The sequence below is a fragment of the Pyrus communis genome, chromosome 5 (assembly GCF_963583255.1).
Source record: "Pyrus communis chromosome 5, drPyrComm1.1, whole genome shotgun sequence".
Classification (NCBI taxonomy): Eukaryota; Viridiplantae; Streptophyta; class Magnoliopsida; order Rosales; family Rosaceae; genus Pyrus; species Pyrus communis.
Window position 1 is genome coordinate 683,377 of NC_084807.1, and position 141,306 is coordinate 824,682.

At 35.9% G+C, this 141,306-nt stretch overlaps 15 protein-coding genes and 1 non-coding gene across 18 annotated transcripts in view; 13 read left to right on the forward strand and 3 right to left on the reverse strand.

The window, feature by feature from the left end:
- The first annotated feature begins 4,780 nt into the window (after positions 1-4,780).
- Positions 4,781-8,799, forward strand: LOC137735633 (E3 ubiquitin-protein ligase BIG BROTHER-like). Its single transcript, XM_068475078.1, has 8 exons — positions 4,781-4,949; positions 5,380-5,559; positions 5,955-6,183; positions 6,277-6,311; positions 6,578-6,622; positions 7,168-7,295; positions 8,044-8,152; positions 8,267-8,799. Exons 2-8 carry the CDS (start codon positions 5,419-5,421, stop codon positions 8,315-8,317), a joined length of 738 nt encoding a protein of 245 aa, XP_068331179.1. The 5' UTR covers positions 4,781-4,949; positions 5,380-5,418; the 3' UTR covers positions 8,318-8,799.
- Positions 8,800-9,751: 952 nt separating this feature from the next.
- On the forward strand, positions 9,752-12,635 carry LOC137735623 (uncharacterized). The gene is made up of 6 exons (XM_068475069.1): positions 9,752-9,970; positions 10,068-10,120; positions 10,378-10,433; positions 10,520-11,140; positions 11,416-11,590; positions 12,253-12,635. The coding sequence occupies exons 1-6, from the start codon at positions 9,823-9,825 to the stop codon at positions 12,406-12,408; spliced, it is 1,209 nt and encodes a 402-aa protein (XP_068331170.1). The 5' UTR covers positions 9,752-9,822; the 3' UTR covers positions 12,409-12,635.
- A 5,926-nt stretch (positions 12,636-18,561) lies between these two features.
- LOC137735248 (telomerase reverse transcriptase) lies at positions 18,562-25,999 on the forward strand. The gene is made up of 13 exons (XM_068474659.1): positions 18,562-18,933; positions 19,200-19,277; positions 19,382-19,447; positions 19,549-19,717; positions 20,293-20,669; positions 20,874-20,985; positions 21,264-21,344; positions 21,465-21,606; positions 22,281-23,538; positions 23,961-24,529; positions 24,858-25,130; positions 25,358-25,638; positions 25,742-25,999. Exons 1-12 carry the CDS (start codon positions 18,616-18,618, stop codon positions 25,623-25,625), a joined length of 3,711 nt encoding a protein of 1,236 aa, XP_068330760.1. The 5' UTR covers positions 18,562-18,615; the 3' UTR covers positions 25,626-25,638; positions 25,742-25,999.
- Positions 26,000-26,812: 813 nt separating this feature from the next.
- LOC137734043 (ATP synthase subunit O, mitochondrial-like) lies at positions 26,813-31,967 on the forward strand. The gene is made up of 6 exons (XM_068473297.1): positions 26,813-27,057; positions 27,508-27,558; positions 28,086-28,329; positions 29,893-30,005; positions 31,283-31,369; positions 31,453-31,967. Exons 1-6 carry the CDS (start codon positions 26,923-26,925, stop codon positions 31,579-31,581), a joined length of 759 nt encoding a protein of 252 aa, XP_068329398.1. The 5' UTR covers positions 26,813-26,922; the 3' UTR covers positions 31,582-31,967.
- A 3,290-nt stretch (positions 31,968-35,257) lies between these two features.
- Positions 35,258-37,260, forward strand: LOC137733364 (transcription factor MYB83-like). Its single transcript, XM_068472515.1, has 2 exons — positions 35,258-35,568; positions 36,356-37,260. Exons 1-2 carry the CDS (start codon positions 35,258-35,260, stop codon positions 37,068-37,070), a joined length of 1,026 nt encoding a protein of 341 aa, XP_068328616.1. The 3' UTR covers positions 37,071-37,260.
- A 4,250-nt stretch (positions 37,261-41,510) lies between these two features.
- Positions 41,511-45,778, forward strand: LOC137733399 (uncharacterized). Its single transcript, XM_068472550.1, has 3 exons — positions 41,511-42,071; positions 44,990-45,175; positions 45,404-45,778. Exons 1-3 carry the CDS (start codon positions 41,511-41,513, stop codon positions 45,686-45,688), a joined length of 1,032 nt encoding a protein of 343 aa, XP_068328651.1. The 3' UTR covers positions 45,689-45,778.
- A 13,327-nt stretch (positions 45,779-59,105) lies between these two features.
- On the forward strand, positions 59,106-62,922 carry LOC137735533 (protein DETOXIFICATION 43-like). The gene is made up of 13 exons (XM_068474960.1): positions 59,106-59,183; positions 59,324-59,445; positions 59,708-60,166; positions 60,273-60,466; positions 60,540-60,675; positions 60,858-60,954; positions 61,094-61,194; positions 61,353-61,516; positions 61,625-61,696; positions 61,810-61,926; positions 62,036-62,131; positions 62,223-62,344; positions 62,581-62,922. Exons 1-13 carry the CDS (start codon positions 59,107-59,109, stop codon positions 62,633-62,635), a joined length of 1,812 nt encoding a protein of 603 aa, XP_068331061.1. The 5' UTR covers position 59,106; the 3' UTR covers positions 62,636-62,922.
- A 5,041-nt stretch (positions 62,923-67,963) lies between these two features.
- On the forward strand, positions 67,964-68,392 carry LOC137733492 (RING-H2 finger protein ATL70-like). Its single transcript, XM_068472639.1, has one exon. It carries the CDS (start codon positions 67,964-67,966, stop codon positions 68,390-68,392), a length of 429 nt encoding a protein of 142 aa, XP_068328740.1.
- A 10,359-nt stretch (positions 68,393-78,751) lies between these two features.
- LOC137735441 (cellulose synthase A catalytic subunit 3 [UDP-forming]-like) lies at positions 78,752-86,219 on the reverse strand. The gene is made up of 15 exons (XM_068474865.1): positions 85,852-86,219; positions 85,415-85,568; positions 84,569-84,764; positions 84,063-84,283; positions 83,861-83,975; positions 83,571-83,769; positions 82,729-82,995; positions 82,248-82,593; positions 82,023-82,160; positions 81,746-81,871; positions 81,431-81,643; positions 81,061-81,325; positions 80,665-80,867; positions 79,942-80,292; positions 78,752-79,635 (listed from the first exon to the last, which is right to left on the reverse strand). The coding sequence occupies exons 2-15, from the start codon at positions 85,436-85,438 to the stop codon at positions 79,051-79,053; spliced, it is 3,249 nt and encodes a 1,082-aa protein (XP_068330966.1). The 5' UTR covers positions 85,439-85,568; positions 85,852-86,219; the 3' UTR covers positions 78,752-79,050.
- A 3,811-nt stretch (positions 86,220-90,030) lies between these two features.
- Positions 90,031-95,315, forward strand: LOC137734621 (uncharacterized). 2 transcript variants are annotated; one of them, XM_068473863.1, is made up of 12 exons: positions 90,031-90,304; positions 90,396-90,463; positions 91,378-91,459; positions 91,551-91,634; positions 91,768-91,807; positions 92,131-92,163; positions 92,272-92,317; positions 93,067-93,125; positions 93,967-94,034; positions 94,257-94,340; positions 94,464-94,522; positions 94,817-95,315. In XM_068473863.1, exons 1-12 carry the CDS (start codon positions 90,249-90,251, stop codon positions 94,909-94,911), a joined length of 774 nt encoding a protein of 257 aa, XP_068329964.1. In that variant the 5' UTR covers positions 90,031-90,248; the 3' UTR covers positions 94,912-95,315. The 2 variants fall into 2 exon arrangements, with proteins under 2 accessions (XP_068329964.1, XP_068329965.1); XM_068473864.1 differs by lacking the exon at positions 92,131-92,163.
- Positions 93,494-93,629, forward strand: LOC137735835 (small nucleolar RNA snoR137). Its single transcript, XR_011068737.1, has one exon. It is a non-coding gene; the product is annotated as a small nucleolar RNA snoR137 (small nucleolar RNA).
- A 4,124-nt stretch (positions 95,316-99,439) lies between the features above and the next one.
- LOC137735343 (nuclear transcription factor Y subunit A-1-like) lies at positions 99,440-105,145 on the forward strand. The gene is made up of 7 exons (XM_068474765.1): positions 99,440-99,579; positions 101,883-102,139; positions 102,343-102,458; positions 102,639-102,710; positions 103,421-103,585; positions 104,241-104,638; positions 104,733-105,145. The coding sequence occupies exons 2-6, from the start codon at positions 101,896-101,898 to the stop codon at positions 104,622-104,624; spliced, it is 981 nt and encodes a 326-aa protein (XP_068330866.1). The 5' UTR covers positions 99,440-99,579; positions 101,883-101,895; the 3' UTR covers positions 104,625-104,638; positions 104,733-105,145.
- Positions 105,146-106,252: 1,107 nt separating this feature from the next.
- On the forward strand, positions 106,253-108,847 carry LOC137735129 (UDP-galactose/UDP-glucose transporter 3-like). The gene is made up of 7 exons (XM_068474510.1): positions 106,253-106,506; positions 106,655-106,752; positions 106,866-106,996; positions 107,460-107,490; positions 107,661-107,764; positions 107,930-108,051; positions 108,340-108,847. Exons 1-7 carry the CDS (start codon positions 106,403-106,405, stop codon positions 108,746-108,748), a joined length of 999 nt encoding a protein of 332 aa, XP_068330611.1. The 5' UTR covers positions 106,253-106,402; the 3' UTR covers positions 108,749-108,847.
- A 335-nt stretch (positions 108,848-109,182) lies between these two features.
- On the reverse strand, positions 109,183-115,492 carry LOC137735128 (carotenoid 9,10(9',10')-cleavage dioxygenase 1-like). Its single transcript, XM_068474508.1, has 14 exons — positions 115,179-115,492; positions 115,026-115,096; positions 114,900-114,914; positions 114,152-114,263; positions 113,976-114,075; positions 113,579-113,641; positions 113,110-113,220; positions 112,845-113,029; positions 112,307-112,445; positions 111,027-111,144; positions 110,850-110,951; positions 110,070-110,321; positions 109,654-109,765; positions 109,183-109,444 (listed from the first exon to the last, which is right to left on the reverse strand). Exons 1-14 carry the CDS (start codon positions 115,413-115,415, stop codon positions 109,415-109,417), a joined length of 1,647 nt encoding a protein of 548 aa, XP_068330609.1. The 5' UTR covers positions 115,416-115,492; the 3' UTR covers positions 109,183-109,414.
- Positions 115,493-125,496: 10,004 nt separating this feature from the next.
- LOC137735554 (polygalacturonase) lies at positions 125,497-129,331 on the forward strand. The gene is made up of 9 exons (XM_068474978.1): positions 125,497-125,770; positions 125,986-126,117; positions 126,508-126,672; positions 127,186-127,206; positions 127,381-127,588; positions 128,262-128,343; positions 128,439-128,547; positions 128,717-128,833; positions 129,079-129,331. Exons 1-9 carry the CDS (start codon positions 125,525-125,527, stop codon positions 129,304-129,306), a joined length of 1,308 nt encoding a protein of 435 aa, XP_068331079.1. The 5' UTR covers positions 125,497-125,524; the 3' UTR covers positions 129,307-129,331.
- A 7,072-nt stretch (positions 129,332-136,403) lies between these two features.
- Positions 136,404-141,306, reverse strand: part of LOC137734818 (actin-related protein 7) — a 6,203-nt gene continuing 1,300 nt past the window's right edge. For both annotated transcript variants that reach the window (XM_068474109.1, XM_068474110.1), the window contains 6 exons: positions 140,236-140,451; positions 139,672-139,813; positions 138,942-139,186; positions 138,214-138,397; positions 137,766-137,833; positions 136,404-136,776 (listed from right to left, as the gene is read on the reverse strand). In XM_068474109.1, coding sequence (XP_068330210.1) covers positions 136,624-136,776; positions 137,766-137,833; positions 138,214-138,397; positions 138,942-139,186; positions 139,672-139,813; positions 140,236-140,451 — 1,008 coding nt within the window. In that variant the 3' untranslated portion in view covers positions 136,404-136,623. The remainder of the gene's footprint in view (positions 136,777-137,765; positions 137,834-138,213; positions 138,398-138,941; positions 139,187-139,671; positions 139,814-140,235; positions 140,452-141,306) is intronic.

The following is a 141,306-nucleotide window of genomic DNA, read 5'->3' on the forward strand; positions in this document are numbered from 1 at the left end:
TGCTCTAGCGTCACGTCGGAGCATAGTAAAATTTTAGTGCTAAAAATGAAGTACACTAGCTAAAGATGAAGGGCCAAAACTGATTTCATGTTCTATGCTATTCAAAAACGAAAGACCAAAGAAGGGAGGGTCCAAAACGATTATGTCATTGATTATCATTCACGTGTATTGTTTCCCAAGGCTTTTAGCTTCCCTACGTCCTTGAAAAAGCCCATTTAAAAGGTATTTCGTCTTTAAGGTATCGTTTGGTATGCAGACGGGACGGGACGGAACGGGATGGGACGGGACGGAACGGGACAGGACGGAACGGAACGGAGCGGGAGCAAAGATGCCCTCGGATGGAAACAAGGAGGAAGAAGAAGGAGACGGAGAGGTTATAGTTTTGTGTTCCACGGATGTGGAACGAGTCGTTCCAGGGGGGTGAGGTGGAACGAAAATTCACCCAAAACTCGTCCCGTGGAACAGCTCGTTCCACCCGTTTTAGGCGCACCAAACGTGGGACGGAACGCCTTGTCCCACTCTGTTCCGTCCTGTTCCACGTACCAAACGGTACCTAAGGATATGCTTAGATCTGTCTACGGATCCGATCAAGTTTGATCTATATTTCGGGTCCATTAGAATGGGATTATCAAGTTTGGTTTGTATTATCGGATCTGACATATCGATCTATATACACTAAACATTGATTTCATAGTGAATTGGATCCTCATTAGATATAATTTATGATCTAAAAAAGATCAAAATATCACTACTAACATCGTTCTTTTAATAAGCGTATTTTGAATACATATAAAGTCTTCAACTTCTATTACACGCTAGTATAATATTATATAAATCAATAATAGGTTACGGTCTTACTCGGATAAGTCATATTGGAAGTCTCAATCATTGACATGTCTAAATGTGCTTACTAAACATAGGAATACAATATCATACACCTCCTTAAACCTCTAATTACACAAACCAAATAGACCTTGAGGTAAATGTTTGTACAAGGATTTAGGCAAATTTAGGTAGAAATATGTTACAAAATATTTAGACCGAGAGATTAAAAATTCACCACACTACATGACTATCAAAAACCGCTAACACAAAGGATTTTCAAAATACTTATTTCAAGTATTCGTATGCAAATTCCTTTGTGCATCCCGTCTAGTCATTCCAAATACATTTATCTAATGTTTTTATTTTGTGCATCTCTTACTAAATGTAGTCTAATCACTAAGTAGTTTAAGAGCATTTCCAAGGGAAACGTCAAATTCAAAATCAAATTTTAATTTGATGGTTGATTTGGTAATTTGACATATTGTCAATATTTTCCTTCCACCCGATATGCCAAAATTTATTGCTTCATTTATGTTTTTTTAAACAAAAATAATAAAAGTTGAGTTGTTGTTGGTTTAAAAATAATAAAATAATGCTTAAATATGCTAGCATTTAAGGTAATGCAAGTGGAATGTCTTTGGAAATAGCAAAAACCATATTTGAAGGCAGCTTCAAATATGACATCTTTTTGTCCATGTCAGTTGGAGTAAATGGTACTTCATTTGTTACTGTTATATGTCTATGCGACATTTTTTACATCTCCTTTGGAGATTGTCTATGCCTCAACCATTATGATTATAAAGGATGGATTTGTAGTTCAACTTTTTTGCACAACTTTCAGCACACGTTTTTATGGCCCACTTTGTAATATCAATGATATGAACCATTTATTTTTTAGAACATCATTTATAGATTATCCTTACAAAAAAGTAGACAAATCGAAACCATTAAGGCATTCATTTTGTAGTGAAGAAAATGAATGAATATGAGTCTATAAAGAAACCTAAGCCCTTAATTCAACGGTCATATAGTTTCAAATTTGGGTTATGTTTGATGGACATGTTCTTTGAGGAAATGTCTAAAAGTTAGACAGTTGGAGTGTTGAAGTACATTACGAAGTTGCTGCCACAAAAATATGTGTCAAAAGTTGTGTAAAAGAAGTGGTGTCACGGATTCGGCCATAATTATATTATAATCGTGGTTAAGATTTGATTAAAAACAAAATTAATCTTAGCTTTAATGAAGTTGACTCAACATATATACTTTGGAATAACTAATCTCAGCCCTTTACGTTTAATTTTGACCAGCTTTTTTGTTGGAAGCCCCATGAATTCCTTGCTTCGAGTACAAGGCCCTATGTGCCCATATGGTCCCAGAGGACTCAATTCACCACAACTAGCATTTGATCTTATTTATATATACATATTCAATGAGCTTTATGACCCCAAAAAACCAACTTATTTAATTTAGGGAATTAATATATCTCTCTAGGGAACAACGGTTTCTCTTCTTTTTATTTCTTGGTCCCAACTGCTACCTGCCTTAATACATGTTTGGATTAAAAAGAGAGAAAAAAAAAAAGTTGAATGTCACATTACTCTTGTGCCTAATTTGAATGCCTTTTTTTTTTTTTTTTTGACAAATGATAACATTGGTGGCCTAATTTGAAAGTAAAAAGTGTGTTTCAATCCAATATACATTGTGATGTGGAGAAAAACATGATATTATTGGATCAAGACGCCATGTTATAGTAAATCCGTTTGATGTCTTTCTCTCAATTTTTGAGTACTGCATCTTGAGTCATGTGATGAGATTAGTACAACTAATCAGTTGTCTCAACTTTTTATAAGGATTGATTATCCTACAAAATACTAATAAAAATGATAGACATTTCCCTACATTTTGTCGGACCACTTGCCTCACACGAACGTGAAGTGCACGTGCTTGACGCAAAAAAACTTATAACCTAAATGGTGACAGGGTGACATCGCCCTGATTGTCACATGGCCTCAGGCGCAGGGTCAGGCTATTCACGCCCGACTCCTCATGTTTTGCATAAGATTCTTTCATTGGATGAAGTATTGACTCATTCAAGTTAAAATATTTTGCTCCATTTTTATATATGTGCTAGAACAACAACCCTTACCAATGGTTCAATCAAAATGCTATCATATTATTTTGTATTGCGTAGAAACAAAGCTTTCAATGGACCCATGTAATACTCAGCCACACCTTTTCTTTCTAAAGAAACCAACGAACGAATGACTTGGACAAAATTAAATACATAATAAAGTTTGTAATGACTACTTAAGGCATCATTCAAAAGTGAAAAGTTCACTTATGTTTTTTTTTTTAATACAATGCTATTATTTACATGAAGAAATAGAAGAAGTTAAACTACATAATGGGTTGGTCATATAAATCTGGTTCAATTACCTTAGAAAGAAACGAGAGTTGTTAAATTAGATATTCTATTAGCCACCAACAAGGTACAAACCTACGTGATCATGTAAGCTGTTTGGGGGAAAGAAACGAGAGTGGTAAAGAGTTATTTGCTTATCTAATGTTTGTTTGGAAGGAGATACTTTTGACATTAATTAAGCTTATCTTGTTGCACTTTAGAAAGCTGTTTGGGGAGTAGGGGCCGACAACTTTTTCTTTTAGTTGAACAAATTGTAGGGATCAGAAACCTTCAAGATTTTATTACAGCGCAGTTCTGATCTGAGATGTACGGCAAAGATTCAATAGAAGAAAGAGACGGATCTTTGGTAAGTGCGGCGGCCCCCCCCCCCCCCCCCCCCCACCAGAAGATCTCACCGGCGGTAAAAACGGCTTTTACCCCTCCCTCTGCCAAGCCTTGTTCAATCACTCAATGCCAACCATCCATCCATCCGTATATCACATGTTTTTTACTTTTGTCTTTTCTGAGATAAAAAACATTCTTCTTTCTTAATTTTCTTTTCCATTCCTCCAATCTTAAGTATAAACTTTGAGACTGTCAAACAGCTATTTCGAATCACTGAGTACTGAGGAGAGCTTTTTAGTTTAATTTTCTTTTTTTTTTAATTTATAGAGATGTAAAATTGAAAGAGGTTTCTAATTTTATAGAGATGCAAAATTGAAAGAGGGTTTTAATTTTATGTGTTTTTTTTTCCTTCAATTTTAGTTCATGTGTTATAAACATATCAATTTAACCAGTGTGTTTTAATACCTAAACAATTTCGATTGTTTTGGTTAAATTTGAGTTAATGTCTGCACACAGCGCCCACTGTTCGGATACACATAATTGATCAGAAATGATCAAAGAATTTAAACACACAATAAAATTAATCAAACTAAAAACACAAGTCCCCAAAATTGAAATTAGAGCAAAACATAAACATCTCATTCCCCATAATCACATCAAACTATGATAAACATCAGTATCATGGACCAAAACTCTACAATGCACAATGTATGAGATGCACCGTTTTAGTAGATTGCTAGATTTATCAACTTTATTCCAAACATTTAAATCTAACTAACGTTGCATCTCATATACACCGGTGTATAGAGAAAGTAGTCTATAAGCCGTCCTAAATAAATACTAGTACTAATTACATCAAGTGCAATGGTGTAGCATAGATAGAGTAGACTGTAGAGACAGCGGTAGCAAATAGGAATTAGGAAGATTGTTGTTGTAATCTTGTTCTGTTTAATAACAAGTTAGCGTGGTAGAGCTAGCTGGAGACAACAAAACATAACACATAACTCCGAAGGGAAGCGTGTTCGTGAAAATCTCAAATGTAGCTGCTCCTCTGCACAAAAGCCAAACGCAACACACAAAAAACGGATAACACAATACAATTCTAGAGAGAGCAACTCAAACACAACACAGAAAGCCTCTCTCTCTCTCTCTCTCCCTCGCTCTCTCCCTCTCTCTCTCTATATATATATATATATATGTGTGTGTCAAGTGCAAACTCAAATGTCTCTCTGAGTTGAAGCAAATTTTCTCAAGAAATTAAGGGGAAGAAAATTTGAAGTTAGAAAGAAAGAAGACTGCAGTTTCTCTTACTTATCCTCCGAGCTGCCCATTTTTGCTTCACAGCGAAGTCTGAAGGGAGTTTTGGCTTAAAAGTAAGGTACCGCTTCTGCTTCTTTACACAATCTTGTCATGCGTTTGGCTACGGAGAGAATCAAAGCAGAAGGCAAAGAAAAGAAAATGAAATTTTATGTCTTGAAGTTCTTTTCCTTCATTTTCTTAGTAGCCAAACAGGAATGTAAAGTTACGAGATGAAACATGGCTTTATATTCTGCTTCACTATTTCTGAGAATGTCCATGTTTTGCCCTAAATTTTGCAAATTTTAGAATATATGTTGTAATTTGTCATTAATTATTGAATAGAAAGATTTTGTTTTGAATTTATAGTGAAAGTTTCTTAGTCTATGAGGATACTACAATGTACACATAAATATATATACAAATATGAATTTATAGTGAAATTTTTTTTTTTTTTTTTAATTTCCATTTTTTTAGCACAAGTATTGAAAGATTTTGGTTCCATTTTGTAGATTGTTTATGTGAATATCGGTTTGATAAGTGGTGCAAAAATGAATGAGAATGGACATATGGAAGTGCATTACCAAGACACCGGCTTTCCTTACACACCTACCGACGGCTTCATGGGTTTCTTTGACGGTTTTTCTCATGTACCGATGAATTATGGCCTCGCCATGCCAATGCATGATCAGGCAAGTTTGCTTTTTCCATTTTTGATGTGTTCTTTTCTTGTGAAAGTTATTCTGTGATGACATCATGTTCGCCGCCTCATAAGATTGTTTTAGATCCATCTTGCTTGTAAATTTGGAAAGCTGGTGTTTGTTCAGATGCATTTGCTTTAATGTTTTGTCTGGAATTCATGAGATATCGGAATGAGCTGGGGAAGCTGAAGTGTATTATTGCCTTTACTGAGTGTCAACGTATTCGTTACAAATATTCAGAACTATACAGTACATTGTGATTTTAGTTGGATTAAAGATATATATTGCCATATACCTTTTTTGCTGAGTGAAATACTGTATTATTTTCATGAACTGAAATTTTAGTATTTGCTGAAAATGCTAATCTTTACATGTTGTGTGTCCAGGAAACTGCATACTGGTCAATGAACATGAGTTCGTACAAGGCTTTGCCATCTGGTCCGGAGAGTACTTCTTATTACGGGACTTATGAGGTAAATGATCATTTACCAATCATGGACGTCAGCAGGGGGAGTTGGGAATACCCTCCAGAGATGAATGCAGAAGAGCCTGCAAACACCGACTCACAGCTAGAAGAAGATGCTGCCATGGAAGCGCAAGCTACACCTGAGGAATGTTAGTCAGAAACTTCTGTTTATTTGTAATCTTATACTGAAAATTGGTTTTGATTGATCACACTTTGTCATGCTTTGCTCCTTGCTTTTTTAGGTATTCAGAATCAGCAAAATACAAGTACTTCTGAGGTATGGATCCTCCTTTGTGGTTTGTGAAATTGTACGTTTTTCTTTCTGCTGCATTATTTTGGTTAGTTTAGATACATATTTAGTTTGCGTTATTAAGTCTACGAATTTGTTTTTGGAATAAATGCACTTCTTTTCGAACTTGAAGTTCAAAAGGAAGTGCATTTATGCTAAAGTTTAGATGCATATTTAGTTTGCATTATCAAGTCTTGGACTCCTGCACTGCAGTTATGCTAAAGTTCAACCTTTTGCTCTCTGTATATCTGCAGGTTGCATGGCAAGAGGACATTGATCCTGATAACATGACCTATGAGGTTCGTTATGTATACCTTATTCTATTATCCTGCATTCTACTGTGACATGGGTTTTCCGGATGAAGTAAATCTTGTTGGAAGTAGAAATTCGTTACCGTTTTGTTCCCACAAGAGACTTATTAAGCATAAACACAAACCTGGGCAGTTGCACGTCCCACACATACCTTTGTTCGTCTGCCTCTTCGAAGTTAGTAACGCATGAAACTGGCTTTTCATGATTCTTTAGACTGTGAAGGCGAACGATGTAGGTACTTTGAGGCTTCAGAAACTATTATATCACATTGTGATATATAGCATAGAAAATTACTTCAATATTGGATTAACTTCTTTATACCCAGCTCAAATTAAGATTATGAGACATTCTTTAATTAGCCATTTTTGCAATATAGATTGGGGGTACTTAAGGCAAGCGGTTTCATTGATCTTGTACATTGGCTTTTCTTTGTTTATTTGCATTGGTTTGACACGTCTAGTACAAACTACAGGATTTTCCAAAATTTTTATGAATGTTAAATGAAATGTTTTATTTTATATATTGGCCCCAGGAATTACTTGACTTGGGTGAGGCAGTTGGCACTCAAAGCCGAGGTCTTTCCGACGAACTTATTAGCTTGCTTCCATTGTCAAAATACAAGTGTGGAAACTTCTTTTTAAGGAAAAAATCCGGAGAGAGGTAACATTCTGATTCATGGACAGTTGAGTAATGAGAATTTATTTGCCTAAAACAATAAAAACCTGTTTTCCGACCTTATCTTTTCCTTGTCTCAGAAGTAAATGTGATGGCCTCTATTTTCATTTTTAGTTCTCTAGACAATCTCGATATCTGTCTGGTATTATACTGAATTTGGTAGTGTCCCAATGAGAAAATTCTGTCATACTAACGCAAATAATCTTGTCATAAACACTTTTTTTTTTTTTTTGAGTTCATCTTGTCATGAACACTAAACCTAACAGAAATGAGAAATTTTCTCTGCTCGAACTCTATCATCATCTACAAAGCACTTGACACATAAACCTATTTATCAAGCGATTGAAAATGTGATTTCTCGAGAAGAGTTGTCTTAGAAACCTCTAAGATGAACCCTAATCCTTTAAAAATGTAAAATATATGGTGATGCTTTTGATTTTAGTTACCGTCTTAACAGTGTTTTCCCAAAAAAAATAAAATTATTAGCATATAATTGCTCTGATAAAATGGGCAAGTTCGTGGCGCACCCTAATTAGTCTCCTTTATTTGATGATGATTTGTCCAGCTGGTTTTTGCTGTAGAAGTTATCAAACACTTCTTTTCCAATTCTTTTGTTTGTTTCCAGAAAACTTGATGCAGGATTCTTTTTGACCAAAAAAAAGAAGAAGAAGAATCTCCTTTTTCTTTTAATCTTTTGGAATTTGCCCCTTGATGCGACTTTTTCCACGAGCAGGTGTGTGATTTGCCAGATGCAGTATAAAAGAGGGGATCGACAGATCACATTGCCATGCAAACATGTCTACCATAGCGAATGCATCAGCAAATGGCTCGGTATCAACAAGGTAGGCCAACGCCTTAAAGTCATGGATTTCAGAATGCAGAATATCATTATTTTATTTCAATTTGATGATCCATCCCGCTAACTCACGCTCATTTCTGTTTCTATATTTGTTTAGGTATGCCCAGTTTGCAACCTCGAGGTTTTCGGTGAGGAGTCAAGGCATTAGAGCACCAATTTGGAAAACAAAAATTAGGCAAAATCTATGTCCATTTCCTAGCTGAAGCTGAAATTTTACCTTGCTTCCCTTCCATATAGTTTGGTTATTTTTTCTTTGCCTAATGCCTATACAGAGTAGTTAAAAACTATGGTCCTCCTACCCTTTTATCTCTTTCGTTTAACACGCTCTGGTGAAGTAGTAGAGAAAACAAGCCCTTTCTCTTTTCGTTTAACGCGCTCCGGTGAAGTACTAGAGAAAACAAACCCTATAATTCAACCTTCTATAAGTGAATGTGAGATTCAGATTAGAGATTGTCAAAAAATGCACCTTTTAGCCACTCTTTTAGCTTCTTGCAAATCGCCAGACAAATTTATGTTGTGCGTAAAATCACTTATTCGTGTTGAAGCTCGAGGCATGCTTTGGTTTATTTCAGCTTGTGTTCTTGAAATTGTTGTTATATCAGATTCATGTCAATTTTAATACTTGGCTAATTGATGGGGGACTTGACTTGAGGAGACTGAGGTGGATCAGATCTTGTTTGTGATTATCAAATTCACTTTTGGGTTCAGTGAAGTTGATGATTTGGTACTGATTCAATCCATTTATATATTAAGGGTGTTGTGTTTTTTCATTTGACATAAAAATCTTAATAAGCAGAAACTGACTAGAAGAGAAAAAAGAAAGCTACTGGCACCCTAAAATTTTTGTTCAGTTTGGTAGATATACCAGTAGTCTAAATTTTTGAGAAATGTTGATAAATGTATAGAGATATTGGTGAAAATATTGGTTTAAAATATAAAATCATGAATGTTTTATAAAAGTATATAAAATAATGGAAGCTTCAATTATGTTTCCCTCAAAGATGACTCCCACATAGTATAGTTAATAGGGGTGTGATATTCACACTCCATTTTACTTCTCACACATCTTTTCAATTTTTGGCCGTCGGATCGGATGAATTGAAAAATATTAACGGACAGAAATTATCAAGGGTCTGTAAGAAGTAAAAATAAAGTGTGTGAATAGCACACCTCTAGATAATATTGTCCTAAAATGTGATACATCAAGCAAATCTTATAAAGCTTCACATGATTATCAAATTTAAAGCCACGTGTACCTTTGAAATGCAAGAGATTTTTCAGTGTACTAAGAATATGACTCGGTATATAAAGTATAATAATATAATTGATTAAAATTTTGGAAAAAAAAAAATCAACGAATTTTGTATTAGTTCATGACCGCGTTCCCAGCACAATGCATCCAAAACTGGCAATCATACTGACTAAGCCACGACCCCAATAATTAATCTATTAATCAATCTCCAACGGTCGATAATTTAGTAAAACCCCATTGAGCCCACCAACGTTCACTATTTCTCCTGTAACGGTTACTTCTTCTTCTTCCACTGTCCGCCTCTTCAGCTCCAAAACCCACCAATCTCTCTCTCTCTCTCTCACTTTTGCCGTGGTTGTTGTACAGCTTGCTTTCTTTCTGGGATTTTGTCTGTGAGATTTATGGAACCAGCAAAAATCGATTGGAAAAGTTTAGAGTGGAGATTCGTAGAGGACAAATACTACGAGCAAATAAACGCGCCCAAGTGGTTCGATTTCTTGAACCCCAATGACAATTCCGTCGACGATCAGGCCTGGTTTTGCCGACCCGGTACCTTAATCCTTCTCAAATTATACTTCAACCCCTTCTTTTTTCTTTTCTAATTTTGACTGACTAGATATTTTCTTGGATTATTTTTCTGTTGCAGGATGCAAGCATCCGAAGACGACTGAAGATTTTCTCAAGTCATCACCTCCCAAGGTTTCTCCTTTTCCAGTCTTTCTTTCTTTTTGGTTGGTTTTCTGTTGCGTGTTAATCTGCTTGGTTGCTAAGAAAATGTGATGGGAAAGATCGAAAATTTGAGATTTTGATGCTTTGGTATTCGGCATAAGATCTAATTTTCGCTTGCGTCTTTATTTTCCTCGCATTTTGGAGCTACCCCAGCATAGATTTTGTATAATTCTCTTCTTTTTATTCTTTCAAAGTTTCTAATTTCTTTGTTTGTCCATTTGGGAAAGGTTCCGAGCCCAGCTGTTGTTCCTGAAGTTTCTCCACTTGGTGATAAAGTCCAGAGGTAAAAAGCAAAACCCATGAACCCTTGTTTTCACAATACAATTTAATCCGGTTTCGCAGAATTTAACCTTTTCGTTTGTAATTCAGAGATGTGAAATTGAAGAGAAGAGGGTTGACTCAATCTTCAATTTACCCGACTAATAATTCAAGATTCGAGGAAGATAGTGAAAATCAGAACCCCAATGTATCAACCCCTCCAATGAACCAAGCTAAGGCCATGAAGGCAACAATCAAATCAAGCACAGAGAAGAAGCAACCAATTGAGAGCACCCTGCCGAACAATGAGGTGCTTCCTAAGCTGAGAAGCACGCTGTCAGCGAGGAATTTATTTGCAGGGAGGGATCTTCTGAATCAGATTACAGACTTCTGTTCTGAATTGAAGAGAATGGCTATGAGAGCGAGGGAGGGAGAGGATGTGGAGAATTCGGATGTGAGGAAAAGCCCAGCGGGCTTGAAGGAAGAGGTAGTTAAGGAGGAGGAGTGTAACCGTGAGGTTTTTGGGGAGTTGAAAGGGAGGGAAACAGAGAGAATGCCGCTGTTTGAGGTGGTTAAAGGGAAAACTGAGAGGCAAACGGAGAGAACTCCACTGCTGGAGATTAATAAAGGGAAAAATGAGAGGCAAACGAAGAGAACGCCATTGCTTGAGGTGAGCAAAATGAACACTGAAGGAATGGAGGGGAGCAATTCGGAGAAGCCAAGGAGGAAAAAGTAAGTTTAATCTTTTTCTCTATATATTTGTTTGTAATGCAGCCCTCTATATTTGTGTGCACTTTCTATCCTTCGTTGTACGTAATTGTGTGTTTGTATCTGCTTTTTTATGGTATAAACATTTTCTTCTTCACTTGTTATGGTAAAACGTTTGATGCAGTTTAAATTATGATCATCTGATCTGGTTGATAACAAATTACCTCCATGAATCTTGAAACTTTCTGGCTTTGATGATTGGATACATAAGGTTAACTTTTGATGACCACCGTCTGCAGAAGAGATGACGAGGCAGAGAACGTCCCAATCCCTCTAAGTTTAGAGAATGTTAAGCGCAAAGGGGGCGAGAGCTTGTTGCAAATCCGGACCAACCCTCCCTCGCCTCAATGCTTTTCTACAACAAGGCATCCTAGCAAAATCACACCTTCACAAGCTTCCAAGTCCAAGCTGATGGTAAGTAACTAGCTGCATCCTTCTCCTTGTTCATATTATTTTTTATCCGTTAAGTCACTTGACTGAGATATTTGAGTCTTTCTTGCAACTCAAGCTTGATAGTACAGTTCAAAGTTGGTCTTATTGGTTTGCATAGCCATCTTAGTTGAAATGATAAACTCGAATTTCAGTCAGCTTATTTCTATTCCAATCCTATGCCCATATATAATTTGCTCAAGATTTTGGCTCGTTTGAAATAGGGGACTGGATTGGAATGGATAAGACACTATGTTTAAGGTATGTTGAAGGAAGAAGTGAAATAATTGTGACTAACTTGGAGGTACCGATCCTCCCCAAAATGGTAGGATTAGAAGGAAGAATATTCCTTCATGCCTAATTCTCTCAAAAACGAAAGAAAAAAATCTTTCTCCTCTACCTTCAATATGCCGTGAATTGGTTATCCATTCCGATCCTATGATCTATACCAGATGAGGCCTTACGCATTTCAGGCTTCCTTATCACCTCCATATCATGTTACGGTGCTATGACTAAACTAAATCCAAGCGATTTGTGTATGACTCAATTTGCCACTCGAACTAAGATCCCTTCATAGATTTGATTTGTGCTAATATCAATCATTGTCAGTTAATTTTTCTGATCTGTTTTTTCTGCATGATGACCAGGAAAGGGGAATTCTTGGAGAGGCAGAGCAAAACAAAAAGGTGGTGGTGGACGATTCCGCAGAGAAAGGCAAAAACGTTTGTCTAGTTGATGGAAGAGAAGCTAGAGCCCTCGACGTTTTCTGGTTTCTAAAACCTTGCACAACACCTTCCACCTAAAACATTGAGCAACATTTCACATCCATTGTTTCATTCTTTTGATTCTTTTTCTTATTCTTATTCTCTTGGCTTTCTTACCATTCCTTAATTCTTTCGCCCTCATATGGTCTGTAGTTTTAGTTTTCTTCAGACAACTCTATAGTTGGTAAATAAAACTGTAATGTACTGAACAGACCCACACAATAATGGTACTGAGCTCAGTTCCGATGAATAAAATTTCGATTTTTACCATTGAGTTTCATACTCCGTAGGCCTTTTGTTATGACCGTGTTTCAGTTTTTCTCTTCGTTTGCTGAAGGCCAAATTATAATTTTGGTCCATGTAGTTTCAAGTTTCGAAATTTGTACATGTAGCAAACTAAATGTAATACGCGGGTTGCCTCTGATTTTTAGGGTAAGAAGGGGTAGAGAAAATATCTCAAACCAATGTTCGAGTACCAGGCGCCATGGCGCTGAAGTTCACTCCTGCCATACTCCCAGAAAAAAAAAACCCCAACGATCTTCAATTAAAGGGTACATATACCCAAAACCGACACAGGTGGGTAGGTAGAGAATACCTAGGGGTGCGAGATAACTCAGACTACTCTCTCTAAGGAACTCGGCAAAATAGCCTTAATTGATGAATTTTTTTTACTGTTTAGAGGTTTGAAACACCTCAGAACTGCCCTCTGATGTGTTACTATCATGCAACTATGGTTGTTTAAGAGGTAATATGTTACTAATCTAGCGAGTTACATAAATTTATATGCTAAAATATAAATGGTTTAGCCACTTAATATTATGATATAGTAGTATTCCTCTTCACTTATAAGTGAGAGATCTTAGGTTTGATTTTTGTCAAAAACAAATTTGAACCACATTATTACTAACTCATTGTGTTGTGAGGATAAGCCCACCCCCTCCTTTTAGTGTAGAAAATATTGTTTGTTAAAAAAAAAAAAAAAAAAAAAAAAAAAAACAAACAAACAAATGGTTTAAGTTTTGAGATCACAATCGCATGTCATTTGAACTAAGACTCGCGAATAGTTTGAGATCATGACACCTTGCTCCACTTATCGCATGTCACTTGAGTTAAGACTTTTGATTAATCGGATTGTTTGTGATCTTAGGTATACCAAATTGTTTGATTCCAATCAGAAAGTTCCAAGCCGCAAATTTGACTTTTTCTTTATATTTAGAATCTATTTAGCGTATGCCAAATAAGATTTAACAGTGATTATCATTGTAATCCATAAGAATGACAGATACATCCGTCACATTGAAAAGTTTGAATAATTTAACGTACAACACATTATGGTGTAGTAAAATTTTTAGAAATAAAAGAGAAGGCGAAAACATTGCAAACTCCGTTACATTACAAGCTTATAAGTTTTAAGACCACATGGCCAATGCTTGCAGAACCATTGGCATGATTTGTTAAGGCTCCCTTTCGTTTCTTTTTCACCTTCTAATATTTTTTGGATTTAACTTCGCTGCTGAAGAATCAGCAGCTCCTCTTACTGAAAACCTATCACAGCACAATACGTGTCCAAGTTGTGATAGGCTTTATGCAGAGGGGCTGCTGATTTTCAATAGCCAAGTCTTGTTCTTTTTTTTTTTTTTAGCAACCAAAGTTAACGTAGATGGCAACCATAAACCAACAATGACAAACCGCCAAACCTTCTCAACCTAATCCAGAAAGAGATCATAACCCACCTGGCCACCTCACATCCTCCCTTTTTTTTTTTTTTTGTTCTGTTTGTTTTTTGCCCTTGGCTACAAAACCTACGATTGAGGCACCAATAAAACATTAATTTTGTACTTATCCGCCGTTTTTTAATCAATAAGAAGGATATTCGAACTTGAGACCTCTTCTGATTTTTAGAGACTCAACTCAAAAAAGTAAGACGAATCTGAAAAAGATTCAAGCTTTGAGACCTCTTCAGATCTTCCTAATTGAATCTTAGAAAAGGACTGCTTCAGTTCATAACTTAGACAACTCTCTAACTATCAATTTATCATAGTTAATGCCACTTAAGTTCACTCTTTGTTCCTTTGTTTCTTCTTATATTATCGTCCTATAATTTCAGTACACTTATGGCTAAACTTTGAAGACTAATCCTCAAAAAAATCTATGAACAATCACATATGCAATTCTTGACCATCCAACTCTAGAAGCAAGCGGTTTATAGCTCGAGCGGCAAAGAGCATTGATCCCGCACTTTGAGCCTGAAAAGTCCTGTGTTCGACTCCCCTCAATATCCGTTGTATAACAACAAACAAAGACCATCCAACTCTTAATAACTTAAGAAGCTATGAAGTCCATAACCATAGTTTTAATACCTAACAACTTAAGGACTTACATGACACAGGAGCACCGCCACTGTCCAATGGTGAAAGAACACATGTTGTTTTTGTTCACATGTGTTTGTAGACAATATGCTGCTAAAATAGCGGTATACCAGTATCATGTAAGTTGCTCTAAAAATACGAGAGACAGGAAAAAACAAAAGAAAAAGAAATCATCAAATCAATAAACAGATCACCTCTGAAATTGCCATGGAAAAGATTCTTATGAAATGATGAAATTACAAGACTGAATTTTTACAACACAAATATATAATCCGGTCGGAAAAACACCAACAACAACACCACCATAATCACCAAAATCAAACTCTCCATCACTCCGACCTTATTTACCACAAAAAGGAAAGACAAAAACCAAAATCTGAAACATGTTTCAGAAATTGGTTTGTGATAGTAGCTGACTACATGGTACCAACTGAAATCAAAATCTGTAAACATAAATATATACACATATATAATTATCTACCTTGTGGTTCTGCTGCAAAGTAAACAATCCAAGATCCTCAACCAAAGATGTCGGACACGTGGGTATACCCTATTGGTGTGATTTCTTGATTCGGAGAAGAGTTCCTCCATGGTCTCCACGAAGGGGTTTAGGCTTCTGACTGGAGGAACGTACAGAGTCAGAGGCACCGCAGAGAAGGCAACTGTTAACAACAACTGCAACACCATCATCAATCTATCTATCAAGTCAAACCAAAACCCACAAAAATATGATCTCAAAGATTGGATTTTGATTGAAACCCAATTGAGTTTTGAAGATTTTGATGCAAAAAAGGAGGGTTCTGGAGACGATGTTTCTGGAAATTAAAAGAAGAAGGTGGAGAGTGGAGATTGGGGGCGAGAGAGAGAGAGAGCAAATTAATAGTGGATTAAATGTCCGAATCTGACTGGTAGTTGGCTGGATGTATTGATATTTTGCAGCTCGGTGTGCAGTGTGCAGCCCTTTATTATTCGAAAGGGCCGAGCCGAGGAAAGGATTAAGGTCATCTCAAACTAATTCGGTCAGAGGGACATAGGATTGAAAATAATTAGAAATGATAAGAAAATCGTTTTTAATTGAGAATTAGGCCAAAGGGCTTGTGGGCTCCATCGGACCAAAACCAATCAATCAGGCTAATGGGCTGTCCATCTATAGCCAGCCAGCTAGCCTGATGGTTGGAGATGATATGAAATATAATTTGATACTGTTCATTAAAATATTAATTTATTTGAGAACTATAGGGCTAAAACAAGCCATTTGTCCCTCCTTCGGTTGAATATGACCTAAGCTATGACTGAGTTTGTGTAATCTTTTGCTTTTCTTCTTGTTTTCCATTTATTTTCCCTCAAGGATAAGGCAATTTTTCATTTTTTTGGTTTCATTCCTCATGATAATCTTGTTGATGTTCTAATGCATTTATTGATTTCATCTATTTAATTGTAAGTTATTTTGCTGAATTGATGATGTAGCTGATGTAGGGCTCGTTTTCAGGCTGTGTAGAAGCACAATTATACCATTTGGAATATGAAAACTTTTGGTCCATGTGATGTGATGTGAGTGTAGCTTCCAATATAACTTATACAGTAGTATTGCCTTTATCACGTCTTCAATTTAATGAAAGATAGTAAAATCAAGATGACTAAAGACATAAAATGACAGGATTTCTTGAAATTGACAACTCTTGAATGAGGAGGTCCTCTATAAAACCAGGTGGGTCCTCAACCCAAACTGTTTCTTTGCCAATTGAAAGGGCAAACTTTGCTAGTCTATGAGCAATCTCGTTACAAACTCTAGGAACATTTAAGAACTCAATAGAAAGGAAGGCCAAAGCAACACGTAAATGAGTCGATTGGTGGTTCTTGAGCACGTTTATGACTAGTAAAGAGTCGCTCTTCAGCACGTTTATGACCTGTATAAGATTTCAAAATGTCATAATGCAATGTGAGAAAATTAAAACCTCGTGACATATTTTGAAAATCACTTCAAACTTGTATAGAATGTACTTGATCTTATCATTACTTTCCTAAATACTATACTTTTAGTATGTTTAAATAACACTAGCCACAAATTCAAGCTAGGAAAAATCTGCCATATTAAGGGAATTGAACAAAATGTATATAATGGTGTTGTGGTTTAATTTAAGAGTAATATACTCTGCTTATAATTTGTCATCTTGTATGTTACACATTTTTAAAGCTATGTGAGATTATGCACCAAGTTGCTAGATCATCATAAAATTGGGATGCTTCTAGATTCTTGAAGACGGTTTTGTGGCACGAAAGTTTTCAACTTTCCATGTGGCCTTTTGGCGTTCGAAGGCTAGAAAAGCAGACTAGTAGTTGCCGAGACAATTGAAATGATATGCAGAGAATCACTTTAATGTAATAGTTAGAGAATCCCAATTAAGCCACAATCAATACATAAACCGGTAATACTTTGTTAAATCAAACACCATCAATGCAAAACAAACTTCGAACTACTTATAGTCTTATTAGGATAGACTACAAAGTCAGCAGTTGCAATATGACGGATCCAGAATTCTAATCTTGGGTTCCAATGTAAGACATCAAATTTTATATAGATGCACTTTTGTTTTTTTTTTTTTGTTTTTTGTTTTTTTTGTTGTTTTTTTTTGTTTTTGGAAAGGTAGAATGACATATTGTGAAAAATATATTCAGTGAGAAAATTCCTCGAGCATTTGGTGGGCCTATTATCACAAGTGTTCGTATTGACAAATGCCAATCTAGCCCATGATGTCGAGACCCCATGTCAAGTGTTGTAGACACGTCCTACAATTAAAATGCCTCGATACATTTCTAAAGGGCATTTCATCAAACACTTGATGAACACAAAATATCTGTATCATTCTATCAAACATTCAAAAGATTCTCGAAAAACCTTCTCCAACATTTTTCCGGCCTTCGAAAATCTTAGGACCACCCAGGTTACTATGTGGATCCAACCACGGTGGTCGCCATTGGACCCAATCCGCACCACATGCACAAATTATGGTATCCGACCGGTAACGACCCACAATCCCATGATTAAATGAGCCAGCCCAATCATGGAAGCCTATAAACTTGTTAACTTGAAATTCGAAATAAATGTTCCCAATGCAAAAGACATTTCCAACCACACACTCTTATTAGGATAAACTTACAAAGTCAACCATTGCAGTTGTAGTATGTGGATCTAAGATTTTAATTTTGGAAAATCCTAATGTAAAATATCAAGTTTTATTTAGACGGAAACTGTGCGCGTAGCAGAATTTTTTTTATGTGATCTTGTGCACTCGGTGGGCTTATCGTCATATGCATTCATATTGTTAATGCCAAGGCAATCACCGAATATTGTCGACATCTCCTGCAAAAATAATGCTGATATATTCTCAGAAAACATTTAATCAAATACTTGATAGATACAAAAATGAACCTCCAAAGAACCTTCACAAGCACTGTTTTGGGGCCTTTGTAGGGTCCCAATCCGCCATAGTGGTTGCCGTAGGACCAATCTGCACCACCCGCACAAATTAAGTTAGATCCGATAGGTCCGTTTAGGAACAACCCAAAACCCGATGATCGAATAAGCCGGCCCAACAAAAAAATTTATCTACCGTAAAATTGTTTGATTAAATCCCGCAATCAATTAGTAATAATATGATTTAATTTCGTATTTAACGAGAATCAAACATTTTTCCAGGAACAGGCAAAAGTATTGTAATTAACTTGAAATTCCTAACAAAAAAGCGCAATTATATTTTGGAACTGAAAAAGGCGCACTTTTATTGCCTTTCTAAAATTCGCAAAGACTATTCGTCCTTCTCGCTTCACAGTCCCGCCCCTTCCAATCCAGTCCACTCCACTGTCCGTTGTCCCGATAATGCGGAAGAAAATGCGAAGGAAACGCCGCGTTCCGGAGGTCCTCCGTAGACTATTCGGCAAACGGGCGCGAACATTGTCCGACACCATCGTCTCCTTGCTCCCTCCCCATTCGTCGTCGTCAGTCCCCGCCGACTGTCGTTTCTGCAAGGGCCGCCGTTGCCTCAGCTGCACCGCGCCTGACGGCTTGTCGTTTCTCCTCCGACCCGACGACCCCTCCGATTACCGCCATCTCCTCAACCATGGATACGTCGTCTTTGCGAAAAATACACCTGCGGTCACCCGCTTTTCCCCCGACTCTCACTGGTCCCAAATTGAGGTAATTTATAACCATACACATTCTTAGTTTATGTATATATGTTATATACGTGTGTGTATATAGTTATATGCACATATATGGATTACAAGCGATATCACAAATGAGAGAGGGGTGGTTTGAACCGGGACGCAATGAGTTGAAGAGGAAGACCATATCCCTTGTGTGTTACAAATTATAAGTAGAACACAGTGTGTATATGTATTTAGGGTTCATTAGGTTGTTGTAATTTGTTTATTTATGTAAATATTGCATGTTTTTGTGGCCAGATTGTTAGAGCAGTGATTGAAGCGATGATGGTTGAGCAACCTGTGTCTTCCAATGTGATATACAGTGGTTATGATAAGGTAAATTCTCCTTCTTTTTTCTACCATTTATTTTAATTATATGGAATGTAATTATACACTCGGTTTAAAAAAATGTATTTGTTGTTTTGTATATGTTTTGGCAGTCTAATCAGTCAAGCGGCATTGTGGAGCTTCTAACTTCGTCGGCTTGGTGTCTTCTCTTAGAAAGGGTATGATCGTGTAACCGCTTTGATTAGTTGCGATTAATGATGTGCGGAAAGTTTATGTATGGATTCTAAAACTAATAAAGGATAAAACTTTTGCGTGACAGGTTGGGGATGGCATTATGGTTTATTTACTAAGGAATGCATCGATATTTTTGCCACTTCTGCGTACAAACCACCAGCAGGTCACAGGCCTGCCAATCAGTAAATTGTGTCCAAAGAAGTTGAAGCGCGCGCCACAGCCACAGTGGCAACAGTCATTGCCTGAGTCGTATGGTAATCATTAGCTTCTATTGTAATGTACTATGTTGGGAAGTACTGAAAAATGTGACCTAGCTTCAATTATCTGGAGATAAGTATAGTTTGTGTGCGTACAGTTATCTCTTGTATTTAGATGAAAGTACGATCAGCATGTCATTAGTTTTGAGCTTTCATGAGTGTTTATTTCTTATTTCTTGGTCTGCTCATGATATTGAAGTACAAATCAATTGGTTAGTAGACATCTTAAACAGCTAGCTCAAGAATGAATGAATACTACAACTCTAGACACACAGACGTGAATAATGACTACGATATAAAATAAATTTCTTATCTTTTAGCATGTCACTATGTGATCACAGATCTTAGTTATCCCTCGATGTAATTTATGGCATTGACAATGCCTGATCTTTCTTGGTATGTTTGGGCTCATAGTGTTTCTTTGTGCTGATTTGTAATGTGTCCAAATGGAGTCACTTGTTTCATGTAATCTCTCCTTGTCTCTGATTGTTTTGGTTGTTCACTCTAACGCCATCCCTTAAAGGGTGATAAAATACCACAACATGGTGATTGGATTTGCAACTTTATCTCAGGACCCCGGAAAAAGAGGGAAAGAGAAGATAATGTACACTCATTGTTGAAGAGACAGCACCTTAGTTCTTTTAGCAGTGATAAAACCGTTGGTTCTGCTGCCTGCTGTGGCTGCTGCAGTGTTTGTAAGGATAGGCATAGTCATAATGGAACCAGCACGTTTACCGACATATATGAAGGTGATTTAAATAAGGAACTTGAACAGGGTTCCCAAAGGCTTAAAAAGCGTGCAAGACCATTTAGTTGGCAGCGCCGCAAGAAGCGTAGGCTATTACCTTCTCAAGAAACCAACTTTCAGGATCCTTCCAAAACAATTATCGGTGATAAAGAAAGCTTATCTAGCAGGCTTTCATATAGCTCAGTTCATCATCATAAAAAGGTTCATGGGTAAACCTCTCAGTTTTCTCATTCAGACTTTGTCTAAAATGTTGGAATCCTCCCTTCCCCAATATCGTTCAATAAAAAATGAAAGGTCCAAAATGTTGAAGAGGCTTATAAGCTTTAACAACTTTCTTTTCTGGTTATTTCCCTTCTCATGTAATTTTCTTAGTGGTTTCTTTTTAATTTTTGTTTTCTTTGGCAGTGCTCTTGTTTGGGGTTACGCATTCCGCGAAGGGTTGCCAAAGGGGCTCAAATTGACAGAAAATTCATGTTCTTTAACCTGGAACAGTCTTCATCAGTTTTCCCAAGAAAACGTATCCTTTTGCACTTGTGTGTATATGTATATACATACTGAAATACACAGTTCTGATCTCTTGATTACCATTGTCCAAAAAAATTATTGTGACCAACTGTTTGATCACAATCCACTGATATTTTATTGGAATTTGAACACACCAATGTTGACCTAACAATTGATGACCATGGTCAATGGAGACCACGTGATAAGAAATCTTTGTGTATATCTTTGGATTTGCTAATCTTGTCAAGCAGCAATAAATTGTATGAATAGAAATTTGCCTTATCATCTCAGTATATTTTACAAGCAGCAACGGTTTGTGCAGTAATGACTTTCTAATGTTTGATTTCCCTGAAAATGATGATTTCCTATCATGTATGGTGCTGTCTTGTCTTTTTCCTTTTTTCTGTTGCAAGATTTTTCCCGAAGAAACTTAGGGTTTTTCTTTTCTATTATTTAAATGATAACCAATGTATAACACTTAATGATCTTCAGATGTTCTGAATTCTTTAAAGCCAAATTCTGTTGGTTCAGAATTTCTTGTTAAGAGTATTTTTGGCATATCTGACACAGAAAGTGCTATGTCAAAGATATGTCCTCGTGGAAGTGGTCTTTGTCTCATGGGATCGGCATGCCTGTAAGCTTCTCATTATTCTTGATAATATTTTGGTGGTGTTCTGGAATACTGATGGAAGTACAGAGTGGTATCTTACTATCTTTCAACAAGATCTTTTTTATAAGGAATCTGGTTAATAGCCAGCAATAAGTGTAATAAATATTGTTATTAATCCACTAGATTTTTAAGCACGTGGTGTAATATTCTGTATATTAAAAGATATGCCTTTCCATAGGATAATCATATGAAAAAAGGTCTTTTTTGGCATTGCTTTAACAAAATGATACCATCGGGGGAAATGAAAGAGTATTTGCTATTTTGTGCTGATAGGTTCTGTACTGGATGGGACCAGACTATGTATAGATATGTTGCTGACAATTATTTGCGTTTTGTATCTAGGAGCACAAAAACTGAAATGTTATGCCAAACGATATGTGGAAATGATTATTTGAATTGCTATGGTCATCATATCTTACATCCTTTTAAAGTTCTTTGTTTATATGTTTTTATTTTTGCATTTCTGCTGTGCGTGTGTGTGTTGTGGAGACTGGGAGTATTTATTAATTGTGCTCAAGTTAGGTCTTTAATCCTTGTCTTCTAGCCATTTTCTTATCTCTGTTTTATGTTGGGTTCCTGTGTGCGTGTGTGTGTTGTGGTCCGTATATGAACAATAAGTGGTGGCTTATGTTTTACAGGTATCATTCCCTTGTTAAGTTGCTTAAGACTCTCATACGTAGAGCTCAACATTGCCATAGTTTAAGATTATTGGACAAGCATTGTGGTGTTTCATCTCCAGATGCTACTGATTCTCACTCCGAGGCTATTAAGTCTTATTGCTTGAAAAGTCAGGTGGTCTCGTTTATGTGGGCTGTTTGTAAGAGAATCATTCCTTCAGATTTGCTAGGAACTGCTTCTAATTGGAGAATATTGAGGAGAAATATTTCCAAGTTCATACATCTTAGAAGATTTGAAAATTTTTCTTTACGGCAATGTATGCATAAACTGAAAACATCTAGGTTCCCATTCCTATCAAATAAACAGTATTTCTGCAGCATGAATAATGAGGCACTAAAAGACATGGGTGGAAAAGGATTAGACATTCATAAAGGATTCCCTAGATTGAATGATGCTGCACATATCGTTAAACAAAAAGTCTTGAAAAGCTGGATTTATTGGTTCTTTTCATCCATAATTGTCCCTTTGTTGCAAGCCAACTTCTATATCACCGAAAGTGAGCACGGGAGGCAAGATGTATATTACTATCGAAAGTCAGTTTGGGAGAAGGTGAAGAATAAGACTATCAGTTGTATGAAAGATCAGAGGTATTATTGCTTGGATGATGCAACAACTAGAAGGATTATAAGAAAAAGATTATTCGGTTTTTCAAAGCTTCGGATTTGTCCAAAAGAGTGTGGAGTGCGGTTGCTAGCAAATTTAAAAGCATCATCAAAAATGCCACGAAAGGAGTTCAGTTTGGCAGAGCAGTCCAGTGGCATAGTAAGAAGGAAAAAAAGTCTTCAGAAAAGGGTCAAATTTGAATATTTCAAGTCTGTCAATAGCGTTCTTTGTGATACGCATGCTGTTCTAAAAGCTATACGGTTGAGGGAGCCAGAGAAGTTAGGTTCATCAGTTTTTGATTACAATGATGTCTACCGAAAGTTATGCCCATTTGTGATGGGTTTAAAGAATGGACCGACAATGATGCCTGATGTATTTATTGTTGTTTCTGATGTGTCAAAAGCCTATGATACCGTTGACCAGGATAAGCTGCTTTGTGTGATGAAAGATGCCATAAGAACGGATGAATATTTTCTAAAACATTCTTACGAAGTTCTTTGCACAAAAGAATTTTTATGGGTTCATGAGAATCCTGCATTATTGGATCAACATACCAGCTTGAGGTTTAAATCTTCTGCCTTACACCGATCATTGCAAAGTGTCCTTGTTAATCAGGTATTTTTGTGTATTTATGAAAAATTGTCCAGCTATATTTTGTGTGAACTAATTTTGTTTCTGTGGAATATGTTACAATTTTTCCGCTCTTTTCTACAAGTCTGTACTCTGTATTTTGTATATTTATGAACTTATTCATCCGAAGTCATCCATCTTGCTTATATAAAAGAAAATAAGTTGTTCAATATCAAAGGAAGTAGTATTCAAAACATTGAGCATAAGGTTCTTGGTGCTAATTTGTTTCAAATTCAGTAGCTTTTAACTTTGCAACCTTGAAGGTCCCATCTATGTTGATCATGGGGCACGGGATGAAAATTTGTGTACTTGCTTAAAATTTCTTAAGCATCTTTGCATTATTATCCCTTTCTTGTTCTTTATAGATTGAGGTACTTTAGCTGATAGTTTTATTTTCTAATGCTTAGGAATATAGCAGGTCTATGAAGAAGGAGGAGCTCTTTTTTAATCTAAATCAACATGTCAAGCGCAATGTGCTACAGTTAGATAAAAAGTTTTATCTGCAAGGTGTAGGTATTCCTCAAGGAAGTGTTTTGTCTTCTTTGCTTTGTTCATTATACTATGGACATTTGGATAGGAATGTGATCTTTCCATTTCTTGAAAAAACTTGGGAACACGCGACAATAGATTCATCAAGAGGACATAATTTTGGAGATACTTCTGCTGCACAGAGTGCTAATGAGGATGGCATTGCCTCATCCTCAACTTATATTCTACTAAGATTTATTGATGACTTTCTTTTCATCTCAACCTCAAGGAATCAGGCTGCTGGCTTCTTCACCAGGTTACAAAGAGGATTTCGGGATTATAACTGTTACATGAATGAAAAGAAGTTCTGTGTGAATTTCGATATTCAACACATGCCTGGAATACCATCAAGCAGGGTGTATCTTGGTGAAGACGGCATCTCATTCATTCGATGGAGTGGCTTGCTTCTTAATTCTTGCACTCTTGAAGTTCAGGCCGACTACACAAAGTTAATTTCCATGACTTATTTTACTTTTTGAGTTTATTGAGGCCAATAATAAATTCCACGATTTCTTAAAACTAAATTCATGCACTGCTGAAGCGGTCAAATTATTCATGTTATAGTCCACCAAAGGAATGTCTTTTTGAATAACACTTTGTACAAGTGTGAATCGTGATACATGTTATACAAGCGTGATACATGTCTGCTAGATGTTTGGTATGGTTGAGGCCTTTGTAATTGTACAACACTATGATCAAGTGTCTGTGAAAACAAATATCATTCATGCTCTGCATTACTTAAGTGTTTTGAGTAACTTGTTTCATCTCTTTATCAGGTACTGGAACAACCATCTACGTTCCACTCTTACTGTCAGCTGGCAAGACCAACCAGGTCGTCATTTGAAGAAAAAATTGTGTGACTATATGAAACCTAAATGCCATCCAATATTCTTTGATTCCAACATCAATTCAGCATCTGTTGTGAGATTAAATATCTACCAAGCATTCTTGTTATGTGCAATGAAGTTCCATTGTTATGTTCGTGACTTATCATACGTCTGGAAACTTTGCCCTAGATCTTATGCTAACATTATCAAGAGATCTTTGAGGTATTCTTCTGTTCCGTTGTCTTTTATCTTTTGTAATTATTTCATCAATAACATGCAGTTTTCTGCATATATGAATATGATAGTTAAAATTTAGTCATCATTTTTTATTTTGATACATTAAAATCTAGCTGCTGGATCCCTTTATCTGAAGTCCAAAATGTTCAAGTATTACGACATTTCTATTTTTCTTTCTTGGAGTTATGTTGTTTTTGTTATATTGATTTTAGGTATATGCATGTGCTCATAAAGAGAAGGATGCGTTCTGTGCATACTGATTTCCACCCAATTCTTCTACTGGAAAAGGGAGAGGTTGAATGGCTTGGTTTATATGCTTATATCCAAGTGCTGAAGAGAAAGCAATCGCGACATAAGGAGTTGATCTCCCTATTGACATCTAAGTTGTTAAAGCATACAATATCGGGGTCTGTGTCTTCTCAACTAAGGTATGCAGTCGACAGATCACATTCCTCGGTAATGTGGAAGATCAAGTATTAGGAGACTCTTAGAGGTATGTACATATTGCATGAACAGACCATCCTTCTGTCATCAGTTCGCCATCGTCCCAACTTCAGTATTTGAATTCTTCCTTCTTCTCTATCTCCCCATGTCAGGTACAGCACTTGAACAAGGACGATGTAAGAGCGGAGAAAGCACGATTTATCTGAGCGTGAACGTTTGTTGAGTGAACGTAGTGTCTGCAATGTGGTACAATTTGTGAATTTGCCAATGAGTCTCTTATGTTTTTCGCATCTTTGTGCTCTATAATTTTTTCTTTCCGAACTTTTGGGAAAAGGTTTTGTGCAGTACCGAGCCTGTCCAGATTATTGTGTGCAGGTGAAGCAGCTCATACCTCCATTCTAAACGATTCTTTTTTAATATACAAAGCACTCTTTGCACCTGAGTTCAAATTTTATAATTGAAGTGCAGATTAGAGTATTATTTATTTTAATATCAGTTTTTCAAAAATATATTTTCCAAGTGATCCGAAGATGTTTGTAAGTGCTTTTAAAATAACTAAAAAATGCTCTTGATACTAATCTTTAATAAGTGCAAGTGAATCCTAAAAAGTATTTTCATATTTAGTGCAAGAAGCTCCATTGTTACTAGAACAAGCAGAGAGCTTAATGACGGGTGAACTAATGACTGCTCTTGATAGAGCGAATTTCGAAAGATAATGGCACTAAATTGGTGAAAAAAAATAACCAAAGAGCAAGCCATAGGTACCAAAACGTAACTAACCTTGAGAAACTCTAAGAAAGACTTTCAAAAAATGGAACTTTTTATAGTTTTTTATTTTCCATTTATAGCTTAATGTCCATTCTCGTGTTAACATTATGAAATATTGTACAAAAAAATAAAATTGCCAGAGTCCATAAAGAGCTACATGACATTTTTTTTTAGGAAAAACTAATGAAAATGACTTGAAAACTGTAAGTTTTAACAAAAATGACAAAATAAAGGGTAAAATGAATAATATCAGGATTGACTTTTTAGTATAAAAATGTGATTTTTCGTTAACAGTACCGGAAATTTTTCGTTAAAATTACTTTTTTTACCCTTATTGATTCGCTTAGCCCACACGTGTCACGCTCCGTCACAGTAGCACAAAAAATCAGTGCCACTAGGGAATGATATAATGTTACCTTCTCGCTGGATGTCAAATTACCATTTACTACCTTCTCTTTAGAAGTTATCATTTTTCGAAGCCGGTGTTGGCGAAGCAGCAGAAAGTGCAGACGACTGCGCGAGAGAGAAAGTCAGACGGAAAAACAAAAATTAGGGCTTATTAACAATGGCATTTGCTACTCGAATCCGATCGAGCCTCCCTTTGGTCACCAAGATTCTCAAATCGGATTCGGTCTCCGCCGCCGCCAACGGATCCATCGCTCACCGCTCCGTGCTTTGCCCTACTTTCATCAATTCTGAGGTACTGAGATTTCAAATTCGCAGAAATACATAGAACGGAGAAAACGAGAACAGTTATCGTCGTTTTGGTTTTCTGATCTAATTTGCTTGCTTTCTCCGATTCATTTTCCCCCAAAAGATAGGATTTTTATTGATTAATTTATTAATTAGTTTTGATTATAAATATGTATTCGTATTTTGTTTCTAGATAATGAAAAATGTGTGTTACTGGGACAAAAATTTTGATTAGGATCGTTAGGAATTTTAAAGTATGAAAATTTCTGATTAATATTTAATTAATTTGTTGCTTTCACATTGTTTTCAACCAAACCAGCTTTAGCAGTATATACATTGTGTATCTGTGCGTGTGTTTTTCTTAAAGGTTTGAGAAAATAAGCTTTACGAGGCCGTTATATGAAGTTTAGTTGAATTTGCAGAATGTGGATTAATTGTTTCGCATTTGTATCTGTAGCCATCCAGGAACTTTTCTACCACGCAAGGGAAGAAGGAAGTGAAGGTTCAGGTAATTCACGGTTTTCATTTAAAAGATAAACATTTTCTTGGCAAGCATGTAGTGCGCTTATTATTGTACACGGGCTTGAACATTTCTTTTTTTCACTTTATATCTTTTGTCTTGCATCAAATAATGAATTAATTCTGGGTTGATTGTAGCTGTCATTGCTCTCTGTTTCTCATGCTTCACTGAAACTGGATTGGTGCTTTTGAATTTTGCATTGGAATCAATCATATCTTGCCCGTTTTACTGTGTTGACAGAATACATAGTTCTGACTATATTTTTCATAAAGTATGTTATGTTGAGGTATGCATAATTAAAAAAAAACGATTAGGATGTCACTTAGTTATAATGGGGCTTAGAAAAAAATACATTATTGTAATTTCTTACGAAGTACATTAAGATTTATAGACTTGTAGCTAAATTGTGTGAAGCGTCAGTAATATAGAACATAAACTGATGTATGTGCGTACTGTATCCGAATTCGCTTATACTAATTAGGTCTGCACTGATTTGCTCTGCCATGGTATGCCAGGTGCCGTTGGTTTTGTTTGGGGGTTCTGGGAACTATGCCTCTGCTTTGTACATTGCTGCAGTAAAAGCTAATGCTTTAGAGAAGGTTGAGTCTGAGATTTTAGCCATTGTTGAGGCTACGAAGAAAAGTCCTACCTTTTCTCAGTTCACAAGGGATTTGTCCGTGCCAGCAGATACTAGAGTGAAGGCAATCGATCAAATTGCTGCTGAAGCTAAATTTTCAGAAATTACAAAGAACTTTTTGGGTATGATTATTGTCTCATTCTAGCTAAAAATTGTGATGTATTCTTATGTATGTTTCATGTTTTTTTTCCTTTATTTGTATTCTGATATCAGCAGTGATGAATTTTACTTGCTCTGGAAATTTCATCTATCTGTGTGCTGTTTTGTGAAAATTGCATCACTGTACTACTGTAGAAACAAAACGACCACCTGTTAACTCTGGGTTTAGTGTATTTTAATTGGGTTATGCCAAAAGAAAGGGAAAGTATACTGATTGTGGTCAATAGAGTTAGTTTGTTCAGGAATGGGAGGAGGAGACGGCTCTTGGACCCAGCACATTTTTTTATGCATGTAGCTATGCCAGACAAATTAGAAATTTTCAGACATTTGAGGCAAACCATACTTTTCTGGTATAGTGTTATCCTTTGCAGCAGTGACGGTGGAAGTCACTAAAGAACTGGCATCTGTTGCTAACATTACTTTCATAATGCGTTCTTTTAAGCACTCAGATGCACTGTTCACAAGTTGCATCCCTCTTGGGAAACTTCTTTGTTTTAAAACCCCTAAGACCAAACGTCTGGTTTGGCCTGGATTCTTTAGAACTTTAAGAGAGAGCATCAGACCAATCAAAAGGAAAGTCAGATGTGCTCCCTCCCAATGGAAAGTAAAAAACAATAGAGCCTAATCCCAAATCATTATCCTCTTTTGGCAGCCTCAAACCCAAATCCTAGGTAGTTCTAAACCTCAAAACTCTTAACTGCATTTCATTTTCTTTTCTTTATTCATTTGCGTGGGCAATTTGTTTTCTATCTGAAGTAATTGGTTGAAGGTTTACTAATCAACCACAAGTAAGCTGGATTTGGTTGAGCTGATTTGAAGGAATCTGACAGAGAAAATTGATATTTACATTCACCAATGAAGTGGATATTTTTAGACATGCATGTATTATGATTACGCGATGGATGTATTAGCAGCTGTAAAATGAGTTTGGGTTTTTGATTTTTGTAAATTGTTTCTACTTGACTCTTGAGAGAACAAAACATCTTGTGGTACACTTTTAAAGATTGTTATTTATTGTTATCATAATTATTATCATTGTTGTTCATGTTGTTGATATTATTATCACCTGTAGCCACACATAGAACTTGTTCATATTTAGTTGAACTTCGGTAAGTATAATTATCTGCATTTTATGTGAACACTAAAAACTTGAAAGCTATTTTAGCAAGATTTTGACATGCGTATGTGCAATGTACTGTTCACATTATAGCCTTAACAATTGTCTTCGCTGAAGTATTCTATTGTGTATGCATGCATGTTCATCAAATTAAATTTTTTTTCTCTTTGATCTTTACTCAACTTTAAACTTGGTTTTCATTTCATTGTAATTTTCTCATGGTTGCTTATTTTCCCTTGTTTTAGCTGAAATGCAGAGTCGACATGTTTTTATATCTGAATTCTCATCCCCTCATCTCTCTCTCTCTCTCTCTCTCTCTCTCTCTATATATATATATATATATATATAAATGTATCTACATACATATATATTATTTTATTTATTCATGCTTCTGTGGTTTTTCTATTAGTTGTCTTGGCTCAGAATGGGAGGCTAAGGAACCTTGAAACCATATCAAAGAGATTTGGGGAGTTGACCATGGCACATAAGGGGGAAGTGAAAGCTATTGTTACATCAGTCATTGTAAGTTGTAGTCCTGAAATGGTAAATTTATATTTCTTATGAGCATAACTTACTGCCTAAACAAGGACCTACTGCAAGGGCAGAGGGAAAGTTATTTGAGTAAGTAATATGATATCTTGAGTTGGTGTTCTGTCATTTCTTACATGTAGTGGATATGCATGTAATAGTTAACTGTAAGTGGTCTATATTATAGACTGCCATTTGGTTTCAAATTTAAAAGAGGAAAGCATTGCTACAATAGCTTTGAATTGATGCAAAGCTTTTGGGTAAAAGTATATACAAAAGTTTTCCAATTGTGAGACAAGAAATGGTTGCTTGCAACTGTGACGGGTTTTTGCATTTGAAATGGTTGGAATTGACCTAATGGTTGCAAATTGCAGGAAGCACCTGCACTTCACAGTATTTGTTTTGTATAAAGCTTGTGTTGATGCCATTTAATTTCCTATGCTTTTTCGCTACAGTTGAGTTTGTAAATTGTCTCTGGAAGACATCACTGAAATTAGCTATTTGAATCCTTTTAAGCTGTTCATTTATTGCAGAATATTTTTCTGTTGCGTCAAAGGTGGATAAAATGTTTGGAAGAAACAAATATAGCAATTACAAAACTGTGCCAGTTAGGCTCTAGTGAATGGTTATTTTGTTTTAGTTATTCTTGAGTACAAAAGTGGGTTGCCGCTTTGGAACGAATGTTAAAATAAATTTATCAATGACCATCTAAAGAAATGGAGGGTTGAACTCATCATTATGCTGGCTTGTTCTGGAGCCGTGAACCTTTTGGGGCTCAGTAGTTATAGGTTTACTTGCTTTGTAGCTCTTTGTTGTTTAGTTTCTCTTTGACTTTGAGGGGTTATGTATTTTCCCTTTCCTGTTTTAAAAATAAATTTCCTTGTGCCACAGAGGTTCCACTTCGGCTGTTTTTGCCTGAATTACTTTTTTGATGATGTGTGCTTGTTTGTGAAACAAGCAAACCTCACGGAAAAGCTTGTTGTATCATTCATCTGAAGAACTGGTGTTGTACCTGTTATTCTTGTTGGGGCATTGCTGTGAGATGTTGTGTGTTTGATTTGTGTTCTGCTTTCTACTGTATTGTGAAGTGTCATTTGTCATGGCATGATTAGTTCCGGTTACAACTCTTAATTGAATACATAACGAAATCTAAGGTGCTGCTTTTGGCATAAATTTCATGGAAAGGAAATTTAGTTGACCAAAAAAATACGAACGATGAAACGCATATCTTTTTTCCTTATTTTCCTGTCTAATTGTTATTCTGTGATCAGCCCCTTCCCGCTGAAGAAGAGAAAGAATTGAAGGAGACACTGCAGGAATTAATTGGACAAGGGAAGAAGGTCATTCTTGAACAGAAGGTTAGTGGTCTTTCCGCGTGCTCATTAATTCACAAATCGCTATTACATGGGATGGAAATCTGATTCTCTGTTTTACGTCCTAGATTGATCCTAGTATATTGGGTGGGCTCGTGATAGAGTTTGATAAGAAGGTATTTGACATGTCCATTAAGACTCGGGCACGACAGATGGAGAGGTATTTGCGGGAACCCGTAAACTTTGACAACCTCTAAAAGGTGCTTGCAGACTGGGTTGCGGTCTCCCCCTTTTTTCTTTGTGTTATAGTCAAAATTCTATGAAGGAAAAGAAAAAAATTGTGTAATTTTGTTGCCCGAACCTTGTTTAAGAAGATGGCAAGCAACTTGATCGGGATGCCATCTATTTGCAAATAAAAGCTTCATTTTTCGGATGAGTTGGGGGGCAAACCGAGGGACTTCCTATTATCTGTTTTGATGTTTTTTGTTTTTTTCATGTTTGAAGTTACAATTTGTTCAAGTTCTGTTCAATTGCTCCGCAAGTATTTATGTAGAGATGTTGATTGGCTGTGTTTTACAAACCTTGCTTAACAAGTAATGTGTTGATTAATAAAAATAATCTTCGAGTCGTGACACTCGTTTCAGTGTGGAGGATGCAAATATAACGCAGGTTTTTTCTCAACGCCGTCTTTCTACTCGAAGGACAAGGGATGAGGCGAACCATGATTTTAGCTTAATTATTGGGTTCTAACTATCATTGGCATTGATTCGTTGCCAACGATCTTCCGACCATGGCACAACTCTAGTCTTCTTTTAGCTGCAAAACAAATGTTCCATTTTCAACGCTTTGAGGAAGACCAGGGTAGGCTGCCTTGGTAGTCTGATGACTTGGCCCTAACGTTCCTTCTCGCCTAATCCTCCGTTGCCCTCGTAAACAGTCATTAACGATGGTGATTCTCAAATATCGTAGAATAGAATGTGATACGATGAGATAAATTCCAATAGAAACAAAAACACAGGAAACGGGTTATCTACTCTTAACAGTCAGCATGGGAGTGGTTCTCCTGTGACTGCACGAGGCCATCTACATTTTTGTTTAATTTGGGTCTTCGTCTCTCGTGGTGGAGAAAAACCGATCATAATTATGGAAGGTACAACACATCGGCTTTGATGACATAACAACGTTGCCATCGGGCATCGGCATTCATCATATCACAATCCAGTTCGACGTAACTCCACAAAACATGTTTAGGTAGATCGACATTTCATTATGAATAGGTTCAAGTCTCCCATATCTTTTGGGAAGGTAACCAAGTTGCAGATGCTTTGGCTAATCATAGTGTTTGCTTTCAAATTTGATATGGTGGGATTTTCCTCCACCATTTACTATTGAGTTTTCGGAATCAGGGTTTTTTGGGCTTGCCCAATTATCGTTTTTCTTAGTGTTTCAGTTTGTTCGTTTAAGATGGTACTCAAAAAAAAAAAAAAAAAAAAAAAAAAAAAAAATTCATAGAGTGATTACATGTTTTTTTTTTTTCTTTTTCCGGAGCGTGATCTTGTACTCGCTTGTGTAAATAGTACCAAGCAGCCAAAAAAACTTTCCTCTTTCAGATCTTGTATGAACTTTTTGCCCTCAAACCTTTTCTTCCCCTAAAAGGTGTGATAATAGAAACTCCATCATCTATCTATCTACAAAGAAAGTTATCCAATTGTGGGGATGAAACCTCATAAATCTCTCCACCTTTTCCTTTTGCTCATGAGTTCCCCGAGCATCGCTTTTTCACCCATGATTTCTCGAAGACCTTGGAGAATTTGGTCTTTTATGAACCCAGCCAGAGATTTGAAGACACCGATAGATATATTGCCTCTCAAATCTCAATGATACATTCACTTTTTGTAAGGTTTTTGTGGCCTGTAGGACAAGTACAAGGTGTAAGGGTGAATATTATGGATGATGAGGTGAGTTGGTCTTTCTTGTCTTTGTAGCCAAGTGAAGTAGTAGAGTAGGGCATGTTTGCTTGGGACAGGCTCAAAAGCATGAGATGTACGTATACGAATGGATTATTCTATCCTTCCTGGGACAGCTGTAGAAAAGATAAGAGCTTTCTACAAACAATTGAGTAGCTTGAGAGTTTTGCACTCTCTCACTTTTTCCCTGAAAAAGAGTTGACAAAATTTTAATGTTTTTGGAAGACAAACATAAGTAACTGAATTTTCTTGAGATTATCTAGAGTTGAATATGACTGCTTCTGAATAATCTGATTTGCCATCTGGCTTGGAAGTTGGAAAATGACTGGGAAGTCGCAGCTCTTAACATGCAGGAACAGGAGGATTAGGTAAGGACACAACATGGGATGGAGGAATCTATGAGTATATTGTACACTTTTGATGGCTACAAATCATGAATGATTCATGCAGTTAATTGTGAGATATCTTAGAGTTATTACGAATTTAGATACAATCATACATAGGATCAATATGATCGATAATCCAAATTCACATCAGGGCGATGTTCCCAGACAGTTTATAAGAGATCATAGACTTTATGTACGAGAAACAAAACAGGGAAAGAGCCAACTTGATGGCTTAGTACAGATTCACGACTGCCTGACAAGAGAACATATGACATTACATACGTAAGCTCTTTTTTAAGAAAATTAAATAAAAGAAAATGCTGTTAATATAATTAAGGAGAAACTCCTGATAAATCGTAATTGTTATTTATGCAAAGGCTGTGCAAATGTTGCAGAACACTGATGGCATGTCGAATCAAAATCCTTTAACAGCTATAAAACGAAAAATGATTAGTTTTTGATCATGAATTATCTGTATCTGGTGAAACCATCTCTACACTATGCTGCATATGCCTGTATAATTTGATTGTTACTTTTTTTAGTCTATGCATATATAGCAGTTGATTACTGTAACACAAGACATTTTAAGGACAAATAATTAGTAAAGTCATGCAAAAACAACCTATCTTTTTTCTTCATTTGGTTTGATTTCTTGTGTTAGGGTTTAAGCTTTCTTTTTTGGTCGTAGGTTTTGAAGCTTTCATGTACTTTGAATCTGGCTATGGAAACTACTTGAACAATTTGTTGTTTTGTTGCAGGCCAGTAGTACTTGGGGTAGTAGACATATCATGTTTAATTATTTTAATTGAATTTGCTAGCTGCGAAACCTTAACTTCTAATATGAGATTGGAAATGCATAATTTTGACCAAACAGAGAACAACTGTAATTGATTTGATCCGAAAGTGAGAGTTTGCTTCAAAAGCATGTTTAATTGACATGATTGAGTTATCCTCAATAAGTTTCATGCAACCACTTAAACAATCCATAACCATCACAAAAAAAATTAATTAATTAAACTACAAATTATAAGTGTCAAAAGTGCAACACTTTGCCTAGTGCACAAAGAGTACTCTTGTACTCTCTCTCTCTGCAATAAACTTCAATTTCACGTGTATGCTGATAGAGGGAGAGGGCTTTTCTTCTTGTCTTTGACTCTTTATGGTCCTTTTCGATTCATTTTTCTTCACTCACAAGGTAATCCTATATCATCTTTTGTATATTAGACATCTAAATTTTTTGCTTCCACTTCACATAATAATCTCTCTCTCTCTCTCTCTCTCTCTCCCTCTCACACATATGGGAATGGAGCCATGGAGGTCCCCCTCCAATCCGTTTCCCACTCCACCCATCGACCAACAAACATATTATCTCTCTCTCTCTCTCTCTCTCTCTCTCTCTCTCTCTCAAATTTTGATGTGCATATTTTAAGCAAACCCCACAACCATCACCATCATCATCACCATTGCCACCCCATGAAGCCATCTCATCATCTTATATATCATTCTTGTAGATCTCCATCCATCACATTAACTACTTTAACCAAAAAAACGCTAAGAAAGCAAGTCCGCTTGCAATTACAATGAGGAAGCCAGAGTCTATTGGGAAAGACGACGTCGACGGAGCAAAAACTATTAACAAGAAGAAGATGATGATGAGCAAGCTTAGGAAGGGGTTGTGGTCACCAGAGGAAGATGAGAAGCTGATGAGGTACATGTTAACCAATGGACAAGGCTGTTGGAGTGACATAGCAAGAAATGCTGGTCTCCAAAGATGTGGAAAGAGTTGTCGTCTTCGTTGGATCAATTACTTGAGGCCTGATCTCAAGCGTGGTGCCTTTTCACCCCAAGAGGAAGAGCTTATCATCCATTTCCATTCAATTCTTGGCAATAGGTACTCTCTCTCTCTCATTCACTCAGTTGCAATGTTTATAATGCACAAATATTAAATTATACTTAGTAATGCACACACATTTATTTATTTATTTTTATTATGAAGGGAGAGGGTTTGAAATTATTACAAGAATTTAGGGAGGGGGAAAATGTCAAATCCTGGATGCATGAGTGGAAACCCAACATCCTATCCACTAGGATATTGGACCACATATCTTGTAACGCACACATATATGTAAATGCACATTGCGTAGGAGGGTTTAATTGAGTTCTGACGGCCAAACTGCATACGCAATCCTAGTCCTTTTGTGCATGCAGATTTTAGGGAACCATTAGAATTGATACTTCAACAGAGGGTGCATGCATGTTTAACCCTTGAAAGTAGTTTTAAAATTAAGTATTCTGTTTTGTTTTCTACCGTGTTTCTTTCTGAGCTCAATTGGGCATATAGTGTGCGCGCACACACATACCATATCGTATAAGTGCTTAAGCAACTAAACATCCATGGCATTTCAAGTCATGCATTTTGTTTTAGCCGTGCACATATACATGGTTCAGAATTGATGTGTATAAAAACAAACTGAAATTAACGACGTGCATACCAATTAGCTATTGATTTAGTGGTGCTTTCTTTTTCAAACGATGAAAACAAAAAACAAATAGTGATGAAGTGTTGTATCCGTCTTAACTTTTCTTTGTCTGTTTTTATTATGTCTTAATTAATCAGTTATATTTGTTTTTCTTGTGATTAATTTAGGTTATATTTGTTTTTCTTGTGATGAATTTAGGTGGTCACAAATTGCTGCACGTCTTCCAGGACGAACGGACAATGAAATAAAGAATTTTTGGAATTCAGCCTTGAAGAAAAGGTTAAAAAATAACAATATGTCCACGTCCACATCGTCACCAAACGATAGTGATTCCTCTGATCCTAGAGATCCTGTCGTTGGAGGGACGTTTATGCCCATGCATGACCATGACATGATGACCATGTACAACATGGACTCATCATCCTCATCAACCACATCCATGCAAGCCATGGCCGTTAACAGCAACACCTTATTCAATCCCTTCTATATGCTCGACAATCGTTATGACATGGCCCATGCAGACGACGTCGTCGTAAATCCCACATGTTTCCCACACTTACCAAACATTGGAGATAATCAGGGGCATTATGGGGATTATGGAAACTTAGAGGGTGGTCATAAAATGGGGTTAGAAGGTGACCTTTTTCTTCCTCCACTTGAAAGCAGAAGCATTAAGAATAATCTGAATGGTCAATTAGTAGCTGACAATATAAGCAAGAAGAATAGTAGTATTAGCAACTACCACTTCCATAATAGTTGCTTTAATAACACGGAACTGATCGGGTTTAAAGTAGATGAAGAGGAGGACATGTTTGGATATGGAAATATTAATGGAGGGCAAGGAGAAAGCGTAAGAGTGGGAGAATGGGATTTTGAGGGTTTCATGCTGGATACTTCCTCCTTTCTCTCTTAAAGAGGAGAGCAGAGCTACGTAAATCCGTATATATTTGCAAAACAATTTTTTGGCTTTTGTTTACTTAGCCAAATAAACCTTTAGTGCATATATGAAATAATATTGTTCCTTTAGACATCAGAAATGTCAATACTGATGTAAGTAGAGAATAGAATAAGAGGACTTTTTTTGTATACAAGAGAATAAAAATTTGGAGGTGGAAGTTGGTAGTGAAAGATGAGATGGATGTAATCGCATTATGTAAACAAACGTTAATAAGGAGCAAAGTAGATTCAATATATTCAAGTTCTCTGCCTCTCTCTTATATATTTTTACTTTTTTATATACAACGAAATTCTGCATTAAGGGAGTGTGAGGTTTGGATTAGCCTACACAATTGGTCATCCATAATGATTTTGTATCAAACTTGCCAAACCTAAAACCTCCAACTCACCAGTTGAAAGAAATACCACTAGACTGAAATACCAAAAACCTCATTCTCATATTTTATTTTGAATTTATATATCTAATTTAAGCTAAATTGTAACGTGTTCTTTATGGTTACGGGTGGACTAAGCAGCTCTTGACTATGGGTGTTAAAAATTAATTCATATATAAGTGATAAGGATGAGATGCTAACCATTGTTGATTATTCTAAGAAGCTCTTTACTCATCACCCTTGAAGGGAGTCTTCTATGTTCTGCCTTAGTAGTTTGATTTCCTAGGCTTGATCAAGTAGCGACTTACTTAATATTACTAAGGAATTAATAAGGATGATATTAAGGGTAACAGTTTTAATTTAATATTAAGTAGCTTAAGTTTGAGTTTCCTTGAACAAATTATATATTTGAGACGTGCTTTCTTCCTCATACAAGCTCAATATAACTATCTTTAGGATGTAATTTTTTCTAGGTTAGTTGAGCAGTATAGATGGATATTTCCTTGGACTTCATGTTGCTGCAACAGTGATGGATTAGAGATTGTATGATTCAAGTGTACTGAATGGGCATTGCATACATTGTGTTGATGAATATGTTGGAAAAAATAATAGCCTTTAGTTTTCCTAGTGTTTGGTTTGTTGGGCCAAGCCTGGTTTGGGTATCCAGTTTTCTTGTTTTTCATTAATAAAATAATGTTAATAGTTATATTTCGTTCGTTCTGTCATTTTTAGCTGCATATCCTTGTGGGAATAGGTCACTGCACTCTGCACTTGCTAAATGAGTTCTCACTACTATTTGTCTAGTCAATACATTGAGAATCGTGTCCCGGTGCCACGATAAGTTCGAGGAGTTGAGCTGCCGGCTGTGAAGAGCTGTGGAAGCTGCTTGGAAGACTTAAGGTAGCACGGTGAAGGTATAGGATGGTAATAGAAGCTTAGTTTTCTTAGTGGCGTAGACTATAGCTAATTAATCCCTCGATTTTTCACAGTTCCTCGATGTTTCATTCAGAATGATTTTCTGGGACCAAATCCTCCGTGTTTGATGAATAAAATCTGAATTTATATGATGTATGAATGCCTATAACTTGTGATGAACAAATGGTTTGTTTACTTGTTTTGAAATGTGATTATGTCATAATTCTCATTTGCAGACTATGAGACAAAAGCAGACCTATCACGGTTGATGCCCGTGATAGATTACAATCTACCATGGGCATTGTGCCTATTAGGAATATGAATGTGATAAAAAAAATCTCATTTTCTATATTCCGTAGTAAAATTGTCGTGGTAGATAAACTAATGTCTTATAGTGATAAGATTGTTGTACTTACTTTAATTATCACTGTCTTGGTGCAAAAGCAAAAGCTACCCGCATATTGGATTGGATTCGTATATCTATGTCAAACTCAAATATGTTATCAAACTTTAATTCTACAATCATCATTACCATATATGGCCAACCTTCTACCTCAATCCATCGTTTCCCTTTGAATGAAAGCAATATACGTCTCTTCAGTATTTAACTACCATTTTTCTTCCCTTTCTCCTACTCTCTCATGAGTACTGCCTATGGGAACTTTTATATTTTATTTCTTCTGTTTTGTTAAAGAAACAGAAAATTAGAGGACCATTATTACATTAAAATATATAAAGGGAAATTCTAGGGTTGAGGGAGGGGGTTGGGGGAACATTGGCTGTGTCATGCAATCATGTTTAGAGGATCATTATTATTTCTACAATGTAATAATATTACATTAAGATTCTATATAGTTAATAACACATAATGATGTTGGAGGTTATATTGTGAAAGTCCTATTACAGTGTCAAGGTAGGTTATTATACTTAGACGGGATTGTATTACACTAGCTATGTTGATTGCACCATGGATGTCTTATTACAATATAGATAGGTTATGACCTCCCTTCCTTAACGTATAACGGAGTTACAACATGATGTTAACATTTAACATGTGAATACAGAAAAGGTAATGTTACACTATATATTCGTTCCAATTTACACTCCAAGGTTACATGATAATCATAACGTTCCTTTATTAGTAGAAATGATGGTGTTCATAGATGGATGTGCTTTTCCCCAAATGGTTACTTAATATTCTTGCAGATCGAAGATATAAATATTTTCATAAGTAACGAATGAAATTCCATCATTTGAGGAAAAAAAATTACACTGAATAAAGTTAATATTTCTATAATAAGGTTGGTTTTTACATGGTAAACATCAATCTACTGTAAAATGTAATTGCATTACACTATCAATGTTCAAATTAAATGATACCGCTGATTATTTTTTATTAATTGATGAGGAGGGAGAGGAAATACTTGGGAGTGGATGAACTTAATCCCAGAATAAGAGTAGGTGATTCGTGACCAGCTATAGCATTCTCACACCTGGATAGGGTCACAAGTGGTATACAGGTACTGCCTTTTTCCTTGAGGGGAAAGTCGAACACACAGGGACGTCGTCGTCGGGGAAGTATGAATTAACGCATGTTCTCATGCCTTTTACTGTTGTTGAATTAAAGAAGAATTCGGTGGAAAGCAAAGACTTGGACTAGCTTGATCAAAAGGTTATCCCGTAATTCTCGCATTAAATTTCGAAATGCATATAGAATTGGCTCCAGTGACCAGTGAGCACGGGCAGGCTCATTAGCGTGGCTCAAAACAAATAATTATGTGTTATCACGCTGTTATGCCTTTTCATCATTCAGCAAATTTTATTTGCTTAGGTAGGGACATCGAATTAATTTAACTAAATGGAAGTTTTTCCTCTTTCTTTTTGACATAACAGTAATTAGAGTTATGTTAAAACAATTGATGTTTAAAAGTATCAAAATTAATCTTTTCAGAAAAATTAAATAAATAGTTATCTGTAAGCATAGTTGTTGGGTAACATGTAACCCATTAAGGCTATGTTAAAACAATTGGTACGTGGAAAACAAGCAAAAGTTTAGAACTTTAATCTACATTTGAACTCCAGCCCATAGATGTATTCTTTGGGGCCATCAACTCTGCTTTGATGTACTATTTGATCCTAGGGCCAAAACAAGGCCAGCTCTGAGATTTTGGGGCCTAGGGCGAGCTACTAAAAAATGGCCTTTGAGATTTTAGGCACTTCAATCCATTGTACTTTGATATAGGTACCTTAAATTCAAAACGAAACAGTTATAAGACGTACCTTAAATTTAAAATTTTCATGATTGAAATGATAAGCCATTGGAGTATTTAATCTGTGGTGAGGGATGGCTCAATTTGACTTAATATGTCTACTATGTATGGAAAAAGTTGGGATCATATATGACCTTGGTTTTGTATGCAAAGTCTTGTTTGACTTTGAATATAACTTTCGAGTTAAAAATTGACTTAATCGCTCTCTAATGCATAAAAATTAAAAAGTTAAAAGTCAAATTTGATTATGCATGCATTGAAATTACAACTTGCACCACCACATTTGAAGTCAAATATTAGTTATAACTTATAGGTTTTGTTTTTTATATTGGAGATAGTATGAGAAATTAATTTTGAAGTTGGTTGAGCTGTAATTTTTTATGACCGTGCATCAGTTGTATAGAGGTACAATGAAGTAATGCTTGTGTTTAATACAAACAATATTCTTATTTTAAACTACATATACTAAGGAGAATAAGGGTTCAAACCGAAGACCTAACAAGTTGAATAGTTAAATGAAGTAACGTTCTTAAAAGACAATAGAAACTAAATGTGATGATTATTATTATTATTTTGTTGTTTGTAATAATTAAAAATTGTTTGATTACTGATTGTACTCAATGATTTCAGTCTTTCCTACTAAGCGAAGCATTCTTTGGGCCATATACCCTCATAGCCTAGCCTACTTGGCTATCCAAACCCCACACCACAAAAGAAAGCAACTTCTCTCTCTCTCTCTCTCTGTGCAGTTTAAGAACCCTCCAAAAACCCCACTCCCATGTTAGAGGGTTAGAGCTCCAAATCACATCTCTCTCTCTCTCTCTCTAGATATTATTTATGGAGCATGATCAGGACGAAGAAGCTCTATTTCATCCATACCCTTGTCCATACTACGTGCAAAGCCCATCCGCCATTTCCCATTCCAACAGTGCCGATATTCGAAACACCATCCTGGAATCCGAATTCCACTCCCCAACACGACCCAATCCAGCAAACCGGACCCTCCACGACGAGGCCTCTTGCTTCACTCTATCACGCTACTCGTCCTCTCGTGGATCCAGTCACTCATTCCAGCACCAAAAAAAGATCTCCTTTGATGCACGTAGTAACGGCACAGGGACCGATAATTGCAAAAACCGTTTGGTTATTACCGTCAAAGGTGGTGGTTGTGGCAATGGCGGTGATGATCACGGTGACAATGAAGATGATGAGGAGGAGTATTGTTATGGGCTGGAGAACAGATCGGGGTGGTGGAAGAGGAATTGTTCATATCGAAATTCTGATTCGTTTGCATGGATATTTTTGCAAATAAGTTGGAGGGCAGTGTTGAGTTTGTGTATTGCACTGCTTGTGTTTTACGTTGCTACAAAGCCCCCACCACCCAAAGTGTCTATTCAGGTACGTTCAAATATTCAACAATCTCTCTCAAAAAAAAAAAGTACTCTATTTTAGTTTCAAAACTATGCGTATTTATTGATTCTAGCTATCTTATCCATTATAAAAGATTAACCATAATATATATGGCATGATGGGTTTTGTAATTGGCCTAGTAGCATGCTCGAGACATATTATTATCGTGGTAATATAGGACATATATATAATTATGCCAAAGTGAATATATAATACTCAATGATGAACTATGAAGTGTACGTACGATCACAAAAGTATTCTAACACAAAATATTAGCCTACATGCAGGTAGTTTACTTCTTGTTTGATTTTTTAACTTTTACCTAAACCTAAATAAAAAAGAATTTAATATATTAGCCTATATGGCTATATGCAGGTGTTTTAGTTAACTAATTAGTTCCTAATCTTGAAAACGTAAACGAAATTAGCCCTTTGTAAGATGAGGATTATCTTTTCTACCTTAAAAGTTGTACTGTTGCGTATGAAGAAAAAGAAATGTAATTATATTGGAAACAGGCCGAATAAGGAAGAAGAACAATCATGAGACTCAAAGCACAAAGGTAGACATAGACTTGGCTAAGTTAGCTAGAGTAGTGTGCGTACACCACTTTAAGTCATTAAAGAAAAAATTCAACCATCAACTGCATCACAAAGTCTACAAAATATGGTCTAAAAATATAGTCTCTCTAACATTTTCCTTCCCTTTTTGCACAAGTGAATCTCATTTTCCATAATTTAGATGAATTTAGTGTAAATTATCTTATTACTTATAAGTAAAAATAAATAAATAAACTTGAATCACAAAAAATAATTAAAAAAAAATAAAGCAATTAAACTTGAATCACAAAAAAATAAATAAATAAAACAAAACAATTAAACTTGAATCACCTAAAATGGCTCACATATTGCAAAAATATTCTCTTGGTGACTACATGATCAAGAAATGCATAATGACTCGCCCGTAGGCTACGTTTGATGTGGAGGAAAGAGAACTTGGGAATGAGAGAGTGTTGCCAATTCTGATGTTTGGCAAGTTCATGTTTGGCATATGATTTTCTCCCATAGGAAAATAGGGGAAAGTGCAACTTTCGCTCACCTTAGCATTCACTTTCCTTATCCATGAAAAAAAAATAAATAAATAAATAAATTTGACTGCTACCATTTTATGACATATATGTCCTCGTTTGGTAACTTAAAATGCTAATTTTATACCAATAAATTGGCAGTTTCTACCTACCGACTAAACATAGGACAAAAAAAAAATTCGAATTTACTTTCTCCCAAGTAAAGACATGGGGAATCATTTTCCATGAATTCATTTTCGCATACTAAATGTAACACTAGAGTTGATATAAAAGGTTAAGATTAAAACATAAAGCGCATCCATGTATTCTCACACTTTGATAACAAATTTATATGCAAGCCACTATGAATCTTTGTCCACTGTGTAACAAACTGAACATAACCTCGTAACTTGGGCTTCTAATTGATTGACCCCGAACGTCACCCTGAATATTGTTAAAGACTCGTGACCTTGAAAATACAAAACTAATGTGGCACACATACCGAGTAATTATGAATTAATTACATCTTTTTTGTGAAATAAGGCGTGCCAACTTACAACCGAGTTCAGTAGGGCGAGTAAAATAGATGTGGTGTTGGTGTTGAATACTAACTTCTGAAGTTGAACGACTATGGTTGTGAGAATATAAGTGCACTAAATCAATATCAGGCTATAGAGGCAAATATTATAGTGTTTTAATGGTGAATGTGGTTTAGCCACATGAGTGCCGAACTACAAAGTGCACTTGAGAGTAACCAATCATATAACACTTCACTTCACAGGAAAGTTAATGAAGTGACCTTTTTAGCGGAGGAATTGAAGATTCTTCGATTGTTGAAACTTGGATAGATAACCGACCGAACTTGAAGTAGTATTGTTGCACCAAACTGAAGGTACTTCGAGAGCGATTAGTTCTACGGCTCTAGTGATGTTTGTCAACCCAATGATGTTCCGACGAACTGAATACGAGGGTTAGAATAATTAGTATTTATCTCAAAATTGCGAGAAGATTTCACATAGAGCGTTTGCAAGAATTTTCGCATAGAGCGTCTGAATAGTTTGATTGTTGAGTTCAAGGGGCTTGTCATGGTGCATAACCATTTCTATTTATAGAAAGACTTCTCTGCCACGGAGCTTCTCCTGATAAGCATTCACCATCCTTAGCCAAATAATTACTCTCATACACCTTTGTAACAAACTGTTCAATTAGCATCTAGGATTACAATCCAGGCTAAGGATAAGACCGAATTGAAGTTTGGCTGAGGATAAACCATGCAATCCCATTAGCATCCATGATTAGTTTGGCTAAGGATAAGCCACGCAATCCCACTAGCATCCATTGAAGACCGCGTGCACCATGATTCCAATTCAATCCAACTTCTTCAAAATTCCATGCTAATTTGATTTGACCCTTTTATCTTGCATAAAAATATTATTTATCATGATTAAAAATCACAATAATATCCCACCATAACTAATTCATTCTACATTTCTAATAGTCTTGAACTCTATTCATTCTACGATCTCGATTGCGCGGAGCGATCACCAATGACGTAATATTGAGTCCAATTACTGATCGGATGAAATGTAAATTTCAGGCCCAAACAGACTCTCAAAAATCTGGCACCGTTATTAACTTCAACTAATGTTCATGATGCTCACAAAAGAAAAAAATCGTAATTTTCTAGATCCAATGGAAAAGCAAAGCTTATTTCCAACTCCCAAGCAACAACGATTAAAGCCAAAAAAAAAAACTGAATAGGTAAATAACATTTTTAATCTTCATCTGACATCTTTAAGACTATTTTGCTCTTGTAAAAAATTGTAAATTCTGGAAACTGCAGATGGCAGGAATTGGTCAATTTGGGCTTGGGGAAGGAGTGGATAGCTCGGGTGTCACAACTAAGTTCCTTACCAGCAATTGTTCCATAAATCTCATGATAGAGAACAAGTCTAAGCTCTTCGGCCTCCACATTCGTCCTCCAACAATGGAAATGTGCTTCGGACGGCTACCTTTTGCACTATCACATGTAAGTAGATGTATATATGTTCAATCAAGTGTAAAGTTCACTTCTTAATTTTGTTACATTTGTGTTTGTTTAAATTGCCGGTCCATAAATATAAGCACTTTTGGAAATACTCGTGTCTAAATGTGTGGTTTAGATTAACAGTAGAAAAAATTTCTTTGTACACACTCGTATTGTGTTGATGATACATCAATTTGTTCCGGGCAATCAGTCATTATTGAAAATTTTCAGGGACCAAAGCTATATGCTGAGAGTGGATCATCAAGGTTCAAGTTATATGTTGGAACAAGGAATAAGCCTATGTATGGTGCCGGAAGAAGCATGGACGACATGCTCAAGTCAGGGAAGGGTTTGCCGTTGGTGCTTCGTGTGAGAGTGCGCTCAAGTTTTCGGGTCGTTTGGAATCTCATAAAACCTAAATTTCATCACCAAGCAGAGTGTTTTTTGGTCGTTGAAAGGGCATATGACAAAAAGCATCGTACTCAGTCGTACAATAGCACCTGCATAATTAATTGAAAGAAAAAGACACCAGAGAATGTGAACGAGAAAAAAAATGAGAGATTCGTGTGCTGTCGGGCCACAAGCTCCCGTACCATCCGTTTTGTAAATTACACCAATCTCATAAACAAATTATCATGTTGGATCCTAGTTGCATGTTTTAATCTCCTTTAAATCTTGAGGTACAAAACAAATGTCGACATTTCTATCCATATACATTTTTAATTATCCAGTGGTTCATACGCATAGTAAATTATTATATTCCTTTTTCGTCAGCAATATACATTAATTAGTTGTTGTAGGCGGCGAATTTGGATCTTCTCTGGACTTTATTGTCAAAAGTCTAAGGATCAGGAAATCCGGACCCTTGGTTTGTGTGAAAGAGAGATTGGAGTCATTGGTAGCGGAATGAGTTAAAGAACCATCGGATTTAATTTGAGCGGTCCGCATTGCTGGTCCTTGGACTCCAGATCGTGAAATCCAGAGAGAATCTTTGTCCAAAGGCGAGTATCTTGAAAATGAGTTTGTTATTTGAAATTCTAAAAAGCCATATTATGAAAATATAAGAAAAATTTGTATACGAAATATTGTTTGTGAGGATGATATTTTTGACTGAACAATAATACTTTTTCAAAAATAATTGGAAGGACGTTCCGGTAACACCATTAAGAGTCTCAAATAAGAAAGGTTCTTTACAGCATTGGAGATCATAGCTTTGGAAGCATGCATTGCAAGTTAAATAGCTCGTGAGTGACATAACGCGCTTGTGTCTAATACGAAAGTCCAACATATGTGCCTTCTTTAAGAGCAGTTCCACCGGGGCTGGGATAGGCTGGCACACAGCCAAAAAAATGGCCCGGCACCTCAGGAAGTCTCTCCAGCCCAGCAGATTGCCTGGCACCCAGCCCAAGCTGATCTCCAGGCCAGTCCAAAATTGACAGACCTTGAGACCAGCCTGTATGACGCCATGCTGATGCCAGCTCTTCCCTTCCCACAACCTTTAACTTCCAACAGGAGGACTCAAACACCGGGAGTGGATTGCCCGGCGGCGCGAAGGGTGGATCAAGAAGAAACGTCCTTGGTGGTGTGGAAGAAAGCGGCAGAGCAAAGAATAGAAGCAATAAACGCAAAGATCCCCAAACCAACCATCGTTGAAACTCCGGCCACCGCCAAATCCAGTAAGCTCTGGATGCTCAATCGCATCATCCACATCATTTCTTTCTAAGTTTAACACTTGATTGGCAAACTGGAAAATCTGAATTGGTTTTTTTTTTTTTTTTTTTTTTTTTCTTTCAAATTTCAGCTTGTGAGAGGATTGTGTTGCTCCGACTCCATTTACAAAAGCTGAGGAGGTGAGGAGGCAGTGAAGGAACAAAAAGAGAAGGAGGAAAGAAATGCAACAAAATTACGAAGAAAATTTCTCGGAATCGGGAAGGGGAACTTCCACTTTTTGGGATGGTGTGCTTTGATATTTTATAATAAAAAATAATAATATTTTAATAAAATTGACTAGGCTATTTTTTGTTAGGGGTGGAGATGCTTTGGCCTATTACTATTTATTAGGGTCTATTACTGTTCACTTGAGTGGATAAATGAGCTAGGTGCTGGCGCAAAGTCTTTAGGGGTGGAATTGCTCTAATGGGCGAAGTTTTCGAGATCATGTTTGCCTTATTTGATGTGGGTGTGAGTTTGAGCTTTACTTCCCGCGAGTAGTTGAAGGGCACTGTAAGTCAATCTGAGCTTTCTTAGTCCACGTGTATTGTTAGTCTTACTAGGTGGTATTAACAGACGTATTTTTTCTCACTATCATAACTATGATGTATATTTATCATACATCTAATTATTGCTCGTGTATTCTTTTAACTAACTCTAGTTAACTTTTACGTTAAATGTTACTATTTTAATGTTGTAAAAAATTAACCAAGGTTAAATAAAAGACACATGGCAGATGCTTAGGTGTATGGTGAGTGTGCAACAAGATTTATGATGGCTGTTAGCCCATTGTGATATGTGACCTACTCCCCCACCCCCTTAGTATAGATAATAACGTTTGTTAAAAAACAAGATTTATGGTGGTGAGCAAAAATGCTCCCATTTTTGTTTACCTCACATATGTATCTACACTTCTTTTTGGGTTATGCTAAGAAGACCATCAATTTAAATTATATTGTCACGCCCCGATCCCGACATACGTCCCAGATCGACACGTGATGTCATCGAGTATCCGTATGTCTAATATACCCCGCCTTCGGGATATGGCAAAGCACAACTCGAGCATCGATTCGCGTAGTAATTTTTTGTACACTTTATGGCTTCATCTAACCTCGTTGTTAGACTGCCTACGTACCCTAAATAAGGATCAAGCCATTCGTAGTTCGTCAATTGTCAAACTCTAATCTTTTCGTAAAATACTTCTAGCGGAAAACATAGGGTACCACATTACACATCAACCATAAGCCAAACACAATTATCATCTTGTTAGGCACACAAGTGTGCTATTCCCACACATATGCTTTCCAATTCATCCTTCATATAAATCACTATGTTTCACATAATACCGCAATTCATAATATGCAACATCTCAAAGTACAATCAACGAAGCACAATGTTATCCTTTAGCCACAATGGTCAACAATTCTAATCATAATGACAACCGTCATAACCAACATTATTCTACAATCATATCATATCAATAACACATATCATATACCAAAATGCAGGGCTAGAGCGACACAGTTCGACCGAAGCCTACATCTCTGAAGCTGATATCAAATCCAAGGAACCAACAAGTCAAATGATGCGATTTCAAACCACTTAACAAAATCCATCAACATCGGGTTCCGAACCACTCAACGGAACCAAGACACCAAAGGGGATTCTGAACCTCTCTATGAAATCTAAACCAGGATACGATTCCGAACCATCACTTAACGGAATTGCAAAGTCGAAGGGATTTTGGACCATCACTCAACGGAATCCATGTGGATACGATTCTGAACCATCACTCAACGGTATCGCGAAGTAGAAAGGATTCCAAACCATCACTCAACAGAATCACGAAATAAAAGGGATTCCGGACCATCACTCAACGAAATTGTAGCGGAAACCCAGTTCCGGATCACTCAACGGAACCGAGCAGAAGGCCAAGGAACATATCAATGGCTCGAAGAAACAAGACATGAACCAAATGCTCAAATTACGAAAGCTCAACGAAACGAGAAATGGAAACCAAGCACAAGTATTAAATTTCGAACGACTCAACGAAATGAAACAAAACAATGAAACGAGCTATGAAACATGCTTCAAAGCAACAAACCCCATGAAAATGGATTAACGGTCCACTACTAGCCCTCACATTTCATCATATCATACTAATTATGTCAATCAACCACATTTTAAATATGCACATCAAATCAAATATCACAATCATTATCAGTCCGTAGGCCAAATCATGTTGAATAAACATAGTTCTATGGCTAAATATATAAAAATCACATTTCATTAGAAATCAAATTTATAAAGTTATGTGATATCCACAAAGGATATTAAATACGATAGCAGGGTAGTAACCATATCACATATTTTAAAGTCACTTACTAACCAATGTAAGCCCATTAGACTCCATTTAGTCTCCTGTAGTACTAATTTTAGTATTTAGAATGTTTTGAGACATGTTGACCAAAAGTCAACCGTCGATCAAGGGTAAGGTCCACAACCCTACATAATTTGATCCGGAAGATCCGCACAACGGATTTCGGATCCGTAACCTCCTAAGGTCCTTATTATGTTCATATAACAACATATTAAAATCTCATCGTGATCCAACGGTCGGATCTCCGTTAATCGCAATTTCAAATGGCGGTCGACATTTTGTTTTACAAACTTAGAAATCAAATTCGGGAAGATCGATATGTCGGATTCTCGATTTGTGAGTTCCCATTGTCCTCAAATATTACGAACTATTACATATTAAAGTTTGGTGCTGATCCAACAGTCGGATCGTAGTTAGTTAGAATATTCAAGTGGCGGACCTTAACGAAAATATACTCAAAGGATGGAAATTCATCAATCGGACTTCATATATGGAATTGGGGTATCAAATTTAGCCTAAGAAGATCAGGGAATGCTTCGGCCCACGCGTCGTCGCAGTTGGTGGTCGGCCGTCCCAACTTGTCAGAAAATTCACTACTTTGAAAAATTACAAAATTTCACAGAAATGTAGATCAAAGGGAGCAATTTTCACACCTAGGCCGAAGTCCAATTCGGCTGGGAAAAGCTTCAATTTCACTCAAACCCACCGAAAACCCTAGAATGGGTTAACTTCGATCCTCTTTCCTCGGTGTTCCAACGCCCTACAACTAATTGGGTCTTGTTCCTGGGTCCAAGGGGAGTTGATTAAGGGTGGTGATGGGTGGTGTAACTCGCCGGAACAGCGGAATCGTCGGCGAGCACCCCCGGGTTCTCCGGCACTGTCCTACACGAAATTGGACTTGAAAACCTTCGATCTTGGGCGGGAATGGTAGATGGGAGGTTTTGGAAGAGGTTACAGGTGGTGGATGTGGTGTATCAGCGGGAAAAATGGCGGAATCGCCGGATTTGAACCGGGTCGAAACCGATTGTGGGTGCACGGGCTGACGGGAAGAGGGAGGTCTTTTTTCTTTTTTTTTTTTCTCTTTTTTTCCCCCTCCCTGATTGGTTGCTCACACCCCACCACCACACCCCCCTCTCTTATTTTTCCTTTTAACTGATTGGTCCCTTTTTCTTAAATCAGATTGTTCCAATAGTCTGATTGGGCCGAAGTTTACTCACACCTGATAAGCCGAATTCCCACATGGTGGGGGTTTAACTAATTTAAAAATTATAGTTTAGTAAAACGATTTTAAATGTCCGTAACTATATCATTATAATCCGGACTTGCAAACGACTTCCGTCTTTGCATTCGTGGTTTCAAGACATATTTAAAAACGTTACTTGTGACCTCTAAGAATCTACGGATTATAAATACTTATTTTTCAAAAATTCAACTTCATACTTAAGTAATTAAAATCTAAAATTAATTTAAATTCTCGAAAAATAGTATAAAATCTCAATAATACTAACACGTAGATTATAACAGTGAAATCCAAAAACGGGATTTCACATATATTTTGTACGTGATTATTATGATTACTTAAGTACTGATTAATGTGGTTATTTTATATTAGTGACACATTATACAGTTTGTAGATTCGATCTAAAAATTTGATCTATCTAGTCTAACCTTTTCATAATGTATACAATCAACCACTTACAAGAGAGGTCATTAATGACGCTAACCTCAATGAAGATTAGCGTTGGGCAAAAGCTTTTTTATTTTGGGAAATTGTGGAGCCAACAATATTTCTAAAAATCCTAAAGACGACACGTGAACTTTTGTCTGAAGATGAAAAGAATCTCTTCATTAAAAGGATAGTTCACAAATATTCTCATGCACAGTTCAACATCCCTAGAGACTTGAGCAGCTGATTACAACACCACCAAGCTCCCCACCTCATGGCATGAAAAATTCAAAGACATTAATGATATGATTAATCACCAAATTCTATATTTAATACATTCTTGATTGAAAATCAACTCAAACAAGTAAGGAGTTCTCATCACAATCAATCAAGAATAGTTACTTCATCATCCCAATTTTTTATCTCCTAACTAATGTATTCAGGATAATTCTTTCCTCATCCTTCTTATGGATGACACACCTTAGTCAATGGGAAGCCAACACATGTAGGGCAGAACCCTAACATGCCGGCCACCTCCCTATATATATCTACTTCATTTTCTGGTAAGCTTTTGCTAAACAATTAAGCCATAAATACTACCTCTTTTCAGAGATACTGACTTAAGCATTGGAGATCCATTGACCAACACTCTCCCCCCCTCGGCCGTCGCGGCCGCCGCGGCACCCCCCCAACCTTGTGGGCGCCCGTGGCTTTGGTTACTTCAAAGCTATGTGTAGGACATAAATCGTAATATAAATATGTAGTATGTAGGATCTTAGATATAGATGAGTGGGTTTCATCTTCTCAGTTTACTGGAAATGGCAACATCGTGTCTTCCACGCGAAAGTTGAATCTGTCTTCTTAGTTTAATCAAGTGTACTGTGGTATTATCGTGGCTTCCACACGAAAGTGGAATACTTTTTTTATTTTCCCTTAAATTATTGCATCGTGAATCACTTTACTTTAGATGACTGTCAAGCTAATTAGGTCCAAAAGTTTGTTACCCTTTTTTCGTCCAAATATGTTAGATATTTCCCTAGCTATATACGTCGAAGGAGAGAATCACACACACATAAAAAGTGAAACGATTGTTCGATAACTATTTTGCATAACAAAACTGGTGGATGAACAAGTAGGGTTCATATATGCATAGTTGCGTATATACTAGTGCATAATTAGTTGCAATTTTATTGAGTAAGACGATGATACAAAAATATTTGTGGGCATGATCGAAATTAGCACATATATATATATATATGGACTATATAAGCAGCAACATTATTCATTAAATAAGTTATCTTTACATCGACATGCATGCAATTGCAAACATGAATGTCTTTGGGTCCCCCCATTAGCTTCACTAGATGGTGTTCCTAGATTTAAAGTAATTTTGTCACTATGTACAGTAGCTCGAAAAGCAAGCTATATAGTAATAGTCTCTGGATTTTAGCTCAATTGGAGTTTTGGTTTTGAACTAAAAATTTGTGAGTATTGATCATGTTGGCTAATTCAATTAGAACTTTCATCTATTTTTCACTCCTTTAAATTCTTAAATTTGGATGAAAGTTCTAACCGAGTTAGCCTAAAGTAGGGGCGAAGCTACATAGGGGCAAGGAGGGGCGACCGCCCCTCCTTTCGTCGGAAAATAAGCCCAGGAGGGTGTAGCCACCCCTCTCATTAGTCGGAAAACCTGTAAGAATGTTCTGCAACTTCTGCAGCTGCCATGGGCTGACACATGTTATGGAGAGTGGGAAGTTGCCCATCTGGCTCCCGAAGAAAAATTATACCTCAAATTGTTGGAAATTGCATCGGGGGAAGGCAGCTGCTGCAATTGTTTTGTACCTTCTGCCTTCCTGCAATCTGGTGAAGTGCATTAAAGTCAAGAACTTTGCGCGACCAAGCCATCATCGCGCAAAACCTTGGGCTTCAAATTTTTGGACGCCAACCGATACACTTTCCTGGGTTTTTTAAACCCATTGCGCGACGAACTATTGTGACATCCCACATCACCCAGGGAAGTGATCCTTAAATGTATATTCTCATCCCTACCTAGCACGAGGCCTTTTGGGAGCTCACTGGCTTCGGGTTCCGTAGGAACTCCGAAGTTAAGCGAGAAGGGGGCTAGAGCAATCCCATGATGGGTGACCCACTGGGAAGTTGCTCGTGAGTTCCCAAAAACAAAACCGTGAGGGATTGGTAAGCCCAAAGCGGACAATATCGTGCTACGGTGGTGGAGCGGGCCCGGGAAGTGATCCCCCCCGGACCGGGATGTGACAACTATAGTTCGTTGCGCATTTTTTTTAAGGACATTGGCTTGGCCTTTAACTTTTTGCACACTTTCCCGGGTTTTTCAAACCCATTGCGCGGCGAACTACAGTTCTTCACGCTTTTTTTATTTTATTTTAATTTTTTTTTGTGGACATTGACAACATTTTTCCATTCACTCTTCAATTTTTTTTTTCAAACCACATACATATTTAATAAATAATACCATTTGTGCATATTTAATTAATATACATACTTATTAAAATGCATTAATTTCATTCATAATAAACATTAAGTACATATTTAATAAAAAAAATTCATACAAAAAAAACTTAAAATTCATATCTATTTATTAAATAAGCAAAAAATTTAAAATAAGAAACCCTATTCTACTCATCTGCCGTTGGTTTTATGGTTCTTGCTATTGTGCTGCAGCGCGTTCATTATCAAACTTCCAGTCTCGGAATCTCGACTTGAACCCAAGCATCTCTAATTAATTTTTTTTATTTGTTATGTTTGACGTTTTATTTATTTTTTTCCTTTTATGAACTAGGTATACTTATCTATTTTTTATATAAAACATCTATCATATTTATCTAAAAATAATAACTATGCACATTGTTTTTTTTTTTTTTTTTTTTGGGGAAACAACCATGCACATTGTTTGACGACTATAATACCTACAATTTGTAAGTGGTGTTTTGCAATAATTGTTTAATTGATATAGAATTAGCGTAATATGCTTTTTATCTATTTTGTTTCTACTGTACAATTACATAATGTATGTAACAATATTGTAAAAAAAAGTGCTTAAATCATTCTTCAAATATTCTGGGTACAATGGATAGTCCTTCTTCGAATATTTCCAGATAATCTTTCTTTGAATATTTTGGTTACTCCAAATCCTCATTTGAGTCTTACACGTAGTTATGAAAGACATTAATATTGTCTACTATGTACAAGGATTTAGTTGTCTACATTTTTTCTGAACCTTTTATGCTTTTAAATTTCGTCCTTCCTGCCGAAAATTTATAGCTTCGCCACTGGCCTAAAGGACTGTTGTTCCACAATATAACAAGTTCAAGGATTCTAGTTAAAAATCTCTCTCTCTCAACATAGTCCGAATTGAGAGTAATGTGCTAAGAGCACTAAGTTTTGGTCTTAAAATTATGTGTCATCATAGGTTTAACAAATTGGCACACGCACATTGTATTCCTAAGACCACTATATATGCTACAAACGTCATTGGCTACTACATAAATAACGAATTTAACCTAATTTATGAACTAACCAGGGCTCACATTGTCCAGCCGGTAAAAATTAGGTCACAAGGGGCTTGTCAGTTAATTCCAGGCATGGAGTATTGGAAATCCTACGTAGCCCACACTTTGAAAAGTTTCGATTGCTACCAGCTAATTAAAGCACTTCGATTTGCATCAAAGCAAAGTAGGATAAATTAAATACAAACTTAATAATTTATAGCTTACGATGATGGTGGACCATACACCTTTTCAGAATCTAACAGAGTGCTACCAATTATGTATGCACTCTTTGAACAGATTGCGATGCTGTCATTCAATCATAGGCAGTTCTGTTCACTATGATATTTCTAAAATTTATTTTCTTCTTGTGTGTCAGATTTTTCCACTCTTAAAACTTAAAAGAGCGAGTTTTGTTCTCCCTCTCTCTCTCTCTCTCTCTCTCTCTCTCTCTCTCTCTCTCTGCGTGTGTGGGTTGAGCAATACACAATTTTTTATTTTCCTTCTTATTTTTTTAATTTGGGAGGGATAGAGGCGGAGGAAGAGTATTTATATAGCGTAGGAAGGGCTTGGTTTGCAAATGAGCTATCTATCAAAAGGAAGTTGGTGAAAAGAGTATGTTTTGCAATATTGCTAGCTCTCTCAGCACGAAGAACAATAAGCGCAAAGGTATACAAGTTACTTCCAAAAGATAAACTCCTTCCCATTCTTTCTATCTCTACACATTTCCAAATTTGGATAGGTACATATATTTGTTGCTTTCAAACTCTTTCTCTTCTATGCATGCACGCATGCTTGATGCTTCTCACAATTAGATTAATAATTTTTTTTTTGGTCAAACCTCGACGAGACGAGGAGATAATATGCGTAATATGTATGCATGCTTCTTATAATTAGATCAAGCTTATTGTGTCTCATTCTTTCATATTTTTCTTGCACATATGCATAATCTGCGTTGTTTTGTATATGCATGCAAGCCTACAAAATTCTATGGCTTTGGGGACCTGCAAAACACAATTGCTCCTCACATTATTCGAGCCTATACGAATCCCGTACTGGACGGTCAAGTACGGAAATATCGGTTAATATAACTAGCGTTTTGCCAATTTTTAAGATAATAATTATGGACCTGCAATTGGAGAATGACCAAGTACGTGAATATTGTTATCACATGACATTCTATATCGATAATTTAAAGATGTAAATTTGTGTCCACATAACATTATATCGTTAATTCAAATTGATACGTTAACAGTGTACACGTGCTATATAAATTACACTAATGAGAATGACCCATATATCCACAACTAACGCCCCGCATGCAAATCTTTTGTGATTGATTTCGTTGCATTAATTGTTTTTGGTTTTTTGCTTTTCCTTTCACAATCACAGTGCTGCTTGCTTACCTTACTTCCACTACATACATTATTGGCCAAATCCACTACTGAAACTTTCTTATCATATAGAGACCTCAGTCATAACAAATTTTTCATGATATCTGGCTTCATAACAAACTTTTATGATATATAGCAAATTGAAACGAACGTAAATGATAATTGCTTACTTGAATATAGTGATTATTTTAGGTAAGTGATGATTTGTACCTTTAACTCTTACAATGGTGACAAATAAAAAACAAATTAATAACTTAACCACTTAGTTCTCTTCACGTAAGTGAGAGGTTTTAGGTTCAATTCTCGCCAAAAGCGAATTTGAATCACATTATTGCTAGCTCATTGTGAGGCTTAGACCACTTCTCCACCATTTAGTGTAGATAATATTGTTTGTTTCAAAAAAAAAAAAAAAAAAAAAAAAAAAAAAAAAACAAATAACTTTATTTTCTTGGTTTTGGAAAGATACTCTTATTTGTATTTTTTTTTTAATCTTAAAATATAATTCATGGATTAATCTCTACTAATTAATAAAATATTCATTGTCAACCAAAACCTTTTTAAATTATCAATTTAACCTTCTAATTAAAACAAAATATGAATAAGAAATATGGGGCAGAAATGTAATTTCACACAACCAACTTTTGCTGTTTTTTTTTTCAAAGTCTCACCTACATGTAATAAAAAAAATTAAAAAAAAAATTAAAAACTTCCCACTCCCACATTCTCTATCACTCTCTTCCTCTCTCCTTCTGTTTCAAAAACAAATATAAAAAAAATTCTCACACATTTGTGTGTGCCCATATGCTAGTATTAGGTTTATAAAAATATAGAGGAGGTAGAGTTGAATATAGGACTAGGATGCACGAGCAAAATGTATTTAACCACTTGAGTTAAAAGTTCTTTTGTAAGTCAGATCTTAAAAATTTAAACTTTTAGAAATATCTATTAACAATTCATTCATGAGCATATTCTATTAAAAAGAAAAAAAAATTCATATATAGCCATTTTTGTTATCGTCGCTTAATGTATCAATTCATGTGTAATAGCATGACTGCATGTATTATAACCGTATGAATATATAGCAATGCTATGTTCTCACCCAGAAAATTACTTGTACATTGTCCTCGATTAATTAAAGAAAACTTTAACGAAAAGCTTCCGGTACTGTTTATTTTAACGAAAAACCATATTTTTACACTAAAAAATCTATCATAGTACTATTCACTTTACTTTTTATTTTGTCTGTTAAAACTCAAAATTTCATATATTTTTCATTAGTTTTCCTTTAATTAAACCTAGTTTCACATAGAAACAGGTCGAATCTTCTTTTCAAGCAACGTTCACACGACATGGACATCAGGATCATTCTGTGTCTCTCTCATCTTCATATTTGATTTATTTCGATGATAAATAAGACTTCAGTTTTGTTGGTACTCGATATAGAAAACACCTGCCTTAATGCTTTGCGGTACTAACCAGGGATTGGAAACCCGAGGGAGGTATATATGTGCAGTATCCATGTTTGGTCACACCTAGCTTGTCCCTTCCCTCTTCGAATTTGTGCCATTGTAATATTATATAGTTGGCTTAAAGGTTACTAAAAAATAATTGTCCTTGCCTAATCCCGTTTAGCCAAATGGCAAAATTGAAACACTATTTCAGGCACAAGATTCAAATGAGAGATTTTTCAGTGTGATTGGAACATGAGGTGGTACACCACGTGTCACTATACAAATAGTGAAATATGTGTGTTAAAAAATTAATAACTTAAATATTAAAATTTTTCACAACTTATATAAATACACGTGGTGTACCATTGATGTTTCAATCACAATAAAAAATTCTCCAAAGAAGAGGTAAGTCTTAAAACTACAAAATTAATATTTAAAAATTTAAAAAGTGTTATTGCAACTCCAAAAAATTATCTTGCACTTCTTTCTAATTAAAAATTAAAAAGTATATGATGATCATTTTGGAATCTAATAAAAAATCCTTAAACTCATGTATATGTGAATTACCTGACAATTATATACATATTTGTTAGACCGGTCGCATGTACATGGAAGATGATATCGCAAGTGCTTAAAAGGTGTTGAATTACTTTATATGTTTTACTTTCCAAAAATCTGACAAATAGAAGGAAAGGAGATCATAAAGATATACAGACGTAGTAGAATTTCGACTTTCTTCATCGTATCAATACAGGTCAACACACATGTGAATCACATGCTCTATGTCACTCAATTTGTGTTGCCCACATACTAATAAGCTTAGACATTTTAGTGGGTCGGACGTGTGAGAATGCAAAGAGATGTCCCAAATCGAAAGTTTATCAATAGTAGTTAAATATGCTACACATATTTAGGCATTATAAGCATTGGTAACATGTTTTTTTCTTTTCCATAAATTTGGCATGCAATTCATATTGTCAAATTATCAAATTTAGTTTACATTAGAAAATGTCTACATTAACAGTATATATGGTGACATAACATACTTATTTGTATTTACGAAGGACTTGTAGATGGTAACTTTATTGGTTAAGAATATTCATTCTTACACTCGAGGTTCTACTTCTTCCCCTCCTTTCGCCAATAATATATCTGTATTCAATAAATTTTCCTTTGAAGCATTTAGTCCTATTTCATTAATCATTTTTGTGTTGGAATCTGCTTTTTACTCTTAACTCTTGCATGGAAAGTTCGTAACTGAGCATAATTCACGAAAGTTGTCTTTGCTCACGCACTTCAAACAAACGTTAGCGGAGTCCCTCTTCCAACTTTGATTATTGCATTTTTATAAACAAAAAAATAATAATATTAGAGAGCTCTTTCTGTTGACTGATGTTCAGTCTACAAAACATCATAACTGAGGAAGGTTTCTATCAGTGATATGGAGCTATAAAATCCACCTTGAGCTTTTAGTGTCTCGTGTGCCCTCCTGGAGTTATTTCTGAGGCAGTTCATTTACATAGAAGGTCTATTTACTTATTTATTTATTTAGTTATTTTGTGTTTTCCCTCTCACTTTGAGGTCTGCATTTGATATGTGATTGTGTATACTTAGGCTTAGCCAATTTTTTTTTCTTTTTTCCGTAGTTTAGATAATTTAGTGGAAATTATCCCGTTGTTTGTCAAAAAAAGGAACTGAGGTTGGATTGTGAGAAAGTACTACATTTGTATAGTGATATCAAAAGCTCAAGTGAAGTGACCTCATTAGGAAGTTTTATTTTTATTTTGGAATTGCAGTATCAACTTAAGCATGGCTGAGGAGCAACATTTGCATGAGCCAGTGAGCAAGTGGAAGATGCCTGTTGGTGTTTTCTTCAAAGATGCAAGGTATACAGTTTCACACCATATTTTAATTAGTACTCTCTCTCTAATTAATTTTCTGCTTTGGGGACAGCCTTTTCTATCTTAATTTAAGGTTGATAAGGGTAAAGTACTAAAGTTGTTTTATTTTTCGAACGTGATTGCAGGCGTGTTTTCAAATGGGATACACTCGGGAAGGAGATACTACAGATTGCATTCCCTGCTGCTCTCGCTGTAGCTGCTGATCCAGTTGCTTCTTTGATTGACACAGCATTCATTGGTCATATAGGTACATATGCCTTTGCTTTATCTTGATTGTTAGAGGAGCTTGCATTGGAATGCATCAATTTTTAGGAAATAATTTTGTTCGTAAATAATAGTCTGCATGTTCACATAAGATAAAACTTGTATGGAGTTTGGCAACATTGATCAGTGTTGTACTAAAAACTCATCAGTTACTGTATTATTGAAAGACACGGTTATTAGTTCATGTTGGAGTGATCTTTATTTCACGTGGTTTGACTCGATAGATGAATCTTTTTGTCCTATAGGTCCAGTGGAGCTTGCGGCAGCAGGAGTATCTATTGCCCTGTTCAACCAGGCTTCAAGGATTACTATATTCCCATTAGTCAGTATAACAACTTCCTTTGTTGCCGAGGAAGATACTATTGCAAAAATGAACACGGAATCTGCAAAAGGTGAGAAGCGGGAAAAGAATTCAGACACACTTGATGACATGGAAAAAGGGGCTGCCAAACCAGAAGGAGATGATGCACCTCAAAATGGTAAGCATCTAGGAAAATTTTCAACTCAAAACAGTAGGGTGGAAAAGGCCTCAACTGATGATATTGAGCGTGTGGAAGCGGAAAAAGGTGCCGCTGAAGCGGAAAGTGAGAGATCCGACGAGGGATTAGCCAAAGATATTGAATCAAAAAAAGTCATATTGGAAAATGTTAAGCTTGAGAATGCAGAGAAAGATGCTGCTAAAAACAGTGTTCAACTAGAAAATGGTACTCTTTCTCTCTTTTGATCTCTAGGCTCTAGCTCACCGCCATTATAACCCAAAGATCAATAAATATCTTAAAACATAATATGCATTGGTGGTTTCTTGATTAGGTTCCAAAACCACTATGGAAAAGCGTCCTTCGGATCTTATGAACATCAGTGTGAAGACGAAAATCAGGAAAAAGAAGCGACATATTGCTTCAGCGTCAACAGCCCTCATCTTTGGGGCAATATTAGGCCTTTTTCAAGCTATATTTCTCATGCTTACAGCCAAAGTTCTCCTTGGTGTGATGGGTGTGAAACCGGTAAGTGATTCATTTTTGTCATCTCCGCCTATATTGAATGAAGGAAAGAATTACAGCTCTTGTTATGGAGCAGGGTTCCCCTATGTTAGCCCCGGCACAGAAATACTTGAGAATAAGGTCGATTGGTGCACCAGCAGTTCTTCTCACATTGGCCATGCAAGGGATCTTCCGTGGCTTTAAGGATACAAAAACTCCTTTATATGTCATTGGTAGGCCAAAAACTCTGTTCCAATTTCTCACCCCCCAACTACTTTGATTTGTGTTCCTCTCTCATTATCCTCAGATATGATTAAACACAAGAAATAGAAACATATCCTATATGAAATAAACCCTATAGTGATGGAGAAGTCTAATTACTCGAGTTTATTTGTTCATTTGTATCGTATTGTAGTTGCTGGATACGCAGTTAACATTGCCCTGGATCCATTACTCATCTTTGTCTGCGGTATGGGAATCAGAGGTGCAGCTATGGCACATGTTATTTCTCAGTGAGTAGTGTCACCCTTGTCATGGTATTACTTTTTGTAATTGCATATTTTCAACTGCTGTTGAAATCTTGTTGTTCATACATTTTTATCTAGATTTGGTGCATCTTATCTAATATTAAAATGTTTGAAACCGTTTTAGGTACTTGATGGCGCTGGTACTCTTCATAATCTTAACAACAAAAGTTGATCTCTTACCTCCAAGTCTTAAAGATTTGCAGTTTGGTCGGTTTCTGAAGAATGGTAATGAGCTCAATCCTTAATATCTCACACCATTATTATAGTTAGCATAATTCATCTGACCGCCATCCCTTAATATTCCAAACATGTAATTGAAATGCATAATTAGACAAATATTTATGGTTTTTTGAGTTACAATTTTTCCTTGAATTTGGGCGCAGGAACTCTATTGTTGGCTAGGGTGGTTGCTGTTACATTCTGTGTGACCTTGGCCGCATCCCTGGCAGCGCGGTTGGGTCCAACTCCGATGGCTGCATTTCAGACTTGCTTGCAGGTCTGGTTGACATCATCTCTTCTTGCTGATGGTTTGGCTGTTGCAGGACAGGTATTGATTTTTCTCATTTAAAACAAAAACATAAAATGTAAGCGTGACTTAAAAGGCAGAAATGTTTACTACTTGTTCAAACAATCTTTGTGTGTATTTTCTCATTAGGCTATTCTAGCATGTGCTTTTGCTGAGAAAGACTACAAAAAGGCCACAGCTACCGCAACCCGGGTTTTGCAGGTACTTCATTCTCTACACGTAGTGGAAAAATCTATAAATTATAAACCCTTCATCATTTGAACAACCCATTTATTTACTTTTTTCACTAATTTGTGAAAGAATATGCTTTGCAGATGAGCTTTATTCTTGGTGTGGGTCTTGCTTTTGTTGTTGGAATTGGTCTGTATTTTGGAGCTGGAGTATTTTCTAGAGATGTTAACGTTTTGCACCTTATAAAGATTGGCCTCCCGGTATTTAAATTTAGCTCTTCTAAAACGCCGAATCTTCATTTATTATAATTATTACTGTTATTTTCGAGCATGAAAAGAATCATCGTCTAATTTGTTTTCTACTCACCAGTTTGTTGCAGCTACGCAACCGATCAATTCGCTGTCTTTTGTGTTTGATGGTGTGAACTTTGGAGCATCTGATTTTGCATATGCTGCATACTCATTGGTACGTTTCTTTGCAATAAACCTTTCCAAATTTCCTATTCACAAGTTGTGTTACTAGCTAATAATCCAAATTATTCTTTTGTGCTTCTCAGGTTCTGGTTGCCATAGCAAGCATTGTATCCTTGTTCCTCCTCTCAAAATCCCATGGTTTTGTTGGAATCTGGATTGCTTTAACCATTTATATGGCGTTACGTACATTTGCTGGTGTATGGAGGTAATTATCCTTCCATCTATTTTTTTAGAACTAACAATGGGGGTGGAGATTTGAAATTGTTATCTCTGTTACAATATCAGAAAGAGAAATATCACTTGACCAACAATAATTTATTTATCTTAGCAATGGATTGATGAGGAAAGGAATTCGAAATTGAGACCTCTTCCAACGATCCTTTCCACATTATGATTTGAATTACTTGAACTGAGCTAGGTTGCTATATACTACATTTGCAGGATGGGGACTGGAACTGGACCTTGGCGTTTTCTCAAGGGTCGTTCACCACAGTAGGTTTTATCAGCCTAGTATTACAGGAATACTTGAGACAGTCAACATATCCATGATTAACCCCAAACCCTTGTATTTTTTTCATTCCTATTATTAGTACAGGCATAAAAACTCGACTTAGTTTTTATGAATTTTTTCCCTCATATTGTATCATGGTGACTTCGCAAAGGATGTTTGTGTTATGTAATATTGCACTATATATAGTTTTCATAGTCATTGTATTTGGTGTCTCTCCTTGTGAGGAGATGGCCTAATTGAATGAAACTCAGTCTTTACTCTATTGATCTACCAACGACAAAAGAAGCAAATAGAGGATCATTCATCCCGAACCCCCTCTCCCTCTCTCTATAATATTAGCTAATTTATCTAATATAAATTACGTAAAGCTTAATTCGAACTTGGGTATCTCTCTTAGAGGAATATTGGCTAATTAATTTAATTCCAACCACCACACCTATCTGAGGCAATGTTTCCTTCTTAATCTAGTTTTATACCAACTTTATCGTTGGATTCTCCTAGCATTATCCTGCCCTGACTCTTAATAATTTACTGTTTTCTTTACATTTCAAAGTGTATCTACATTTCAATGTTTCAAGTTATATATAATAGCTCATCAGTTCACCAGCTTTTTGTTAAATGCTTGTTAATCTTGCTTCAACCATGAAATGATTACAATAAGTTGTTCGTTTCTATTTTCTTCCACTTACGCTTGTGGGCAAATAATAACACACTGGATTTAAGTCCTTGGTCTCAGAAATATAAAAATTAATCTAACCAAACCAACGTCTCATTCAGTGCTCAATCATTTTGGTTAAAGAGTCAGATCTAATCGCAAACCTACAAACCACTAGACATTGGATGTATGTTGACAGCCTCCAACATTGGCACGCCTACTCTCATACTTCCTCTCAAGCCATCTCTTGGCACTGAGAAAGAAAGCAACACCCAAGACAAATCCCTGTTGACATAAGTCAGGTTATGTTTGATTTTGACACTATCACGCCCAGATCTGCTCATTCATTCATGTTAATTATTTGTATCATTACTAATTGAATTTTCAAAGGTTTTTGGATGATGATCCATTATATGATTGGAGTGAGAACCTAGTGGAACTTTTGGTGCTCCAAGCACAAGCATATTCAATTTTTAGTGTCAATTTTAAATGAAATTCAAATTTGAAAAGGCTCATCTTCACCATACTTAGAACATGAGACATTATAATCACGCTCATAGTATTCGTCAGTTCGATTGTAAGTCACATTTTTTTAGTCTCGCATAGGCATGTCTAGAGGACGACCCTCAAACATTCATGGCGACCACAGTTTATTAAAAAGGAAAAAAGTACAAGGAGGGGACAAGTAGCCAAAACCACGAAGAAAAGACGAACAGGTTAGGTATATGGTTATGCCCAACCAATGGCGTAGCCATTAATTATTCGGTGGGTAAGCTAAGTTAAAACTATTACTACGAAATCAAAATTTTAATCCTATGTTGCCTACATAAAGTTACATAATAGTAAAAACTTGAATGTAGTAATTTGAAGCAAGAATTTTATGCCATGCTTTCTAGGTTTCTAGCCTTCAAAGCTTTTAAGTGAATAAAATAAGGAACCATTTGTGATTTGGAAGTTTTAATTTATTAATATTAAATATAATATTGGTTAAAGTGATGAGTTTATTTAACATCTATTAGCTCTATTATTCTTAAAAACAACCTTAGTAATAAAAAATTTCATTTCTTAAGTGAAAATGACAATTAAAAAAATCATAAACTAACCCAAAAATTAATATTTTTAAACTTGAAGAACCAAACTCTCCCTATGCTATAGCCTAGAGGAGCCTTGTACTTGGCTCCGCCCTTGTGCCGAACCACTCTCTGCAACAAAAAATAAGAAACAAGAGTTGGAGCCTTGGAGGTGAATCCCACCAAGTAAAACTAGAGCTCATAGCACCATGATTTTCCAAAATATCTGCGGCTTAATTCCCTTCTCAGAAAATATGAGTCTATGATTCTAATGAATTTACCCTTTTTTAATTAGTGGAAATTCTTAATTAGCTTAGGGTTTCCTTAAATTGGTAGTTTTTTTATGCATGTGGAGATTTTCATACGTGATTTTCAGATTGCTCTTTCATGCAGTTCTTGTGAGACTGCCTGCCGGGATGGACGGAGGACCAGACTGGCTCAGTCTCACCCGTATATTTTGCAAGTTAATTAGCCAACCTCAATAATGTTCATAACTTTTTGAAACTAAAATAATATTGATGGATTGACACACAAAAATAAAATAAAATAAAACATAATTATTGCTAGTTTAGTAGTATTTTATTCACAATTATTACATGTTGCTCGATCTCCATCACTATAACACAGCACCACATATTTGAAATTGGTACATATACCTCCAAAAAAGTTAACTCGTCGTTTAGGGAAAGAAATAGCTAGGAAAGTTAGTAGGAAAGTAACCTTAACACGCTTATTCCTTTCTTTTGGGCGCTTTTTAACTTTTTGCTTTGAATTAAACTAATAAAAAAAAAAACAAGTGAATTTCACACATTCTTTCTAATTTCTCACATATTTTTTATTATTATTTATAGTCATCGAATTGAATAAAATAAACTGCTAGAATTACACAGGTATGTAAGACCATCTCTAAAGGAGATGTCAAATATGCCAAATAGGATTGAAAGACATTCGGATGTTATACAATGGAGATGTCATACATGATGTGATAATTAAGTTATTTAACTCTTTACTTTCTAGTTGTATTTTTATTACAGCAAACAAAGAAGGAGTCAAGTATATAATTTTAATTTTAGTGCATGAGTCCTATTGACATCAAATAAAACAAAAACTAAAAACAATTTTAATTATTTTTTAATAGCTAATGCCCAATATAATAATAAAATGAATAGTCGACACATCCATTGAAAAAGAAGAAGATTTAACATTTGTATTCAATGGACCATATCAGCCATCAAATAAAAGTATAACATATTAGATTTCACATCTCATTTTGAAGATGCTCTATGTAACATCCCACATCGACCAAAAGAGATGTGCCTTATATGTACTTGTCCACATCCATATAGCACGAGGCTTTTTGGGAGCTCATTGGCTTCGGGTTCCGTAGGAACTCCGAAGTTAAGCGAGTTCACGTGAGAGCAATCCCAAGATGGGTGACCCACTGGAAAGTTCTCGTGTGAGTTCCCAAAAACAAAACCGTGAGGGCGTGGTCCGGGCTCAAAGCGGACAATATCGTGCTACAGTGGAGTCAAGCTTGGAATGTGGTTGGACCCAGGCCGGGATGTGACAATTTGGTATCAGAGCCACTCTGTCATGTGGTGCGAGTGTGTCGACTAGGACGTCGGGCTCTAAGGGGATGGATTGTAACATTCCACATCGACCAATGGAGAGGGGGTGATGTGTCTTATATGTACATGCCCACCTCCATATAGCACGAGGCCTTTTGGGAGCTCACTAGCTTCGGGTTCTGTAGGAACTCCGAAGTTAAGCAAGTTCGCGCAAGAGCAATCCCAAGATGGGTGATCCACTGGGAAGTTCTCGTGTGAGTTCTTAGAAACAAAACCGTGAGGGCGTGATTGGGACCCAAAACGGACAATATCATGCTACGGTAAAATCGAGCCCGGGCTATGATGGGGGCCCAGATCGGAATGTGACACTCTAAGAGACTAAAAATATTGTGGGAAAATCACTTCCCAATAAATTAAATATGGGTGTGCATAAGAGCATATGTAATGAGAAGTGTAAAATGCCTTCAAATGCATATTTTACATTTTGTTTTTTTTTTAGCCTTGGAAAACACTCCAATTGAGAAATGTAAATTATATGTTTTGACAACTTCAATTTACATCTTTTATATCTTTTGGTAGTGGGTTCAATCAATTAATGAGAGAAAATTAAATAGTATCTCAAATTTACAACTCTTTCATTGATGTAGAACTCTTATTTACATATCATGAAATGTAAAATGAGATATAAACATGGTTTTTTCATCCCAAATTTGCATCTCCTAATTGGAGATGCTCTAAGAAGAAAAAAGTTGTGCACATATCATGTGTATTCAATCGAGATTTAAAGGTTCTTAAAGAGTTATAAATTCGCGAAGTTTGATAGAGCTCTAGTGGAGTTTTATAGACTCCATGTGAATTCAGTCAAAATCTTAGAGAAAGAGGCTTGATTTCCTAAATCCTAAAATACACTATAAAATTCTTCAAAATTCTTAATTTTTAAAATACTTTAACAATCAACTTATAGTTGAATACATATGGGTTTTAATAGACTTTTTTAAAATCTTGATTACATACATGCAGATTCCTACGTGGTTTTATGAACTCTTTTAAATTTTTAATTGAATACCTATGGACTTCCATTCATCCATCCATTTAAAATTTTGATTGAATTCCCTTGACTTTGTAAACTCTTTTAAAACTTTTAAACTCCAAATTGAATACAACCCCAAGTTATTTGGTTTAACTTAATAAATAATTTCATATATTGTGATAAGTTAATAAGCATTTAATTTTCTAGCATAGGTCAGTTGAAGCAACTATTAGCTTCAATTAAGGTAAATAAAAACTATTTTTCTCTAAAACATAAGTCAATAACACTTGCTTAAATTTCTATTCATTGACCGCTTCTTGAAAAAACATAGGTCAACAACACTTGCAAAAGTTCCTATTCATTGACCGCTCCTTAAAAACACAAAATCTTAATTGATTCAAATTGTAATTGCATTTTACTCAATATTTGGGTCATTTTATCAATAATTCTTCAAACAAAAAAGAGTATTGCCGTGCTAATAATTTATTTGTATCATCTTTCTAATATAGGTAGGGCAACTACCACATTTGAGTTCTATCTTTATTAAGAATATAGTACAAATGGTATTAATAGATAATATAAATAAAATGAGCATAAATGGTTTACTACTTAAAGTGGGTACAAATTTCCTTGTTAAGAAAATGATGGAAACTATATATAATTAACAAAATCAGATACAAACTCCACTACTTGCGACACACCCCAGATAACAATTCGTGTATTATATAAAGTGGGGACAAATTGCCTTGTTAAGAAAATGATAGAAACTATATATTATTAACAGAATCAGATACCATCTCCACTACTTGGGCACACCCCAGATACCAACTAATACACCTCCAAATCCAAAACAAACACATCTCTAAATCGCCGCCCTTTCCACCTCACAATATTTAGCATTAATCATTTTCTACAATCAATTAAAAAAATGAAAAAAATTGCACCCTTGTTCTTCTTCTACATGGTTGAGGTAATTAAGCCAAAACCAACATGCCTGTCGACGCTGACGAAATATATGATGCCGCTGGAGTCTGCATTGGTGTCATCGCCATAATCATACTCATATACTGGATCTCTTACTGCAAGCGGAGACAATCTCCGGTTGACCCGTCGGACCATGACGAGAGCTCCGCAACCATAGAACAAGGGCTTGATGAAGCTACAATATGCAGCTACCCGAAACTACCCTATTCCGAGGCCAAGCTTCAAATGGTTGGTTCAGTTTCATCACCTTCTTGCTGTTCTATATGCTTGGCAGATTTTGATGACACAGATACATTGAGAAGTGTGCCTAACTGTGGCCATTTTTTTCACCAAATTTGTGTGGATAAATGGTTGCAGCTCCACCCCACTTGCCCGATCTGCAGAACGTCGCCTCTGGATCCATCTGTGGGATCGATGAATACTTCTGAGGTGTAATTAGTTGCTGATTAGATGGATTTTGAAGTTTACGATTAGTTCATTTTCTTTGATGAGTCAATATACTCATGTATCAGTTGTAAACAATTTCAAGAGTTATTTTGTATCAAGAAACACTGATAAAAATTTAATTGCCATTTGCCTTTTCTTTTTCTTTTTCTTTTTTTTTTAAATTTGTTATTCGAAATTATTACAATAATTAAAGAGAATGAAGAGTTTAGAAACTCAATAATCTATACGCTAAGATATGGACCACAAGCATTTACCGATTAATTTAGATCAAATTATGCACCTTTAATTTAGTCGCATCTCTCTTTTCTTGTTGATTCGATCACAATGTTGATTAGATATTCCATGAACTCGGGTATTTTTTTTAATAAAAGGCTAAAAAGATGGAGTGGAGAAGTAAAGGTTTTTTATTATTATTAAAAAAACAAAAAGATTTATGCATACATTTGTTTGTTTTTGTAAATTTATTCATTTTTTTGTTCATTCAATTCAAATGCCAAGTTGCCCAAAAGTAGACATGAATTGGAACTCAAGAGTGTGCATGGGAAGGTATTTCTCTCCACGACTAAAAGGTTTTAAATTTGACTCTCATGACTCTTGAATTTCATATAAAATTATTATTGCTAAGCCTGTTTTTGTTATACCAAATTATAATGAAAAATAGTAAGTCAAGCTCAAACCATCGAGCCAAGCTGAAGCCTAATTCGAGCTAGTTTGTTCTAAAATTATAATTGCTCGACCGGCTTAGAGCCTCTAGAGAGAAACGCAAGATCCTCATGCTAGTCATTAGGCATCAAATCTTCACCCATATCCTCCACATTCAGCTCTGGTGACATACCAAAATTAGAGGTAGAAAAATCTTCGATTGAATTATTTTCTCAAAATTGCTACCCAAACTGTCTGAATCACCTTCTACGGTTCTACCACCTTATCTTCCTCCTGGAATACTGGTGCTCTCATAATTGAAGTGATGAAGTCTGGAAGTGAAATGCTTAGTCCAGTTGGTGGTGTCTCGGCCTAGTAATAAGATGTTGATAATTAAGCGAGTCCTAGAGGACTTGAAATATTATAAGATCAGATTGTGATGACGGTTCGGTGGAGTCCTGGATAAGTTAGGACTACTGAGGATTGAGGTGTTTTCTTATGAGGTTCAAAATACTCTAAGGATCAAAGAAAATGGCTGGTGGGATATGGAATGAATTAAAAGCATAATGGGACTAGATTCAAAATTCTGGTACACGTGAAACTCAGCCGTAGCAGTGTCTTGATCGAAGAAGGCTAACAAGGATACTATTGAGCGTAGTCGGATAAACCGGGGACTTTTTGTCCGAGTATGATTCTACTTTGGCAAACTTGGCCATCACAAAATTCACTTCTATAAATATAAGTGTTTTGCAATGTAAAGAGGACATTTAACTCAACACACAAATTAACGCTTTATACAAAACCTTCTCATACCTAAGATATACTAACTGCTCCACTAGCATATCAATACATATTCAATTTGGTTAAACATCACTTGTTTGACTACCGCCACAAGTTGAGTTTGGTTAAACATCATTGGAGCCGTAGAATCAACTTTGTCTAGGAGTTTCTTTAGTTGGTTAAACAACACTTACTCCTTTTTTTACTAGTTGTCCATCTCAAGTCTCAGTCGATGAAGAGTCTCTAGTTGTTTTGCCGAAAGAGGTCACTTCATCAACGTTCTCGGTAAAGTGAGGTGTTCTATGATCGGTTATTCACAAGTATCATTTAGAGGTTAGGCATTCAGACTGTCGATTCAATGCATCTGTATTTTCACAAATATAGTTGAAGTTACCGAATCTGGTGCAGATTATTGAACTTCGTAGGCAGAAGGCATAACCTTATCTTTAGGTTTTAGAGCTCAAGGTCGATGGTGTTTCTTCCTTAGTCGAAGTCGCTCAGTGTAGAAATTGGCAACGCGTTTCATAATCACACCACCACATCCATCTTATTTGCATAACCGAGCTCGATAACGAATTGGCATGTCGCGTCAGCAATCATCCACAAAAGGAGATAGTTAGCTAGCAGATTACTTCGGCCTAGTACGTGTAATTTTTAGGATCACAGATCCCTCAGACTCTACATCTTGATGATCAAGTTTCCCACACATATAACAAGTGTTTGGCAACATTGCATACCTTAAGTCCACCCATTCCCTATCCTCATTGCCACCTGAGAACTTTATCTTCATCCCTCGCAGTAGCTGTTTGGACACATCCAATCCTACCCAAATCTGTAGCACACTTCCCAAACAATGTCATCCCATGCTGCAATCAATAGTGATATGTACCCAAAGATCTCCCAATCTCCTCCTCATCGCTGGTATCATTAAAACCAGTGGCAGCCTTCCAAAATTCCTGCGTGGCAAATGGAATTTTGTACGAATTTTCCAGGTTATTAGCCTCTTACCTAGAATAGGGGCAATGTGAAAGAACAAATGGAATCAATTAACAAGACAACTTAAACATCTCTGACTAAAATCTAGAGGCTATTCCTGGTATAATTCGACAATTTCTCATCCTTAATTTAATAAATGCATTACCACTAGTATGGGGACAAAAGGCTTTCCATAGGTTTAAAATTTAATACCTGGTACTAGAGTAAAGTGGTACTTCAGATATCGTGATCAGTACTAAGTTTGGGAGGTGATGTTGTTTCGAATCAACGTCACCGAGGGGCCTTTTGAGTTATGTCGTTAGCCTACAACCTTACTTGTGTTTCGCCTTAGAACTCCTTACTACGAAGTTAGCTTACATTGGAAAGAGTGATGGATTAATCTATATTCCATGATTAGTAAGTAAAGTATAAAAAGTTCCACATGTTTACCTCTAACAAGTTTAATGAATTGAGTAAAATAAACTTAGTAGTATATTTCTAAGGCATTTAAGTCTTTCCAGGAATATGCAGGTGTAATTCCTCTCACATCCAGCTTTTGAGCTATGCATCCAGCACTCTGACTAGGGGTTTACAATATGGTTTGGACCTCAGAAAGATCAAACAGTTGAAAGACGAACAAATGGGACTAGACGGACTTGGCTAGCTTCGGATCAATGAGAAGTTCGAAGGTCATTCCAATGTGTATTCCGAAGAAATTATTTTGGGATAATTCACTTATTGTAGGACCATGATTTTCTGAGCCCATGGTGGCAAGAAAGATCGAAATACACAAAACCCATTCAGCATAGTCCTGTGAGTTAGGCTTAAGACCTATTAAATATTACTTATCTTTTAAGGAAACTCTAATTAAGGCAAAATTATGATATCTTGGGATTAAGCAACGTAATCATGATTCTAGGAAGATCGGGTATCTTATCCTAGATTTCCTCCTAGATAGTCCCCTGATTTGATGAAGATTACTTTCCCTACAAGAACCCTCAAAGATCCTCATAAATACACTAGCATGGGTATTTATCGGGTGTACACATCTATCTCTCTCCAAACTTCTACACACATATTCTTTCTATGCCTAATAGAGATTCTTACGTCGCCGCCTCTGTTGGGGAAAAACTTAGAGTACACAAATCTAACACAAGTGTTGGAGAAACAACACAAGTAAACAAATTACTTGTATTAACTCACAAAATATTACAACACTCACAAGGACACAACTTTAGAAGCAATGACACTCACTCACTTTCTAGAGACAAACTCTAGATCACTCACACTCCTACAAGACTATTCTTGCTTCTCACTCTCACTTGGTTGCCTACTACTACTTTTTGATTTCTTGGTTGGTTGGTTACAAATGGTGTGAATGCCTTCTCCTTTTATAGGCATGGATGGAACCTTGGAGAAGCATGGAAACATCAAGCTAGAGATATCTAGATAATTCCACTAACTTCCTAAGCTAGAATTATCTACACAAATCTTGCATGTTGGTGGAAACCTCACCATTCTTCTAGACTCTTCCACCAACTTGAACTTTGCTAGAATTCTCTAGCATGTGTATGGATCTTTCTTTGTCCATGGGCTGGATCCATCTTGGGCCAAGGCAAGATTACACTTCAACATAAACACCAATTGGGCTGGTGTTGATCTTCAACACCCTCTACTGCAGAGGTGCTTGAATTTAGTTCCAACAAGTTTGATTATGATGAGGCATTCAGTCTGATTGCTAGCCTGCCGCTATCCGTCTTGTTCTCAATTTAACAGTCACTTATAGGGGTTCATTCACAAACTGGACGTCAAAAATGTCTTCCTACATGACTACTTACAGGAGGATGTCTTTATGGTCCAACCACAGGATTTTGTGGATCATCACCGCCTTCATCAAGTTTGTAAACTGCACAAGGCGTTTTATGGTCTGACAAAAGCTCCCCGGGCTTGGTTTCAGAGCTTCGTTACATTCATCATTCGTCAAGGCTTTGTACAGAGTCTTGCCGACCTCTGATTCTTCACTTTTCATCGTGGTATGACCCCTCATATTTTATTGCTTTATGTAGATAGTATTGTGTTAACTGGAAATAATTCGGTTTGCTCTTCGGCGTTTTATGGATCCCTTGCCACATGAATTTGAGATTAAAGATCTTGGTCTTTTTTCGTTACTTTCTGGATCTTGAGATTCGTCCTACCTCAGTTGGCCTTCATATATCTCAAACCAAGTATGCTATTGATTTACTCAAGAGGACAAATATGACTGATTGTTTGCCATGCAGCACTCCTATTGCCTCACGTGCTCAGTTATCTAATCAGGATGGCACACCACCTTCTGATCCTGCGGAATTCCGTCACCTCTTGGGTTCTCTCCAATACCTTACTTTGAGTCGCTCGGATATTGCCTATGCGGTTCATCGTATATCTTAGTTCATGTCTCGTCCCACACAGACTTCGCTCATTACTGCTAAACGCTCTACAGTACGTTAAGGGTCCCTGGACCATGGGATTTCCTTCTGTCGCTCCTCTGATCCTCCTTTTCACCGTGGCTATTATGATGCTGATGGGGCTGGGTTGGACACATGTCGTTCCACTTCAGGTTTTCTCGTTTTTCATATGCCGAATTTGATCTCCTAAAGCTCCACTAAACAGCTGACAGTCTCTCGATCTACTGAGGAATCCAAATACCGTGCATTGGCTCATACTTGGGCCGAATCCATTTGGTTCTCCTATGTTCTGCTCGAGCTTCGTTTTCCTGTTACTTCGCCCAGTTTCTTGCTTTGTGATGATCTCATTACGCATATGGCCGCCAATCTAGTTTTCATGCTCAGACAGAACGTATCGAGCTTGACTATCATTTTGTTCGTAAATAGGTGAACTTGTTGACAGGACCTACAGATGCTCTCACTAAAGGACTTTCCAATCCTCGCTTTGAAATTCTACGTTCCGAACTTGTTGCTGTAGGATCGCCATCTGTTCGTGTAAGAAAATCCTAATTGGATTCTCATGGGCTAGATTTTGTAAATTCTTATGGGCTTAGAATTACTTGTTTTCCAAGTCACATGACTGTATATATTTGTAACTTTGTCAGATAAATTAAATAAATACATTTATAATTCTACAAAAAGGCCATATGCTCATGGGTCTAATGCTTCAATTGATGTCAGGTCAGAAACATCAATGGAAATTGAAGCATTTTATCAGAAAAAAGAAATTACATGTAGTCTACTTAAACACCAGCTGTGTTCTCACTTGATTAATTACACACTCGTCAATCTCCAAACTAAAGCTAAGAAGTTGGAGAACTAAAATAACTTTAAAAAAAAAAAAAAAGTACTCAGAGAGAGAAAAAAAAAAAAAACCTAATTACATCAAAGATCAGTTGATTTATTGGATTTTCCTTTTCCCATAACATACTGCTTAACAAGTTGCTTCAGTCCCTTCTTCTTATTCTTAATCACATCAATTTGAGTCCTCTCAATCTCATTGGCATCAATCTTCTCCTCTTTCTCACTCCTCCTGATCATCTCCTCACTCTCTTTCTCACTCCTCTTGATCATCTCCGCCTCGTCATCTCTCTTCTTTTCGGCACTACTCTCCATGAACTCCTCCTCCAGCTGCACGCACAGCTTCAGCACGCGGTCCTCAACGTGATCCAGCCGCTCGATCAGCGACCCCTTGGCGTCGGTCTCCATCATCACGTGCTCAATCGGACGGCAGTGCTTCTCTAGGCTCTCGGGAGAGATCAACTCCGCGGATGAGGGCAAGTTCCCTCCCTCGCTCGTGAGGGTCCCGCTCGTCCTCGAGGGTGTGGACGTAAGCGAGCTACTCTTGGGCGTATGAGTATGTGAATGTGAATGCGACCGCGACTGCAAGCGGCGGATTTCCTCCAACTGCCTCAGAATTGTATCGAGTCGGTCCATCCTGAACAAAATTGGTTCCTCGGTCGTGTTGGCCATCGTCATTGCCACCATTATTTTCCCGGGAAACAAACACTCCTTTGATTCTTTTTTGTTATTTTTCTTCGCTGTTTGAAGATAGCAGACAAAGATAGAATCGAGATGACGAAGGTTGCAACCTGCTTATTTAACGAGACTGATACGTTGGACAGGTGTTAGAATTGCGATACATGTGTTGGATGACTGCTGATAAAATGTGTCGGCCGTATGAGCTACGAATAGTTGCGGCGCATGCAGAGACTAAGCTTAGCCACGTGTGCCGTTAGTGGTGCAGGGCCGTGTCGCGATCCTGCGCCGGCCATCGTCAGATGACGGTGTGGATTGGACTTATCTGGATTGGAGGACGACGGAGATAGAGATATATCATTATATCTCGGCCGATATTTCTTGAACGGACGTGTGACATTCGCATCCACTCCTCAACGACGTCAACGTCATAAAAATAAGGATTATCGTTATGAAAATCTAATTGTCTCCCACTTACAATTAATTTTGTCGTACACGGAAGTGTTAATGTTTTTAGCATATAAACGTTAAATTAAAACACTTTATTTTTGTTATCATCTAATTAAAGATCATATTTTTAAAGAGATCTTTCAATTTGAAAATGGTATGGTTTCGAATATGCATAAAACAATGAACAGTTAATTGTGATGATGTTACTTGTATTTTTAATCACATTATTGCTAGTTCATTGGGAAATTAAACTCACACTCTCTCTTTTAATGTAGATAACATTATTTCTTTAAAAAAAAAATGTTCATTTGGAGATAATTTTACAAATTATTTTTAAACTAGAAATTTGTCATCTAAATGTAAACAAATCGACATTGTAAGTATAATTAACATATTTAAAATAAATTGTTTATTTATTTGATATATTTGATAAACAAGTTACTCAATGTTATGATATACATTCTCATACATGTGTGATTGTGTAAATTCTTGTTGAATTAACGACTCAATTCTGATTAGACCTTTTGCTTTGTCTCAAAAAAAAAAAAAAAAAAAAAAAAGCATAATGGGCTAGGGTTATATTAGGCATTCTATACGCCTTTTGGTTTGGGCGGCAGCGGATGAGAGAAAAAGGAGACAGCTCCAATTAATGAGAAAAGGAGCTGCTGCTCCCCTTTTGTTAGTAATCACTCGGTCAAAGATATTGGTGTTGGATTTTGTGGCTTTTGGGAGAAAAAGGGATTTTTTTCCATCTTTTTCATTTGTTCTTTGCAAGGGATTTGGTATATGTTTCCATCTTCTTTATTGTACAAGTGTGAGCTTTGGGTGTATATGGGTTTAGAGATTTGAGAGTGAAACTGAATTTGTAATATTTATTTTGATTATTAGTAAAATTTCCTCGCCGTCTCCGAATTGAACATAGGCTTACACCGAATTAGTATAAATCCTTAAGATTTATACTAATTATTCACAAATCTCACATTTCTCCTTAAGATTTTGAATCTATCTCCTAATGTAGTCCTGCTAAACCATAGAAACAACTTACCTACCTAACACTTCATTTTTAGCGTATAACGTTAAATTAAAACACTTCATTTTTTGTTATCATCTAATTAAAGATCATATTTGTAAAGAGATCTTTCAATTTGAAAATGGTATGGTTACGAATATGCATAAAACAATGAACAGTTAATTGTGATGATGTTACTTGTATTTTTTATCACATTATTGCTAGTTTATTGTGAAACTAAACTCACTCTCTCTCTCTCTCTTAATGTAGGTAACATTATTTGTTAAAAAAAATGTTCATTTGGAGATAATTTTACAAATTATTTTTTAAACTCGAAATTTGTCATCTAAATGTAAACAAATCGACATTGTAAGTACAATTAACATATTTAAAATAAACTGTTTATTTATTTGATATACTTGATAAACAAATTACTCAATGTTGTGATATACATATGTATGATTGTGTAAATTCTTGTTGAATTAATGGCTTAATTCTAATTGGGCCTTTTGTTTTGTCTAAAGCCCAATGTTTGGTTGTTTAACAGTCCATAATGGGCTAGGGGTTATATAAGGCATTCTTTATGCCTTTGGTTTGGGCGGCAGCAGATGAGATAAAAAGGAGCCGTCCGCCGACAGCTCCAATCAGTGAGAAAAGGAGCTGCTGCTTCCCTTTTGTTAGTAATCACTCGGTCAAAGATATTGGTGTTAGATTTTGTGGCTTTTGGGAGAAAAGGGATTTGGTAAATGTTTCCATCTTCTTCATTTGTTCTTTGTAAGGGATTTGGTACATGTTTCTATCTTTTCTATTTGTTCTTTGTATGAGTGAGAGCTTTGGGTGTATGTAGGTTTAGGGATTTGAGAGTGAAACTGAATTTGTAATCTCTATTTTGATTATTAGTGGAATTTCTTTGCCATATTCAAACTGGACGTAGGCTTACGCCGAACCAGTATAAGTCATTGTGTCATTTTGGGTTGTTTGTCTTGGCATATTTTGTCGTATTAGTTTATTGGTTTCATATTTGACATTTCCACACAACAATCCTAAGTAGATAGATTAAGAATCCTTCTGGATCTAAAAGATCTGTTCTATTAAACTTTGTATTACTTGAAGAGTAAGTTTCTCTCATCTTTATTCTTATAAATAAAGGAGGTCGGGGGAATTAACACACAAAAGTCCTCAAGCCTATTCTCCATCTCTCTTTCTCTTTTCTTGTGTTCCCTCTCCCTCTCATCAGTTAAATATAGGTCACAACACTCAAATTATTATAAAATTAATTATAAAATAATAATTTAAATTTGAACGGTTACATTATACATATATCTATCAAGCTGAAGGCAAGTATAATCCTTATTGCCGAGGCTTTTTTATCAAGTGAGTTGCTTGTAAACACAAAATTCATGCGACAACTCAAACAAAAACACATGTACAAAATAAAGAATTTGTATTAGTGAGTGTTTAGTATTACAATCTCTGTTTACAAAGCTGAATCCTCTTATTCGATCTCTAGGGTGTAGAGTATGTGGTTAATCCAGGTGTCGCGATGACTTGATCTTGCATGAACAGATGTCGTGAGGTTTATGCTCTTGGCAATGGAGGTACAAGCACATGTAGGGTGCTTGGTGGTTCATAAGAGTGACGAAGAGCGCAGTGAGTTTTCTGAGTCTTCTGGATGTTTAAGACTATTTGAGGCTTGAGAGTTTGAGCGTCTGGGAGAGGATAAACTTCTGACCCTTTTTTTGCCTTGAAACCTCATATTTATATGCTATCCAAGTCTTGCACACGGGTGAATTTGGTCTTGATATTGAACTTGATTAATTGACGAAAGAACCGAGATTTGATTTTGGGCTTGGTTTGTGATTTGACTTCATCAAATAATCAGTCACATTAAATTTAAATCAACTAATTTGTATGATTTAAATCAAAATTAATCAAATAATTAATAAAAATAATTCATGAATTAGTTTTCGCCAAATTTCAACATGTGTCACTCTTGATGACTCGTTCATGTGTACAATTTGTGAGACGCATGATGCATGTCATGTAAGTCCTGACATGTTGAAATTTAATATGTTGGTGAACATTTATTTCACCAAAATTTCGATATCTACATTGCTCTTTCTTCGCTTCACACCTATTTTTTCTGGAATATAAGTTGAATTATTTAAAAAAAAAGATGGGAATATAAGCAATTATATATTAACATATCTCAATCGAGTAACTAGGCAAGTTAATTGATTTGGTTCGAGTTCGCCAGTTAAAACCGTACACATGATTGCATGAGGATTGGTGAATCTGGTGATGCTGACCACCCTGTTACTTGCGGTCATTAATTTAACTTAATCGGTTCACCACACAAATTTCAAAATTCAAACTCGATCATCTAACGGCAATCAAAGAACTAGTTCATCATCATCACTTAATAGGTGACCAGCAAAACTATTCACATAACTGAATTAGTCGATAGTTAGAAACTTAGAATATGATTGTACGAGTATAGGAGAAAGGTTTCCATGGAGGGTTTAAAAGTGTGATAAATTACTGTTTCAACTTTCAGTGACGGTTTTCAGCTCTCTCATAAATAAGTTGGCTATTTAATTTCAAATTTTACATGAAATTCAACCCTTATACATTACAACAAAACATATTCTTCTTTCACCTCGTACCATCTACAAACAGTGCATTCTTCGAAGGGACAAACCAGTTCACAGAAACAAACATCAGAAGATTCAGAACAAAGTATAATTAACTCCCACCTCTCGAGCTTTAGTTGGGCGAACGAACAAAGTAAATTTGAATGTGAATAAGTAACATTGTCGTTTCTCTGTCTAGCAGTTGATTCCACACTCCTCGATATCTGGACCGGTGATTGCCGTGGTGAAGGGATCGACCCTCACCCACAACAATGAGAAAATTGAAGCAAGGAGAATCGACCACACGATTACAATGGTGGGCGTACGGTTCTGGCGCCCCATGAGACCTTTGAGGAATGGATACAAATGGACAATCACCCAAAAGGCAAAGAAGAGCTTACCAAAGAGGGGACCCCATGATTGGTAACCACTGTTGATGGCATACGATATACCTGCAACAACCCCCACCAAGTTTATGACGAGGAGAGTTGTTGGTGGGATGAGAAGGGTTGTCCATTTAAACATGTAGAGTTCATTAAAGTCCCCGTCTTCGTCTGATGCCTTGGAGGTGACAGTGAAGTTGGTGTCAATACCAGCAAGTACTTTGAGGAGACCTTGGACAACCGCAAACAGATGGGCAGAAACACCACCAATAACCCAAAACTGTTCATTTCTCCACCACTCATCGATTCCAACGCCACTCCACCTCATCTCTAGAATACCAGTTGCAAAGATGGAAAGAAAGAGGGTGATAAACCATATACTCGCAAGGTTGCTAATCTGCAGCCAGAATGAGCCAACAAATTTAGTCTATACACAAATCTGCATGAACTAAGGGAAAAATTATATATTTTATCAATGTAAAGATATTCTATGTCATGGTTTACAGGTAAAGTATATTTATTATGGTGAATTGAGAGGCTCCTCAATTCATAAAACCAAGAAAATTTATCACTGCCTTCCAAAACTATTAAAACAGCAGGTTTTGCAAAACGATCAATAGAAGCAGTGCTCTATAAGGCCACAATAAAATATTAAAGACGCAGAAGAGTATGCACAAAGGGCAATTATTGTGATGTAACGAACCTGTGGAATGATAAATTTGTTGGTAAGAAGACAGACAGCCGGCAGTGTACAGTACATGAGAAGAGGTATGGAAGTGATTGGGTAAATTGTAGTGTTCACATACGCAAATCTCTCCAACCATTTTAGCCTCCCACTGTAACCATACCAGATGGGACAATGCCGACTAAGAAGAATTTCCACAGATCCCAAAGCCCATCGAAGCACTTGGTTCAGACGATCTGAAAGATTAATAGGAGCAGACCCTTTAAAGGCTGGGAGCTTAGGCATGCAGTATATAGACCTCCACCCACGGGCATGCATCTTGAATCCTGTAAGAATATCTTCTGTGACAGAACCATAGATCCATCCAATCTGTGGGAGACAAATAATCATCCTCTTAAGAGTGAAAAAAAATGACAACAGGGAACAGAACATAAAAGTAGGCCACCTAAGTCCAATCTAAACCAATGACTGCTACTGAAAATCCTTGGAAAGTACATATAAAAAGCAGGGGGAAGAATCAGAATTTATATGAAAGTTGATGAAATTTGAAGTGTCAAAGAGACTCACAGTCAGCGGCATATTTCAACCACACAAAATTACACTAGGTAGCTTAATTTGTAAATGTCTAGACAAACGAATTTCAAAGGTGATACTAAGCAACATTTGCTATTCTTTCCTCGTTGCATTGGAAATAAAAGGATACTACATAAAATAACAGAAGCATTAAAAATAATGGCATACCTCGTTTCCCCAATCAGATTTGTCTTCATATCCACAGCTGATAACATGAATAGCTTCTTTAAGTAGAGTTTCTGATGTTGCAGATTGAGGAACACCGCCATTCTCCATCAGTGTAGAGGCAACAAAAACAGAAGACTGGCCAAACCTCTTTTCTAGGCTCATTTGTGACATCAATAATGACTTCTCATCATCAAATCCAGCACCTGATGTTGAATACAATGTACGCTGAGTGTTCCAACTTATAAAATTAATAACAGGAAGAGAAAGAAAAATCTCCTGCATTGACTCATTATTTATGCCACCTGGAAGTAGGCATTATATGTATTGTACTCTGCCTCCATAATATACAAATGAAACATGAACAAACTAAAGATACAAAACGGAAATTCAAATTACCTTCCACCCCCTCTTCAATATCCTCTAGACTGAAAATTGGCACAGTAGGATCGACATTCTTATTTGATTTCTTTTTGTCTGATCCCTTTTTACTTGATTTTGAACCCTTCTTCCGTGATCCACCACAAAGTGAAGATAGAACTCCAGTTTTCTTATGCTTAGGTTTGACAGGAGGTTCGTAACCATACAAAGCTGTTCTATTGAAGACACATCCAGTACCCACATAAACTGGCCCTTGAATACCATCTAAACCTCTCAAGTTAATCTGAAATCCAGAAGGAAACGGACAACATATTAATCAGTCTATGCAAGCCCATGGTGAAATAAGTAACTGTCTGTTCTGTGGTTACTGCAAGGATAGAGAACTTACATCAAAGAAAACAGTGTTACGATTGGCATATCGATCGTTTCTATCAATACCATCAAACCTCTGTGGGAACTGAACATAACACACATTTTTCCCAAGGTTAGGATCCATTAGAAAGCACATAGCTTCCCTCAAGGCCTTACTGTTGTTGATGTAATGATCACAATCAAGATTCAACAGGAAAGGTCCGTTGGTGAGGACTGCAGATACTCGAACCTGCAAGAGAGTTTCATTGGCATCAGACAGAGAAAAAAAACCTAATTCTACAGAGATAAAGTGATAAACCAATTCTAGAACATAAAAATACTAAATACTCACAAGTGCATTCATAGCACCAGCCTTCTTGTGATGTTGGAAACCTGGACGCTTTTCACGAGAAACATAGACTAAACGTGGCAGTTCATTACCATCAGTATCGAGCCCTCCACTTTGGCCTAAGAAAACCTGAAAGTGGAAAGATAAATACAGATCTTAGTACGAAGTCATATATTTTAAACTCAGCTTCAGCATTCCAAATAAGCGTCAATTAGTCAGTATCAACTTCAATAACTATCTCCCATAGCTTAAAGAGATCTGTCACGTAAGATATATCCACCTGAATCATTCCTGGATGGTCTCTAGTATTATTTCCAGGCCATGGGGTACCATCTTGCATGATCCATCCTTCTTCGGGTATTTTTGTGGCCTTTGCAACAAGCCCGTTAACACGAACTTTAAATTCTTCGTATTCTCTCTGAAACCAAAAAGGAAAGACTACAAGTGAGGAGGAGCACTTTTGTAATGGGGCAGAGTGTTTTAGATGTTTACGCTAAGGGCCTACCTTCATTGCTCTACGCTCTTTGACGAATGATGGTTGAACTTTATCCTTTAAGTAATCAATCTTCTGTGAAAAGTACCATTCAGGAGCCCGAGGCTCAATAGCATACTTCTTGCAGAAAGGGACCCATTTCCTAGCAAATTCTGAAGTTTCAGACAGAGCTTCGAATGTCAACATTGCAGCTCCATCATCAGAAACATAGCAAGAAACCTTGTCAACTGGGTAGTCAACTGCAAGAATAGATAGCACAGTATTTGCTGTCACCATAGGAGGCTCCTTCAATGGATCAACAGTACTGACAAAGATGTCAACAGCAGCTAAGTTTGATGGTTCTCCTTCTCGGTCATATCTGCAACTCAAATGAAATAGGAATTAAACTCAAAATACATGGGCAAACAAATCTGAAATGACACTGCTAATTGACATTTTCAAACGACTTTAATCATTTATGTAACGAAGGGTATTCGCAAAGAAATTTTCCCACCTCAAAGAAAGTCTGTCAAGATATGTTTCACGATTTACAGGGAGCCACTTTGGGAACTGATCGAGAATCCAGGAAATTGCAAACCAAATCTCACAAATGACTGATATCAGCCACAGAGCATAGGCATTGGGCACAGGATTTGTTATTCGATAGTGCAAGAAAATGCACAGAATAATAAGCCGCAGAACAATGACCATTCTGTAAGGATTTATTCTAGAAGATGGAATCGAGACCTTTCTGGAAAGAGGCTGCCTAGCTTCATCATTCCTGCAAAACAGAAAGAGCATCCACATGAAAATCAACTCTTGTTACAATGTAATTTGAAAACAAAGAAAAAAAATGTCAATCGAATTTAAGTGACAGAAAACAACAGTGCTACAGAGCAATATGTAGTATGTTCATAACTATTGCTATAACAAAGGTTTGCCTTATACCAGACTAGCCTCACCACAGTTTTAGATTTTGACTTTTCTAGTAGCAGGAAAGCTTATGTAAACAAGATAAGTCGCAACTTTTAAGGTTCTAAGCCATGCTAAAAACTGTCAACAAAGAGTAAAAAGAAACTTTGCAGTTTAATCAAGAGAAAACCCACAATAATGAGTAGTTGACAACCAGATCATTGCTGGTGTTAATAAAGTGTTAGACACAAATACTGCTGTAGTGAAGGTTTTCCTAGCCTCTCCATATATTATTAGATTTTAAATTGTCTCGTGGCAGTAGTACTTACGCCACCAAGACAAGAAGCAAAGTTTAAATTTCTCTATTTTGACAATCAAACTATTAACAAAACCAGATACAAAAGCAGGCTAACTCAACCACAAAGAAAATGAGGCAGAACCTACAATAAAGAGTCATCCACAATCACATCAGATCTGGCATCAATATCTCCACCGCCTCTTTCTGAAGTGGCTTGGCCAGTGCTCATTGGAATGACATTCTTCTCTTGCTTCATTTTCCAGCCATCCACTCTCTCTTTCCATGCTACATTTCCTATCCCGGGAGAACCAAACTCCCTCACAGGATCCACAACCCTTATATTAGCTGCAGAAAGAATATAAATGACCTTGAGACAATACTGGCAGGAACACATATAGAGACTGAGAACATGTCACAAATGTGCAGAGAGACATACGGGATTGATTAACATCTGATCCATAAGAATGATGATGGGCACGCTTTCCAGGACCAACTCCAGGAGATGCCATTGAAAGGCGCTCTGGTGAAGCGGCAGACAGTTCTCCGGAAACCTAAAAATTGGCAATTTACAGAGGGTAAATTCCAGAAACGCTCTTCATAAAGAATGAAAGTAGCTTTCCAAAAGTATTTTGGCCTACCTCTTGGCCACTAGCGAGTAGAGGGATGTGATTGTGAGAAACCTCTTTATCATAATTTGGAGCTGAAACATCCTCTCCCCGGCCATATGTCATATGCCAGCTCAGCATGCGTTCTGCAATCTTTTGCTTCTCGTTTTGATTTTCTGAAGTGTAGTTGAAATCACTGGTACCATCATCAGCAACAGCATCCTCTTCTCTATCACCAAGAATTGCAGGGCTTCCTGAAAACAACCACGCAAAAATAAGAAGTGATTACATACATTAAGTGTTTGATAAAAACAATCAAGGTCTTGCAACATTGCACAAATTCAAGTTCTGATGAAAATTTCTTTCCCATAAACTAGCCAAAGAGAATTTACCAACATTTTATAAAACTCAAGTAATGTGGCCATTTTTAGACTTACTTGTGATTGCAATATTTATAAGCAAATAAAGATTAGCTAACAACTTCACTAAATCATGATATTGAAAATAATGAAATTAAAGTAATTACAAGTCTTAAAAACCTTTGTGCCTCTTGTATCTGGTTTTGCATTGAGGGCAAGACTGATTTCCATCCTTTCTCTCGTACTCATAGCATGGCCTGCAAACAGGAAAGGCACAGACATCGCAGGCAATGAATGGTTCCCCATCTGCAGTCTTCCCAACATTATCCCCACAGATCTGGCAGACCTTACCCCCGACGCTCTTCATGGGCTTTGCCTAAGTAGTTAATCATTCATATAGACATAGTTTAGTAATATGCATTGACAGGTGTTGTGGAGCACGTGCTAATCGTGATAGTGCAGTGAACAACCAAACTTAATTACAACATCAATTTGAAAAACTCAAAATCCCCCATCCTCCACCCAAAAAAAGACAAGGTCACTGCCCAGGAAATAGTCAAAATCTTTAGGGTATGTTTGGGTGACGGACTCTCAAATTCTATGGGTTTTAGGTAAAGTGATGAAAAAATGGATCACAAAAGGTTAGATAAGATAGATTAGAAATGCATCACATGAGTATTACAAAAGCATGTGTGAGTGATCTAAGGGTTTCATGTTGTGCATTTCTAATCACTCCTATCTAACTTTTTGTGATCCATTTCTTCACCACTTTGCCTAAATCCATTAGAATTTGGAAGTCCCTCGCGTAAACATACCCTTGATGAATCTAATGCCCCATTTGTTTGCTAGGAAAATGTGCTGAAGACAGACAGAAACTTTCAAAGCTTTCATCACTCGGGAACTGAAATTGCAACACTACCCACTCAAGTATTTCACTCAGAAAGGGAACATCTGTCACTTTCGCCCAATTTCTCATCAAACAAAGGGAAAATTGCAAAAAACCAATAGAATGCTTATGATGCTTACCGCAGTTTCTCCTTCTGACTCCATTGCCACCTTCTCCTTTGCTCAGATGTGAACAATGGCTCAAAATTCTTGTTCAAGCTCAACAAGATCTATGCATGTCTAAGATCGCAGTAACTTTTTTCCACTCAAAAATCCCAAGATCTGGATTATGCACCTGGAAAAGGGAAGGTAAAGAAAAATCAGATTTTACCACCTTTTTCAGCAAGCATTTTCTACACCATAGATCACTGAATATATTATTCAAATGTGGCAAATTAAAATACGATTTTCTTCCCCGGTTTTCTCGGTAACCAAACAGATTGAAATAAGTGATATCCAGTGGAGAACAGCACAGTCAACATTTCCAAATCTAATCTTTTAATGTAAGAACAACATAAAGCCGAATAATAATGTAAAACAAAAAAGGACCAAAACTTAAATCCAACTAGAAACCATACCTTAAGATCAAAAGAATCGATCTTTATCGCCAATTCTTCAAATCCAGGACACCCAATTGAAAATAATCCAAAATCGATCCAATTCTCCAGCAGATCTTAGAAATTAGACAAATTGGAAAAAACCCAGATGAAAAGTTCACTGCTTGGATCCCAAAAATCAAAAGAGAGAGTGATCAATTAATACACTGAAGCAGACAAAACCACAATTCAAATCACAGCTCTCTCTCTCTCTCTCCCTTTCTCTCTAAAAAGTGTCTCAGTATGTGTATAACTGTAAATATTTATATAATGTGTGGGAGAGGAGAAAATGGCTTAAGACTTGAGAGGGGCGAAGGGGACAGAGGAACAACTTGAAGCCCTTTAGACTCTGTCACTACCACCGACGCTGTTAGAGACAGAGGTGCATTAGTTGTAGAAGAAGACACATCAACTACCTCAATAATTTCATTTTATAAAATTACGTCAAAAAATTGTGTGTTATAAAATTGTTTTAATAATAAAAGTTGCAAAAAAAAATATATATATATATATAGAAAATGTAATTATGAAAGGTGAAAGCAAAACTTTACTGTTTGGCTTATTTGATGATTTGGTCTAGAAATTGTCATTTACATTATGTTTGGATAGGGAAAATAAACTTAGAATTTGAATTAAATTCGGAATTTATAAATTGATATGCACCAATTCCCTTATTTGGATTCATAAACATGAAAATTTAGATTTTCTGTGTGAAAAAAAAAATTAGAATTTGTGTCACATCCCGGCCCGGGACGGATCACTTCCCTGGCCCGCTCCACCACTGTAGCACGATATTGTCCGCTTTGGGCTTACCATTCCCTCACGGTTTTGTTTTTGGCTTTAGGCTTACCATTCCCTCACGGTTTGGTCTAGAAATTGTCATTTACATTATGTTTGGATAGGGAAAATAAACTTGGAATTTGAATTAAATTCGGAATTTATAAATTGATATGCACCAATTCCCTTATTTGGATTCATAAACATGAAAATTTAGATTTTCTGTGTGAAAAAAAAATTAGAATTTGTGTCACATCCCGGCCCGGGACGGATCACTTCCCTGGCCCGCTCCACCACTGTAGCACGATATTGTCCGCTTTGGGCTTACCATTCCCTCACGGTTTTGTTTTTGGCTTTGGGCTTACCATTCCTTCACGGTTTGGTCTAGAAATTGTCATTTACATTATGTTTGGATAGGGAAAATAAACTTGGAATTTGAATTAAATTCGGAATTTATAAATTGATATGCACCAATTCCCTTATTTGGATTCATAAATATGAAAATTTAGATTTTCTGTGTGAAAAAAAAAATTAGAATTTGTGTCACATCCCCGCCCGGGACGGATCACTTCCCTGGCCCACTCCACCACTGTAGCACGATATTGTCCGCTTTGGGCTTACCATTCCCTCACGGTTTTGTTTTTGGCTTTGGGCTTACCATTCCCTCATGGTTTGGTCTAGAAATTGTCATTTACATTATGTTTGGATAGGGAAAATAAACTTGGAATTTGAATTAAATTCGGAATTTATAAATTGATATGCACCAATTCCCTTATTTGGATTCATAAACATGAAAATTTAGATTTTCTGTGTGAAAAAAAAAATTAGAATTTGTGTCACATCCCCGCCCGGGACGGATCACTTCCCTGGCTCGCTCCACCACTGTAGCACGATATTGTCCGCTTTGGGCTTACCATTCCCTCACGGTTTTGTTTTTGGCTTTGGACTTACCATTCCCTCACGGTTTGGTCTAGAAATTGTCATTTACATTATGTTTGGATAGGGAAAATAAACTTGAAATTTGAATTAAATTCGGAATTTATAAATTGATATGCACCAATTCCCTTATTTGGATTCATAAACATGAAAATTTAGATTTTCTGTGTGAAAAAAAAAATTAGAATTTGTGTCACATCCCTGCCCGGGACGGATCACTTCCCTGGCCCGCTCCACCACTGTAGCACGATATTGTCTGCTTTGGGCTTACCATTCCCTCACGGTTTTGTTTTTGGCTTTGGGCTTACTATTCCCTCACGGTTTGATCTAGAAATTGTCATTTACATTATGTTTGGATAGGGAAAATAAACTTGGAATTTGAATTAAATTCGGAATTTATAAATTGATATGCACCAATTCCCTTATTTGGATTCATAAACATGAAAATTTAGATTTTCTGTGTGAAAAAAAAAAATTAGAATTTGTGTCACATCCCCGCCCGGGACGGATCACTTCTCTGGCCCGCTCCACCACTGTAGCACGATATTGTCCGTTTTGGGCTTACCATTCCCTCACGGTTTTGTTTTTGGCTTTGGGCTTACCATTCCCTCACGGTTTTGTTTTTGGGAACTCAAAAGCAACTTCCCAGTGGGTCACCCATCATGGGATTGCTCTAGCCCCCTTCTCGCTTAACTTCGGAGTTCCTACGGAACCCGAAGCCAGTGAGCTCCCAAAAGACCTCGTGCTAGGTAGGGATTGGAATATACATTTAAGGATCACTCCCCTGGGCGATGTGGGATGTCACAATTTGGGACCTCCAATTCCCAATTTTAAATTCCATGTAAATAGATGTCATTTCCTAATTTCTATGATTAAGATTTTAAAAATAACATATTTCTATTCAATTTCATTGTTTTTTAAGTTAACCAAATAAGAAAATTTACAAATACTAGGAAATAAAATCTCGTCATTCCAATTTCCGTCATTTTAAAATTTCTTAGTAATCTTAAATTTATTCATCCAAACGTAATGTTAAGTTAACTAAACAAGAAAATTCACAAATACTAGGAAATAAAATCCCGTCATTCCAATTTTCGTCATTCTAAATTTCTTAGTAATCTTGAATTTCTTCATCTAAACATAATAAATGTATGTTGTGAAATTGATTTTATCTTACTTTGTCAATTGAATTCTCAAAATCTAACAATTTCATCTTTTTTGTTTATTCCATCAAATGGGTATTAAATTAAATGTCTGCTAATGCTTTCAAATAATGGGGGAAAACAAATACGCCTTTGTGCCTTAAGAGGAGTCGGTCTACGGGTCTAATCCATTAACAATTCTCAAAAAAAATATGAACATTTCATTTTTTATACAACTCTTTATCTCCAACTTTGCTGCTAAAACAATCTCAATTACATTTTTTATGACTCTAATGCAAATCCAAGGATTTTTCTCCATAATTACCTCCCCCAGTGGTTCACCATCCTCTCATTTGTCGGGAGGTAACTAAGTGGAAAGGTCCCTACGTTTGAACTAAAGTTGTTAAAGATGAAATTGAAATTGTTTTAACGGGCAAGTTGGAGGTCAAGAGTTGTTTTAAAAAAACAAAATGTCCTTAGTGCCTTTTAATTTAGGGAAACTTTAACGAAAATCTCTATGTACTGTTCACTTTAACGAAAAACCACATTTTGACACTAAAAAGTCAATCATAGTACTATTCACTTTACCGTTTATTTTGTCATTGTCGTTAAAATTTAAAGTTTTCAAGTCCTTTTTCATTAGTTTTCATTTTAATTTAACGTCTATTTGACGAATGCAAAGAAAATGCCTTGATTTTGAAAAAAATGATTTGAGAGGATATAATGAGACTAAATGCAGTTTTAAGCTAGGAAATCAATATGATCCCCAATCAAACATGCTTCCACGTCTTGCGGAGCAAGCAATGGTTGAGCTCAGCAAGGTATGCATGTCTCACCTACCATTTTAGAGGGTGTGGTGGCACCATTGATCTATTAGTTTGATTCAAAGATGTTGAGTCCATAAGTGAACTTCTAAGATGCTTGTATTATGATCGTCTTACTTCAACTTAGAAAAAACTCATAATCCAACAAATGTCTCTAACTATGATTTGAAGTGGAATTCCCTTTAAGGATGAATAGTTACCAAAAGACTATGCATTTAAAAGTAGATCGGAATAGTGTGTTCTCCCATATTCTTTATAGAGTGAGATAAGAGAGGGACGAAAAGAGGAAATGAGTTTAGCTTTATGAATTGATCGCAAAAACTACTTCTAATTTATGCAATCACATTCCTAAATAATAATTTTTTTTATTTTTAAATAATATTAACTACAACAAAATTGAATGACGAAATTCAAGAATTTAAAGAAAAAAAAGATAAAAACCCTAAAAATATTGTTAATTGTCACGAAATGTGTAATGAGGCGAAAGGTATTTTCCAAAGAGAAAAAAAGAAGAAGCATTCAACGCTGGTAGGAGTGCAAAAGGACAGGCTTCGTAGAGTGTCCCTCTTGCATAAGCGCCTCAGCGATCCAAACGCCGTAAATCTTCTTCCGCCGCCTCAACTCGGTTTGGGATCCATTCAGTCAATTAGGGTTCCACTGCAGCAAAAGAAAGAAACTTTGAAGCGGAAAATTGAAATCGATGGCGTCGTTTGGGTCTTTAAAATCTGCAATCTTCGACAGAGAAGAGAGAAAACAGTACTTTTCTCCCCTCTTTTGTGACTTTCTCTCTGTCCAATTGTCCTTTAAATTTTCAATTTAATCTCTTGTTTTTTGGGGAGGATTTCAGGCAGTACCAGGCTCACATTCTCGGCCTCAACGCTTACGACCGCCACAAAAAGTTCGTCAAAGATTACGGTGCGATTATACAATTCACACACACATATATATGGGGTCAAATATAGAATTTGGGTTTCTATTCTGAAGAAATGGCAAAGTTTGGAACTTTTTTATGTTTTAAGTGAATTGGAGCTAATTAGTGTCAAGAAAGGACCAAAGGGAAGCATTCACAAATAGTGAGCTCTTTATTTGTTGAATCCTAACGTCCTAGAGCAAATGGATGATGAACAGTCTCCTCCAATTAGAAGGAAGGGAGGCTACAGTTGTCCATACAAATATGCACAAATAATAAATTCCTTTTTTTGGTTTTTTTTTTTTTTTTTTGGGGGGTGGGGGGTGGTTAATTTTGTTTTAATATAACCGTGAAACATATTAATATCTGTTACCGTTGATGGGGGAGCTCCTCCGTTGATGGTTGGTGCCATATCCTATCAACCTGTGGATTAGTGTCACTGCTTTTTACCATTTGGGATTGTTCATGACACTGCATTTCTCCGTTTGTTATAAAACTGAGTTATGTAAGCTACTAGATCTATGGGAAGGTAGCTATAATACTAGTCATATGCTTAGTGGTACACTTTGGCGTTATTAGACGCGTTGTAGCCATGTTGGATGCTTCGTTATGATTGCAATCTGAGTGTTAAGGTTTTGTTGTGTAAGCTTTTTTGTCCATGTGCACGTATAAGTTTTTACCTTTTAAGCTTTCCAATTCATCAATGTGAACATTTTTCTCTCTAAATCCTAATTCCATGGTGTTGTTTCATTAATAGGATTTTGTTGTCAGCTGTTTATTGTATTTTCGTACTTTGGTATATGTACAACTTTGTTTCTTGTTCAATATTTTGTACCCCTTTTGCTTTTGTCATTAATCTTGTTAGTTTTTTCTTTATAATTCAGCTTTGGCAACTCTTGATGAATGCCTTGTGTTGCAGTTAACTTTTATGGTAGACAAGAATCTTCACATGTCAAGCTCCCAGTTAAAACAGATCAAGACACCCTAAGGGAAGGGTATCGGTATGGAAGCTGTAGTCCTTGTTCTCTAATGTGGTAGATTGCACTAGCATTTCTGACGTAAATATTTGTTGGAATCATTTAATTATGATAGGTTCATAAGATCCGAGGAAGATGATATGGACCGATCTTGGGAGCAAAGGCTGGTAAAGCGATACTATGACAAGCTGTTTAAAGAGTATCCTTTGCCAATTGCTGCTGTTTTTCTTCAATTGGGTTGAATGTTGAAATTTATTGTTATCAACTTGTTTAGCCTATTGATGCTTGTGACATTGATTGCTTCATTGATTGTTGCCTTAAACTCGTTCAAGATACTGCATAGCGGACATGTCACATTACAAGAGTGGTAAGGTAAGTAGTTAAATGAGATACAAAATTGTTAAGGTAATGTCTTTGTTTTTTTGTAGTTGGAGTAGAGAATCTGCATAAATGTGTTATCAATAGAAAAGGTAAAAAATTTGACAGCTATATGCTAGATTTTGCATGTCCAATTGAAATTGTCAGAGTTTATCAATTTTACTTGAATAATAAGGAAACTGAAGGTTTATTTTGGTCAAGAAAGAAATTGAAGTTAAGTTATGATGATTTTACTCTAACGAAATGGTTACAAAAACAAAAGGTCTGTTTAAATACTAGATAATACGTTGTAGTTCATTTTTTTTAATGGTATACAGTTGTATATTATGACTCTAATGTGGTGTTTGGAGGTATAGCCTTTAAGTCATTGTTTACACATGATTATTCTTTTCCATGATGTAAATAACAAGCCAGCATGTTAAATAATGTTCTCTGGTTTCTTAAAATTCTCCCTGTAGATTGGTCTAAGGTGGAGGACAGAGAAGGAAGTCATATCTGGTAAAGGTAATTTTATTCTCTTCATTGACTGCAAAGGTACCCCTCATCTGGACACTTAAAAACCTGTCTTTTTACCTTCCTCTTGAGTCTCAAGATTTTTGTTCTTTGAGTGTGCGTTTAAAGTTGATATTGTTTTCCAAGGTATTGGAAGAATGTTTGTAGTGTGTGAATCTTCTACTTTCTAATATAAGTAGAATGTCACACATCTACAGAATTAAATTTTGGGCTTAACTCGTGTAGTAGCATGTGTCCTTCAAAATTTTAATGTATTTGTTTTTCCCTGTTTGGAAAACTGTGGTTTCTGAGTTTTTCAAAACTAAAATTTGGGCTTAACTCGTGGTAGCATGCACCCTTCAAAATTTCAATGTATTTCTTTTTCCCTTGTTTGGAAAACTGTGGTTTCTGAGTTTTTCAAATTTATTTCTCTTGCATGGTAGTTAAAATGCCACTATACTGTTGCCTTTCAGAAAAACAATAGCCAATTTGGTCACAATAGTGGTTGGGATGTTAAGCTCCCTGCGTTTCTTTAATCTTCCTTCTTCCACCTAACTCTGATTATTTCCCTACTCTCGAGAAAGGAAAGGAAGAAGAGGCCCATCCACTTCCAAGAGAAAAAGTTCCACATTCAAACCAAAAACTCCTTGGTTGACCCTGTTTGCTTAAATTTTTACCGACAGCATTCTATGATGTATTATTTTATTCAAATGGTGAATGGAGCTGGAGTTTAGAATTGACTTGATACTGTTTTCTGACAGGGCAGTTCATATGTGGTAACAAACATTGTGATGTAAAAGATGGTTTAGCAAGCTATGAGGCAAGTTTCTGCACTAGCTAGTCATGACTATTTGATCTTTAAGTATTTGATGGGATGTGAAATTCATTGAATCGTTTGAAAAGGCGATCTGGTAATTGTGCATTTAATGTTTGTGTAGAAGGAACGTTGTGGTGAAACCGATGTAGCATTCCATGTGAATAATTTTCTCTAATGTTGCTTTTCCTTCCTGTTAACGTTAATTATGATTATTTTCATTAGAACCAGAATTATTTTCGATGTTTATATGTCTAGAGGGACAAAGCAACAGAATAACAGAGTAGCTTCTATTCACAAATTAAAACTGCTACGCATTTATCTCAAATGGTTGTGGTCTGGTTATAGGGTTAGATTCTACAGCAGTTGAATTGGTTGATTCTTGTGGTGATCTCCCTGTAAATTTCATTGGTTGGGGATGATCAAGTTTTTGAAGAATAGACAGAATTTCCAGTACTAAACAGCACTGTGCATTTTTGCTTGCACTATGTTACTTCTCCTGATACATGTTTTATTCCATTCACGTGAATAGTAATCTTTGTAGAGATCCCTCTCTTTGGTTTTTCTTTATGACTTAGGTTGTGTAGACAAGAAGTGCCCTAAGGGAGTTGGTGTGTCGTGGTCTAAATCAATAGTTTTGGTAAAATGCACTTTTTGTGGCGTCAAGACCAAAACTTTTCTCCCCTGCTCTGAACTTCTTTCTTTAATGCGGAAAAGATTTTATTTTCTTTGGTATTTAAGCTTCTGGATTAGGAGTCCCAAAGATCACTTTTCCAGCATCTTTTATCTATATTTACATCACTTATAATGTTTTTGCATCTTAATTGTTTTGGATATTATTTTGCAGGTGAACTTTTCTTATTTTGAAGCTGGAGAAAACAAACAAGCCCTTGTCAAATTGGTAACATGTCAGAGGTTAGTGTTTATTGATACTCTTTAAGGCTCCTTCTGTATTTTTGGTCATTTCTTTTTACATAAGTTTAGGTGTTATGCTGGCATTTAATTTGCTAATTAATTTTTGTTAGCCTGCTGTTAATTTCTTTGCTGGTGACCTGTCACTAGATGTCACTCTGTTCTGTTTGGATCTTGATCAATTGTCTTCCTTTTGACGTTTGGATTAAACTGTTCTCTTAACAGATGTTCTGAAAAGCTTCATTACAAAAGATTGAAAGAGAAAGAGCAGATGGAAAAAGAAAAGAAGGAAGAGAACAGAAGAAAGAGGTCTCAAGTTGATTTGCATCCTTTTTCACATAGGACTCTTCCTTTTTGTGTGGTATTTTTGGTATGCATAATCTGACTTATGGTTTTTGACTGTGCGAAAGATAACCAAAACCTCACTTGCAGGAATCGATCAGGTGACGGTGATGATACTGATAGTGAGGGGAGCAAAGAAAGGAGAAAAGGTTTGCATTTATATCATTTTATGGTTTACAAATACTAGTAGTTTTACATGCTGAGATGACGTCGTTTATATTAAGATTGCAAGTGTATGAATATCTTTCTTTAAATTACAGTTTTTTTAAAGAAAATACGTGCCTATCATGTCCCCTGGTTCTGCATTTTCTGTTCAAGGAGAATTGCATTCTTTTAATGGGCTCATGCAGCCCCAACCTGACTATAACGACGAGACATCATTCTTTTTATGTCATTTCATACTCAAAATCTTCAGCTCACGCCATTTCAAATAAAATTTTCAGGGAAAAAGGCTTCAATCTCCACTAGAGAAGATAGAGTTGATGAAGACGATGATACAGATAAGTTTGAAGAGTATCTCGAGGGAATGTTTCCTTGATACTTGCTAATTGAGGGCCATCATATCTGCAGTTAATCTCTGCCCCACTTAGTGAATGAAGGCGAAGTGAAATCTATACCAGAGGTGGGCCGAAGCATGTCTTGATGAAACATCCTTGCCTTCAGTTGAAGGGGCCATGAGTTGCTGAAATTCTTTTGCCTTTTGCCTTTTGCCTTTTGCATCGAAGGGCTGTTTGCGTATTCATTTTTCGTGGTAACGCAGTTTCGAAGCCAACTGCAAGGGGCACGGGGACAATGGAACAGCCATGCCTGACGTTGTTTGTAATTTGAATACAGTAACGATCGAATTGTGTTGTAAGCTAATATTAGAGGAAAATCATTCTGTCTTTCAAGTAAATATAATTTGTCAGAAAAACCAATGAGGTTTTATAATTTTGTTTCGGATTGATTTACATTGTTTCTTTGTTTAAATATTCTTGTCGGTATAAATAGTACAGTATGTGATTTCTACATTCCGGAGTTTTTAACTTAGAGATGGAATACGAGGGAATGTTCTTCCTCAATTAACGTAAGAAACAAATTGTCGTTGTCAGCTGCCCAAAGCACATTTCAGTTCCATTTGGGTTTTTGGTACAAGCCATTGATGTGTTGACTTGATCAGTTGATCCAGACCATTGATGCGTTGTCACGCTACACGCTCTTAGACATGAAGAACTAGTATGGAACGGGATGTTAAAATTGATTCTAGCTCAAGACACAATTGAATCTAGCTTTTTTTGTCAAAGAACAAAAACAGAAATGAAATTTATGGCATTTTCCTTTTTCTCTGACTTGTCCAAGGGGACAAAAAGAAAGTACAAAATTCTTGAGGAGAACAAAGTTGAAGATGTACCAGGACAAGGAACAAGTTAAAAAGGACGGTACAATGTATTTGGGGAAGCCTTCACTTTGTGTGTTGGTTCAAGCCCTTAAAACACAAATCCAACTTCTTCTACCTTACACATTATGCATTCAGGCAAACTTTCAAAGATACCAAGAAGTCGTTTCGGGTGTTCTAAATGAGGAGAGACCTTTTAATGTGTGTGGAACACATGGCAGAACACCACATGTCATTGTACAATTGGAGTAAAGTTATTTTTTAAGTGTCGCTCCATTTGCATAATGACATGTGGTGTTCCGTCACGTGATTAGGGCACACTGAAAAATCTCTCATAAATGAAGTACAACAACAACTTTTTCAAGCGTTACATGTTTTTCAGACTCAAAAAAATTTATGGGTTCGCATTTTGTTCAGCAAACCAGCACCGAACGGATAGGGGAAGCTTAGGTAGTGCACAGTCGAACAAAAAATTCAAAAAGCGAACGGGAAGACATTTGGCAACTCCCTAGCCAACGTCAAGAAGAATGTTTGACTGCCCCTTCTGAACGTGCATATCCGGCAATTTTCCACGGAACGACAAGGATAATGTTTGATGCACTAGGGACGAACGTTTTGCTCGACTGTCCATGTTTTTCTCGTCCAAAACCCGTAAGCTTTGCAATTTTGTCTTTTACCATATTAGTCGCGCATTTGCAATTCAATCTCAAAACATAAGACTATGAATTTTTCTTATTAACAAACGGTATTTTCTACCATTTAATACTACAGTTTAGTGATATTCTTTTTCACTTGTAAATGAGAGGTTTTAAGCTTGATTCTCACTAAAGGCAAATTTGGACATACGATATTATCTATACTAAGGGGAAGAAGATGGACTCAACCTCACAATGAGTTGGTCATAATTTAATTCAAATTCGCTTTAATGAGAATCAAACCTAAACATGTAGTAATGGTGATGACTGCTGAAGGTTCAACCAGGCACCTCTAAAAATTAATCTTCTAAAAACAATTTTAGGGCTAAAATTTTCCAACTCCAACCATGTAAGTAAGGCTATGTTTATTCCCCTTCATATTTTATCACTTTTTGAGGCAAGTTTAACATGTTGTGGGACTACATATTGTCTTAGGGCCAAACTTAGCCCTACTCTTTTAGCCTGATTCTCCTTAGCCTTTTTCGGAGACTAATTTTGTCAAGTTTTTTGCTAAATATGGGCTATACTCGTTGGATGGAGATGATCTTATGACCAAACTCAACCACCATACACAAACAATCACTTTAGTGCTCTACTTAATTACAAGCATAGGCTACTAGATTCGGTAGAATAATATCTATCTCTTCTAACATTGCTTTATCATTACATTTGAATTCTTGAAGAATATTTACCTAAGATCAGGTGTGTTTATGAGACAATTTCACAAATCAATAAGAGTCTAAAAGAAATGTATCTTAATGTCACATATGATATTGTGTTGTTGATTTATGATATCGAATGATCATGCTCGGTGTGTTGCTATGTCTCGTTTCTCTCAATTGAGAGTTTGAAAGATAGTAAACCTGTATCATAAAAATTGTTCTCGTCTAATTTGAAAACAAAATCTCTCCGAACAGAAAAGGCCATACCTACCAACACAACACGTTCTACAAGACACGTGGGTGCCCATCAGATTCCCAAGTCCATTGCGTGGCACCGGTAGCACATGTTTTTGGCTGCTATCCTGGTTCGTTGGGTAAATGCTCAAGGCCTTTGGTGGACGAATATAATTAAAAGGGACCGAACGTGGCCGGTTTGTATAGTGAGACCCATGGGACACGCTGCTAGCCCGACACGTTGCGGTATTCATATAGGTACAAAAGAATGCGGATTCTAGCTGGATTTTTTGTGAAGATTCCAAAAATCTATGAATTATATCCGTTCATCGTACATCGTAAGGTCAAATTTTTTTATTTAAAATTAAACATAAATAATATTCAATAAAAACTGATTATATAATGTATGATGAACAAATACGATTTAAAGATCATCAGAATCCTCACAAAAAAGATCCGAACATGTTGGGTTACAAAATCCCCGCTGGCCAAGCTTCCATACTTCTCTAAAAAAGAAAAAAGTTAGGGGAAAATCATCTATTTGGACTACATTATTATAATGCGTCACAAACATATAAAATAAACTCGTTAATCAAGCATTTAAATAATAATTTAATCATTAACATTTATATCTTAGTGTTTATAAAAAGATCTAAAGAAATGATCTTCTTAACATTACTAAATTTAACTCATCATCCTCAATGATAGTAGTGTTTACCATTCTATTTATTATCGTTGAATAAGTTAAATTTTAAGATTTGTGTTTATTCATTGTACAAAATTTAAAATTTATACTCATCCAATAGTGATAAACGAGATACAACATCAATGATGGGCAAAAATATTTCTAAAAGAAACAGCTTCAAGACATAAAAAAATACTTCTTGTTTATATTTTTTTCAGAGTGGAAAAATAGAATATCCAAAAAAACTTTACCTGCCTTTGCCTACTAGTTGGAGAGCAATTGGTGTATTGCCCAAATTACCCCTGCACTTATTTTAATCATCTTTTTTTTTCTTACTTGTATATGTAATTGCAAAAATTAAAAAGTTAAGAAAAATTGAGAAGTAACAATTATCCTATTTTTTTTTCATACAAGTAACATTTCTATTCAAAAATAAATTAAGAAGATGAGTCGTTTGAACCTGATACATAATAAATTAAAAAAAAAAAATCTAATTAACATAACAATCCACCACTTGTAAGTTGCAACAACAATTCTAAAAATTATGGAAAACTTAAGAATATTTTTTTGAGACAAATAAAGAGTTTGCTATATATCGGCACCATTCATTTTGTTTCTCACTAATAGGAGAAGAGGGATTTGAACTCGCAAAGTTAGCCATTCAAGACAAATTAAAAAGAAATAAAATAATTGTTATAACCAATAAAAAAGTTGATTCAACATCGCTATTTCCATTATTTATTTATTTTTTATCAAGTAAATAAAAAAAAATCATTAAAGACAATGATATATTTACATTAAGAGATGAAGGCAGCGACGCAACTATACCAGACTATTATATATACAATGCTTGTTTGGATAATTCTAACAAAGGTGTCACAATCACAATTAGCCTAAAACATAGTTAACTTATAATTATAAATAGTAAAACAAAGTCTATTGTGACAAAAATTAAAGATTGTTGATGCATTATGAGAATTAGTTATTCATAATAATTTGATATCCATCTTGTTATTCCGATAATTAAATTTATATATATAACAAAGGGTAAATTACAAGGAAGAAAGAGGGAATTGTAAGGCTAATTTGGTCAAGTCACCCAAACTTCTCCCCTTTATTGTCTTTTGTCTTGTCAAACTTTTCTGTATAGTTTAAACTAATAAATATTAATTTTATTTCCAAGAATAATATTTTAAAAAATATATATCATATTTTTAAACTGTCTCTGTCTGCGTGGAGAAATTTTTAGGTGTACCGGGTACACCTCACTCATAAATCCTCACTTACCCCTCACTTATTTTTCAATAAATAAATAGAATCAAATTCTAATGAGTGAGGGTACACCAAAATTTTTTGGTGTACCCGGTACACCTAAAAATTTCTCGTCTGCGTGACCTTCCACTGTCTCTCTTAAGGTTGCAGAGAGAAGGAAGAGAGAGAGAGAGACAGATAGCGAGAAGGAAGGAGAGAGAAAATGAGACTTGCATCGACGACTTCCAATCCCTGAAATCAAAGCTTCTTCGTCGGGTTCCTATCTGCTACTTCGCTCACCACTGTAAGATTTTCCCTCCCAATTTTCCTCAAATCAATGTTTCTGCATGCTTGAATTCTTGGTTTTGTTAGAAAAGCTCCTTCTAATCTCTGTTTGGTCAGCGGGAAAATTGTGGAATTACAAAGAAAATTATATGAAGTTTCGAGCTTGGGGTTTGGATAATGAAAAGGGCTTTCAAGTTTCCACCTTTTTCCTTTTTTTTTTTTTTTTTTTTTTTTGTTTAGTTGCATTTTTGTTTAATTGAAACAAGGGGCGATTGCATGTATTGAAATTCCGGTCCCTAGATGTAAAAGGTTTTGAAAGTTTAGCCAGTTTAATGGAGTGAGACAGAATAGTGTATTTAACATTTGTAAATTCGAAGCTGAGTTTAGAACACTGTTTAAAATATCGGTATCAGTAGAAATATCAATGCCAAACACTGATTTTAGACGAAATATAAGAGGTTTCTCTAATATTTAACCGATATGTCGGAAATACCGACAAAAAAAATTAGCCGAAATTTAAGAGTTTATCTGATACGAGAGGTGAAGTTTAAACTTCATCCCCTTTTCATATCTTTCTATGATTTTTTCGATATTTCCAAATATCGACCGTATCAAAGAAAGTTTAAACTTCACCCTCTTTTCATATCTTTCCCTGATTTGTTCGATATTTCCAAATATCGACCATATCAAGGAAAGTTCAAAAACTGGTTTAGAATACATTTGAAGCTGTAAATTGCATTTGATTAAAGTTATAATTGCATGTTAAGGACAGACTTCCTTGCACTCGCAGTCCCGAGTTCGAATTCCCCCAACCCCAATATTGCTAGTATATATAAAAAGATGAAGAAGATATAATTGCATGTTAAAGATACCAAAATTGATTGATCTGGTGCTTTTTGTTTGGTATGTACTTATTTATATGTTTTGAGATTGAGAGAGAATTGAACTGTGTGTGGGGGGTTTTAGAGGGTTGGACAACAAGTGTGGAATTTTGTTGGGTTTTCATGAGGACTTACAGAGTACTGTCGAGGCATTAAATTTCTTTCCGTTGTTTCCTTTTGGCTTTAATATTTGTTTATGCATTACGTCTTTTACAGTAACTATATTTGCACAATTTTCGTGTTTGTGCGTTAGTGTCTATATTTCTCAAGTTCATGATCGGAACTTTATGATAACCTTAAAAGAAGGGCTGGTTGCGATACCTCATCATGCCGCATCAACTCTGTGCTACTAATATTTAGAGAGTATTTAAGAACCGGGAGTCTAAATTTTACTAGAGTTAGTACTTTCAGAAGAGGCCCGGGGTCATCAGAAATAGAGTCAGTCTGTCAGAGCGTCCCAACCCATTTCTTATGAGTCAATTGGGGGACATAGTTATAACAACTGATCCCTGCCAATGAGGGAAAAAGTGCGAACCGTTTATGCTATGGGTTAATGGATGTGCGACGCCAGAGGTAAGCCTCCTCGATTGGATAAGCTAAGATTACCTATGATGGACATAGCCAAGATTGTTGTGGTGATTGGCAGACTGGTGAGAGGAACACAACGTCATGTGTTATGCCCCTTGTTGCCTAGTAAAGTTGAAGGGGAAGTGCCATGCATGTAGCTTAGTATCTCAAATAGTTAGAGACCGTGTGGACCTGTTTGGGTTGGGTTAAGTTCAGAGGGAACAACTTCTAACCATGTGGATTGAATTGTTGTTCATGGGAAGTAAATGGTTACATCTCAATTGACAAAGACCCGCCAATTGTTATGCGTGTGGTTTTCTTCCTGGTGCAAGTGCCAATGCCAAAGAAGGGAGGCTGTGATACCCAGAGGGAGAATCATGATATCTGTGAAGTAGGGAGGATTGTGAATCCCCTGAATCACATTGGGTATGCAGTAGGAAGATCTAGAGTGTGCAAGTGACGCTTAGGAATCCAAATGTGAATTGGAGTTGACATTTTTGGGAGACGCCTCCGGCTGTTACAACATTTGATTGATGTACTTATGCCTAGCTTTGTCCTCAAGAAATTTCTTAAAAAGCTTATCAACTAGGAATAATATGATTTAAATGGAACATCAATCTTTACCATTCTGTTCGAGTTGTTTTGCTGAATTATTTTGTGATCCATTTATGTATTTTTCAATTACTGAACGTCAGCGGTTTTGGTTTCTTGCTTCAGATATGATTTCTTGAATGTGCCCCAAGTGGATTTATGAATTGTAGGAGTTGTCGTTTCCTTTCTGCCATGACAGTTGATCAGTACTTTCTTTTGGTTTCTGTCCTCATCTTCCTTACTTTTGTTATATTTGTCAAACCCATGCTTATATTCTTCTCAGGAGAAAGTGGTGAATGATGCCAGCCAAATCTAAAGATGAAGATCCGCATATAAAACATGGTGCTCAGACTGTGTTGCAACCTATCTACTCCCAACCTTGGTGGCGTGGAGGGGGGAATGGTTCAGCATCATCTTTGGTGGATCACAGTAATAGTATGGTCATGAATGGAGCAATGCAGGCACAACCTAACGCTAGGCTGGACGGTGGTGGTGCCAACTTCCACAAAGAATTGCGGACTACAGTAGGATTACAGCCTGGTAGTTACTTTTTTTAAATTATCATATCCCACGGGAAATTTCGTGTGAACTTAGTTATCTGGTGGATAAATAATTATCATCACGACTATGGACTACGTCTGCTCCACATCTTTCCCTATAACATTTATAGCATTCTATCTTCTTTCATATGTTCAGTCGACTGCTATAGACTTACGTGTTAATGTGAGTTTCCTTTTACTCAGATGGGAATAATGGAAGTGAAAACCAACATATCAAAAGCGTTTCGTCGTCAGTGGTTCCTGCATTGGGTGAACACGTGGATCCAAATTCACAAATGGAACTTGTTGGCCACTCAATTGTAAGTTCTTTTTCTTTTCTTCTCACATTCTATGCATACAAACCTTACAACACACAGGAAAGAATCACAGACATACGAAGAACAGGAATCTGCATCCATTACCACTATAGGCGTTCAAATTTCTTCTGGAAAAATGTCTGCTGTTCAATGAGAAGGTTTAGAAGTTTATTAAACTTGCAGGTTATGTCATCATATCCGTATTCAGATCCACAATATGGTGGGATGTTGACTCCTTATGGGCCACAAGCTATGGTATGCAATCCGCAACTGTTGATATTGTTTTAGTAGCATAAGTTGTATCTAAGTCGGCAGGAAGTCTTCACTCGTCAATGATCTATGCCAGTTAATTGTAAATGTAGGATTTCCGTACTGCTTGTTTAAATGTGTTCAGAATGCAGGAGGAAATGAGATAGATTTTCATATCAGTAGGGTTCGATTAGACTACTATCCTAAACCGAACTCAAACTGCTATCTGAATTTGATAAATTCGTCAATGAAAAACTGACATCCAATCATCAATTAGCGAGCAACCAAACAATTTCCTTGTGAGGACCACGATTAATAACGTAGATATATGATGATAAATTATAATGAGAGACAATGAACCACCACTGTCTTGAGTGACAAATAATAATCAGACCATCCAACTAGAGAGAAAGGATGAATGAAAAAGGACGCCGGGTAACAATATGATAACATGGTGTCGGATAACTTGCAGTCCCACAGAAAGAACAATTTTCTTTAGAAGACTAGGTGATGCTCTGGATACCAAGTTATTTTTATGTCGGGTATGGTACTATTATATACATGTTTGTTCTTCATTGTTGTAGTCAAACAATAGACGCAACCCTTTCACTTTCTCGTCTTGGATAAGCAATAGGATGAGTATATTTGTAATGCATTGAATTTAATGTTGAGAAAAGTTCTGGTTTCTTGTCTGATGGTTTTTAGCGTGATGCCAGTTGCCTCCCCACTTCTATGGTATGCATCCTGGTAGAATGCCTTTGCCCCTTGATATGGAAGAGGAGCCTGTGTATGTAAATGCAAAGCAGTACCATGGTATTTTGAGACGAAGACAGTCACGTGCTAAAGCTGAGCTTGAAAAGAAACTTATAAAAGCTCGAAAGGTAAATGATTTCAATTTTTTGTTCTTTCAAACTGCAGTAGAATTTGGTAGCATTAGACATGCACATATGTGTGGCCATTCTTACATTCATGGGGAGTTGGGTACAAGAAACCATCTAAGATGATGAAGTTTAATGAATATGTAGTTGGTCTGGATTTTATGGAAATAATCTAATGTCTTTAAGGTGCAAACAAATATCTTCTTCTCCCTTCAATAAATTATCAATTGATTTGATAATATTTACAGCCCTGGAAGTTGGAAATGCAGAAATATCTATAGAACACTGCTAAATTTGGAGATGTATTAGTGGAAATATTGGTAAATGTTGGTACGTAGCAATCATATCTGACTCATTTTCACAGATGTGGATTTGTCCATGCATGTGAATTGGTGATATCAGACTAATATCAGCGATACTCTGAATGAATGTCTTTCATTCCGTTTTCATATTATCGCCTACTTTTTAGAAACATATTGGTGGATATATAGATTTCGTCACTCCAGGCACGTGCTTTAGGATTTGGGCTGTAAAGCCTTGACGGTACGTGGTGGTTCCTTTAGGTCTTAAGTTCATACAGCCACTTGATTTGATTCTTCTGCTTGGTAATTGATCCTTTATGGCTTGATTGACATATGATTTTATGTTCGTTGTACAGCCTTATCTTCACGAGTCTCGACACCTACATGCATTAAGGAGAGCAAGGGGCTGTGGAGGCCGCTTCCTGAATACAAAGAAACAAGATGCCAATGACGAGAATTCCTCGTTAGAAAAAGGCATGAATTTGGATGGAAACCATTCAGGCCAATCCGCCAAATCTGGTTTTGAGTGCTTTCCAAATACCAGCAATGCGGATGTTGATTCCTCAAATGTCCAGCAAGACGGATCAGGTCCATGGTTCAGGACACACAACCACCACACACGCTCTAATGGTAATGGCACCGATCATGGCCCATCATCAGCATACCCTTCTGCGTTCGGTGACAGCAGGGAAAACATGCAGTTGAAAGGGTCGTCTCGTGGGGCCATCCCCAGTAAATGAGATCCCTCTATGAGGTTTGATACTCCTCCTGGCGTAGGTTTCAGTTTGTATGACAAACCGTGTTATTATTTGTTCAACATCTTGTAAATAGAGGCTTATATCTTGCAGGTGAAGCTGAAGGCGTGCACGGTCTCTCTTGGGGGAAACCCGGCTGTGCATTGTCTCTATCAGGCAAATCATTCTTGGCTTTGGTTACTCTGTAACTATTGGAGTGGTGCGGAAGTCGATAGGCGGTCGTCTTCAGACTGCCATCACTTGTGCACTCATTCCTGTTGTAGAAACAGTAAAGAAAGGCATCAGTTGGGAACTTAAAACCAGAAAATTAGTTATGAATGTGTAGATTCTAAACAGTGCCGTTGTGTTTCGATTTTCGAATGTGTGTAGTGACTTCGGTTTCGGACAAAATTTAGGGTTGTGGTACCTCTTGAAAAGACTTTTCCCCATCCCTGGAGGGGAGAATTTGATCTGTGTTTCTAAGTGTAGCTATTGTTCTATTTTATGTTTGATTACTATCTGATTTTCTCAAGAGTCCAACTACTTAGGCAGTGTTGCTCTTGATTATTGTCTAATTAAGTATTTAATTGTGCAAAACCAAACTACTTTCCACACTTGTGAATAGAGGGAGCTGGGGTGTTTTGAGTAAATTTAGTTTTAGCATGGGTGTTGTGAGTAAATTAAGTAGAGTTTTCTATTTTATAGAGCGATATTTCAAACTATTCTGATTTACAGAAATATAAAAGGTCAAACAACTCAAACTTGGTGCAAGATAATAGATACATTGGTCCGACTAATTGATATAATTTATTCAAAAATATTGAAAACGTAAATTCTTGGAAAATTTTTCATGGTACATAGTATTGAATAAAAAATTTAATGGTTGTGAAAATTCAAATTTAAATGCTAAAACGCTCGTACGATCTAAATCTTCATAAAGGCCAGCCCAAAGTGAAGGATCTCTAAGGCATTGGAGCCACAGTGAAGGATCTCTAAGGCATTGGAGCACGTGAGCCCAAGTCCAACCATAACAGAAACCCTAACATGAACACCTTTGTAATATAAAGCCTCCCTCCGCCTCTGTGTCTCTCTCTCTCTTGAAAACCATGTTTCTGTCTGTAAAAGCTTTGTGTCTTTCGACTTTTCGAATGAAGTTGTCTGGTTTAAGGATAATAATCGCACACGGAAATGTCCCAATGATGAAAGATTTAGTAATCTGAGGAGGATGCATGCAATTTGAATAAAAAAGAATGGTTGGTGCTCCCTTTCTGCAGAGAGGTTGAGGAGCCCACTCTTTTACTCCTTTCATGCTCTCCAGGTTGAAACCGGGCTTTCCTGAGGGATTTTCTTTATTTCTTCTTTTTTTTCCTCAAATTTTTTCTTCAATAGTAATGCTTAAATGTTAGATATTTTGGTTTCTTAAAAAATTGAATCATTTTTCGTTTGAGGTCTTTTAGTTTTTGATTTCAACATTTTCCTGTTTTTATCTTGATCTTATCGTTAAAGTTTAAATTTTTTAAATATTTGTTATTATTATTTTTTAAATAAAAATTATATACTATTCAATAATTACATGAACACATTTGTTTAAAAAAAAAAAAAAAAAAAACTAGATTAACAAATTTTACTGTTTTAAAGTAAATCTCAGAGACAACTAATAATAACAGCCCTATTTTAAAAATTCAAAAAAATAAAAATAAAAAATTTGTTACGCAACTTCGCCATCCAGTTCATTGTAGCAACTGCGATTGAAATGATTGAGGCAGGGGATTTGGTGGGCTGAAATGGAAGCTCACGTGTCGGGGCTGCGGCGCGTGTTGGTGTTCGGCTTCTGTGTCGTCGGAATTTGGGCTGCGTATATTTACCAAGGCGTTCTTCAGGAAACTCTGTAAGTCTTCACTTTCTCTGCATTTGGGGATTTCCCAGATCGCGCACCCCCTTTTGGGATTCTTCAGCTCCTTAAATCGTCTTCGAAATTTGCAGACTTGGTTGTCGACATGAATCGAAATTGGTGATGTCTTGATCTTTTTTTTTAGGTCCACGAAGCGATTCGGGCGAGATGGGCATAGGTTCGAACACCTTGCAGTCTTGAACTTGGCTCAGAATGTGGTCTGTCTAATCTGGTCGTATATAAGTAAGCTTCAATCTTTCTCTGAAAACCTTGAATTTATTGTAATGTTGATTGATTTGAGCTGAAAAATGAAATTGGGAGGATGGTAATATTGTCTATTTGGTTCTTTTGAATAGTGATAAAGCTTTGGTCTAGCAGTAATGCTGGAGGCACTCCTATGTGGACGTTCTGGAGTGCAGGGATTACTAATACGATTGGACCCGCTATGGGGATCGAAGCGTTGAAGTACATCAGTTACCCGGCTCAGGTTTGCGTTCCAATTCTCGATTTGATCATATACCCTGTAACTCAAATGGGCAGCATTAGAGAATATGGTTATGAACTTATGGTTATAGGAAGAATTGATGATTCTGTGCTTTGTTCTAGTTAACTGGATCAGATTTTCTTACCGGTCTAGTGAGCTAGGAAACTTACGATTGTCATAGATGTAATGGAGTAGTTTGATTTCCTCTGGATAAAATTCATTGGCAAAAAAAAAAAATGTTTAAGGACCCATTAGCAGAACTTCCATGCAGCCAATAACATTATTATTTTTTGGATAAATTCTTAGTTGAGTTTGATAGGATGTTGAATTGGTTGTTTAAGGGATGATAAGAATAGATTTTCGTGAAAAGTTTCGTTTTTTTATTTTTACTTTTGGAGTAAATTCCAAATAATGGATCTATAGTTTTCGGATATTAAAGCTGTTTTTTTTTTTTTTCTACTTGCAGGTCTTGGCAAAGTCCTCAAAAATGATTCCAGGTCATTATTTACCATTATTTTCCGTATCTTACATATGCAAGAATGTTACTCATATAAGTTCAATTAAGATTGTGAACTATCATACTGATTAGATTGCCTTTGAATTTCAATAAGAAAAAGGAAGTATATTATTGTAATGGGGACGATATATGGTTTTTACATGTATGCAGTGATGCTGATGGGTACTCTAGTCTACGGCAAAAGATACAGCTTTCCTGAATATGTTTGTACTCTTCTTGTCGCCGGAGGAGTATCCATATTTGCACTCTTGAAGGTGAGGGATGGTGTGGGGGTGTGTGTTTATTGAGAATGGAACAAGAATTATTTCATTCTTATCTTTTGTCTTTCAATTTTCCTTATAAATTGTTCTCGATAAATTTCATGCTACCCATACTTATTTGTTGCTTTTCTTATGTTATTCCGTTTGGGTCGATTTCAGACTAGTTCAAAGACTATTAGCAAGTTGGCGCACCCAAATGCGCCTCTTGGATATGGACTATGTTTCCTCAACCTCGCTTTTGATGGATTCACAAATGCTACCCAGGACTCAATAACTGCGAGGTATACTTCAGATAATCATCATCCTTTTTCTACCATTTAAATACTGGTTGATTTTCTGCTATTCACTCACAGGAATCTTAACATTATTTAAACCATTTGTCAACATTTTGCAAATCCCACCCCAAATTGTCTGTAGTTGACCGTGTATGAAAATCAGCTTGGGCTTTAAGTTCGCTCGAGGGAATTTGTGCTGATAGGAATAAAATTTATGAAAGATGTCAATCCATCTATAAATGTGAAACGATATACGGTTCAGTCTTAAATGTTATGGCTTTTGATTTTGCTTAGGTATCCAAAGACGAGCGCTTGGGACATAATGTTAGGCATGAATTTGTGGGGTACCATATACAACATGATCTACATGTTTGGCTGGCCTCGTGGCAGCGGATTTGAGGCAGTACAATTCTGCAAGCAGCATCCAGAAGTGGCTTGGGACATTTTTCTCTATTGTCTCTGTGGTGCTGTTGGACAGAACTTCATTTTCCTAACCATAAGTCGATTTGGTTCCTTAGCTAACACCACCATTACCACAACCCGCAAGTTTGTAAGCATCGTGGTGTCTTCGGTGCTGAGCGGCAATCCCCTGTCAACGAAGCAATGGGGATCAGTTGTCATGGTATTTTCCGGGCTGTCGTATCATATATACCACAAGTGGAGGAAATTGCAGAGAGCTCCACAAAAGAGAAAGCCAATGTAACCACAATTAATTTTTAACTTATATTCAAACGCCTTGCAACTTTTGTAATGTAATTGAATAGACCCTTCACATCTATAGATAACCCACGATTTTTCCTCATTTGTGAAGACTTGGTACCCTTTTAGGCTTTTAGCCATCTCTTGTTGTATACCCCTCTTTTAATACGGTCAAAAAGAGATGCGTATACAACAAGAAGTGGATAATTAAGAGTTGTAAGCAACAATCACAAGAGGAGAGACTCAAATTAAGCACTTAAACATGTTGCTAACAAATTTGACTGCAATCGACATTGCAATCATTAAAACTGACAGAGGACGGAGTTGGTGTTATTTTAGGTGCGGTAGAGGTATAGTTCTCCAATCACTTTTCTTAATTGTCCCTCATCTAATATAATACCAATTCCGTCCTCCAGAAAAAAAGGAACCCTATGCGAATGAGAAAAGGAAAATGCCTCCAAGCATGTAATCAACGTAATTAAGATGGTATAGGTATTGCTATGTGACCCACTGATTCTTTTTGTTCAAAGTAATTGAAACACCATCCGGTAGTTTAAATACAGAAGTGTATACATTATTTATTGTAGATGTGGAGTAGACCGCCTACACGACAACAGGTTCAGTTTACGCTGGCGTGCCTTCCCTTGTAGGTTCTTCCAATGATGAACAATTAGAGCTTTGCTTGTTCTTGCAATTGCTCCTGTTCAAGAAACCATAATTTAGATCAGAAGCTCGCTACCAATAAAAGGAATACTAGAGTAGGAGAAAGAAACATAAGAAGGCGGTTTTGACTCAAATTAAATCAAATAAAACTGATCTGCATCCCAATCTCTGTGTGAATTAAGTGCATTGATGCAGAATGAAGTAAAGATTAAAGTGCATCTTTGGAACAATTGAAGTGGCGCTGACCTCTGTCACGAAGAAGGCATGGAAACCGTAAGGAACTCTGTGTGGCAATTCCACAACTGCAACAGGCTCTGATGACATTGTCTTTGCATCAACTACATGAATTGCTGATTTTCTGCATGATTAAAATGCAAGTTTAGATTGCAGTCCGTCCTCAGAGAAGATTGAACTTCACATGCACGTCACTGCATAACTGCTGGTAACACCGGTTTACTCAGCTTCAAAAGCATGAGCAGAGAGAACTATAAAGAAACTAATGATTTGGTTTATAAGGAATAAAGCACTTTGACTTTCCCAAAACTGCGGACATGCCATTATATTAAACAAGAGATAGATGTTGGAAACCGTAAGTCTATAACTTGATTAACAGTGTAAGAGATATTCGGCGGAAAAAAAAAAGTCAGGGAAATGAATAATACCCAGTGTTCTCGTCATGAACAAAGAGTATTAAGTAGCCATCATCTTCTTCAGAAGTAACGCCAGGAATACGAGGGACAAAAATAGCCTCAGAACCAAATCTGCCAGGTCCCAGGTCATAGAGGCCTTGGACATTTCCTCCAACCTCAATTTGTGTTTTTCCGACCTCTGGTTCAGCATGCAGATCAAACTTGGCTACCCCTGTAACCTTGGCAATGCTGTCCAGTAAGGTTCCGTACACATAACGCTGCTTCCTGATTTCACACAAGTTAGTTGATCAAAATAAGTAAACACGAATGTTACAGTAGCTTTCGAAAATGATGGTAACGGTACCAAATGGCAAATGCAAAGATAAGGTGCCCTGCCACAATAGAGAGAGAGAGAGAGCATGAAAGCTAAAGGCCCATTTGATAAGAATTTCGCTTTTAGTGTTTTTTTTTTTTTTTTTTTTTTTTTTTTGAGCTAGAGGTAGAGGAGAAATATGTGAGAGAAATTAGGGATATAGAAGAGCGGAAGAAGGATGGCAGGAGAGATGTATAAAGAAAAGTACACAATGAAAACTAAAAATAAAAAAACAAAAACAATTTCAAGACTTTGTTTTTGTTCATTCTTCTTTGTTTCTTCTGCTCCCTCCAACCATCCTTCTTCATCTCTCCTTTCCCTCATATACTTTTCCCATACCTTAAGCACTAAAAGTGAAAACTAAAAACTAAAAGCCAAATGATTATCGAACATGCCCTAAAAGAACATTAGGCAGCTCCCAGGGAAAGGAATATGCATACCTGCCGGTGTAGCTCTCATTCACCCTGGGAAAATCTACAGCCGATTCTGATAGCTTCTTTTGGGATGCTAGACCAGTTTTCAAGTTGAATCTCATCTCGTACCTGAAAATAATTAAAACAGTCAGAAGCACCATCTCTCAAGAAATCAAGTTAGCAACATCTGTCAAAATCTCTTACAGCTCATTTTTGAAGTTTTCAAGCTTTTCTTTGACAGACCCATTGACCATGTCCAAATCAAGATTATCAAGCCGGCATGTGATTAAAACAACTTCGTCCCCCTCTTCCCAAGCATTAGCTACATAAAAGGAGAAAAAAAAAAATGGCAAGCCTTCAGAATTTAGACAAGAAAAAACTTTAAGCATGGCTTACTCACGAACCATGCAAGATCATAGATATTAATTGTTGAAACAATCGACATTAACTATAAGTTACACATTTGAACAAATATCCTGTCATTAGTTGGTTAAGTTCCGGGACTGAACGGGACTAACTAACACAACCATTTCACAGTACATGAACAGACGGGCAACCACTTTGCAGACTGGTGAATCTACAAATTATGATTTGCAGAAATCTAAACTACTGTCAGATTTCAATAAATAACACGGAGTTACAATTGTGCTATATCAACTAATCTTCCAAGTCAGTCAAGGATACACCAGAATTTTGGCATATTGGTTAATCCAGAAAGGTCCTAAATATTAAAGTAAAATTTACCAAAAAGAATAACACGTAATGGTTGATCAGTAATTCTTCAGTAGACAGGAATCGGAGAAGAACAATTCCCTCCTAGTCAGCATTTGATGTGAGTCAGTGATGAAGACAAAATAGAACTTAATCAAAGGGGGCTAAAATAACTTCCGTAAGCCTTGATAAGTTCAGAAGGTCTGAAACTTTAGATAGAGGAATTCAAGGATAATCTGCAACTGGGAGTTAGATCAGTACTACTCTGTGAAACCAAGAAGAAAAACTGAAGCAACAAAAAGATCAATGGAATAGAAAGAAAAATAATAAAAGTTATAGGTAGCTGGTGGGATTTTTGCGGCCTGAATCAGACAGGCGGTATGCATAAGAAAGAGCTGGTAGGCATAAAACTACCTAGAGCATATTGGTTTGAACCCAACTGCCAGTAGCAAGGAAAAAGAACTGCCAAAGCAGCAAGGATACAGAGCTCAATAGATATCACCATAAACAAATTTAAGATTTTCAGAAAAAAGGATTAAAAGTCGCAACATTTTTTAGCAGAAAGTGATCGGGCTCCTCAGAAGATAATTCGTAGTAATGCCTCAAAAGAAGGATAAAGCATAGAAACTTATTTAAGAGTGTCTGCTGTGCTTCACCAATTAAATTTTAATAGCATGCAGGTATTTTTAATATATATTTAACTGATTGAAAAACAAATACTTGTTTCAAAGACACTGTTTTCTTGCACTAAGATTGGAAGCAAACATGCTCACCATTATGGAAAATGAAGCAATTTGGAAGCTCGAACCATCTGATTAACGACTCATTCTTTGCATACCGTGGAAGTAAACCGAAGCGAGCTATTTTTGTTTGATCAAATGTGAATATAAACTTTTTTTCCTTCACCATTTCCTGAAAAAAATGAAAAATAATAACATGTTCAATTTCATTATAATGTGATTGTTTAATGCTCAATAAGTATTGTTAAGTTATCCATTGATCCAAAACTTCAGTGGAATGGAAGTGGTTAATGCCACTCAATGTTCATGAACATTTGCAGGCTTATATGTATGAAATCCAAATTAGAGGATCAACACACTTGAACACAATACCATAGTACGTAATGTTGATCTAAAAACCAAGAACGCATAGAAAAACCAAGAATTGGTCCTCCTTATTTGCCACTTCAACCTCTTTTCCTTTGCCTATGACTGGTTGGAGATTACTTGGTTGGTAAGTGTTCATACTTATTGGTAAAATTAACCATTTATATAATGGGTGTTCGATAACTAGTTGAAAATAATTTCATACCTTTGGTTTGAAGATCAGGGGGAGATCCATGAAAATTGCATAGTTCTCAGTAATTGCAAAATCATGCATCATGACAGGGTCTGCTATTGTTATTGGTATAGGGTCATGCATGAAACCATCCTTCGAAATAACTCTATAAGTGACATATGGCGGTGTATGCGAGTAACCAAAGGTAAACATCTCACCTGCATTATGTACTTCATAAGTTGACAGGAAAATTTCCTTACAAGGCCGAATAAGTACCGTTTTATGAGAATGTACTTACCAGTGACTGGGTCAACCTTTGGATGAGCAGTGAAGGAATGTGTCAGTCTCTTGTCATAATCCAGCAAGCCAACTGTTTGCAGATCTCCATCTTCCAAAACTTTGAGGACATCTGCATGATGCAAAATAAACAATTCCGACAAACTAGGAATAAACAAGAGTACCAAAATGTTTGAGTCGCACAAAGATATACAGGCAACAGAAATTGTTCCTATTTCATTGCCAATGCAACATAAGTAATTTCAGTTCCGCTCTAGAAACAGAAAAAAGTACCAATATGTCTTCGTCCCGCAGAAGATATAGGAGGCAATAAAAAGGTTGCCATTTCAACATTTTCTTTTTCTCAACCAAAAAAACCATATCAAAAGAAGTTGTGCAGTCCAAGAACAAGTAATCTTTTCATCCCAATAGATTCTCGAATTGATTGAAATTGAAAAGTAGATGCAAGAAAATGGGTGAGTTATGCTTACAAGGTTTATCTGCCTCTGAAAGAGCTAGAAGCTTCCCATGGTGATATACGAGAGCCGTGTTACCTGGAAATGCAGAAAACAGTTAGTTACGTTCACTGCTTCCTTGGGCAAGTAAAAGGACATGCTTTCCTCATTCGCCAGGATTTCAAGGATAAATTTAAGAACCATGTGCCCAATTTTCACATCTGGACGTGTCCATGCATCTATAGTGTGGTGTAGGGATCATAAGAATTATAATCGTATACAAAGATCAGTGACCAAAGGCATTAAAGCCAATGAGTTGTTGCAGTTCCGACATTAACTTTAAAACAGGATAATGCATGAAAAACTTCTTTCAAAATTGTACGTAAAATAAAAGTTGTTGCAGTTAAAAAACATACTGCGAAGAACACCTTACCTGTCCCATTTCCATAAGACATATCTAATATTTTCAGTTTTGCTCTTAGCATTTGTAAGTTCACCATGAGTAAGCCGAGAAACCCCTTAAGGTCTCCAATCTGGAAATGACACATTGAGGAACGTAAGAATGGAACGTGTATGGCACAAACTTAAAACTAAATTGCAATGACATACCTTCATAAATTTGGCACCTCTAAAATATTCTTCTTGCTTAAGACGTGACGTCCTAATGTAGCGGGAGACATAAGTTGCTTTGCCATCTTTGATGCGCATACCATGAACCATACTGCAAAATGTTAACAATTACATGTATAGCGTTACGGTTTTACCTGCTTTGTCCAATTTATATTATACTAGACACAATTATTGGAACCAAGAAATTGTCTAACTTTTTACAATTTAAAAGGCAGGATAGTTGAAAAACTTAATGCTGAGTCGTAAAATAAATCAATGAATGTAGTATCAGAAACGAAGGTGTATAGACAATCAACTAGTACATGCTGAAAAATAGTTGCATATTTCACCAAATGCACCGAGAAACAGTTCTCCCAAAAGAATACCTCATGAAAGCAAGCAAATAATACCTAAACCATACCAATGCAGAACACGACGGAGATAAGGAGAAATTAGGGAGTACTGAAGCACAATTAGCCACATTTCACAATAGCAAGAAAAAGAAAAGTCTTATACTGAATCCCATAATAGAAAATACTCTTTCAATATTCCCCAGACTGATTCAATCGATTTACCAATTCAGCCAACGACACGAATTTTGGAGAGAAGCTATTTAAGCTATTTATGATTTATCTCAATTTTAGCATGGAAATTGAATTCAATAACAAAATCACCTTACAAACAAATAGTTCAGAACTTGAATTCAGAATTCAAATAAAGATGTAATAAAAACTGGGGAATCACTCACCCATCTCCATCAAACCTGCAAAGATAGCAATAAAGAACATCAGCACAAGACCAGGTGACTATTCTCTGAAACATTATTTCCAAAATGTAACAGAGACCCAAAAAGGGAGATGGAAAATAGACATACCAGTGATATCCAGCAACTGGTGCAAACTTTGGGTTGGGCCCCACCCTGACAAACTCTCCATTCAAGCACTCCTGCAATTCATATATGGCATAGAACATGACAATTGGCAATTTTGAGAGAGAGAGAGAGAGAGAGAGAGAGAGAGAGAGTTACAGGAAGATGGCCGATGACAGGGAGGTTGGTGGTGGGAGGAGTTTCATCAACCACCGGAGCAAAGTTGCCGGCGAGGTAGTGGTGAGGCTGAGAAGAGTCGTACATCCACTTCACAATCAGCTTCTCTATCAAGTCCACGACTTTTGAAGCATAACCCTTGTTGGGTTTTGGGTTGGGGATCACTGTGCCGCTGCCCTTGAGCTGCTGCTTCTCGTCGCTAACCTCGACATCCACCATTGCTGTCTGGTTTCTGGTCCTTGGTCGGAGTTAGTGGGTGAGTCAGTCTGTGTGGTGGAAACAGAAATGAAGCAAATAATGAAGTGGTAGGGGGATTTTCATCGCATGTTGTTGTCATATTTCGATTGGAGGAATTTTTTTTGGCAATGGCAGTGCCACGTTTAACGTTTTGTCGTGGAATGTGGGAAAAAACCAACATTGCAGAGTCTGAGATAACTTAGTAATAATCAATTAGTATCTTCGTGTCCTCAAACTCTAATGATGCTGCCGCTACAAGACAGTACAATAGTAAAATGTGGCAGCTAATTGAGTTCACGTGAGAGATCCGAACATAAGCTTTCTCTTTTATTGAGTGACGTCAACTTTTTATGTTAAGGTGACTTTCTCAAAAGCGGACTCTTCCTAAACTCTCCACGACACAATTTTCTTATCAACATTGTAAAATATTATGCTAAAAACATATGGTGGTGGAGAATCCACGGAGAGATTCACTTTGAAAAATCCCCTTAGCATTTTTCTATATATGTGTATATGTATTCTGTTGTGCCCAAAATTCATCAGCCCACCATCGGACAAAAGAAAAAAAAATTCATCAGCCTGGAGTGTGCTCTAAAATGAATTATATGGTACGAGTTTACTGTTATTATGACGTCACGTGCTATGAGATAAAGATACGTAATGCATTAAAAATTATAGATTAAAAGGATATCACTCTTGAACAGGTTTTTGAGACACCAAAGAATTTGAGAAAAGCTCTCGAATTTGATTAATGATATGGTAAGATTAATAAAATACAACACTAAATGTTGTTTGAATAATCTTAACAAATCCTAGCTCTAAACATGGAAGGAATTAAACAAATAACAAATTATTAAAAAAAAAAAAAAAATCCTAAAATATTAAAATGTCGCTTGATCTAAACATTGAAACTCGGCCAAACTACATATACAACAAGTCTTGTAAATCTTGTCATATTCTTCGAATTCATATGTAATGGTCCAAAAATTGACACGTTAAACGAAAGTTATATTAATCCAAACAACTTAAAAAGTCCAAAGCATCTACTCTCGGCATACGCTAGCAGCAAATAATCTTTTAACTCTTGAATCACCATTTCTCCAATCACTTTTCCTGATTAAATGCCACTTTATTCTTTTAATTTTTCCGAACCTAAAATAACATCAATTCTATCATCCGTCAATATCTGTCATTTTTTTGTACACATATTTTTATTTTATTGATACGAAATATCACGTAACGGTGTACTGATGTTATATAAGTTATTTTCCTTTTGCTCAACAGCTCAAGTATCCATGACTAAACCCTCACATAAGCCTGTTAACTTGAGAAGAAAAGTTAAAACTTTAACGTAAAACATTAGGAAAACCCAACGTACGAACCAATGCTTCTCCAAACATTCCCAAGTCGTCAGCCACCCCATCCCGCCGATAGCAAGCAATTTTTCTTGTTGCCGGAAAAACCTCCTCTCTCTCATTCCTTTCATTCTTTTAGACCAAATTCAGATCTAAGAAACCACAAACTCACTTGCATCCATGGACGTCATTAATTATCGGATCAATATCTTGTTAGTACTTTCAAGTTTGAGCTTGTCTTTGGTTCATCCAGGAAATTGCATCTTTAAGACTTTTCCATCGTTCGTTTATTGAAATCTTCCGTTTCTAACAAATAAATATTTGGAATATCTAAATCTTGTCCACCCACGAAGAACATGTTCTTCAGCCACTATCGCAAAATGAAAGTTCTTCACATGAATATTCATCTAATTCACAATATCAGCCAGCTGCTTGATGGAAATATGAATTGAAAAGATCCATACCAATGAAATTAATCTACTTAGGTATGCATGTGGCAGATTGCTTGGGCTTCTCTCTTTAATCCACTGTGTTTTGGGTTCCAACCTCCCCCTTTCCATTAATCTAAATTAGAATAAAATGTCGTTGTAATAAAAAAAAAATGTATACATAGATATGCAGAAGAGAGAAAATTATAAAATTATGACAAGGGTATTATGATGATCATAAGCAAATGCCCTTACTATTATTAAGGGAGGAGAGAGAGTTCGAAACTAATACAATAATTTAGAAAGAAGAGAGTTTCGAAACCGAAATGCATGAGTAGAAACCCAACACTCCTTCTACTAGTATATTGGACCAAATACATAAGCAAATGCAGTTAGTGACATAAGAGAACTTTGTGGCCTTTTATGTGGATAAGAGACAAAGCCTTGTTGGAATGGCAAGTAACGCCATATTTTACCAATTTTTTTCACTCCAAAACCAAACGAACCTCCCCATCCCTCTATTTGTACCCAAACACACCACGCCAATTATTAGGTGATGCCAATTACAAGTACTCATACTTGTTCTTCACCCCCACAACTCTTACTTGTACTTCATCCCCACAAACCTAAATACACGCAAATCCCACATCTCTTAGACTCTTACCACCACAACCCATGCATCTTACTTGCTCTCCTTTCCTGTTTTCTTACCCAAACTCCTAATTAACCTAATTGCCTCCTAACTTCCCTAACTTTCTTTACTCTTTGCCTCTCCTCTCCTCTCTCTTTGACATCATGCTTATGCTTTAGTGCTTATGCCCATAATCATATTCATTGGGGTCTTGGACAACATGATGTATTAGTGATGTTGGTGGAAATTAAAGTTCGAGAAATTATCAAGGGGAGAATGACACGTGCAATTAACAACCTTCATACACTACTACAAAAGGGGGCTATAGTGTCGGAGGGTGGTGTCGCTTTAATCTAATATAGTAGCGGATTAGGCAGTTGCGACACTAACTGAACATGACGTCGGATTTACTGTCGCTTATAAGCGTTATTAAATGTTTATGTCGCTTTTAAACCGACGTAAACATATATTTTAATCATTTTTAAATACTAGTGTCGCTTTTAAACCGACGTAAACATTATTTTAATAATTTTTAAATACTAGTGTCGCTTTTAAGCGACATAAAGTGTGTGTATATATATATATATATTAAATTATATATATATATATTAAATTAAATTTTATATCCCTAAAAACTATAATAATTATATATATATATATATATATATATATATTAAATTAAATTTTAAAAAATTGGTGATCATTGGATTGGCTTAAATATACATACGATTCAATTTCTTAAGTGTTATACATACAAAATAAATAAATTTAAATCTACTTAATATATATATATATACACACACACCATTGAACTTGATTGGATACGAATTCTATGAAACTAATTTCGACAGTTATAAACGAAAAATCACGATTTAACGGTTATTTTAACTCCGATTTTGATGATTTTTTACAGCTACACTCCTGACCCTATATGAATACAATGAATGGATTCGATCTTCAAATTAAAATATTTACACAGGTGGATACCACAAAATCTTATGTTATACTTAATGAAAGTATAAATAAACTCTAAGTATTAGTCAATCTATTGTTTTGATGGGATACAAATTCTCCGAAACTAATTTCAACGATCCCAACCGTCAAACTTGTTTGCATATGCTTCGAGATCACATCAGCAAAAAATCACAAAAAACAAACATTCAGAGATCAAGTAACGGGACAAAGCTTTTCGACGGTTATAAACGAAAAATCACGATTTAACGGTTATTTTAACTCTGATTTTGATGATTTTTTACAGCTACATTCCTTGACCCTATATGAATAACATGAATGAATTCGATCTTCAATTTAAAATATTTACACAAGTGGATACCACAAAATCTTATGTTATACTTAATGAAAGTATAAATAAACTCTAAGTGTTAGTCAATCTATTGTTTTGATGGGATACGAATTCTCCGAAACTAATTTCAACGATCCCAACCGTCAAACTTATTTGCATATGCTTCGAGATCACGTCAGCAAAAAATCACAAAAAATAAACATTCAGAGATCAAGTAACGGGACAAAGCTTTTCGACGGTTATAAACGAAAAATCACGATTTAACGGTTATTTTAACTCCGATTTTGATGATTTTTTACAGCTACACTCCTTGACCCTATATGAATACAATGAATGAATTCGATCTTCAAATTAAAATATTTACACAAGTAGATACCACAAAATCTTATGTTATACTTAATGAAAGTATAAATAAACTCTAAGTATTAGTCAATCTATTGTTTTGATGGGATACGAATTCTCCGAAACTAATTTCAACGATCCCAACCGTCAAACTTGTTTGCATATGCTTCAAGATCACATCAGCAAAAAATCACAAAAAACAAACATTCAGAGATCAAGTAACGAGACAAAGCTTTTCGACGGTTATAAACGAAAAATCACGATTTAACGGTTATTTTAACTCCGATTTTGATGATTTTTTACAGCTACATTCCTTGACCCTATATGAATAGAATGAATGAATTCGATCTTCAATTTAAAATATTTACACAAGTGGATACCACAAAATCTTATGTTATACTTAATGAAAGTATAAATAAACTCTAAGTGTTAGTCAATCTATTGTTTTGATGGGATACGAATTCTCTGAAACTAATTTCAACGATCCCAACCGTCAAACTTGTTTGCATATGCTTCGAGATCACATCAGCAAAAAATCACAAAAAACAAACATTCAGAGATCAAGTAACGGGACAAAACTTTTCGACGGTTATAAACGAAAAATCACGATTTAACGGTTATTTTAACTCCAATTTTGATGATTTTTTACAGCTACACTCATTGACCCTTTATGAATAGAATGAATGAATTCGATCTTCAAATTAAAATATTTACACAAGTGGATACCACAAAATCTTATGTTATACTTAATGAAAGTATAAATAAACTCTAAGTGTTAGTCAATCTATTGTTTTGATGGGATATGAATTCTCCGAAACTAATTTCAACGATCTCAACCGTCAAACTAATTTCACTATCAATTGATGGACAGAGTGTGGAGTGTGTGTGCTGTATAGCGCACAAATATGGCCCTCAACTTTTATTATTTTTTTGCTCTTGTGTAATACAAATTCTCAGAAGTATCCTTCCAATTAATTGAAGAGATCTTATTTTGGGACCAGGAGGTATTATACGGAATATATGTTTTCTTTTTTAGAAATAAAAACCAGGTGGTTTGACTTGTGCAAAAATGGTGCTTTGCACACCCAAAAACCTACCCTTATATGAGTGTCGCTTATAACCGACACTAAATTATTTTTTTAAATATTTTGAAATCCAATGTCGCTTTAAATTAGTTTTTTTAAATATTTTGAAACCCAGTGTCGCTTTTAAGCGACATATTGATTTAAATTAGTTTTTCGTTTTATAACCATCGAAAAGTTCCATAGAATTTGTATCCCATCAAGTTCAATGGTGTGTGTATATATATATATATATTTATTAAGTAGATTTAAATTTATTTATTTTGTATGTATAACACTTAAAGAAATTGAATGGTATGTATATTGAAACTGATCCAACGGTCACCAATTTTTAAAATTTAATTTAATATATATATATATATATATAATTATTATAGTTTTTAGGGGTATAAAATTGTTACATTAATATATATAATTATTATAGTATTTTTTAGGGTTATAAAATTAATATATATAAAATTATAGTATTTGAAATATTAGGCGGGAAATTTCCCGCTTGTTTGAATGGATGGAGAGACTTAGTGTCGGTTTTAACCGACGCTAGTGTCATTAAAGCGACGCTATGTGAATTTCAAAAAGTGTGTCAGAAGTTGGCGTCGGTTAAAAGCGACGCTAGTTTCATTAAAGCGACGCAAGTTTCATTAAAGCGACGCTATGTGAATTTCAAAAAGTGTGTCAGAAGTTGGCGTCGGTTAAAAGCGACGCTAGTTTCATTAAAGCGACGCAAGTTTCATTAAAGCGACGCTATGTGAATTTCAAAAAGTGTAAGTTTGTGTCGGTTTAAAGCGACGCTAGATTCATTAAAGCGACGCGAGTTTCATTAAAGCGACGCTATGTGAATTTCAAAAAAAATGTCAGACGTTTGCGTCGGTTTTAACGGACGCAAACTAAGTACCCATATTTAAACCCCTCTCTTTCCCATTTCAACCGTGCTTTCATTTCTCCCCCAATTTCAGACTTTCTTCTTCTCATTCCCCATTTCATTTGTGCGTCCCCTTCTTCCTCCTTTTCATTTTTTCCTCAACTCCTTCCCCGTTTGCTTTGGATCACCAGTTTGAAGATCAACATTCTGAAGAACTCCAATTCGAGGAGGAAGAGCTTGAAGGTGGTTCATTTTTAAATTATTATGATTATTAATTTTAGTTTCTATTTTGTATTCTAAATAGTTTTATGCTTAAATTGAAAATTTATTTTTGTTTCTTGGTTTTTAATTGTTTTTTTTGTATTTATGCATGTTGGATCTGAAGAGCAAGGACACTGGAAATCGCAGATCCATAATTTTTTAAAGGTATAAAACCTGAGTTTAATCTATAGAGATTAGAGCCTTAATGTTGAAGTAGTAAAGTATTGGAGCACTGATCTGATGGCAAGCATGGCAGCATGGAGTTGCTAGTATTATATATGGCACTATGGAGCTACAAAATATGTGGTCTTCGACAAAGGCAAGCACAGGAAAGCATGGAGGATGAATTTTTGTAAAGTATATGGAATGTTAGATGTAAAACATTTGTATATTATGGCACTATTTTTCTTTTGAATTATTTTTATTATTGTTTGTTTTGGCCTAAAATTGAAATTTATTATTTCGATTATATAATTTTTTTGAGTTATAATTATTTGAGAACGAATACAGAAACAGATTTCGACTTTTTTTTAAATTATTATTATCAAAGGTGGTGTCGCTTTAAATCGTCACTAGTTTGCATATTTTATTTATTTAATTGTTCTCTAACGTCGCTTTAAACCGTCACTAGTTTGCATATTTTATTTAGTTAATTGTTGACTAGCGTCGCTTTAAACCGACGTTAACATCAGCGTCGCTTTAAACCGACGCTGCGTAGTGGCGGATTAAGCGAACAAAGCGACGCTGAAGCCCTTTAGTGACGGTAGCAATGGCGTCGCTATTCCAATCCGACATTGCAGTGTTTTATGTCGAATTTTTGCCAAATTTCCGACAGAAATCGGGGTTTCTTGTCGGTTTTTGGTCCGCCGGTGATAGCCTATATTGTAGTAGTGATATTTAATCTAGGATGCTTTTCTCATGAAGAGATTTTTCAGTGTGCTTGAAATATTAACACTTACGTCATATGTCATTATACAAGTCGAGGAACACTAACAAAAAAAAAGAAAAAAAAACTTCCTTTTACTTGCATAATAACATATAATGTACTACCCTGTATTCCAGCACATTAAAAAATCTATCCTCGTCGTGAATGGTATGTTTTCATAACGTTTTCTAGTAAATGATCACTATCACATTTCATTTGACTCATTCCTTTTGGTGACAATATTATTATATTTTAAAAGCCTTGTTGGATGGCAACTACCGCCATATTTCCACGATGGTCATGTATAAATGGTACAACGTATCAGCACAAATTAAAAATTATTTATACAATTCAAATGATTCAGACTTGAAAAAAAATAATAACTGGTTAGAATTTGGAGTCAAATCCAGTTTCATATGGAAAATGAGAGTTCCAATATAAATATAGGTTTTGGGGAAGAAAAGGAGAATAAGAAGATTGAGTGCGTTCTAAGATGGGTGCTATTATGACTGAATTTCAGGAAGGCTGAATGTGACTTCATTCGGTCCAAAGTGAGATTAATTAATTAATATTAGATGACTTTTATAATTTGGTTAAATTGTAGGACCAAGAGGAAACAGAAGAGGAGGAAAGAAAAAAAACAACTGAGAGAGTATGGAAGGAATAGATCAAAGATTGAAGAAAGAAGGGATTTAATAATTTAATAGTGTCGAAATCTTAAATCTTTTTAGCTAAAATGGTCACTGAGATTTATATAACACATCATTTTGGTCCTTGAGATTTGAAATCAATAGAAGTGATCAATGAGATTGTCCACTATCAATCATTTTGGTCATTCTGTGCAAAATTATGTTAAGTAAGGATCAAAATGATAAATATACCCTCAATTTAATAAACAATAGGCCAAAATGATTTGACAAAAATTAAGAGTATTTTGGTTATTTTATTCTTATTTAATGGAAGTTTTTCACAAAATGACCAAAATGATTGATGGTACACAATCTCAGGGACCAATTCTGTTGATTTCAAATTTTAGGGACCAAAGTGAAGAGTTATATAAATCTCATGAACCATTTTAACTAAAAAACCAAATCTTAATTAGTGCGTAGCCTCCTCCCCTCCATTTGCTTCGACCATAATGGTGGTGATGAAGAGATTTGCGCACAACGTATGGGAAAATGGTTTGAAAACATTTTCAAAGGCGTGCCAAAGCTCTTAATTCAGATGAATTTCATAATTTCTGTGAATGCCAATGCTGCAATTTTGGCACTCAAAGTGGGAGCTGAATTAGATTTCCAAGTCAATATATATCATAATTTAGTTGAATGTCAACGGGAGTTCCAAAACAGGCAAAGATAGTAGTGGATCAACACCTGTTAGCATAATTCAACAATGGGAAATGCCAGATTATACCTAACGCAGCTATCAACGGAAGATCACTATAACTTCCTGTCGTTTACACGTTGGCGGCTTCGGTTTTTATCCAATTTTTCTTTCGATAATCATGGTTTTTATTAATTTTATTAGCATTTGCCTACACACTTTTGGTGTATGAACACATTTTTTTAGAAAATGAGAAGAATAGAGGAAGAGAGAGAACTTGGGTGAGTGGGAAGTTTTTGGTTATGGTTTTTTTTTTTTTTTTTTTTTTTTTTTAATATTAGAGGTTTTTTAACATCACCGGTAGGTGAAGCTACCAAAATAGTAAAATTTGGACCTGTAAAATTACATTATTGCCCATCATTTTTTTTTGTATGATAGAAGATTAATTTGTCTTTTCACACTTTTTTTAGTCGACAAAGAGAGTTTTATTAATTAGTTATGATTTGTAATCAGTTATTTCTATTCGGACCTCTTTGTTTGGAATTAGTTTGGAAAGCCATATATTTTCCACATTTGTTTTGGAAGTTTACTACTGATTATCGATCGTGGAAGTTTACTAGTCTATGATTTACACATTTAGAATGTATCTCAAACTCTTAAATGGGTTCGAGTAATTTCTTTTTTGGGTTTTCATTACCTAATCTTTAAATGGTGTATATTGGTTTTACGGAAACTTTTTAATTGTAGGATTTATATTCCCAAATATATGTTGGTATTTAAGGAGATTTGTTTGGTGAATTGGGAACATCATCGTGTAGTGTTATGATTTCATTCAAATGGTAAATTAGGATGTATCCAATTGAGATTCTGAGAGATTTTAATAAATTTATAAGTCCATGGATTTTGATAGAGTTTAATTGATTTCTAAAGAGTCTATGTAAAACTTTGAATGAATTCCCTCAAAGGAGATGTGAGATTTAAGAATGCTTAAAATACACAATGAATTTTCTCGAATTCCCTAACTATTTAAAATCTTTAAAAATCAATTTGTAATTGAATATACCTGAAATATTATAAATTCTTTTAAAATCCTGATTGAATACCCTTAGACTTAGAGAATTATTTAAAATCATAATTGAATACTCCTGAATTTATAAAATAAAAAAAAATTAAAATCTTTCAAAATCTCAATTGAATATAAAATACATAAAAATTTCTCGCGTGTTGGTAAACCAGCACCGGTAACCAAACTAAACTCGGCCATTCCATTCATATTTCGTCATATATATGTTTCTTTAGTGGATAGAAAACTAATTGTATGAAACCAGAGTCGGCTACCTGCCAACTAAATCCTTTCGTCTCAACCTCCTGCTGCTCAATCTCCATACCTCTCTGACTCGTGAAGATTCTCTCTAAGTCTCAGCAGTCATTGCTTCTAATTCTCAAAGTGCCTACCTTTCTCTCTCTCTCTCTCTAGAAAGCTTTGACTACTCTTCTATAAATATGCATTAGGCCTTCACGATCACATCCCACATATATATCATCCAAACGTCTGTCTTGAACATCTGGAATTGTGGACATGCAATTGTGTCTGTGTCAAAAAGTGAAAGTTACAATGTTTTCACAAAACCAGTTTCTCTCAGTACTTCTCATAATATTAGCCTCATTTCCCTTCTCTTTTAGTAGTGACCTAGGGAACCCACTAGTTGTACTTGATCTTCATCGTCACCATCGAACAAGAAGGCTTCAATCAACTTCAGCAAAGAATGTTACTGTAAATGTGGATCATTTTGGAGCAAAAGGAGATGGAGGGGATGATACCCAGGTAACCCAGTTGTACGAGGAAAGCCGTAGTCGTAATAACCCTCGAGCTCTTCTCAAGAAGATTATTTCTTTATTTTCTTCTTTTAATGACGCTATTCGATCACATTGTTGATGATCTCTCTAACAACTAACATGCATGAGAGTTTAATCATGAGTAGAATGAGGGTTCTTAACTGGTTGTGGTTTGATAATTATAATTGTACGTGTTTTATACAGGCATTTATGAACGCTTGGGAGAAGGCTTGTTCTTCTAAAAGAGGTGTTGAGCTTGTGGTTCCTAAGAATAGGGTCTATCGTCTGAAGCCAATGAATTTCTCCGGCCCTTGCAAATCTGATGTCACGCTCAAGGTGAGTCACATATACCATAATAAATGCACATACATAACATGCAAACTGTATATCCATCTACAATCGACCTAATATACTTGTTTGGGTAGAATCATATAGTTGAATGGTGGGGATGAATATAAAATATAAATACTAGTATAAAGAATATATATGTACTATACGTTTCGTAGGCCAAAACTTAGAGAGAGAAAAGAGAGATGGACGACAAGAAAGAGGAAGAAAGGTTAGAGGATTTTAGAGAGAGTTACTTGCTTCCCAGGTAATATAATTACAATATAAACAATTGTGTGCGGCATAGTGAATACATAACATTACTTGTATATTTTACTATTTAGATTTTATAGGAAAAAAAAACGTATCTGCTCTTATTAATTGGATTCATTTTACTAGATCTATGGAACCATCAAAGCCTCTACCAAACGATCAGATTATACGGACTTACGGCATTGGATTTTGTTTACAAATTTGACTAACTTCAGAGTTGAAGGTGGTGGCACCATCAATGGCAATGGAAGGAAATGGTGGCAAAACTCATGCAAAGTTAACGAATCCCTTGTAAGTTATGCCATTACTAATGGAATTACTTGTTGTGCATGACTTAGAAACCCTTTTGGTAACTATTTGCTCTCATTCAATTGTTCATAATCATTTTAGTTTTTATATTTTAAAAAATTAAAAATTTATTTGGTAACGATTTTTTTATTTTAAGATTCAAAAAATTGAAAATTGAAAACAAAAATCAAGCCAAATTTTAAAACCTAAAAATAAATTCAATCATCTTTAAAAGTCCTTATTATAAAATCACGATACATAAATATCTTTTTTGCAACAAATAATAAAATATAAGATATTTTAGTTATTGAACTGTTTGTAATTGGTAAAAGTATTACGAATTGCCTATTTGTTTGTTAAAGTTGATTCTAAATGACAATTGTGTTAGTTAATTTTTTTTAATAAACTTGTCAAAAATCTTTTTTTTTTTTAAATTTAAACTTTGAATACCCATTTCTATATGCAAAGACTAACAATATTTTGTTTTCTTTTGTGGAACCTTCCATTATCTTACAGCCTTGCACGCTCGCACCAAATGTAAGTTTTTGGGACCTATTTATTTCCAAGTACTAATGATTATATCAAACAAAGATTATATTTCAAGAAGAGAAACACTCTTAGGGTATTGAATTTTCGTTTCCATTAATTAAATACTGAAATCTGTATCGCTGTCTTCTTTTTCTTTTCCTTTCTTGTTCTTGTTCATGAAAGGCCGTGACTTTCTTCGGGTGCAACACTTTGGAAGTAGACAATGTGAGGTTCCGAAATGCCCAGAAAATGCATCTATCTTTTCAGTCTTGTGTGAATGTAAAAGCTTCGAATCTCATAGTGACCGCACCAGGCGATAGCCCAAACACAGATGGAATCCATGTCACAGCAACACAAAATATTCGGATAAGCAACTGTCTCATTAGAACAGGTATATTTAAACTCTTATTTTATTAGACTGTCAATTTACACTATAACTAGTAAAGTGACCTCTTATTTGAATGTGTCTTTGAATTAGTAATCTAATCTAAGCACGGACGGAGGCAACATATGCTCACTAGAGACAGCTACCTCCACTCAACTCTTTTTACCATGAAAAATACTCTTAAGTAAAAGTATAATAATCTGTATACTCATAAATGAAGTTTCAGTCAAAACACTCAACTTAAAATACCCTCTCGCATTTATACTTTTCTTATTCTCTCTCCATTTCGTGCCATGTAATTTTTCCATTAACTAATGGTTACAATTTTACTGTTCTAAACACCAGATACCCAAAATCATGTTGCTGGACAATAAGTTGATAGTATGGTATCAAAATATTAATTTAATTTCATCATTCAAAGTTCACCTCACTAAAAAATAATTCTGGCTCCGTTCATGCTGTCAATTTACACTATAAATGGTAAACTAACCTCTCCTTTGAATATGTCTTCTAATTCGGTAGTCTAAATTAAGTCCAACAAAAAAAATTAGTTAAGGATGTTCTAATAACATAATATCTCAAACTGTTATAAAGCACCAATTATAAAATTTGAAAGAAATATTAATCCACCCAAACTAATATTACTCATGTTTTCTTTTATGTTATTAATGAATTGAAGGTGATGACTGTATTTCGATAGTAAGTGGGTCAAAAAATGTTCAAGCTGATGATATAACCTGCGGACCAGGTCATGGAATTAGGTAACATTCCATCAGATACATTAAACATGATATTAATTTTTCGATTATCTTGTACAAAATAATTTCATACTTATTCTGGTGATGTCATATTGCAGCATTGGAAGCTTAGGAGCTGGAAATTCACAAGCAGAGGTTTCAGATGTGGTGGTTTCTAAAGCCAAAATTATTGGCACCACTAACGGATTAAGAATAAAGACTTGGCAGGTAAGACTTCATTTTCAACCATATATGTGTAAGACTGGGAATGCAGACACACATTACACATACAATGCAGTCAATTAACTTTTTGACACAGAAAAGGGTTTTCGTTTTATTTCATGTACATGTGTATAAATCAAATGACACATATTGGTCAATTTTGTTTGATAAATAGGGCGGGTCTGGGTATGCAACAAACATCAGATTCAAAAATGTTATGATGGCCAATGTGAGCAATCCAATTATCATAGACCAATACTATTGCGATCAGGATTCACCATGCCAAGAACAGGTAATGCACGGTCTAATTTTACATTTTATCCACAAGATTCTATTAAACTATCTAACAGTAAAAACATAATTTGTAAGTTATTGTATGGTGGAAAAGTTTAGATTAAAAGATCATCATTCACTCAAGACATACATAAATATTACGACGAAATGCATTTTGAGAAGTGTAAAATGACTTTTTTTTTTTAAAGTACTAATAATAACGCCTGTAGTAGTACACATTATAATAGCGATCATTTTGTGCAGGCTTCAACTGTGAAAATAAGCAATGTGGTATATGAGAATGTGAAAGGCACAAGTGCTTCAAAAGTGGCAGTGAAATTTGACTGCAGCAAGAGTTTCGGATGTCAAGACATTTTGTTAAAAGACGTAAACCTAAGATCTCTAGCCAATGAAATTGCCCAAGCTTCGTGTGAGCATGTCGATTTAAGCCATAGAGGAACGGTTTCTCCAAAATGCTCTTCGTTAATTTAATGAGTAAATTATAAAATTGGTTCATGAACTTTCACCGACTTCGTCTTTAAGAATGTGAAAAATTGGTCCTTCCATCCGAAATATGGTGAAAATTCAGGGATTAATTTTATAATTTACACTTAGTTTAATTGATGTTGTGGGGAGGTGGGGATTTGCATTTGTCTTTATTTGCACAGTTATTATAGTATTGCCAGAATTGAAACAAATTTATTGTAGGCTTACTTGTAATTAGTAATGAAAAATAAAGTTATCCCATTCAAGGTGAGGATCCCAACGTGTTCTCGTTATCTAATTACAACAGAGAGAAATAGACTAATACAGTGTTGCTAAAGAATAATTTGTGATGACTAAATCAATTGCTGAAAAGATAATAATTGCGAAATCCACCCTAAAGGTTCGTTAGACCTCACATGTTGGGAAGCAGCTGTGAAATTTGTGATGACTAAATCAACTGCTGAAAAGATAATAGTTGAGAAATTCACCCTGCCAATTGATTTAATAAAAATCACACCCAACGCATATTGATGCAAAATCCGCTTGGTACCCAGTGTTTTATAACCTGGATTTCTTATCACAAGGCACTGCTGTTCACGACGTGATAAACCCGAGCCATATTGCTATTGGAATAGTTGAGGGGGGTAATGTCAACGTGTTGCAAGAGTTATACGAAAAATGGTTCAAGCTGATAGAATTAACGTCCTACGTGATTACAAGGCTGTTGTGTTGGGCAAAATTGCAGTTAATTCAATTCTTGAAATGAAATACAGCATGTTGACAATGATATCAGAATTGTCTGAGTTAGTTCATACCAACTTTGAAGATGTGCAAGTGGTCATTAGAATGAACAGGAGGGTTGGACCTCACATTGATTTGAATCTCGGAATTGGAGGGCCGGGTCCTACCAAAGACTTGTACTACAACAAATATATTCTCCACCATTAGGACTTGAAGGAAGACTCGGAAGTAGTTCACAAAATCATTAAATTGAATGGTGAAAGTACAAGTTTATTGCTACGATGATTAAGAGGATGGGGACAATAAGAAATAAAAAGATTCCTGTATTCGAAGTTTTCTACAAAAAGAATACAAACGATGTGCGAAATTCAATGGCAATAAAGATTTGCAAATGTCTATTGAAAGAAAGATGGGATAAATTAGCGATTTATGATGCTAAAGCAAGAGAAGACATAGTACGATCCCTGCTCTTCTTGCTTTAGCATCATAAATCGCTAATTCATCGCATCCTTCTTTCAACAGACATTTGCAAATTTGTATTGTCATTGAATTTCGCACATCGTTTGTATTCTTTTTGAAGGAAACTCCAAATACAACAATCTTCTTATTTCTTATTGTCCCTATCCTCCTAATCATCGTAGCAATAAACTTGTACTTAATCTCACCATTCAATTTAATGATTTTGTGAACTACTTATGAGTCTTCCTTCAAGCCGTAATGGTGGAGAATATATTTGCAGTAGTACAAGTCTTTGGTAAGACCTGGCCCTCCAATTCCGAGATTCGAATCAATGTGAGGTCCATCCCTCCTATCCCTTCTAATGACTTCTTGCACATCTTCAAAGTTGGTATAAACTAACTCAGATAGTTCCGATATCGTTCTTAACATGATGTATTTCATTACAAGAATTGAATTAACTGCAATTTTGCCCAACACAATAGCCTTGTAAGCACGTAGGACGTTAATTCTATCAGCTTGAACTCATTTTTTGTATAACTCTTGCAACACGTTGACATTACCCCCTCAACCATTCCAATAGCACTATGGCTCGGGTTTCTCATGTCGTGAACGGTAGTGCCTTGTGATAAGAAATCCGAGTTATAAAACACTGAAAATTGGGTACCAAGCGGATTTTGCGCCAATATGCGTTGGGTGTGGTTTTCTATTACATCAATTGGCAGGGTGGATTTCTCAACTATTATCTTTTCAACAGTTGATTCAGTATCACAAATTTCACAAACCTTTAGTGCCAACACACGGCTTTGTGGGTACCTCAACAGCAATGAAGACCATCTTTGCCCTCTTTATGATTCCTTCATCTTTTGCCGTTTCATCACAAACAAAACGGACGTTATCAGAGTGTTTGGCATCATTCAACAAGTCTCTCAGATGAGGCTCCTCAAAAGGCAATGCAGCATCAGGCACACCATTCCAGACATTATCCCAAGCTTCAATCTTTAATTTGTCATTATCAACAATTGTAAAACCTATACCGTGGTGATTTGACGCCATGACAAGCATGTTCACAACGCCAGAAAGGCTGGCCCTTAACCAATAAATATTCTGAACCAGCATAAATAATAGTTTGGGGATGAGAAAATCTTGAGTCATCTAGGTTTTCACGTTAGTATTCAAAGTTTACAGTTGAGCAAAAACTGTACTGTTTACAAATTTCACTTCACATAACAAATATGTTTTCAAATTATATATATGCTACATATTAATTAGTACGCCGTCTATTAATTAGTATGCTATATATTAATTAGTTGTTCAATTGATTCCATAGCAGTAAACTGTATAAGTACTTGAGGAATAATTCTTTTCCTAAAAAAGCAGAGAGAGATAGAGAGAAATAAACCTGTGCCAAACTATTAATCGGAGCTTCTGTCCCAGCAGTGCCATCTATGGGGTCCTCACGGTCCATATCCATATCTTCAGGGCTGCAAATTCACATTTAAAATTAGAATTATAATTCAATAAACAACAACTGTAATTTAAAGTATGCGATAGTTATTACAATCTTGAGATAATTAACAGTAACACAAGACCAAGGTACTTAAAAAAAAAAAACAAATAATCAAAGGAAAAGAGAAGACAAGCAAGTCAGATTTTTACCAGTGTCTGTTTTAATGACATAGAGCGTTCGTTTGAACGTGCTTTTAAAATGATTAAAAATATTTTAGGAACTAATTTTTAGTAAAAATGTAAATAAATTTTAGAAAAACATTTAAATGTTTTTTGGAAGAAGCATAAAACTAGTATTTTTTATAAAAAAAAACACTTTTAAGTGCTTTTGGAAAAGGAAAAAAAAAAAAACGCTTTCAATCATTTTAAAAGAACATCCAAAATGAATTCATATTTGAATGGACATTAAAATTTGATCTTGTAACTTCACCGTAAGCATAGCCAACAAACCCTCAATTGTAAATCAGACATCATTACAATAAGCCAAATAGGAAAATGGTTTCAAGAACAACCTTCAAGCAGAAATCAATCCCAAGAAATCCAACCGTAACCATAGCCAACAAACCCTCAATTTTAACAGAGGAATCAGACATAATTACAATAAGCCAAATAGGAAATCCTTTCAAGAACAACCTTTAAGCAGAAATCAATCCCAAGAAATAAAACAAAAATGAAATAATAGGCACTTGGCTTTGGCCTTAATGAAATGCGAATATCACAAGAAATTCAATCGAAAACACCAAAAACAAGAAGAAGGAATGTTGAATTCAACCAAAAAAACAGAAGAAAATTTCATTGATGCATTTGATCAAACACCTGCTAGTGCTCAATAGAACGAACCCGAGAGTTTCTTCAATCTTGAACCAGAACCTGTCAAGGAGATGGAGCTCGCCAGACTCAGAATTCCGGCAATCTTTACAAGAATTGACAGCCGAAAGGCCACCGAAGATCTTTAACAGTGAAGAAAAGCACAGATGATATCTCAAGGAAGAGAAGATGAACTGTACGTACATAGCTCGGGGCCCATTTTAGTTGTCCATAGCCTGTTTCAGCCGGCCTACCAAGCGGGCTCTTAAGGTAACGGTACCAGAAGCCCAAAGACTAAAGCATTTTGAACTAATTTATGTTTGCGGAAACAATTATTAGGAATTTGTTACTGGTACTTTAAAAATTTAATTATGTACTTCAAGCTTTTATATTTATACATAAAAAAAAACTATTAAGAGGAATGCACAATTAAAATTTTAAACTGCCAACAATAATTTCAAAAATTATTATTGCTTTCGTGATTGTTACCTGTTTCTCAAAAGGAAATAAACCATTTTTCTTAGTGCGCAATGATTTGGTTAACTTAATTGTAAAGTACAAATTAAAAGGTTGTTTTGGCGGATCATGATCCTATCTGTATCCTCTTTGTGAGGATTCTAGAGATCAATGCATTATAACCGTTCATCGTACATTCTGCAGCTAGTTTTTCGTTAGGACTGTTTGTGTTTAATTTTAAATAAAAAACTTAAAATAATTTGTGGCCGGTTTCAAGCGGGTGTGTCTTCAACAGCTGGCCGTCGCAACCTCCTCCCTCTCTGGTTTTGGTTGTCAAGAGACGGGCTGTCATGTCCACCAAGGAATATAAATCAAGGTTAGGCAGAGCTTAACTCTTCCTACTTTTTTTTGGGTGCCTTCGTGGTTAGGTTAATGATGCTTCGGTGTTCCAGGCTTTGTGAGGGGACCTGTTGTATAACGCTGTATTGCTCTATTGTTCATTTATTTTGCCTTATCCGTGGTTTAATGAGAATCCCAATTGACAAGAAAAATCCAAATGTACCCATGTTAACAAAGTGGAACCATGTCTAGCCAACCTATGAGCCACCGGTGGAGCCAATTAAGACCCACAAGGGTCACTTGACCCTTCTCACCATCTTAAAAATATGTCTTCTTATATGTTATATCCAAGTTCTTCATATTTGTACTTATAGTTGATCCTTCTCGCAGAATAATATTTGCCCCAATGAACATAATCTAATATTATCATGCTCCATATGGTCAAAGACTCAAGACACTTGGGCTTAAAGGTGCGTGACACTTCATTCCTTACCTCTAGTCTTTTGATTTATTCACTTGTGTATTGAATTTATTTGATTTTTTTTAGTAAATTTAAATCAGCATGTGATACTCTTATTGTTTGTCTATCTTTTCGATCTGTTTTTTTTTTTTTTTTTTTTTTTTTTTAATCAAAACTTTGGTTATACTTTTCTTAAAAAAAATATTGGTTGTACTTACCATTAGTATTATTATCATATGATTTTGGAATGATGACACAATTAGGTTGTAAATTTCAAATTTGTAATATTTATAATAATTATTATGAATGCGTAAGATTTTAACATGTAAAATTAGGCTGACTCTCATTATTAGAAATTTTGGCTAGTCCACTGCTATGAGCCACACCATTTGCTTGCCTACAAATATTGGAAGATTTAACGTGGGAAAGAGACGCCAGCAAATCTTTTTGAATCATTAATTGCAAATGATGGAAAAGCAATACCGAAACATCTTCCCAATTCCTGTACAATCTCTCTTGCCATTTTGTTTTACCATAGATAGTTTCTTGGAAGTCAATCCATTGTGTAAGGTGTTCACTCTAGATGACAAAGATGTTTTGATCTGATCTTCCATGGCTGCAACCTCTCCTTGATTGTCAGTAGTTACAAAGTGATTGCCGGAGAGTTGAACGCTAGGGCTGCCAATCACCGAGAACGCAACCAAACCGTCGTCAATCTCAAATTCAAGATTCAAGAAGCATGATTATTTCTTATGTTTTGAGAAAGAACACAGAAAGATTGGACGAGTCGCGTGTCCAAGGGAACACTGGACTATGATGATATGATCCTCTCTGATTTAGTCCACACACCCAGGCTTAAAGTTGCCTGAAAAACAAAAAAAATAATAATCAAAAAGCTTGATAATTTAACAAGATTATTTATACGACACATGATGCAGAAAATTAACAATCAAAGCAGTTAAATTCCTATCATTTCAAAAACTGAGAAAATGAGCAACTGAAATCTCGTTAGGAAATACTTTTAAAATGACTGAAAACCCTTTTAAAGAAATCGTTTTTGAGTTCCAAAAGCACTTGAAATGCTTCCTGCAATGTTTGGAAGTGTTTTCAGAATTGGTTCCAAAAACATTTTCACTAAAAACACTTTCAACAATTTTAAAGACACGTCCAAACGAACTTAAAAAAGTTGTGAAAGTGAAGATACATACAGATAAGAAACTAAATGAACAGAAAAGTGCTAACCCCAAAATCCCATTTTTCTTGAGAGCAATTTCACCCCTAAAAACTTTGCGCCAGCACCCAGCACATTTATCCACTCAAGTGAACAGTGATAGATCCCAATGAACAGTAATAGGTCAAATCATTTCCACCCCTAAAACTAAATAGCCTAGTCAATTTTATTAAAATTTTATTAATTTTTATTATAAAATAATAAAAATTAATAATCTGATTTTTAATTTCTGAGTTTCTCCCCACAACTGCTCCTCGGACCAGAGCACGCCAACCCACACCCCCCCCCCCCCCCCATCTCCTTCACTCCTCGCTTCCTCTCCACCGCCCTCCGCGGTCCGACCCTCCCCAAATCGGTCGACATCGGCGCTTGGGCTTGCCAGCTCCAAACGCGCCGCCTCTGGACCTACGCCCTAACCTTCAGCTGCATCGCCACTTCAACTTGACGTCATGTAGGCCGGTCCCAAGATCTGTCAATTTTGGGCTGGCCTGGATACCAGTTTGGGTTGCGTGCCAGGCAATCCCGTGGACTGGAGAAACTTCCCTAGGTGCTGGGCCATTTTTTTGGCTGTGTGCCGGCCTATCCCACTCACGGTGGAAGTGCTCTAAAACCTTGACTCGCACGGCACATGATATTCATCGGCTTTCTCTAAAACCCTAGACAGATAATGCCTCTCCCACTAGCACGGCCTCGCACAGCACCAGTTGCGAGGATGTTAATTTAGATTTAAAACACTTTATTCTATCAAATATATTTCACCTTCGCTGAAATACCCCTCATAATTATTAGTAAGATATCATACATGGTATATAGTTTTGGTCATTTATCATATTTATCGACAATATTTTTGGATAATTTTCACTTTATTACCTTCAAGTTTCACAAAAATCACACTTTACTAACTGCTAAGGCCACTGGGAATCTGCAAATTCCCACAACCATTGCTAGTCACCAGACATACTCTTGTCATTGGTTCGGTGCTGGTTTGTGCAACGTCGCGAATCATCCAATTCTTTGAGAGTTTATATCAATGCATCAAGAAGAAATGTGGTAGAGGATGAAGTTGAATATAAAACAGAATTTCCCTCACTAAACATATCCTTAACAAGATCTCTAAATTTGGAAACCAAAATGCTTGGATGTGTTAATGGATCTTTCATTGAAATTCAATCCCATCCGATGGACTTTTGGTCAGTTCCATACATTTGTTTTTCCTTTGGAGTTCCATTTCATACTTTCTAGCATGCTTTCGAACTATGAGAATTGCAAATAATTATGACTGATGCGAAGAAAGGAGTAATTTCCCATTCGAAACAAGAGATCCTCAGAAGCATTTCCGATGAACAACAGAAGGTCCAGTTTCATCGTAGTCTGCTTTTGTTACATGTTGATTCTGTGGGAACACAACTTTGGCGAGTATGGCACCTCCCACCCACGCTGAATACATTGATAAATTTTCTGGCATATACTCCGGAGGCTGCATTGAACCCGGACCAAAAAACGATCAGAAGAAGTTAGCAGTCCAGTTAGTACAGAAGAAAGTGTTGTGGAAATGTTATGTAGATCATAAAGTATCTTGCTCCCATAATGTTCAGTCCGGGTAATAGAAAGTGATTCAGTGATTGCTTACAGGACCAATAACTCAAGACCATGCAATAACAAAGTATCCAAAATTTAAGTACGCTATACACCAGATCAATGCAATTCCTTTTTACTAATGGAAGTGGTAATAGCACTTTTTTCAGTAGAGATACACTGGTAACAAATCGACCAATAACATTTCCATTAATTAATGTCATACATAATCAAATTAGACGACTTTTTGGTATCCAGTCAAAGTCTTCATGTCGAGAATCACTTCCAACTCAATGAACATGTTAATCATTTTAAATCAGAGTTCAAGGCTGAAGCATAAATTCTATCAAATATCATGGTAGCAGAAAGAAAATATATAATCACGAGTGCATGAGTACAAAAATTTATGAATTTCCTAAGCAAAAAGAATGGAAACGCCAAACACCCAACTGTCTGAGAGAGAATAATGAAAAATTGATGAAACAATACAATAAGACATCATAATCACTAGTTCACATGTAGCAAATAAGATAGGGAAATGCCATAGCAGAAACTAACACAACCTCTGGACTCTGAACTATATGCAGCCTCAGAAACAGTTAGGAGACTGACTATAATTACGTTTAGAGTATGTGGACCTTAAATGTTACGTTGGAAAGCTTATTTCATAAAGATTATTAAGAATTTGCACTTCCTATACAGGGTTCTGATTGCAGTAAACATATAGGTACGATGCAATGACTCGTGAAGATGACATTGTGTGAAAGAAACTTGACTATTTCCCCTAATCACTGTCAGAGATTTTGCCTGGGAAGAATTGAAATTCAAACCTACCCCACCTGAACTCTGAAGCTAAAACCTAAGTGCAGTTTTAATGGTAAAATAAATTACCTTAATTAAAGCAGGACGAACAGCAGATGAGCATAGACCAGCTTCTTTCTGAAACCTTTCTTCAAAACCTGCAATAAACAGCAATCAAAGTGCCAATACAATTACAGAACCAAAAGTTCCTATTCTTTTGAAACAAGGACAAACAAATTTCGCCATGCTCCTATATCTGTTGCCTTGTACTGTAATATACTTCCAAAGAAGAGTCATGTATAAGGAACTCTGAACCCAAGGATTCCCATAACTTGGTGAATCCATTTCTTAAAACGATATGGATGACAAGGATAACGAAACCAACCAAAGAAAGGGCTCCCAGACATTTATACAAAAGAAGTCGTCTAACAAGAGTATTCAACGAAAGAAGAAAAGGAAAAATAAAGAAGAAAATATATTGTACCAATTAGTAATTACTGTATCTGAAGGGCACAGGCATCGGCAACAATAAACTCACCAGTCATAGAAGCAGTGCCACCACACAGTACCGTATTTTCTAGCAATTGCCGGTGATTATCAGACGATACTGTTGAAATACAACGAACAAGCTGCTCCACAATTCCATGAGCTTCTAAACCCAATATGGATGGTTGGAATAGAGCCTCACCAACAGTATATCTTTCTCTTCCAATCGTAATAACCTAAACCAATGACCAGTATTACATTAAAGTCATTATACATGTAAAGCATCACAACAATTTGGGAAAGAAGATTTACGGAAAAGAAAATGCTATGCTTTGGAATAAACAAGAACTGTGACCTAAATGCCTTGAGATGGGATTGCTGTCATCTTGCGTTCACATTTTGAAGAATAAAAAAGAAAATGTAAAGAAGGGATAAAGAAATACAAGTTAAAGGACATATATCTAAAGAATAGAAGTGTTTGAATGTATACTGGATCTTGTTTTTAGTATTCAACATGTAAGATTAGAGAAGATTTCAGTGAGGATAACTTTCAATAAACTCGTTAACATGTATAATTAACACATCATAGATTGAAATCAAACAAAACAAGATAACTGCGATAGGTGCAAGCCAGTTACAGCATAAATAATAGCAAATTACAGGGAATATATGACATACTGAAGTCAACATATCCTCCTAACTGAAATATGACAAACAAGTTATGTGCTATCCGTGTCTTCTCCATCTATCCATATCATAATTTCAAAAAATTAACCATACCTGTCCATCAGGAAGGGTATGCTGCTCTATCTGGCATGAATTTTTGGTCTTTTCATAAGCAAGTTCATCTTCAGCACAACATGAATATTGCTCTTTTATTTTCTCAATATCAGACATCTTGATATTAACTAGAGGATTAGATTTCCCAAGCTCTTCAGCAAGTAATTTCGTCAAATCAGTACCTCCAATTTCAAACCTCCTTGAGGCAATGTGCTGAACAGCACCTTCAACGACTGGTGCAATATCTGTTAAAAATTGGCCAAAAATACAGAAAAGGCACAAATAAAAAATAAATAAAAAAATCAGTTTGCTTACATTATCATATCCCATATTGACTCACTACCTTACACAGAGAGTCCAATGCCATTAATAGGTCAGGTGTGTTAAGTAAAACTTGCAAGCTTTAGTTCAGCTACCAATGCATCTTTCATGACCATTATCATCATATGGTCACCTAATGCACACTATGTAGATGGTTATAGCTTGGCATAGCTATCAATTATCAATAACATATTTTGGTCTTAATATTACAAGATCTGTACATGGTTCAAATCACTGATTGTATGCTAGATAGGATAAACTGAATTCTGTATATATAAATTTATTATTTTATATTGCATATGACTTGGCCTGCAGTATAGAAACGAAAGAATAGTTTAAAGAACTCTATGCATTCAATAAACAAGATTCCATTAACTAATAAAGGTTCCCTTCTGCAAGGTATATAAACCTATTTTTCCATGGCCAATATCAACAGTGCATCCCGAGATGCGTCCTACAGCATAAAGTGACAATACTGCTTGCTCTGATGCATAGAAGCCCGAAATGTTAAATGTTTCAAACATCAGTTGCACCAACTGCTCTCTGACAGCCTGGGAGAAAAAAAATTTTTGTTAAAGAAATATATATTAGCTGCACCAAAACAATAAGGAGTTATGTAGAACCGGCAAGTTATATTTCTAGGATTTTTCTCTCTAGAGAGATAACAAGGCTTCCTTACTCCTTACAATATTTTTCTCTCTAGTGAAATAATGTCAGAAACTGATTCACAACAAGCAAACTTGAGGCTACAGAAATTTATTTTTAAATATATTTAAACAAGAATACGCAGGAACATTTATAATATCATGATCTGAAAGTTAACTTTGACAGTGTGCTCAATGGAACCAGCATAGACTTATAACAGATAATACATTGACTTGTTAAATAAAACTATATAAAAATAATAAAAACCGTGAAAATAACCACTGTAATGATTTTCAGCCAAATATTGCATAACGACATATTAGCTAACCTTGGGAGTACAAAGTGGATCGGTAAATAATATCTGCCCTTCGTTGCCCATTTCCCATCCAAGTCCAGTATATAGAACATGATGCAATAGGTCTTCCATGGCATCCCAGTCAGTAATAAGGCCTCGCACAACTGGATCAACAACGATATCTTCAAGTGATGAACTATCATTCATCGATCCATCATCAACCACGCGTTTCATTTGGTTAGGAATTATCTGAAGCATATGAAAGAAGATAAACGTTAAAGAAAAAAAACAAAAAAGAAAGAAATGAGTATTAAATTACAGCGATATCATCAGCTACTTCTGGATTAGTTGAATAAAATTTTCATTATGTACAATGCAACCATTAAATTAAGTACAAGAGAGTCACTTCTTCCTTTCCAAATATGCAATTTAGATAGAAAAATGATTTTCATAGTAAAGTCCAAAAAAATTGTTGGTCTTTGTATCCGAAGAAAGAAAATTTTCTTTTCTGATTCTTATATTCAAATTAAAACAAAACTTTACTATGAAAAACATCATCCTTTATTGTTTTGAAAGCAAAATTTTCTCTCTTTTGCCGGATAAAGACCATGACCTGAAAGTCACTATTTGATTGATTTTCTTTTCCTCAAACTTCCCAACACCCACAGATTAATTGAAAAGTTGAGAGCATATCAAGCCCAAATTACCTTGAAATTGAATAGAGACAAAATCAGCTGGAAGCTGAATATTAAAGGAAAACTAATGAAAAAGGCTTGAAAACTTTGAGTTTTAACGATAAGGACAAAATAAAGGGTAAAGTGAATAGTACCATTAGCTGGAAGCTGAATATTAAAGGAAAATTAATGAAGAGGGCTTGAAAACTGTGAGTTTTAACGATAAGGACAAAATAAAGGGTAAAGTGAATAGTACCAAGATTGACTTTTTAGTGTAAAAATGTGATTTTTCGTTAAAGTGAACAGTACTGGGAGTTTTTCGTTAAAGTTCCCGAATATTAATACTTTTTCACATACAATAAGTAAGAAGTATTTACAAAGGTCAATATCAATGTCTATACGAGCCATATACAACTTCCACGAAAACAAA

Coding starts and splice junctions, on each gene's coding strand:
- LOC137735343 (XM_068474765.1), top strand. CDS start 101,896: ATGATGCCAGCCAAATCTAAAGATGAAGATCCGCATATAAAACATGGT. Junction 102,140..102,342: donor TACAGTAGGATTACAGCCTG/GTAGTTACTTTT, acceptor CCTTTTACTCAG/ATGGGAATAATGGAAGTGAA. Junction 102,711..103,420: donor CTTATGGGCCACAAGCTATG/GTATGCAATCCG, acceptor GCGTGATGCCAG/TTGCCTCCCCACTTCTATGG.
- LOC137735554 (XM_068474978.1), top strand. CDS start 125,525: ATGCAATTGTGTCTGTGTCAAAAAGTGAAAGTTACAATGTTTTCACAA. Junction 125,771..125,985: donor ATGGAGGGGATGATACCCAG/GTAACCCAGTTG, acceptor TGTTTTATACAG/GCATTTATGAACGCTTGGGA. Junction 126,673..127,185: donor GCAAAGTTAACGAATCCCTT/GTAAGTTATGCC, acceptor ATTATCTTACAG/CCTTGCACGCTCGCACCAAA.
- LOC137735248 (XM_068474659.1), top strand. CDS start 18,616: ATGCGGAAGAAAATGCGAAGGAAACGCCGCGTTCCGGAGGTCCTCCGT. Junction 19,448..19,548: donor GGTGTCTTCTCTTAGAAAGG/GTATGATCGTGT, acceptor TTTGCGTGACAG/GTTGGGGATGGCATTATGGT. Junction 23,539..23,960: donor AAAGTGTCCTTGTTAATCAG/GTATTTTTGTGT, acceptor TCTAATGCTTAG/GAATATAGCAGGTCTATGAA.
- LOC137733399 (XM_068472550.1), top strand. CDS start 41,511: ATGGAGCATGATCAGGACGAAGAAGCTCTATTTCATCCATACCCTTGT. Junction 42,072..44,989: donor CACCCAAAGTGTCTATTCAG/GTACGTTCAAAT, acceptor TGGAAACTGCAG/ATGGCAGGAATTGGTCAATT. Junction 45,176..45,403: donor TACCTTTTGCACTATCACAT/GTAAGTAGATGT, acceptor GAAAATTTTCAG/GGACCAAAGCTATATGCTGA.
- LOC137734621 (XM_068473863.1), top strand. CDS start 90,249: ATGGCGTCGTTTGGGTCTTTAAAATCTGCAATCTTCGACAGAGAAGAG. Junction 90,464..91,377: donor AAAGTTCGTCAAAGATTACG/GTGCGATTATAC, acceptor CTTGTGTTGCAG/TTAACTTTTATGGTAGACAA. Junction 91,460..91,550: donor ACCCTAAGGGAAGGGTATCG/GTATGGAAGCTG, acceptor TAATTATGATAG/GTTCATAAGATCCGAGGAAG.
- LOC137735633 (XM_068475078.1), top strand. CDS start 5,419: ATGAATGAGAATGGACATATGGAAGTGCATTACCAAGACACCGGCTTT. Junction 6,184..6,276: donor GCAAGCTACACCTGAGGAAT/GTTAGTCAGAAA, acceptor TTGCTTTTTTAG/GTATTCAGAATCAGCAAAAT. Junction 8,153..8,266: donor AATGGCTCGGTATCAACAAG/GTAGGCCAACGC, acceptor ATATTTGTTTAG/GTATGCCCAGTTTGCAACCT.
- LOC137735533 (XM_068474960.1), top strand. CDS start 59,107: ATGGCTGAGGAGCAACATTTGCATGAGCCAGTGAGCAAGTGGAAGATG. Junction 61,697..61,809: donor CCGCAACCCGGGTTTTGCAG/GTACTTCATTCT, acceptor TATGCTTTGCAG/ATGAGCTTTATTCTTGGTGT. Junction 61,927..62,035: donor TTATAAAGATTGGCCTCCCG/GTATTTAAATTT, acceptor TCTACTCACCAG/TTTGTTGCAGCTACGCAACC.
- LOC137735441 (XM_068474865.1), bottom strand. CDS start 85,438: ATGGAGTCAGAAGGAGAAACTGCG. Junction 84,765..85,414: donor AGTCAGAAGGAGAAACTGCG/GTAAGCATCATA, acceptor TTAACTACTTAG/GCAAAGCCCATGAAGAGCGT. Junction 84,284..84,568: donor CAGATACAAGAGGCACAAAG/GTTTTTAAGACT, acceptor GGTTGTTTTCAG/GAAGCCCTGCAATTCTTGGT.
- LOC137734043 (XM_068473297.1), top strand. CDS start 26,923: ATGGCATTTGCTACTCGAATCCGATCGAGCCTCCCTTTGGTCACCAAG. Junction 28,330..29,892: donor AATTACAAAGAACTTTTTGG/GTATGATTATTG, acceptor TTTTTCTATTAG/TTGTCTTGGCTCAGAATGGG. Junction 30,006..31,282: donor CTATTGTTACATCAGTCATT/GTAAGTTGTAGT, acceptor TTCTGTGATCAG/CCCCTTCCCGCTGAAGAAGA.
- LOC137735129 (XM_068474510.1), top strand. CDS start 106,403: ATGGAAGCTCACGTGTCGGGGCTGCGGCGCGTGTTGGTGTTCGGCTTC. Junction 106,997..107,459: donor ACATCAGTTACCCGGCTCAG/GTTTGCGTTCCA, acceptor TTCTACTTGCAG/GTCTTGGCAAAGTCCTCAAA. Junction 107,491..107,660: donor GTCCTCAAAAATGATTCCAG/GTCATTATTTAC, acceptor ACATGTATGCAG/TGATGCTGATGGGTACTCTA.
- LOC137733364 (XM_068472515.1), top strand. CDS start 35,258: ATGAGGAAGCCAGAGTCTATTGGGAAAGACGACGTCGACGGAGCAAAA. Junction 35,569..36,355: donor CATTCAATTCTTGGCAATAG/GTACTCTCTCTC, acceptor TGATGAATTTAG/GTGGTCACAAATTGCTGCAC.
- LOC137735623 (XM_068475069.1), top strand. CDS start 9,823: ATGGAACCAGCAAAAATCGATTGGAAAAGTTTAGAGTGGAGATTCGTA. Junction 10,121..10,377: donor TCAAGTCATCACCTCCCAAG/GTTTCTCCTTTT, acceptor CATTTGGGAAAG/GTTCCGAGCCCAGCTGTTGT. Junction 11,141..11,415: donor GAGAAGCCAAGGAGGAAAAA/GTAAGTTTAATC, acceptor CACCGTCTGCAG/AAGAGATGACGAGGCAGAGA.
- LOC137735128 (XM_068474508.1), bottom strand. CDS start 115,415: ATGGTGGATGTCGAGGTTAGCGACGAGAAGCAGCAGCTCAAGGGCAGC. Junction 111,145..112,306: donor TTGCTTCATTTTCCATAATG/GTGAGCATGTTT, acceptor CCTTTTATGTAG/CTAATGCTTGGGAAGAGGGG. Junction 110,322..110,849: donor AATGAGAGCTACACCGGCAG/GTATGCATATTC, acceptor GTGTGAAATCAG/GAAGCAGCGTTATGTGTACG.
- LOC137733492 (XM_068472639.1), top strand. CDS start 67,964: ATGCCTGTCGACGCTGACGAAATATATGATGCCGCTGGAGTCTGCATT.